General features: G+C 36.8%; 2 protein-coding genes across 9 annotated transcripts; one reads left to right on the forward strand and one right to left on the reverse strand.

The window, feature by feature from the left end:
- Positions 1–2,491: 2,491 nt before the first annotated feature.
- MYOCD (myocardin) lies at positions 2,492–38,757 on the forward strand. 2 transcript variants are annotated; one of them, XM_087953946.1, is made up of 13 exons: positions 2,492–2,678; positions 12,355–12,420; positions 17,599–17,654; positions 19,940–20,015; positions 22,077–22,238; positions 25,870–26,045; positions 29,444–29,569; positions 30,042–30,298; positions 30,796–30,943; positions 32,468–33,418; positions 34,082–34,195; positions 35,724–35,781; positions 37,064–38,757. In XM_087953946.1, the coding sequence occupies exons 1-13, from the start codon at positions 2,624–2,626 to the stop codon at positions 37,114–37,116; spliced, it is 2,298 nt and encodes a 765-aa protein (XP_087810072.1). In that variant the 5' UTR covers positions 2,492–2,623; the 3' UTR covers positions 37,117–38,757. The 2 variants fall into 2 exon arrangements, with proteins under 2 accessions (XP_087810072.1, XP_026523385.2); XM_026667600.2 differs by having other exon boundaries at positions 37,294–38,004.
- An 11,594-nt stretch (positions 38,758–50,351) lies between these two features.
- Positions 50,352–117,635, reverse strand: MAP2K4 (mitogen-activated protein kinase kinase 4). Of its 7 annotated transcripts, XM_026667595.2 has the most exons (13): positions 117,260–117,617; positions 107,695–107,727; positions 97,065–97,164; positions 92,607–92,702; positions 74,921–75,095; positions 67,775–67,894; positions 66,474–66,593; positions 65,438–65,489; positions 63,333–63,460; positions 60,499–60,576; positions 59,076–59,224; positions 51,972–52,017; positions 50,352–51,334 (listed from the first exon to the last, which is right to left on the reverse strand). In XM_026667595.2, exons 1-13 carry the CDS (start codon positions 117,339–117,341, stop codon positions 51,221–51,223), a joined length of 1,293 nt encoding a protein of 430 aa, XP_026523380.1. In that variant the 5' UTR covers positions 117,342–117,617; the 3' UTR covers positions 50,352–51,220. The 7 variants fall into 7 exon arrangements, with proteins under 7 accessions (XP_026523380.1, XP_026523381.1, XP_026523382.1 ...); XM_026667596.2 differs by lacking the exon at positions 107,695–107,727 and having other exon boundaries at positions 117,260–117,619; XM_026667597.2 differs by lacking the exon at positions 92,607–92,702 and having other exon boundaries at positions 117,260–117,590.
- Between the last annotated feature and the right edge of the window lie 5,647 nt (positions 117,636–123,282).

Genomic DNA, 123,282 nt, shown 5'->3' on the forward strand with positions numbered 1-123,282 from the left:
GTCAACAGAATGTCTATCTCTTTACAAGACCTGTTAGGGCAGGGGTCCCCAACCGCCGGTCCGCGGACCGGTACCGGGCCGCGGAACAAGCCTTACCGGGCCGCTGGTTGCTGGGCGCCGCCATCTTTTTTTGGTAAAAAAAGCAATTTTTCGTCAAAAAAGATGGCGGCGCCAGCGCTTCCGGTGAGCTTTTCCGGGTAGAAAGCCATTTCTACCCGAAAAAGCTCACCAGAAGCGCTAGCGCCGCCATTGACGAAAAATCACTTCGGTGACATCACCGGAAGTGATTTTCGTCAAAAAAGATGGCGGCGCCCAGCTGACGCTGGAACCGGGCCGCGGCGCCCAGCTGACGCCGGAACCGGGCCGCGGCGTCGAAAAGGTTGGGGATCCCTGTGTTAGGGGACCTGAAGCATAGGAGATGAGCAACTGGGGAAACAGTGTTGCCTATAGATCAGATAAAGTCTCTGCTTTTCAAAGAAAAGGGTAACTTCAGCAGTTTTATATCTAATCAAGTGAACCAGAATTCAGTCAGTTTAGCTTTGTCATTACAATTGTTATAGGGTTGTAGAATTTCAGAGCAGGCTGTGTCCTATCTTAGAAAGCTTGTGTAGAACTTCATCTCAGTCTGCTTGCCCATAATCCAAATCTTATAGTAACTGAGCAGCGGGAGAGCTACTACAGTATTGATCCTTTATCTGCAACTCCAGAAGCTTCGGACTTGCAGAGATCAACATACAAATGAGAGTTTGCACATTAATTACCAAAATGAAGGTAATTATTTATAATGATAATACCTCTAGATAAGCTATGTTTCAGATCTGATGCTGCAAAGGTTCTTTGCAGTGGATATAGGTGTACACATTCTATCTGTCAGCACTTCTTTAAAGAAGTGGTATCTTTTCTTTTGCTTGCCCAGCATCCATACAATTCCAGGAAAATATGACTTTGACTTTTTTAAAAAAGTGCCAATAGGTGCAACAAGATGCTGCCATGTCCACTTCAAAGCATGTTCTCAGCTTCAGGGCATGTCCATAAGAATACTATGAAAATGGTATGAAATACAGGGCCATTTTCTTTTTGCATCTCCACGCAGCACAAAGGTCTATATTTGAAGGGTACCTTTAAAAGCCCATTTGCAGGGGCTGAGAATAACCACTGGGAAACTATCAGAAGAGAACTGAGAAAGATTTTGGCAGAGGAGTCAGATCAAAATTACTGTTTAATTGTAAATTCCCCATTCATAAACATCAACATTGGGTGGGTACATAATGAACTACCCTTGGTGTTGGCTCTCATTTTTTCTGCATCTATTGCTATAAAGAGACATTGGTCAGGTGGGTAGGACAATTAATGTGGTATTCTCCAACCATTCTTCTGAGATGTCATTGCCATAAGGGTTGAAGAAGATTATGGTAGAGTTCTTTGCGCCCCGACCCCTTGCAGTACATATTCCTAGTACATGAAGTATCTGTGATTGAATCATTATACAGGTAAAAGTATGTAAATTGTATCGCAGGAATTCAGCTGAAAGACTGTGTACATGGAAATACCAAGCAAACTTGAAAAAAAAAATACTGCAGACATTTAAAAATAGACATGGGTTAAAAACAAACAAGGAGTAAAACTGCATGAAAATCCTAATAAAAAGACTAATTGAACTTCAGGATATGGATACATTGGATGGATGAAGAGAGAAAGAGAGAGAGAGGGAGGGAGGGAGGGAGGGAGGGAGAGAGAGAGAGAGAGAGAGAGAGAGAGAGAGAGGATAAATAGATATAGACCTTTACATTTAAGTCTTTTTCAGCTGGCTAGACAATTTAAACATATTTTTGAACTGGGTAGACTGGTGAGTACTTTGCAACTACTGGACTCACCCAGAACCTGTGTTTTCAATATTGATGGTATAAAGCCATATCTGCACATAAAATCTGGCTTTGGTGAGTTTTGACCATTATTTCTGTGATATCAGTTAATTTATTGATACCATTATTGTGTAGTACTAGAATAACAGAGCCTCACTGCCAGTTACAAATCTCTATATCTATCTCTAGCTATTAAACTCCCTGGTAAAAGCCTTGTCCCTATGCCGGTCTTCTTTTTTGAATTCTTGGTTGCAACAGCTCAGCAAGAGTTAAGCAGGAGTCTTGTTGATATTTCAGAGTTGCTTTGAACCCCTGCAGTCAGAGGGAGGGAGCGCCTTGATTGGCCAAGTTCCTGTTGGTAGTAATAGCGGATCAGATATCAAACTTCTGTCTTTCCTAAGGACCCTTTAGGGATAGTCTGCTCCCTGCTAGACTATGACATCAGTCAGGACACCCGGTGATGTTGCTGATAGTAAACTTTGAGAAAGGAGGGGAGGGGGTGGATAGAAAGGAGGGGTCTGCTTGCTGAAGTTAACTAGCCCAACACAGTGCAAAGGCATGCAGTAGGTTTCCGTGGCGGGTTAGTGCTGGATGAGACCAAACTTCCCAAACTCTTCTGCTGCTTTCTGCAGTCACCTATACTCCAAGGAGGTCTAGATGAATTGTGATCCTTTGGTTGTGGTCAGCTTCTCTTCTTGGTGCCAGTTTATGATTTGAACCGAGGGGCTTTCTGACCCTGGGAATTTTCACAAGGCTTCACCATGACACTTCTGGGGTCTGAGCATTCTATGCTGATTCGGAGCAAATTCAGATCAGGTAGGGCTAACCCAGCAAGAATTTTTCTCCTAAAACTTTCCTTTTCAGTGAACCTCAGCTAGAGGCTGTTTCTCATTAAGCAGCATGCAAATAAAATAACCAAGGAGTTGTAAATCTGTCATGGGCTCGCTATCACAGAGGCTGTTCAGTAGATGAAGAATGCATTTCTGTCTGTCCTTTTTATCTGATCCCTTTCTTTCTGTTCTCTCACTGCTTACAATTTGTGCCGATAATGTAGCTTCCTAAAAAAAGAAATCAGCTATCATTCTGAACTCTCCTAATCTAGGAGAAATTGTGTGTGTGTGTGTGTGTGTGTGTGTGTGTGTGTGTGTGTGAGAGAGAGAGAGAGAGAGAGAGAGAGAGAGAGAGAGAGAGAGAGAGAGAGAGAAAACTGGATCAGAAATCTATAAGGCTGGTTGCTACAATAAGAGTATCTCCTCCCATCTGTTCAAGTCAGGTGCTGTCCTGTGTATGCCGGCCTTAATGCTTTATTCCAACATCTAGGCAGCCAGCTTTCTTCCTTTAGAGTTGTGACTAATTGGACAAACATGAATTGCAGAAAGGCATTATTTTTTTAGAAGTACAAATAACAAATGGAACATGCAAAATATTTAAAATGACATCACCAGAGAAATAAAGCTAGAGCCAAGCGACTGATTGCCATTTTCTGAAGCTTTGCTCCAAAAAACATGTACCAGATCTCCACAGAGGGTTGAATTCAGGGCTTCCCATTCAGGGCTTCTTCTTTGTGGACCTGCAACAGGAACAAAGGTGAGTGATGCTGAACAAGGACCAGAGACCGTCCTTTGATTGAGTAGTAGCATCTGTAAATAGCACCATGGTAATTTGGAGTGGGTGATGTACCATAGCGTACAGGAGAAAGGAAGATTCTTCTGCAGACACTTGTCTTGATATTTTGTTTTTATTGGCTGTGATGAAAACTATTACCACTTTTGAAAGCATTCTGCTCTTGCCACCCAAGGTTGTCTCTTCTGTGTGACCAGTGAATGCACAGAACACTCACATTCTGCATTTGTATGGTGCAGCTCATTCCAGAATGTCACCCACTCGATTTGGGAAAGGGAGATGGTGGCAGATGAGTTTGATCTCTTCTACATCAGAGATAACAAGGAGATCAGAAGATTCCTGATGCTAATGCACTCATGTACTATCAGGACGTGTGAGACAGCTGGGTGGTCAGTTGCAATGTTTGCTTAGAAAATAGAAAATTGGCAGCTGCTTAAAAACTCCAGAGAACTGTGTACAAATATAAGAGGCTTTGCCTGGCTCGGTTCTCCATGATTTGGGATCAGTGCTTTGCTGTGGTTTCTCTATCAATGTGATCTTACATTTCATGAGAATAACTCATTCCTCACAATCCATTAGTAGACTGTCTTATGCTAATGGTACAGAGCCATTCACTGAAAAGGAGAAGGCTTGATCTGTAACCCAGGAATCCCAGAGCAACACTGCCATCTTCCTGAAGCAGGCAGGAGAGATGGGGATAATTCTCTGAGCCACCGCATTCCTCTAGAATGAGCCACTATTGTTTTTAAGAGTCATTTATGTGTTATTTTTAAAGGCGGGGGTGTTGGGGGTATAGAGATTACAGAGCTGATGGTAGGATCACAGGACATAGTTTTCAAATGATTCCAAGCTAAAAGTAAACTTTATGACTCTTTGAGACCCATACATTTTGTTCCTTTTAGCTTTTCTAATGGAGTCAGTTTATGGGACATGGTTCCAATCCAGATTCTCTTTCCAAAAATGTAATTACCCTGTACTTGTTTTAGGATAATGGCATATGCAATGCTGGGGTGACTGTGCCCATCTTATTTCCTGGAGAACTCTTTCTATGAACTGTAGACAAGACCTACGAGTGTTTCTCCCTAAAGCTAATATTTTAGAAAACTAATATCGCTTAAACATGATGTTTCTGGGTCAGAAATACTGTAAATGCATTTAGTGTTTTGTCATTTAGTACATTGAGGGGAACAAAACGAGTCTCTGACATATCTTTTCTTTTGTATAAAGCTGAGATTCAACTGTTAGTTGAATCACAGTTCTTAAGATCTTAGCTATAGTATGAACAGTCCTTCTGGTTAATTTGGTGCTTGGAGTCAATCTCCCCAGAGTGAAGGAAAAGTGCTACCTACAGATTGTGACTTGTGACATCCAGTTCTTGCCACAGGAAATGTAGTGAAGACACAAAGTTGAATGATGGGTTATTTTACTTTTTTTCCCCTTCAGTATGTGACCTATAGAACTAGACAATCAGAGAAATTGGTTTCCCTCATCTCGGCTTTTAAAATTTAGCAATGATTTGCATTCTTTGTGCCTGGTACTGTTTTATAGAATGATTGCATATCAGCATAAACAAAAGAAGTGACCAATAAGGCAGTTACTTGCTAAGAAAATGTTTCATTTTTTGAAACCCCAAGTTGCTTACAATCACAAACAGCTTTGTCATTACAACAGTGTAAAGCAGATCAACAAGATGGCGTCTGTTTGAATGGCCCAGTTCTAAGGTAGAAGAGGTGTGTCAAGGCTACTCTTTTTTCCCTGATATCTAATTTCTAGGCAGAGAATATATTACTCTAGGAGAATGCAGACCAAACATTGTGCTATCATCTCACTGGTACTAGACTAATGTGAAGCACATAAGGTGCACAAAATTAATTCAGAGTTCAGTGCTTCTTGGCAATCCTGTGATCTTCAGTGAAACTTACAAATCCTTAACTTATTGTAGTAGACATGTAGATGTCTACTATTATTATTATTTGGGGGGGGGGAACCACCCTAACCTATATCTGATTGATTCCAATGAACATTAAATAGTTTTCCATCTGGATAGAAGAATTGTTGAAACATACGTTCCAACTTTACAATTTATATTTGTAATTTGTATATCTCCCTTGAAAACTTAGTCTATTGGCTAGATTTAAAATGGTGATAATAAAAACACTCATAACTTATATTCATTACTTACCACATTGTGCTTATAACTAAGCATTTACAAATTCCTGTTTTCTTACCATTGTCACTTCTCTATTACAGCTAATTAAGACTCCTGAGTTTCATTCATAGTGCCAACAGCTTGCTGGACTGTGCAGCGTTTTCTTAGGAGGGAAAAGTAGCAAAAAAATATTGTAACAGTACATTTTACAAAACACACATGATGACTAATTGAAATAATTGCAGAATACAGACTTAAGTGTCTCCTTTCAATTCAGGTGGCAACCTCTGATTTTTATAATTCCCTGTGAATCTATTAAATTATTTATGCATTCCTTATTTATTTAATAAATAATGGCCAATAATTGCATTCTCCTTGTATATGTGTGGATAAGTCAGAAGAAGGGATAAATGATTATTATTTGATATGTGAAAAGGTTATGTTGCCTGTGTTTGACTAATTGCACACTTGGTTTTTAGAAAAGCATTCATACAGCAAAAGAAAAAAAAAAAAAGGCCTCTAGTTGTTTTAAAAGTAGTTATATCAAAATAAAAGTCTTGGACTTTTTCTGTCAATAATGTTTTGGCGATTGTCATTTCATCTACTTATGCGACCCCCATCTAGTGCCCTATTTGTTCATGCACTGAAGAATGCTTTGGGATAATTCTTTATGGGATAGTCTAAAGATCAGGTTCCTTGCCACTGTCTTGTATGTTTTGGTAATCTTTCAGGTGAATCTCTGTAATTATATATGTTATATGCCGGATACCTCTAGCAGAAACTTCCCCAGGACAGAATGCAGCAGTTTGAATTTGGTTGTCCATTCTAAGTGACCTTCCCTGGTTACCAGGCTGTTTCCAGACCAAATACAAGGGGCTGCTCTTTCTTTTTAAAATCCTAAATAATAGGCGGGCATGACTAAATAATAATTTTGTTCATTGATTTCAGGGGGGGCCCTCCCTGGTTTTAGAGTCAAATGCTGATTGAAATGCCATCCCATTCTCAGCTGAAATAGTTTACTCCTAACTGTAGGACTTCCTCTGGGGTAGCTCTGGGGTCTCCCGTGACAAGTTCACCTGTCTTGAAAATTGACAGGAATAAATCATATTTTGACAGTCCTGTTGAGCTTACCTTTGTTTAGCTCTTTGGTTTTTCTAGGAATGCATTCATAATAAATTTAATTTTAATTGCATTCCTACTTTGATAATATTAACATGAACATTATAAAGCCAAAAATCTCATTACAAATACATAAAGAAAGTGATAATGGTAGGTGGAGTTCTGCCAAGCTCATGCCAAGGAAAAAGCAAGCAAATTTCACTTACAGTGAGAACTGTTTCAAATGCTATTGGGACAGACTATCCATTGCTCTGAGTGGGATATCAATCTGAAATGGACTCAGCATTTTTGCAGGCATGAAGATTTTTCTCTCTCCTTCCATTTCCATAAAGTGGAGAAACAACGGTGTATGCTATTTTGTCTATTTTGCCAAAGATAAATAATAATAATAATAAAAACCCTGAGGTCATCCTGACAAATTTCACAGAAATTTCTTTTGGCCTGGCTGCCAGGTTTCAAGTATCAATGGAATTGTATTAAATCAAATGGGACAAACATTAAGTGGTTGGCCCAAGAACCCTCCCCCTAACTGTTTAACTTTTCCTGGAGGTGGAGGGAATCATTCCAGAGAATTGTTGCTCCCAAAAATACATGTTCAAATAGTATCGGACTGCTGCAACTGGGCAATGCAACTTGGGAGACTACTTAAGAGTTCATCTCTGATCTGCTAGCTGTCACTGAGGTTCAGGTTGGTGACTGGTGTTTGACTACATGGGAAGTTATGGTATTTAGGTTTGCTGGCTAAAGAATCTTAAGCACTTGTACTGAAAATGGATTGATTTGTCAATGTAGGAAAGGAATATATGTGTTCCTTTGAATATTGTATTGAATATTATGCTGTATTGAATTGAGCGTGTTTTGAGTACAGAGATAACTTAGTGTGGTACACAATGCAACACTGAAACCTAGATTCATTCAGACTATTTATCCTGTCTCTGCTTTATTTGGATTAGATGCTCTCTGAATATATTTTATGCTCTCCTGTAAATGGAGAACAAACTTCTAGCTATTTTCCTGTCAATAGGTATGAAGCTGGAATCTGCTTTGTATGGAAGTTCAGGTGCTACTCAGAATGAGAGACAAATGAAACAACTGTACATACTGGATTTATATTTTAACAATGAAGATTTTGGCAACATGTTAGAAAAAAGATCTTTTTTTTTTAAAAAAATCCACCTAATGTAGTAATAAAAAATTGATAAGCTCCTGATGGGAAAAATGTTCAAATTCCAAAGCAAATGTTCTTTTGATTATCCCTCAAAAGTTCCCAGAATTATGATTGTTGATTGAAATCAACCTTTTCTGCTTTATTTACACATTTAATTTCATTAATTATATTTTTCACTGGGACTATTATCGTGCCTTCATCAGAAAACTGAGGTTTCTCCTGATTTAAACCTCAGATTTATCTTGCCTGAATTTTGTTATAGTCTGTGGTGTGATCATAATTGATCTAAAGAAAAAGGCAAACTTACAAATATCTGAAACTGCTTATTAATGCAGAAAATGAGCAGGTCTCATTGCTTGAATAGTGGTGAGAAAGATGCTTCTGCATTATGGGGAAACATTTAAACAGACATAATGGAAATATTCATAAGCCGCCCAGAGTTACCCTGGGTGGCCAATAAATTGGATAAAGATATATTGAGTTTTGTCATTATTTTTAATAAATTTGAGATATTACATATTTTATCCAACTTTACCACCAAGTCTACATATGAATGACCACTTGATCAGTTTAGAAAACACCTGAAGAATTATAATAACTTGACATTTTAATGATATAGTCATTCAGTAAATCTCTAATCTGGTAAAAGGTTCATTAGTTTTTTCACTAATGAATATATATTGGGACAAGTGGGGTATAATAATACCATATCAAAATTGGAGTTCTTGACAGGCAGTTTTTTTTTTCTCTGCAAAGGTAGTTTCAGTTTTTCTATCACTAGTGTAACCCTAGCCCTCTTACCTCACAAAGAAGGGAAATTCAAGAATTCTGGAACTCTCTCAACAAACAGAATGGGGGGAAGAGGAATATGCAGAATAAACTTGCAGCATTGAATTAGTTCATAATATAGAAAAAGTACCTTGGAAGGCACCAGAAAGTTCTTCAGCTTGGTACAATTTCAGGTATCACCCTCAGAATATCACACTCTGAAAATGCACAAAGGAGCGTTGCTTTCTAATTTTAGGTCTTATTGCTAATTTCTGAAACTGAGTTCTATTTCCTTGACATACAGTACTGGAAGATCTCAGATGGGTGAAATTCATCGAGTAAACAAGATTAATCTGTGCCTTTTTAGTGAACTGTGAATAATTAAATACCTGTTCTGCAGTTTTGTTTGCACTGGAATAAATGTCACCTGTGAATGAATTTCCAAACAGTGCTACTGTTAGTCATAATGGGACTCCTATGTTAATTAATACGCTGTTGGAATATGGAATAATTTTCTGAGACTGGGAATTGAAAATGTGTGTGTATGTATGTGTGTTGTATGAGTTAGACTATGCCTTCCTGGCTGCTCTGCTGCCCTTAAAGGCAGGGAGGAGACTCCAAGGTACAACTGCCAGTCTAGCCAATTTTTGAATGCGCTCAAAAGAGGGAGTGCCATCTTCTATCTTACTGGGACAGAAGGATGTCTTAGGCTATTTAGGCTTTTTGGCAAATTGCCTGTATCTGTGTATTTGTAGAGTTATGTTAACTTCCATGGAGAGCTTATGTGTTATAAATATAGGATAGATTGATGGCATATCTTTTTCATTGTTCTAGCTAAATAGTTTTTCATATTTCATGTTTCATCTACTGGTTCTGTAACTAACCAATGATGATGGCAAATTAGCTCAGTCTTTGTTCAAACCATCATTATAGAGATAAAGTATCTCTAAAATTAAATGAAATGATCGTACAGTTTCTCAGCAAATTCATTCATTAGTGGAATCATAAAGAATAGAAATAAGTCATTTTTTTTTTGCAGTTGAGTGATTCACCGTGAATTCTATCTCACAGTCACAGATATTTTTTTAAAAAAAAAATATATTCATAATACCAGCTGTATTATTCTGATATACACAAGACAAAAGTGGCTTCAATTTGGACTTGTGTATGAACATTTTGGTGTTGATTTTCATAACCTATGAGTATTTAAACATTCTATTAGCTCATAATTAGTTGAAACGTCATTGTCCTTGTTTATGCTGTAATAATTGAAAGGTAAAGAATAAATAAATCTTTCAAACAAAATCCAGTTTTTATCACAAGGACATCATGATGAATAAACAAATAAATACTAGCATATTAATTAGGAAATAATTAATATTCTGCCTTGAAAATTAGTAATTGTATATGGCTATATAGCAACTCTTTTTATGAAAAAAGAGAACAAAATGTTTGAGACATTCTAAATTTCTGTGGTTGTAATTTTCTGGACTCCTATGGGGAAGAAAATTCCTCTGAAACTTCTTGGAATGACTCCCTTTCTCTCCCATACATATGTGCTGAAGATGCAGATCAAGCATTCACACCATTTAAATTAAAGAATGCAGATGAATTATAGGGCTGCAGAAACTCGTCTAATTTTTTTTCCCAGGATTGGAGCTTTTGAGCTTTGCTGTAAATGGGAAGTATTTTTGGCGTATGTGCGGTTAAGTTTTCGTGATGTCAAAGCTTTGCATCTGATTTCTAAGACCATATGAAACAGGCCACGCTTTCTGAATGCCCAGGTCTTTGGCGGCTGCCTCCCCCAACTCTCTATCTCTTTCCTCCCATGTTCTTCTGCTGAAATGACATCTCTGAAGTGGGCAAGTTCCTTGTCTAGTCCTGATTAAAGCAGCATGCAAACAGATGTTTTAATCCCTCTGCGGTGGTAAGCCTGAGCAGGCATAAACAAATCATGAGAGCTTTTCAAGAGGGTGCTGGTGCCCCAAGGAAGCTATTTGTCTCCAGGATTCATTTCTTGGAGATTATTTGTGGAAATGGCAAGATATTTTTCCCCTCAGTTCCATCCAAATAAGAACTAGTCCCTGTCAAGGAGACAAATCTCCATTCCCTTAACAGTTCTGCCATGATTTGGAAAACTTATATCCTCCGATGCTACCTGAACAGTTCCTAGGTCCTTGGTTAGGACTCGAGCTGTTGAGCTACCAACCAGCCCTAAAGGCTGTGAATCTCACTAAAGATATAATAATAATAATAATAATAATAATAATAATAATAATAATAATAATAATAATCATAATAATAATAATCACAATAATAATAATAATCATAATCTTCCTGTAGCAGACATAATATGAATTTTTCATTTAACATTCTCTTTGGTCTGCAGCTTTCATTTCCCCTAATTTTTAAAATATCAGATGTCCAAAATGCCATTGAACTTGATTTTCAATTTGGAAACAAATCTAGTGATTTGGAATTTGAACCTTGATAATTATTAAAGACCCAAATGGATTTTAGAAAGACAACGTAAGCTAAGGTGACAGTGTTCACCTTTTGTCCTTCAAGCTAAGGTTATTTTATATTAGATAAGGTTATGTTAGGTGTATCTGGTTATGTTAAGTGAGTGGAAATGAAAGAAAGAATGGTGTTTGCAGGCCCTATAAGTATACTTTACTCACAAATGAAAGGAAGAACAAATTGGATTTAATAAGATTATTCAATTATTTATAGTCACAGGCAGGCCTTCTCTGTAAGATTGCCCATACCTTTCTAGATTGCCTCTCAGTTTTAGCTACAACCATTATTTCTTTTCTAAAGCCTAAAAACAAAAAATGCAAAGAAGATTACTCCTTTTCATAGCATCCTTCAGTAGTAGCTTAAGGCTGCAATCTCACTCACACAGGAATAAAACTTACTGATTTCTAAATAAGATACATGTGCAACACCTTATGTTATCTCTCAATTTAATTTGATCTACCGTAGTTAGAATTTCAGTCTAGTAAGTCCCATTCACGCTTTGTCAGAGAAAGAATAGTTATTGCTTGCATTCTCTTGTCATTCTTCATTCTTCATTCTTCCAGATCAAAGTTATCCCATTCCTTTTCGGTATTTTCTGCTGCTTCTTGTAGGTCAACAGAACATCAAGAATCTGTTTGGCCACATATTCCATATGGGAAGAAATTTAATTTTGCAGCTGTCATACTTTTCTCTTGTAAATTTGTGAAAATATTTTGTTTTTTCATCCCTAACTAACATGAAAGGGAGCTCTACGAATCAAAATGGAAACATTATAAATTTATTAAAATGGTGTAATAACGAAAGCTTAAAATTTTCATCAGCCTAGCCACATTTGTTATAGCTGCAGTCTTGCTGCTGTGTTATAAAATTGCCAACCTTTGCATATGGGAGTGAAAGGGGAAGAAGGTGGAGAAAGGATCCTTTGACCAAACCTCAGGTTAATTGGCTTAGTTTCAGAGAATTAAAAAAAAAGCATTTCAATAATAGGACAAAGCTGTTGGAATGAGGGCAATTCTTTCTTGCGTGTGATCAAGCCCAGAACCCTTACTTTGTAGTTATAGAATGGAAACCCCAAACAAATGAAAGGTTTGCAGTTATTTGGGCAGAACTTAGAGTTCACTTCTGAAAGGTGCGCTCTCTCCTAGTTTTACAGTTGCGGTTACAGCAGCGAAGAAGCCGAGAGCAGCTTGCCAGCCAAGGCATCATGCCACGTAAGTACTTTGTTTTGTTTTCCCTACCTATACTGTATCCAGGCAGACTTGGTTGATGTCTGCCCTGTCCCTTCCACCATTCCCCTGCCCTCCCAGCCCAATCCCTGGACCATTTCATTAAGATAATTGCTGATTCAGAGCAGCCTCTACAGGTGCACTGTTTTAGCATCTCCAGCCTTAAGTACTATGCAGTCCCTTTGCAGGAATGAATTTTTTTTCACAGGGGAGGGTTAAAAAAAGAGCACTATATAGAAAGATCTTTCATAAACAAAGGCACGTGCCAGAATAATGTTGCAGAATCCAGTCTGGGGTGGTCACTGGGACCAGAGGTTTTGCCTACCAAATGCTGGAGACCATCTTCAGGGAACTTCTCTGTTTTGCTTTGGGCTATTCTCTGTGTGGTATTTGTATGGTGGCTGTTGTGTAACTTCTTAGGTATAGATTGGGGTGTTGGTGGCTGTCTATCAACAACCCAATAGCCAGCCATCAATGCACAGAACAACCCAGAACACAGAAACTCTCTGAGGATGGGCTCCTGCATGAATCCAAAAGCTCAGAAGATAAAACTTCTGGTCCCAGTGATCAATCTAGATTGGATCCTGCAGAAAGATCTTTTTTCTCAACTCCTCGTACTTCTATTTTCTGCTGAGATGATAAGCAAGTAGAAAGCATTTCCCTGTAAATAGTGCTTGGGATTTTTTTTTAATTGCCAAGAGCTATTGCTGCCCTGATAATTAAAATAAGGTATAAAACTTTAACTTGTAGTTTTCTAAGAATTCTAAAGAGTCCTGGGATCAGTGGGGGGGTTATATTTGTGGTAGACTAGATTGTATTAATTTGTTGCCAGGTTTGGGATGCCTTGCAAAACAACCCCTCTAAGGTAGGTCATTAGGTCATGATTATTCCAATTTTTTGCAGATGGGGAAACTGAGACTGAGAGAGATAACACCTTGCCCAAGGCCACCCAGTGAGTCCATGGTCAAATTAGGATCTGAATCCAGGTCTCCCAGCCCAAACACTCTATCTGCTGGATCACCCTAACTCTTAGCTACACACACCATTTCTGCAAAATCCTTTGGGTTTAGCATGTGGTTGTTAGCTCTGCTATTGCTTTCCTCTTGAGTCACAACTTGCCAACGGTTCTATGTATTTGGCATGGATCATCTGTCACTTCCCTGCAAACGGCGCATGCAGCAGCTTTGCAGTTTCATAGGGCATTTCAGCATCTGTAGGACAGGTACAGCATGTAATCACTTCTGAGTGGATCCTCACAAACTGTTTATGTAACGCGTGGCCCAAAGTTCCTGACAGTTTTATTCCTATCCTGCTATCAGGGCAAGCTGGCGTGTTCTACAAAAATGAGGTGTCATTAGTGTTTGCCAACTGTCAAAGGATGCTCTGACACACCATAAAAGTTCTAGTTTACCTCCTGAAAGGCATTTTTGGTCACAAAGAGAAGAAGGAAGAAAGTGATGGGGAACTAGAAGCAAGAATAATAGTTGTAGTTTATGCTCTCAGGCAAACAGATCTGTACCACCTCCCAGATGTTCACTATACTGAGGGATCAACCTTGATCTCCCTGTCTTTCATAATCCAAAATGTATCTTCTTCTAGAAGACAGAGCTTGACAGTATTCTTCACATCCACTGAAGAGCAATATATTTATTCACCTAGGTTTTATAAAAGCAGATAGGCGCGCAGCCATGAAAAAAGGCATGGGTTTTGTTAGATTCAGCTAGCCATATATGAGATAAATGGATTTATGCCACATGTGTTTGGCCAGTTTGTTTGTTTTTTCTGCAAAAAAAAAGGCAGATAAGGAAAAATCTCAAACAGCCTTTACAGTACTCCATTTTAAATAGTAATCATATATTATGGCAAGTGATGTCAATTGCCTTTTAATCTGATTATCTACTTCTTCATTCAGTGATGATTTCTATAGAATAGGCAGGGAAATGGTGACCAAAAATGGTTGGAAATAGCTGCTGAGGCAATAAGATGGGTGCTAAGTAGTATGAATTTGGACAGGAGATTCCTGGAAAATCTACATAGAGGAAAAGCAAAAGAATCAGCCATAATATTCAGCCTTCTTCCTCGTTTTCTGTCAGTATTTACTTTATATAAAGGCTCTGTTTTCTCTATATTCCTTGCAACATGTTACACAGGCAAAACTCATAACTGTAGACAATTTAATTAGTGTTGTTATTTGATTCATTGGTTGAGTATATTTTTAAAAATATATTTTCCTAAATTCTATTCTTCAAATCATTTCCATCACCTCCTTAATTCACATCATACTTCTAGACAGGCATATTCCTTCTAAAGCATTTCAACAGAGGAAGGAGTTTTTAGATCAGTGAAGTTGGCACTGATCAATTTTACAACTGGTTCTGCCTTTTCTCACAAATCTTTTTTCAACTGCTAATTATGGTATTAGAAGATGTTCTATGCTATTTTTTATTTCACTCTTTTTCTTATTTGTTTAGTTTTTGTTGGAGTTGCTGTTTATGTTTTGAGTGTATATTGGATGCATATATCCTGGGCCCTCTTAAATCTAGGGGATAAATAATAAATCAGCTTGTCCAATACATCAGTGCAAAATGACTCACTTCTTTGACAACAAATTTCATTTGAAGCAGAGAAGCCATAACTGGCACGTGAAGGTTGGATAAATAATTAGTTAAAGGCAGTTTTTACTCTCTTTTTTATATTGAATGAAAGTTAAAAAAAAAAAAAAACATGCTTGTGAAATTAAAAAAGTATCATCTTTGATTTTTCTCATTGCACAGCTTGACTGAACTTATCAAATTGTACAAAGAAAGCAAACAATAATTTGACACTTACTAAAACAGGGACCTGAATTTTGTCTGCAAACTTTCTTTTTGGATCCTGGGCCCCACTTCAATTACTGAAATAAACCTCTAGGAACTTTTGTATAGCTTTGGACAGTAGGAAGCTTTACTCTTTAACCCTTGTCTTTAACCTATAATAAACAGAAATGAATGGCAAGGCTTAGAAATGGCCCCAAGAATGAGATTGAAGTCAGTCAAGACGTATGTGCCAACGGATCTGCACTAAGCCTCTTAAAATACAGGGCAGCCTCCCACTTGATGAAAAACAGTTCCAAAAAACAAGTTTATGGGGTAGAAAGATTTCCTTATGAAAAATTAACTGATGCTTCAAAGAGCCAGATTGGACCACTTGATCAGCATTTATTTAACTTCTACTAAATAAATTACAGTTTGTCAAGTTTAAGATTCTGCAAAAGAAGATCCCTGTCTTCTATTTTCTCATTTTGAAATGATTTTTTTTTAAAAAAAAATGAAAATGGGGAAATATTTCTGTCTCAATCTCTCTCTCTCTCTCTTTTTCCTCATTTTCTCTGTCTCCAGTGAGATGACTAGATTAAGGATAAGTGTCATATCTGACATAAAATGAGCTCCCTGCTGATTAAACCTTATATTCAGGCACTTGCAATTGCACAAGGCCTCTCTCCGTCTCACTGTTTGTGTAAACGTCCATTTTGGTGTTGTTCCTTTCCCAGCACAAATGAGGATCCGGGATGGGGGGGGGAATACAAGGAGTGAAACTCTGCATGCTGGCTTGTCTGCCTGGTTAAGTGAAATGGGATCTTAATCATCCCAGAGTTCTTTGCAAATTAAAAAAAACTATGAAGAAAACACACACAAACCCCAAAATATACTGGCTGGTTCCATGCAAAACAGAAGGGAACTTTTTGTTTTTACTGTAGTCTGTTTGGAAGCAAACAGACAATTAGAGTTGGCCTGTTGCCTGTTAACAATGGTCAATTTCACCCCTGCTCATTTTTCCTAAACTACAGGACATGCAAGAAGAATTACAAGGAAGAGTAGGGACGATGGGGGAATCAAGAAGCAAGCAAAACATTTTATGTTATGAAAAATCAAAAAAGATGGGAGATAGAAAAACAGATAATTTTGAAGTGCCCTTGCCAGCAATTAATTTATTTTCAAAATATATTGTTGAATTTATACTCCACTTTTCTGTTTATTCCAACATTCCAAGTGACTTACAGTAGCTTTAGGGTTATTTCATACTATAGCATACTATAGTTTTTCAACCTTGGCAACTTCAAGATGTATGGACTTTAACACCTAGAATTCCCCAGCCAGCAGGGGGGAATTTTACATTTTAAAGTTGCCAAAGTTGAAAAAAAAACTGCATTATAGCATAATTGGCATTGGATTCCATGTGAAGGACCTGCAGAGAAGAGAAAATGATTGGACACTCAATACTGGGAAAATTGAGGAAGCAGTTTTTGCCTCACGCACTACAATTTCCCTGTCTCTTCTCCTGAATAAATATGTAGTTGCTGTTCACTGCTGGCACACAAAATGTTTTCAAAAGAACATTGCACAAATCTGTCTTTTTCCATTGACTCTGGGCAACTTGATGGTCCCAAGAGGCCATGCAAGATAAAAACCCAGCATAATAATTTGGCATTTTTTCCTATATATTTTGTTGTTGGCTTTTTAAAATGGTTTTTAAGCTGCCTGCTGTAATACATAATCTAAAATGGTTCATAAAAGAAACACGACTGGGAAAATTAGAATTTAATGGATAACTGTAGTAACCTTCTAAAACTGAAAAAAAGATGAAATAAAATGGGGAGGGGGAGAACATAGTTTCCTTTTATTGATTCTTTAAGTGCTGATACCAGGTGATGAAATATAGCTCAAATGTTGCTAAAGAGAGACATTCATTGGAAGTCCAGTTTACAGCTAGATCTTCTTTGACTGATCATGCTGAATTCTCCACCACAATCTGAGAAGCATGACCTCGCATAACGGTATTTAGAATTAATGTGCAAGATTATGAATGCATCTCTTAGACTTTTTCAGATAAAATGCCCAGATCCTGGATAAGCTGTGCTTTTGTGTTAGCCTGCCTCACACCAAGATACAGTAACCACCACGAAAGGGTCTCCTGTTTAGATGACATCTGTCTCTTTGCTCAGCTCCACCCTCCACCATTTTTCATGCCACCACACAATCTATGATAAAGACGAGTGATTTCTATAAGATTGCAGATGTTAGTGTTACTTTTGTGACTATTATTGTTATTTATGAAGAATGTGAAGCTGAATGTATGCCCTATACATGTTGGATTCACTGGGCTTCTGTTTGTTTCTGTTGGCAGCACTGAAAAGCCCTTCTCCCTTCCATGAGCAAAAGAAGAGCTTGGAGAGAACCAAGGTAACACTGGGTAGGCATTTGAGTGGGTAGATAGAGATGGCATCACTCTGGATAACGATCTTTTTACGACTCAGAAAATCCCTCTGCGAAGCTGTGGCTGAAAAAAAATAAATGCTTAATGACATGTCTCAATGAAGGCAATTATGCTGAACGCATTGATGAGATGTTCAGCTTAGGATTGGTACATAGACATAGGAAAATAAATATTTGTAAGCTGGAAAGTGTATTCAAGTTAGCTGCACTTGATCATGCAAGCCACGGGGGTGGTGGGGAAATCCCAGAAGGAAATCGTGATCCCTGTGTATCACATTGCTCTTCAGTTCTTATGAAAGTGTAAAGTTCCTTTGAGCTGGTGATCACTGATGCTCTCTGTGTCTTGTTGTCAATGGTCCTTGCAGTGAGATTAGGCATTTAAATCAAAGCTAGTGGAAAAGCCAAAATGGAAGAGCCAATGTCAAAAAATTGCAATATATTCTCACATTTATCTTACTACACAGATGCTCATTGGTTAAACCAGATTCTTATTATGAAAAGAGATTGATTTGTTCAGTAACTGATCATAGAAACATCAGTACTGCAGCAGGGTTGGGATTCTAATAATTTTGCTCACTGCCCACTTGCAAATAAATTATTTGGAAAAAAACTTTCTCTCATGTACATTGGGTTAAGGATTTCCTATGTTTACTGATGATTCAACTTGCCCTCTCATTCCCAACTGGTATAGGTTCTCCTATTTTCAAAGACCAAAGAATCACCTGTCGTCCAACAATAACAACAGGATGATATTCCCTCCATACTATTTGTGATATACCTGATAGAAACAATTCTTTTGTTCAAACAAGATTCCATTTCTCTTTGCAGATACAATACAATAACATGGAGGTTTTTGTCAGCATGGAACAGATTCTTTTTAAGAGATCTAGACCAACTAGGCCTTTTTTTTAAAAAAAAAATTGCATAAGAAGAATTATGATCCCACTGGAAAAAGTTTTGTTTGTTTGTGACTGTAGGTTTAATATGCTGTCATTGTAAACCATCTAGAGAGTGCTGAAAACCCTATGGGGAGACAATCATTTGGGTCCCCTGTCGCATGAGACCCAGTCATCCATTAACCAGATCCTATTGTCCCATGAACAGAGAAATAACACATATGATGTGTTATGGTGGCTATAAGTACAAAGAGCTCTGGTGATTAGAATGTAGTATGGTAGGCATACTATTGAGTTTGATCTGGCTGACTCAACAATCTGGGTCTTCATTTTACTGACCTCAGAAGATTGGAAGTTTAAGTTAACCTTGAGCCAGTCAGATCAAACTCCAGAGTCAGCCAAAGGATTGGCTCCATTTTACCAGTTCTGGAGAAATATATCCACTACTTTCAAAATGATGCCAAGAGGATGATGGGGGATATTACATTATTTTAAATGAGTGTCTTGCAAAAATCCATGGCTAATGTAAAGAAGGATCTGTAGCCCATTGTGAAAAAATAATGTGCTTGGGATACTTCAAGCAGTTTGAAGTATCTTTGAAGTGTTGTGTATGTTCAGACATAAGTTAATATCTCACTGTCTCTTCAAAAGCTTCAACTGGCTGGTTGCCTAGAAGAAGAAGAAAAGGATTACATGAGTCAAAAGACCCAAACTGGATCCTTTCAGAAAGCCAAAATAGACTTACAGATGCATTCTTAACCTTTATTGAAAGTACTGAATGAGAAATTTACACTAGTATGTTTCTTAGGTAGCTAGAGAATGGTTGTTTGAAGGGAGGTCTGTATGAACCTTTTTTCACACATGACCTGAAACAACATTAGTTTCGATGACTGAGAATCTCCAGAGCCAACATTATATTAATTACATAAATTTAAACAAATGCAACAGCGGTTGCATGGACAAAAAAAAGCACCTGAAATTTATTTAAATGAAGTCAGGGAATTTGCTTTAGTCCAAGTATATGCTGTAGGCAGTTGCAATCTATGTTACAAGAACAACTGAACTGTTTTGAATTTAATACATGTTCTAAATTGCTGTTTCATGTCATCAGTCCATTGTGTCAGCTATCAGTAATTTGTGTTCTAAGAGATATTAATGGAGATTTTTAACAGATCCAAATCTAACTAATCAAAGTTTGGTATCCAGATTAGAAATTGTTGTAAGCAGATCATGTTTTAAGTGTAGAGCAAAATAGAGAGTGTCTGCTAAAATAGTATAGTTTCCTCATTATAGAAAAATACCTAATACCTTAAGTTAAGTTAGTGAGGTAACAATCTCTGCTCTTATGTTCTACAGACTGAAGATTATTTTAAGCACAAGATCCGAAACAGACCTCAGCATTCTGAACTGCTTGATATGCACATTGTTCAAGGTAAGACTGCCTGAGTTGCTCTCTATTGTAAAAAAAACAAAACCCATCCATTTAATAAGTAAATTAAGTCTTAATACTTCTACAACTATGTGCCATATACCTATAGATGGTACCTTTTATTCACTAGGCCAAAAGATTTGCATTTCTCTTTTAGCTTAAGAGATATGGTTTTTTTTAAAAAATTGGAACATATAGACGATTTTATCCATATATGATATACATAATGGCCATTAACTCGTCTATTTACACTCAGAACTCACCCATAATGATTCCTAGTCTATTGAGATAGGGGCAGTATTGTGGGAAATGCTCACATGAATGGAGAAGAATATTAGGTGGAAACCATACAGGTAATATTTTTTGTACAATAAACCAACCTGAAAGAAAGTCCTTTCCAATTGCTACATTCTGTGATTCTGTGACATTAGATACCTATTATCTAATGTAGACAATCTAATTATTTTTGCTTCATATGGCTAGCTGGCTATGCTTTTTTGTCATGCTTGCTAGAGTTTATTTTAGTCATGCTTTGTTGAACAAGCCAAGAATAAAGCAAATAAACCATGCGGTTGAATAAATCTTTATGATAGTGTGAATATTTCTAATAGGTAGTAACAATCAATGAGCCAATCAGTAGCCATAGTTTGAAATCATGATTTCCTTTCCAAAAGTAAGTTATGATTTATTGACTGGTCTTGTTGACATATCACAATAAGCTACAAACACACCACCTTATTATAATATAATGTAATGGAATATAATGTAGCATAGCATAGCATTGCATTATATATAATATGTATTCTACAAAGTTATAGTCATGAGGAGTTAAGGAGATAGGTAATAGGAAAGATGAGAAGAATAATAGAATGCATTATAGAAGAAGAAGAATCTAGAAGAATAGAATGCATATTATATATAATATATAATATGCACTCTATAATTCTCAATCTTCTGATTACCCATCTCCTTATCTTCTTATGATTATAACTTTGTTGCTTGCATCTTTACAATTTACAATTCTATCACATGTGGTGGTCCTGCCCAGAGGCTCAAAAGATATTGGGTTAAAATAAAACAATGGTTACAACAAATTGTTAAAGAACAAATAGAGATGGATCTGGAGTTATTTATGTTAGGAATATTCAAAAAGAAACATGTATGTATGTATGCATGTATGTATATATGTATGTATATTGTATTACATATATTAACGGTAGCTAGAATATCGTATGCACAATGTTGGAAGCACAATATTCCCCCCGATGAATTGGTCATTCAAAAAATCGTGGATTGTGCTGAAATAGACAAATTGACCCTAATGTTAAAAGATAAAGAAGAGTCTGATTACTATAAAATTTGGGATATGTGGTACAATTGGCTGGAATCTAGACAGATAGAAAATAAGGGAACTTAAGACAAGCAATCTATAGATAAATGTATATAGTCGTATAACAATGTATATAAATGTAAATATGCACAAGAGATAAATATGTACAAGATAGATGCTACAGTATGGTTAATGTTATGATTTTTTTTAAAAAGAAGTAAAAGAATAATAAAGTTTATTTTAAAAAAACAATTTATATTGTTTACTTACTGTCCTAGTATGATTTAGGTTAATTGCTTATTTAGTATCCTATGACTATCACTAAGTATTGTATCTTATGATTTATGATGAATGTATTTTTACGATAATTATTTATCACTTATTGCTTGTATAATCACTGAGAGCATATGCACCAAGATAAATTTCTTGTGTGTCCAATCACACTTGGCCAATAAAGAATTCTATTCTATTCTGTTCTGTTCTGTTCTGCTCTGTTCTGTTCTGCTCCGCTTCATTCCATTCCATTCCATTCTATTACGATGTGAAACCAAGGGGGTTCTGGTTAAATGGTTTTTGTTACAATTGCACCCATGTTAAGGGACCAACATTTTTTTCTTTAAAGAAACTGTTCTGACATGACGTATATTATGCTGTGCTTGTTGAGTTTTTTCTAAGCAGGAAAAGAAAAAGCCATTTAGTACAAGACTTGATAATTTTCACCACTTACTTGACAGATTCAACTGCAGAAGAATCCATTCAAGCTAGTCAGATGAAACTAAAACGAGCCCGTCTTGCGGACAATCTGAATGAAAAAATTGCTCTTAGACCAGGACCTCTGGAGCTGGTGGAGAAGAATATCATTCCTGTTGATTCAGCTGTGAAAGAGGCCATCAAAGGTAATTTTAATAGGTACCTGTTCAGGTTTAAATAGGTACATTTTTCAGGTACATTTTTGTACCCAGCACACCAGAGGAGGAAAGCACTTTCCACTATAATGATGATACTCCTATGGGGTTACCTTTTGAGTGATTCCTCTGAGGGAGCATGGATGCATGTTGATGAGCAACCAGAATTTAAGTATTTATAAGATTTATTCCTTATTGGCATGTCCCCTCCACATCCAACATATCTCTTTGCTAGCTAAGCAGGAAGACACTTGATCAAAGCCAGACTCGGCCCTGCAAAGATTACAGGGCATAGAAGGAATCTTCTTTTCTTCCACTGTCTTCCAGCCTTTCGGGGGCTTTGTGATAGAGCCTGTCTTTCCCAGCACTTTACTTATCAGTAGAAGCCAAGGGTCAAGCGCTTTTGCCTGCTAGATGACGGGATATTGCACGGGATATTGCACGGGAACACTTTCCAGAACTCCTCCAGTCTGCTGAATGGCAGAGAAGCAGCATCTGGCAGGAGTCATACTGAATCTTGAGGAAGCAAAATGCACAATGCAAAAAAGTCTCCTTATTGTGTTCCACTAAGGAAACTGCGACATTTAAACAAAAGGGGGGCATTTTAGAATTTTGATGTTTGTCAAGCAGAGATTGGGCAACACAGTCTTGGGGACTTCCTTTGAATATATTTTCTCTCCCAGAATCGAACTATGTTTTGCCAGCACTTCTATCCATTTTTAAGAAACAAACTGACAGGAGAGGAATAATTTGAAAGAATAGATAGCAGTTGCATTCTTCAGAACTGTGAAATATTGGAATAAAAATAAGGATCTGAATCTAATGAGTATGGTTGGCAGAAACTTCCAAACGTTCATTATGTTGAACCCAATTTGTGTTGAACTCGTGGTGAAATCCTGTCTTGACTCACCTTCAGTGACTATCCACAGCTATTCCAGAGGTAGATGATATTGCAGATCCTGTCTGTACACTTTATCTGTTATCTTTCCTTTCCATATTGTAATTTTCAATACAGAATAACAGAGTTGGAAGAATTCTTGGAAATCTTCCAGTCCAACCCCCTGTTCATGCAAGGGACCTTATACCATTCAAGATAAATGTTGGTCCAATCTCTTCTTCTACAAAAGAAGAAATTAATGACATGATCACAGAATAATTGTATTTTATTTCCGTTAAGTTGAAATATAAATTAAATGATATCAGATTTAGCTTTTGTCCTTGGTACACCGTTTTTGCAGTGCTGATCCAGTATCAGATTTCAAGGTTCAGTGTAGCTTTTGGCCCAGAAAAATTGTACAGGAACTGTTACTGATGAGAGTGGTTTAGCAACTTACATTGAAACAAATTGTATACAAATTGTACATTATAATATCTCTATTACAATCAAAAATATATTTTAAAAACCCAGAATAGAAAATAATGGCCCTTATTACTTTAAGAAATATCTTGAACATATACATACAAGGTCTGCTAAAAAAATATCACTTGATATAAATTCCAGCAATCTTTTATAACGTGTGTATTCAGCACAATTTAATCTGTATATATGTGATGATGAAATATACACTGAGTTTTACAGCCAGATCAGAGCATTTTTCTGAAATAAATATTCTCTTGCAATTATGAAGCTCAATCTCTATTTTATCAACTTATAGTGATAGTTTTCATCAACTGAATACCATCATGGATTGACCATTGCTTTATTTTGAGGTTCTTGGAATTTTCTTGGGAGGGGGGGAATTGCTTATTTATATTTTGATTTGTTTTATTACTGGTCTATAGTTAGATAAGCCTTTGCTATTACAGCTTTGCTTATCGATGATTGCTAAATAGAGATCAGGATATGGGCATGCATCATCATCCTATATGTAGTTTTGATCTTGGTTTTTGTTATGGTCGATCATTTTGCACACATTCTTGTAATACATGCTGTTTTTAAAATTTATATAGCAATAGCACTTAGATTTATGTATCACTTCACAGTGCTTCACAGCCCTCTCTAAGCAATTTACAGCATATTGCCCCTAACAATTTGGGTCCTTATTTTACCAACCTCGGAAGGATGGAAGGCTGAATCAACCTTGAGCTAGTGCGAATCAAAGTGCCAAACTGCTGGCAGCTGGCAGTCAACAGAAATAGCCTGCAGTACTGCATTCTAACCACTGTGCCACCATGGCCCTCTTTGATACATCAAATTTACATGTATGATAATTTTTTTATAGATTCAAGTAGATCATCTGGGCAGTGTACTTCCTAGTTACTGTAGTTTTTGGTGGATCAGCCTGGTTGTGAGCAGTGGTGGGATTCAATTTGTTTTACTACCGGTTCTGTGGGCGTGGCTTGGTGGGCATGGTAGGGGAAGGATATTGCAAAATCTCCAGTCAGATATGGCATTTGCTGGTTCTCCGAACTACTCAAAATTTCCACTACAGGTTCTCCAGAATTGGTCAGAACCTGCTGAGTACTACCTCTGGTTGTGAGGCCTCATATGGATTTCCTGTGGCAACAGACCTCTTCTTCTTTGCAGTGATATACTCAGCTGATGGTGGCAATGCCTCAGTTGCATCATATGATTCACACTGGTTTCTCTGCATTCTCTTTCATTGAGTTGGTGCAAATGATCATAGTTTTGTACCACATGACCACTAGAGTTTGCTGTGAGCTGTGCAATGCTGTGCAATCTTGCTGGATGGGCTTTTCATCAGTGAAGTATTCAGTGAGTACTCATGTCTAGCAGTGTCATCAAGAAGCCCCTTCACTGAGATCACAAGGATTGCGCATAGCAGAAAAGCCTGTGCAAGTCACAGGAGACAACTGTAGCTACTTCTTCCATTATCAGTCAAGTAAGTTATCTAAAGAAGAAGGCCAACTTACTTGAGAAGTCATGTGGAGCAGAGGTGGTATTCAGTAGGTTCTGACCAGTTCTGGAGAACCGGTAGTGGAAATTTTGAGTAGTTTGGAGAACCAGGAAATACCACCTCTGACTGGAGATTTTACAGTATTCTTCCCCTGCCAAGCCCACAGAACTGGTAGTAAAAAAAAAAAAAAATGAATCCCACCACTGATGTGGAGCCTTGCAAAAAAAAATTGACTCAGTCTGTTAGATATTAACATACTCACCTGATTGGTTGGTGAGCGGTAGCGGGAATTTAAACAACCATCACTGGTTGAGGCTGCAGACAGCTCTGCTGTAAAAGGAGCTGCCACAGCTGCAGTTCTCAGTTCTGTAAGAACAAATAAAGAGAAGTTGAAGAGCTGAGCTTCCCGCGTCTTTCTTACCCACAATCTAACACAGTCAGATCTGCCAAGAGGTACATCATTGGAAAGACACGACAAGAAATGTTGTATGGCAGGAAAATGGCAATTAAAGGCTGTGGAACCTAGTTCCTCAGTTCCTGTAGACTCAAGTTCTTGTTATTCACAGTTTTGTGGTCCTCATTTTAATGTTAAAATGAAACATCCCTCCCCCCAAATAATGAGGGGCCTCTGATGATGCTATATATACTTAATGCCAAGTATGAACATTTCCCAGTTGCACTTTTTCTTGCAAATTCATTGGATAACTATTACCCTTCACAACAAAGTCATTATAACCTATTACTGAGCTCATCTATCTGCTTAGGTACCCAAGGAAACTTCCCTAAATCTTCAGATGCCTTTGCTTTTGAAGAAGATAGCAGCAATGATGGGATGTCCCCAGAGCAAGTTAAAAGTGAGGACTCTCAAGGGTCTACAGAATTGGCAGCAAGAATCAAAATACCTGAAGCAGCATTTCCTTCAGTGTCTGAGACAACTCAGGTAAAATACTATTTGGTGCAGCTGTTTCAAGTCTCATCTCCTATTAAATAACAACAGGTTATTATTTTTTTAAAAAATCAGGAATGTTGCTCTTAGATTGTGTGAAAGCAAAAAAAAAAGGGGGGGGGGTGTCTGTTTGAGAAAATGAGGCTTGAAGATTCAGTAATAGTTAACCTTTGACTTAGAGAGACTTCATAGCTTAGAATTTGTTTTGAAGTGTACCTCAAGAATATATCAGATCTCTTTAAATAAAGTCATTGCTTGCGAGAATCTTTGGCCCCAGCGGTTTTAGGATTGAACTCAAAGCCTCCTGATGAGGCAAGAGCTCCACCTCTAGGCCTTCACACTGGACTCTAGAATGGGGAGTCCAACCCAAAGTCCAACCAACAAAGGACTTTTGCTGTTGTCTAGGAGATGGGCAGATACATTTTAACAAATATTCTAGGGCCCAAAAATAGCTTGGAAAATGATTGGCAATCTTTCCAAATTTGAGAAAAATAACTGGATCATATCTAGCTTAATAAAAAAATGAGCCTGGAATTGTTTGACCCAATCTATGGACAGCTTTGTACACTACAGTAGTGCTGTTGACATGGAATGTTCTAAGATTTGACAGCATAATGAGTCTAGATTGATCTCATTTCCCCTTTCTCTGTGATGACAGAGCCTTAGCATGACTGGTTTGCCATATGGTAAGAACCACAGCGTAGAAGAGGCATGGTTATTAGCTTGCCATTACACTTCCCTCGGTTTCCTGTCTCTCATCTCTTTGAAATCCTGGTCATAATGGTTTATCTCCATATCACCATGGTCATCATGCTAATTTCACTGTTTGGTTATTTATTATATGTTTTAATATGCAAGGTGTGCAAGCAGAAGGCAATATTTCCCCCTCTCCAATTTAGCATGAGGAAAAACTGTACTTGTAACTCCAGCTTTCTATTTTCTCTGGGTTAGAGAAAGCCTAAAAGCCTCATATTAAATAAAAACAATTTTGCTCAGAAAAAAAATTCAGTGAAGTGACTATAACGTATATAACAGTTGCAAGGTAGACTGTTAGGTTGATATATGACTTCTACAAATTTGCTTTGCTCTGATTTTGGTAGAATATACAGGTTCTAGTATACACTCGGTCAAATAATCATTTTTAATATTTGAATTTCAGCTGTTGTGCCTGAGTTTGTGTTTAGCTAAGAAGAAGGGGTTCGTAGACTGTCATTTTATGCAACATGAGTTATGATGGATTATTTGTCAGATTGACAGTTACATGTACTTGCTAGATTACAATTGATCTGATGTGAGAAAGCTATTCTTAGATACATTATTATATATCTTTATTACCTACTGCAGGTTAGATTGCAGAGAATATTATGTTCAATCACATCACAGTTTGGAATTTGTCTTGCTCAGTAGTAGGAGAACCAAAATCCCATTCAATTTATCATCTCATTGAAAGTATTAATAAGATTGTATAATGTATTACTTCTTACATGAGAAGTTGTTTTGCCCATTTTGCTGAATTACTGGCCCATCATCTCAAATTATTCTATAGCTGATGGCCTTTGTTGGTAGTCTTGGATGATCTCAAAAAGCTAAGGAAAGATCTGGTTAATATTCAGATGAGATTCTATCTGGGGATGTCAGGGAATTTGATGACTAGGAAATAGAAAAGGGCAATGGCAAGGTACTTCCATATTGCTACTAGGAAAACCACACAGAAATGTCTGTGAAGTCACCAAGATCTTATCTTCATTTGGGACAGTGCATAGCTAATAACTGTATAAAAATGATAGCCATTCTTCCCATCAGTACTCTTAGGTCTGGTTTGGGAAGAAAAGATACCTTACAACCAATGTAGTAAGGATATTTCTTATAAGCTCCTTTGCTATATATTTTTGTAATTTTCCTTCATTCTAAAATATCATTTAGAATTAGCTAATTGAGTCTAACTCTCAAAAGAGGAATAATTTGTTCTTTCTTGAGCAAATACAATCAATGTATGGGTTTAAAGGTGCAGTACATGTCAAAATTCTCTAAGGGCACTGTAGCCTGTGCAGGAAGTCATCCATAAGGTCAGCCTTTGGTGGTTACATAAAACATGGAGGTGTCCTGCAAAGGATCCCAAGCCACTGTTAACCTGAACACGACATATTCTTGGCTAGTGCTGCTCTTCTTCATTCCAACAGCTTTGTTACACAGTGTACTTGGCATGGGGCATCTCCATTTTCCAAGCACTTATGGCAGGGAGCCCAATGCTCATCCATTTGGTTTCCTAATAACACCAGCCTGATAAATGTGATTGGTCTTAGTATACATATTACTTATAGGAATAGTTTAACAGGCCATCCAAAGTCATCTGCAACAGGTATTGATTATGATGAAAATCCCAAAAATGTTGTTTGTACATACACTTGTATATGTGAATCATTTGGCAGCATGGATTTATTTAACCATATGCAAGCTAAAAGATGATCAGACTTCCACAGTATACCTCATCACTCTCACAGGTTGTCATTCATATCTGCCTGAGCTTCAGACAACTCTACTTATTGCTTAATTTTGATGCAAGACTGCTTTTGCTATGACTCACCATAAGGATTTTCCTAACTGTACAGAGTGTTTCTAAACTGATACATAATCCATGTGATATGCTGCATGGAGAATTACCAAATAAAAGTATCCCTCAAGGAGGTAAGATAATGTATAGATTCAGCCTACACATATCAGATTTGAGGTACAATGGTTAAACATGGACTGTTTAATCAAGTCCCTTATAGCGAACATATTAGTATTTGCAGAACTCCATCTATAGAAGATATAGCACATATATTATTTGAGTGTCAACCATATAAGAAAGAAAGAGACTGGCATCTTGGACTGAACATCAGATAAATGAACCATTAGAACCCTCATATTAAAACTATACATATTTCATGTATGGTCAGAAGTGAAAAATCACATACAACACAGCCCTTGGTCTGAATAAAACAGTTTAGTTGGGATCTACATAGATGGGTCTGATTGGGGTAAATTGTAGAGATGACTCAATAACCTAATATTTTATTCCTTAGTTTATCCTTTTTATTTAATCTGTTTCTCATATTCCACTTTTATATATGGTTCTATTGTATCATGTGTTATGTTTCATTCTGTATTTTGATATGTCCCATGAGCTAATAAGCAACAACAAGAAATATATATATAGATTAAGCCCTTACTACAATTTTTGAAAAATGGAATGAAGACCAGGTAACCAGCTGTCAATCCAACTAGAGTAATTCACTTATATATGCCTTCATAAATTGCCTGTCTGCACCAATCTTCATGAAACTATTTACATTGATGGCATAATTGTCATGTGTATTTTCAATGGTCTTTTTTTTTTTTTTAAATTTCAGGGTCATTCTCATAATTCTGAAAATGATATGGCTGATTCATCATCTCTACAAAATAACCAGCCAGAAAGTCCAAAACAGCTCAATGGGCAGCAGACACCTCCTATTCCTATCACTACATCTGTAAAGGTATGTTAGTATCTTTCATAATTTAGAGAAAAGGAGAGGGGTTAACAATAGTTGACCAACTAAACCATAATCATGGTTGCTCTGAAAGACAAATGCTGGTTTTTAAAAGTAACTGAAATATTTCTGAAATTACAGCACACAAATATGAATAATAAGGCAATTTTGAATAATTTATTAAGTGAAGTAATTAATCAGAAAGGCAGGGATGGCAGTTAGTATTATATAGATATATGTGAACATAATGCCAATTGTTTTATGCTCTGAATTGCATATAAAAAGAGGAAGAGTGAATAAAGTTTATCTTATATTTCTCACCCATCATTTTGAAGCTCAAAGGCTTTTAAGGGTACCAAATATGAGTGGTAGTCCTGAGAATTCAGACTTAGCAAGAAACGGGTTAATTAGACAGGCCATTTCAAAAGTTCTGGGTTCCAGCTGACCTTCCTGATATTTTTTTGTGTGGAACACACAGTCAAAATCTTCAAGTGATGGCAAGAATCGCCACAAAAAACCCAAGGAGATGAAGCCCAAAGTGAAGAAGCTAAAGTATCACCAATACATTCCACCAGACCAGAAGGCAGAGAAGGCCCCTCCTCCCATGGACTCTGCCTATGCCAGGCTACTGCAACAACAACAGCTCTTCCTGCAGCTCCAGATCCTTAGCCAGCAACAGCAGCATCGACACCACCAGCAGTTCAATTACCCTGGATCACATTCCTCTCAGCTAAAGTGAGTTGCTGGTAGAAGTGTTTTTCTGTTTTCCTAGGTGACCATTTGTAACAGAACTATGCCACCATTTGATGGTGGGACTGATTAGCATCCTTTAAATATTAGACTTGCATGTTTCAAATATTTCTACTACTTCCACTGGGTGTGCAGTTTGCTCACTGGGAATGAAGGATCAATTCAGTAGGTTTCGGTGCCCTTGCTACAAGAAATTAGAAGAGTTTGGGGCTTAGGACTTGAACTGCTAAACTAAGAATTCTTCTCTAACTTGAAGACCTTGTAATAAGCCTTTAAAGAGAGCACTACAAGCCTGTATTGGGCCAAAGCATCTCTCAGTTTGAAATTCTGCTAAAGTACTACTATTTTGTACTGAAATCTCAGGAAAAAATGAGAGTGAATGCATAATAAAACTAGGATCAAAACTGATGCACTGACAGTTGACATTGATTTAGAAACAAAAGAAGAAATCACAGTAACAAATGTTGCTCCTGTTTTTTTAGACAACCAAATGAGCCTAAAATCTCAGGCTCTTCTCCTACGACAATCACCAATAATACTCTTTCTCCAGTGAAGGGAACCTTTTCTGGACCATCTTGCATTTCATCCCTCAAACCAGGTCCTCTTCCATCCAATCTGGATGACCTTAAAGTGAGTATTATGCGCAGAGTAAAGTGTAACACTGTTAGAAGACATGGCAAGTTATAGAAGGTTTAATTATGGTTTGTTGAATCAATTGCAATAGCCTGCATTTGCCAAAAGCTAAACCAGAAACTGCAACTTACTGTATATACCAGAGTGCTAAACCACAGCCAATAAATATCATCTGCACCAAACCCCCACCCCAATACATTCCCAAGTATATGTTGCTGATAGGGCAGTGAGTCTCTTTAAAAAAAGGGTGGGGGGTATTAGAAAAGTTAAAAGACCATTGGTCCTGGTGACCGACCCAGATTGGATCCTGCAACATATTCTGGGACAGGTATATTTGCCTTCATTTGTATTAGAAAGGCTCTTCCCACTCCAAACGCAACCTCCAATTATCATATTGGGATTCCCCCCACCCCAGTTTTTAATGTGTAGAAGTGGAGATAGGAAGCTTCTGAAAACCAGCCCATTTCCTTCTTACTCTTCAAACCTTCTGGTGCAGGTTTTGAATTATTGTGGTGTGCATTATATGTTTACAGTGGAATTGGGATTGTTTTGATTGTTCTCAGTGGCTTTTTCCTATCCTAAACATCCCCAAAAGAGGCACAAATATATTTATCATCACTCATTGAAATTACCTTCTGAGGTTCTTGGAAAAGGGACAAAGCTGAATTGAGGCTCCTTAACTGTCACACACTGCACATTACTTTACATTGAAGATCACATTAGAACTCGATGTAAGCTCAGTCTTGCAAATATGTTGTTTGCTAACTCAAGCAATTTAACCAGTGTGAAAAAGTCTTCCTAAGTAGTGCAATTCTTAATTAAAACTTCTGTTGTATTCAAAATTAAAATTTGCAGCACTTTAACATGCAGTATATGGCAAATTGTGATTTTGTATGTAATCTAAGATGGGTGACAAATCCAATGATATGGATTTGAAGGTGGTCTGGCATACATATGCCAAATCACCTTTTGGTCACATGTAAGTAACTACTTAAAAGTACCATATCTTTTCCTGGGCTTTTATGTGACTCCTGGAAAAGGTGCACCTGATTTTGATTTTGGATCTCTGCACAGTGTTAGAGTCAATTTACTTGTCTGAATTCTGGTTACCTCATCTAAACCACCTTAACATGACTTCTTTGATTCTGTTTTTCTTTTACATAAATTGGTTGATCTATATCTAGAAATTCTGCATTAGAATCATCCTGACATATGAATTTAGACAAATATCTGTAAGACAAAGGCTCATTACTGCAAACTATGATTTGATTATTCCAAATAATCCTAGGGTTATAGAAATCCATTAGAAATGACAATGTTGTACAAGGTACCCCAATTTAGAGTTTACAGTTAATAGCAGTTTCTCTGAAGGCTAGGTAATAATAAGATCTCTCTGTCGGAACAAACGATTCTAGATTTGTTTGGCTAAATCAATCTGATTAAAAGAAGTTTCTTTTTCAACAATAAACATGCAATAAATTAAAAAATGAGGTTGGCACTAATGAAGCCATTTTATTACAGGTGTCAGAATTAAGACAGCAACTCCGAATAAGGGGACTGCCTGTGTCAGGTACAAAAACAGCCTTGATGGAACGTCTTAGACCCTTTCAAGAGTGCAGTGGGAATTCAGTGGCTTCTTTCAATGAAATAACCACTGTCACTTTCCCAGTAACCCCAACAAGCTCTCTCTCCAGTTATCCGTCGCAGTCTTCTACCAGTCTGTTATCCAATGGCTTTTACCATTTTGGCAGCACTAGTTCCACTCCACCCATCTCTCCAGCTTCCTCTGACCTTTCAGTGAGTGGCTCCTTGCCAGACAGTTTCAATGAAGGACCACTGTCTTCCCCACAGTTTGTCTTGCACCCTTCACCTGTGCAAGGTAGTTGTGAGGAGAACCTGGTGGGAAGCATCAATGGAGCTGGCATCCAGCATGATGTTGAAAGGGTTGACACAGAGAAAGACAAAATGCTGGTGGAAAAGCAAAAAGTAATCAATGAGCTGACTTGGAAATTGCAGCAGGAGCAGAGGCAAGTGGAAGAGTTGAGAATGCAACTCCAGAAGCGCAAAAGAAGCCATGGACTGGAAGATAAGCAGCCCCCAGCACCTGTGTTTGGTTTTCCGGTCAAGCAGGAGAATGCAGTGTCCAGCTGCCCATTTGCCTCTAAGCAAGCTGCCTTGAAAGCTAAGGCTAGCAATTCTGAGGCATTAAGTAACTGTGGAACACCTCAGATGCCTCTTCTTGTAAATAGCCATTGCATGGAACCTTCTGGACAAAATGGCATACTGTCCTCCACATTCCTAAGCCCACAGTGCTCTCCTCAGCATTCTCCACTAGAGGCAGCGAAGAGTCCTCAACATATCAGCCTTCCACCCTCACCAAACAGCCATTACCTTCTCTCCATGTCTCCTAGCCATCAGGGAGAAGGACGTAGCAATTCTCCACAACCCAGCCGCCATTTGTGCACAACTCTGGTAAGAAAATACACATCTTTTGCTTTTGTAATGTACTCATTGGCCTTTAAATAGTCAGTACAAGCAATCTAGTAATAAGAGTCATATCTTAAAAGGACTGAGCAGGAAGTATTTCTGGGGGAAGAGTCAGGGAACCATAACCACCATCACTATTTCCAGTGACGTTAGATGTAAAGAAACAGCTGCTTGGATATACTTATAATACTTGGACAACTGTATACAAAACCTCTCAAAATAGGCAGATCCCAGGTTGTTTGGGGTTTTAAAATATAAACATGACACTTTGAGTTCAGTCTGAAAATAAATTGGGAGTTAGTGCAGATATTTTTAAACTGGTGAGATGGGTTCCAGACATTGTTTCAGCACTGAATAGAACCTCCATTATTGAATGTCTTCCTTGGATCATTTGGAAATAAAGTTGGTTTTATGGGTTACACGAGGGTGAAAACTAAGCAAAGTTTTCTTTGCATCACTTCAGTAAGATTGTATCAGCTTGGAAAAAGTATTTTTGGCAAGATCTGGGTTTATTTTTTCCCCTTTGCTTGGGGTTGCATTAAGCTATGATTGAAACCAATATGAAGGAAGTTTTAGGGGACTTCAGATGCAGCTGCCAAGGAACTGAGATTCGATTGGATTCCTACAGTTGATTTTGCTTCCATATAGGTGCCGACACAAGGGGGCCCAAAGTATTCCATTCTGCCTGCCAGCTTTTGTAAATCCAGTGCTGCTCTCCCAGAGGGAAAACAGCCTCCACCTTATGCTGATGCTGTAAAACAGGTAATGGCCCAGGATGGTATTTTAGAGTTGTGCTTGGCTACAGGTTGTTTTTACTATCGTACCATTTCATCACAAAACACAATCTGTTGCAAGGATTCATAACCTTTTAAAGAGTCTGGTCCTTAAATAAAGGAATTCTTTTATTTTGAATGCATAAAATAAAAAAACTTGGATTTACTGTGTAATATAAAGGAAACCAATTATGCTCAAATACAGATATCAAATTATTAAATATATAATACAGGAATATATGTTTTATTAATCCATCAAATTAATAACAAAATACACTTTTTTAGTTTTAATACTTTCAGTTAGTGAGATTTTTTGAAGAATAAATTTAATTGGAGTCTAGAGTCATAGATTACTTTGTTGTTAACACAGAAGCTAGTAAAAATAGAATTGTAATATTTTCCAATTCAGAGTAATAGACTCCCTGAAATCTAACCATGGATTGAGCAGGAAGGAATCCACAAAATCCAGGTTAAAAACACCTGATCTGTGTGGTCCAGGCAGGTGAGGTGGGGGATCAAATAATGACAAATCTGAAAATCTGAGACACATGCTCAAGTTGTGCATTGAGTCTGGGATAGCAGCAAATTTACTAAAGGAAAAATGATTCTTCCTCTGAAGTTACAGGATTATTAACTTTATTTGGTCAATGAAGTACAGACAATTGGAGCGATTCCTTTGCAGTCCTTCAAGACTTCTTATTTCATCTAGCTTCCAACCCCCTAGCTCTATGGTATCTAGTTATCTAGCTGATCTGGATCCAGCTTGTCATAGTGTGACATTGCAATTTACAGAATTAATAAAAAATACAAACAAAGGAATTAAGCCAACTTTTTTTATTAGAGGTGAAATAGCCCTGGATTGCATTCACTTGAGTCATGTAGACACCTCCCTCCCTCCCTCCCTCCCTTGCAGAGAGGTTACAACCCAAACAAGTAAGAACTGTAAATCTGATGGAATTATTTCTTAGTAAATATGAAAAAGATGAGGTTGAATATCTCAGTGAATCCAGGAAAGGGTTTTCATTCTTGTTTTAATATTTGAAAAATGGGATGTTAAATAATGCACCTTAGGGCATAACCCCCTGGGTTACATGGACAATACTATTGTTAGAGGGCTATAGAAAAAGTGAGGCCAAGTTATACAAAAATGGTTCCCCTGGTATTTCTTATTTTTTAACCCTTTCAGTGTTGACACTACATTGTTCATGTGGTCCCCAAGTCAAAATGATACTGCTAGTTTTTAGCAGTTATGGTCGGTTCTGGCTCCAAGACCAGCAAAAGGGGACACAGGGAACCACCTGCAACCTTGGGAGTCACAGATTGCTCATCTGCGTTCTGTGCACTAAAAACTGTTGATATCTGTGGGGAATTAGCTTTTACATCAGATTTTTAATGCCAGTGAAAACACTACAGAACTATGATATCTCAATCCTTTAAGAGTGATTTCTCTTACAATAAAAATATGTAATCCATTTCCTCACTTACAAATTTCTTCTGCTTTTTTTTTCTTGCTGCAGCAAATGACTCAAAGTCAGCAGATGGATGAATTATTAGATGTGCTTATTGAAACTGGAGGTAGGTGATGCCAGTAGAATGAGGCTCTTGGTTCTAACCTAGCAAAACAGGATATAAACCTCAGGCAACCCATAGCAGATATTCTGTGCTTGTCAGGTGAGTGGGGGATGAAATCCATCATGGATTCCATCCACCTCCCGAAGAAATATGTAAATAGCTGTTGCCTAGTTAATTATCATAAGCAGCATTCAATCTAACCACTCCCAGGATCTGCTTACTAGAACAGCCATTGACCATTATAGAAACTGTTAGGTTTTGCCACATTTATATGAAGTGATTAAGAAGAAAGAAGCCATTCTGGAAGCTTAGCTGTTTTTAGCAACTCCTAGGAATTGGTCATAGAAACTGTTGTGGTTTATCTTGTCAATTTGTACCTCAACTTTGCAAGATTGAATAAAGATTTGAAATCAGTGACAACCAAAACATTATTAAAAATACAAACACATTCAACAACAATACAAATATTAAGAACTTGTTTGCAAGAAGAAAAATAATGCTGAATAAAATCAGGGAAAAATCAGACTGTAGGTAAGAGCTGGCACTTTGTAGACCAAGAGAGAAGATGCAATAAGGGGCAAAGCGACCAAGCTCTCTGAAAATGACACTGGCATGGTCATACGCATGGGCACCCATGTGTCTTCTGGTTCTTCCTTTGGTGCGCAAAGGCTCCCTATTATAGAATACAAAAGAATTGTTTAGAAAACCCAAAAGAAGTTGGCATACTATGCGGAATTTTTTTAATATATATATATATATATTTATATAGACCTATATAATTAAAAAAAAAAGGTGGGTAACTGCTGCTCACTGCTTTGCTTGAAAGTATGCCCCCAAAGGAAAACACAGCACCAAAAGAGGCAAGGCAATGTGGATGGGGACATTCTGTGAGGAACACTGGAAGCATTTCTTTCTGTTTGCCTTCTGTTGTGAGCACTTTGTGTTGTGAATATGTAAGCCTCTCTATCAGCCTCAGGCATTTGGGGAGAGAAACACAAAATACTAGACTCCACAATCAAACCTTTGTAAATGTTTTTCCTCACTAGCTTCTGTCTGCTCCAGTGAATCACGCACACGACTTTAATGCCTTCATACCTAATTTAAATGTTTTAACAATTTCTTACCCTTTGCATGCTCAAGCATGTGTCCACATATCTGTATGATCAGTTCTTATTCTAATAATTCTTTACATCAGCTTTTTTGTTGATTCTAGGCAGGCATTACAAACCACTTATAACAACTTTGTCTTATATTAACACAGCTTCATCACTACTTTCAATTGCAGGCATTTTATATGATCTCCGTGTTCCTCTCACCATCCCTTCTGTACCTCTTTGAGCTAGTATAGCATCAAGTAAGGTTTTATTCAGCCAGAACAAAAGGTTGGAATGTGTCATTGCAATGGCAGATGCTGTTGGGAAGTCCTGTTGCACAAGCAGAAGTGTATTCACTTAACATTGGAAGTAGACCCAAAGAAGTTTTGCTCTTGACTTATCATATTTGGTTTGCAAACAGAAATGCCTGCAAATGCTAAAGAGGACCGCCCTTGTCTTCAGAAGGTACCTCAGATAACAGTGTCTTCAGGAACTTCTGGAACACCCTTGCTACTAAAGGCATCCACTGCATTTGAGCAAAACACCTCAAATCAACTCTCCTTTGAACGCTGCTCTAGCAATGACAGTCATTTGGAAATCTTGTTAAATTCCCACAGTCCTCTTGGGCGGTCAAGTGAAGTAACCCTTCTAAAATTGGGTACTGAGGAACCTCACTTTGATGGAGCAATGGAAGGATTTTCTAGCAAGGCTGCCGATGAATTAGTCTCACCCCATGAGATCCTGCCAACTCCCCTCTCGCCCATGGAGACTCAGTTGTCTCCCTCATCTGGTGAAGGAACTGGTTTGCACATGAGCTTCACAGAGTCTCCCTGGGAAACAATGGAATGGCTGGACCTCACACCACCAAGCTCAGCCAATGGTTTTGGTTCCCTGACCACTACAGGGCCCAGCATCTTCAACATCGATTTCTTAGATGTTACTGATCTCAACTTGAACGGCACTATGGATCTGCACTTACAACAGTGGTGATCAAAGCAAATGTTAAGGATAGGGAGGAAACCTACCACAAGTAATTTCCATGGAAAGAATTAAAAGACTATTTTAGAATGTTCTGGAATAATGCAGAGAGCAAAAAGAACTGGAGACATTTTCCCCAGGACATAATTTATCTTTTGACCATCAATGGATTTGCCAAATGATTATTTCCTTTCTCTGCTGTGCTCAAAATAAGCAATCCTTAATTTCTAAAACAAATTCCTCCCTACCCTTTGTAAGCAAATCCAGTTGCTCATCATCAGTTCCAACCTCTTTCAGAAGGAGATTCTCTATGCAAGACAACTGTACATTGCCCAAACTTGTCAGTATTAATCCTAACAGGCTTATCAAACTATATGACTCTGATATGGGCATATTTGTAGATCCCATACACTGCTCCTTGAGAACCTTTGCCCTTCATGCTTATCATATATATGAACAGTTTTATTGGGAATCCCCCCCGCCTTTTCAAGTCATCTTGCTCTGATGCATCAAAGAGATCATCGACATTTTACTATCTATTTTCAAAACTGAAATAATCGTCCAGTGTTTCCCTGAATATTTTTCTCTTTTTAAGTTTATTTATTCCTCTTGTTTTCTGTTTTAAAGATACATGCAGCAGACCTGAAATAATATGATTTATTTTGTAGTGGGCACTCTGCTTGGAAAAGATTTCAAGATGGAACAACAAGAAAATATAGAAATAAGAGGTCTTTAATTGAGTGTAATTGGAGGAGAGCCTCTATGGCCTCACCATTGTTCTGCTTTAAAGGTACATTCCTCCTTTAATAAGTACTTATCTCATTTTTTATTTTTTTATTAAATTAAAATGTTAACATATATATGTATGTATATAATTTGAGATACATAAAAGTTATAACAGATCAGCACATAACCAGTATTAATCCACCATTCAAAATCTTTTAAACATTTGACATTCTGAACATAAATTTTGTTTGTGATCATTAGTTAGAAATTCCCAATATCCATATCAAGAATAAATTCACCATAAGCAATAGAGTCTTTACCCCTTATAAGAAGTAGAAGATAGGGAAGATAAAATATTTGAATTCAGAAATCTCTGTTCTTCTTCAGCTCTACTCTTATTGGGTTGCCATAACTTTATGAATGTATCAAATAGTTTTATTCAGTAAGTCCCAATGTTTGTTGAATTGCCCTCTTGCTTCAGTCTCTTTTCTTTTAAATTATTTGCATACATTATTTTTTGCTGCCACTATGGGGCAAAATGGCAACGATATCCTAACCTTTTGGTACCACAGCTCCTTGAAACAATACTAAAAGCACAGGAATAAAAAGTAAAATAAAATAAAAAAGCTATCCTAATTTAAGATCAAAAATTGCTTGGTGTGGAACAGTATAATTTCTGTCTCAGCTATTACATTTTGTTGTTGCTCTTGTTTTCTCCTTTTAATTCATGTTTCCCTGAGAGGTGCTTAAGCTGAGATGAGTTCTGTGTAAGTGGAGAAGCAGCCTTGCTGAATTTCTTTGATTTCCTCAATCTACTGTAATTTCCCATGTTTCATATCTGTTGTCATTCTAGAGGATCCATCAACCCTCAAAAATGCAGGTTTATGTCAAGTAAGGGAATAAAATCAGGAAAGCAGCAGTCTGCAAATAAAGTTCCTTATGGTTTTATCTGGATCCAAAGCTGTTATATTAATATTACAATTAATTTCTAAGTTTTGTGTTGCTATCAGGATTATAAAAGAGTGGATGTCCACATCTTCATAAATCTTGATAGTTAGGTTTGGAAAGAGATGACTGAAGCTGGTTTTTTTTTTTTTTTGCTTTTTACTAAGTAATAAAAACGATAAACAAATTGTTCTCCCATGATTAGTGAGAGGCATCATTTCTAAGTTCTTCTTCAAACCAACCTTAATATGAATTTTAAATCTTATCATACCTAGCCATGACAGGCAAAAGTTATTCATATTTAGTAAATTCTGAATGAAGGGTAATGTCCAAATCTTTAGATAACATAGCCTCACTTTGTCTATATGTGTAGATTCTGATGCTTTGAGTCCAGGAAATTCCAACCATTCCTGTTTCCCATCCCATTTTCCTGTCCTAGCTGACAACTTCAAAGTAGCCATTCTTCCAGTACATGCCTTATTCCATGGTATTTCTCTACCCTGAATTGCCAGAAATCAATCAAACCATTCCTTGCTGTCTTCTTATGGTTCAGAAATCTTACATTTGTCACTTTCACATAAAAGACAGTAATAAGTAAAATCTCTCATTACTGCTATTTTTCAATATGGCTATGCTATAAAAGTGTAACTGATTTGAACAACGGCAAACCCTGATAAGCTATAACTTTAGTTTTGACATGTACTCATTTCTTTTTAATCCCCGTTTTGTTTGAATTAACTTTTATATAGTACGAAAGTGGGAGGAGGGGAACCGACTGGAAAAAAAACTGTTTTAATTATTGTTGCTTCTGTCTTGCTTAGACTTCAGTGAAAATGATTTAGTTTAGGCAATGTTCCATTAATATCTATGATATGACAACCTCATGCCTGCATTTTAGTATTTTTTCCAAAGAAAGACCAGTGTATGTGATATAATTTGTGAAACCACAATAACAAAAAATGTTATTAATCTAATCTCTATCTCTAGATTACATTTAATAATTTTCAGTAATAGCTCAAAATATAAATTTAGTTTGAAGGATAGAGATAGCTTTCTGTTATATGCCAATCCAAATTGGACAGTTTCTCATGAATGAAAAGTTTATCTTCCATTATTTCCTTAAATTCTTATTTTTGTGAATGCAAAAATATTGAATGCAAATTTCCTTGCATTCAATATTTTGTAGGTTTGTTTTCAGAACTTTTTCATAATTGTCCATGTAAGTTGAGAACTGGAAAAAAATGTTAAAACATCTCTAGGTTTGAATAATTGGGCACATGGGTGTCCTGCATTTTCGTAAACAAATCATCCAGAACATACTTGTGCTATACCTCCCTTTCAGAATTAACCTTAAAATAAGTTGCAATTTGTCTGATCATTTCTCCCTATAAATGTCATCTATCACTATCTATTTCAGTTGTTTTTTCTCTTGTAAATGGATATTAGCCATTAAGCTATTATGTCATTTGAAAATCTACACTTGCTTTTTCAAACCAATTACATTACAAGACTACAGATCAGCTGTGGAAATTCATTCTTGAAAGTAATCAGGTTACTTTGGTTTTTTTTTATTCCAAAAAGAGAAGTCTTGTTAATTCACCCTGATTCATCCTACATCCCTTGAAATTTAAAGCATGCATCATAGAATATGTTGTACAGTCTTAATAGTTTATATTCATTATTTAAAGATTTTTTACTCACCATCTTAGCTGTCTGCCAAACATACCTTTTCTCCCCCCCCCCCTTTTCTATTTAATTAAAAAAGTGGCCAAACTATTACTGTTTTCCTGCAAAAGACTCAAATGTCTTTGGTAATGGCATTTCCTTTAACAATTTGGTACTAAATATATCTTGTTAACTGTTTTAATTTAAATATTAATTCATAAATAAAAAAAGAAATGTATACATAGGTGATGATGGATAATATATGGAATAAATATTTAAGGAATTGTCAATTGAAGAAATTCCTATGAATTATGGATGACCAATTATTATAATGTAATTGTAATAGCTACATTATTATGTTGTGTTTGTAATAATGTAACAGAACACAATTAGTTCAATAAGGTAATTTATTATCAATACAAATAAGACAGCCAGTGTGGCCCAGGGGCTTAAGATATTGGGTTAGCTAGGAGCAAAGAGACTGAGGTTCTAGTCCACCTTCAGTTACTGATGCTTCCTGGGTGACTTTGGACCATCACTGGCCCTTAGCCCAGTTGGCTTCATGGGGTTGTTGCTGTAATGGGGGGGGGGGGAAATGAATGCTAGTCCTATACCTCCCTCAAAATGTATTCATCTTGAACTGCACTCTACACATCTAATAAATAACAAGAATAAACGACAACAAAAAAGCTATAAAACCAATTCAACTAAATAAGCAAGTAAAAAGAACTTTTTTTAAAAAAAGAGCAACAACCTTCTGGGATACACTTTATTTAGATCATTTCCTTAGCAACTCTTTTTGGGTTTCTGCTAATAGTTTCCCTATCTACATAATTAAGGTAACTTCTTATCTTAGACAGGAAGGAAAAATGGATTGTAGAGACTTCCCATGATAGAGCTTATCCTATCTGGTCTGCAACCAGTGTGACCACCACTATTTAGCTCGTGGGCACAGGGAAAAATATGCTTCAGTCCTTGGAATTGTGCAGCCTTGCTCCTCACTGATTGTTTGAGTGAGCAAACTTAGTTCACTAGAAAGAATTCTAACATCAGCACCAAACAGTCATGAAAGAAGCAATCCCACTTTTTCTATTATTTAAAGTGTAACATTCAGCTCAAGTCCTTCCAAGTACCTACCAAGTGTCACCCCAATGCTTGAGACATACCCAAAGTAGCTGCTCTGTCAATCCAATAGGCTTTGAATGATGGCCCTAAGCGTATCTACTGGGTGTGGTAAAAAAAAAAAGATAAAATAGAAGGAAGCCATGTTAACGTTTTTGACCACATCCTGTAGACACCTCTGGATGAATCCATCTTTGTTTTGCCTCTTCCCCATCTAGAATACAAGTGGAGCAAGTGTGCTGATATCCACCTTCTATTTTGAGATAGTGGTGCAAAAATCAGTGTAAGTTCCAATACCAATTCCTTCTTTTCCCTATGACAAAGCAACATTTTTAATTCCTAGAGTTACAAACGATAGGAGTATATGTAGAGAGTGAAAGAGAAAGATAAGTATCTTTCAGTAAAATTGTGGTGAAGATTTCTGATATTTAGTAAGAATATCCAAGACATTTGGGAAGTATTCTAGCAGCAGAAACAATTGTCAGTAAACCAAGTGAACTTTCCTAACTACCAAGATATAGGTTTGTATATCTCATACATTCTTTCTTTAGCAGAGGTAGCAAAATAGGCAAATACCATGTGAAATGACTGCAGAGTTTAAACCAGTATTAAATAAGGTAATGCACGGAAAGCTATCAATTTGTATTAGCATGTAGACATTATGAGATGAACCAGGACGTTTCCCATACAAACTCAATTATAAGCACCATGGCTTATGAGCAATGCTATTTAAACCCAGAAAATAAAATGTGCATGTTGGATAATGACACATTAATTTGTGAATGCAACTTGATACAATAAATCTGTATGCAGCATCATTGAGCTATCCCTAGAATGTGGCATGTATCAGTAGGGCAAAACCTAGAAAGTAGGACAGATTTTTAAAAAAGCTAGGACAAGCCTCAGGAGGCCTAGGCTAGAAGTTTCCAGGACCAAAATTTAACAAAACTACCAGCAAATATAAACAATGTTCTTTGCACTGATGCAAAATTTCAAGAAATTTCAAGGAATAATAAAGTGGATGAATCTTAAGCACTAGCATAAGCAACATTTTAAAATTAATCAATACGTGGTATTGATAGAAAAGCAAAATCCAAAACAAAACTTTCCACACTTACTTTAATAAAAACAAACTTTTTCCTACTTCCAAGGAAAATAACTCTTTTCATCCATCACTCTGAGTATATTCAGAGCTACATGAAAACAAGAATTTTGCAGAGTAAAACCACTTTAGCATCAACACTTGGCTGTCTTCTATCCCAATCTACTTTGAACTATTTAATTCGGTTTTCTTTCAAGTTGTCACATGCTTTATACACTGTAAAAATACACCTTCTGACTAATATCTTTCTTCTGTTTTCTTACATGCATCATTCATTTTAGCAAGTTGAAGGTATCCTTTTCCTATTTAGTTTTTGCTAATATTAGACCATGTGCAGAATGATTATGCATAAGAAACAAAACATAAGACAAAGATAAGGACATTCAATCTTGTCCCTCCTTCATGATTTCATCCACTGCGAAAGTAAATTTTATTTTTTGTCAGTCACTAACTGTCTTGATGTAAAATTCATAGCTTTTCTTAAAAATCATTTTGTTTCAAATAATCAGTTGATCAGTAATGCCATGAGACAGGCTTAAAAGTCTTAAGAATACCTCACAAATCTTGATTGTCTTAAACCCAGGCAAAAGCTAGATAAGTTCCCACTTAAGCAGCACAGTCCTAAGCATTTCTCTTTAGATGTACAAAATTGTAGGATATTTCTATCATCCTTTATTTGGTCACAGAGCAGAAGGAGTTTTATCCTGCTTTTTCAAAAGCAGTTAGATATCAATCAAGTGAACCAATGATCACTGCTGGAGCCTTTGAAAAAATAGGTGCAATAGGCAGCTATATGTGCTTCAACAATTCAAAAGACTTGCTCATTTCTTTTTCTTGAGTGAACATGTTTGTCACAGCACTCTTCTTGTTATGTGGATTCTCTGGTGGGAAAAACTTCACAGAATGAGGTACTGTACATACCCTGCATATAATTAATTATTAATACTGACTGAATAGCATAGATGATTTCCAAATGCAGTCAGAGCTGGCCATCTCTTCTTCCTGGCTCATTTGTTTAAAGTCTTCAAATAGTGAACAGGGACTTCTGTTTAAGTCACAAGACACTGGCCACTGGTGTAGTGCTTCATACCTCAAAGAACAAACTTTGAAAATAAGGTAGATAAACCCTAACCTGTAAACCTTCTGAAGTGTTCCTGAACTATAGGTTTACTACATTTAAAGCAATATGTGATATTTGTAGAGAAATACATTTATCAAGAAACCCAGTTCAATCCTTACTAGGTCTTTAATTGACCCTTCTGACTAGAATCCAGTAAGTGCTCTTTTGCTGTAATATCTGTGCAGATTTTTTTTTTACTGATTTTCTATAATTGAGCAGAATTAGATAGGATATAGCATTTGTTTCAGATGGAGTGGTGGTGTCCTCTTGAGTGTGCTTCCACTACTCATAGTTATGTAGACAGAGATGGGATATGGTACATATGTGTAAAATGCATACTTAAAACAGTGTTTTAATCTTGGTGCTATAAGGTATGTGATAGCTTTCTTTAAAAATATATATAAGCCTCTTAAAGAATCAGTAGCACTAATTGATAGTACAAAATTGTATAGTGATAGATTTGTCAAGGGAAATGGAAAGCATATTTAAAGATATTTAAAATAAATACATCTGTCTATTTATTAAATAATTGTAAAACAATTTAATCAAACAAAGCCATTCCATGCCTAAAATCTAATGGATTGCTAAAACTATGTTACAAATTCATTCAAGACGTCCATGAAAAATGCTGTGCTCACAAACTGTGCATGTCTATGACAGTAATAAAGCTTTAATTTTTATGGGTTCACAAAGGCTTCCTCCAATGTGATCATTAAATAAAATGAAGAATTTATTTCCACTTCATGTAAGTATCATTACATTTAACCTTAAAAGAGGAGCTCAGAATGAAGACTGGATAACTGCTAAAGAAAAGGGATATCCGAGATCTAGATTCCTATTTAGCTTTGTTTTGACAAATTACTTAAGCCACCATTCCTGATATGCAAATTATAAGAAGCCAGAATTGACACCACAATTTCTGGTTTCTATTTCTTAGATTATTTTTAGATTTATTCTATTTTTAGATTTATTTCTATTAGATTTACAAGAGGAAGAGGAGCAAATATTTTCTATATTTTATTGTGATAAGGCAGAAAATCCCGTTTAGGATATTCTAGAGGAAATGTGTGTGAATCCAAACATGAAAAGGAACAGTTCACTAGATATCTTGCAATACTAGTCATCAATTACTACTTTTGTTTTTCTCATAAATCTAGACACAGAATTCAGACAGTTCTGTGGAGGGGAGGTGATAAACAAAAAAAATCAATTTATATTTGTCATTACTACTTCCTGAAGCTTTGTAAAAATTAGGTTTGAAACCTAAAATTCATTATGTTTACCAAATGAGTGTACCTACTATTGGATTTGTTTGGAAATCACACACACACACGTGTGTGTGTGTGTGTGTGTGTATCATCAACAGATAAAGGACAGAGTGCCATCAATATCTTCATGAGGAAGATTAGCAGAAGAATTCTGTTTGCAGACCTCAGTATCCATAAAACTATGGCCCTGTTAAGATGACCAACTTCAGTGGCTGAAATAGGAAAAAAATTAACAGTTGCTGCATGTTAAAAATGTTAACTGTCTGTAAAAATCACTATTTAACGCATGGGTTTTCGATTGTACAAATGTTCACAATGCACTAGTAGTCAGAATATTCTTTCACATGCTTATTTTTCTTTAGTTTTTAATGTTAATATGCAAAGAAGTTTGAAGCCATTCCAATGAGACTTTTTAAATAGCACTTGAATCCAGAAGTTTTAGGTGCTACACTGTTGTGCGGTACAGAACTTTAATGCCAGCTTTATCCTTATTTAAAAGGATGCTGTTAAACTACAGAAAAAAAATCACACTGTAAATAAATACACTGCTTACCTCTGTGACCAGCACTGCTGTACTTATTAAAAGAATCCTGTGATGTCACACTGAGCTTGTGTTTTAGTATTATTTTGTCATGTCAAGTCTTATAGTACATGCTGTTCCTTTTCCATACAATATTACTTTAATTTCTTCTGTATCCTATCCAAATGACTCAGAATGGATTTTTATATTCACCTTGAAGGAAGACAGCCATGTTTACTGCTGTTAAAAAGATTGGACTGGAAAAACCAACATCTGACTCCACTTCTATTTTGTTAGTGAATCTTAAGAAAAACTACACAGTTAAAGAGAAGTCGTTCAGGAAAAAACAACACTTCTGCGATCTTAGTATAGTCCTAACTGGCAGGCCAGTCACATCAGTTTTTACTCTCTGAATGCTAAAGGAAAACTAGAAATGTAGTTAACAATTTTGTTTAATTTTTCCTTCTTTCCCTGCCCTCCTCCCCATCCCTCATATAATAAACCCTGGCTTGGATAAGTAAATTAAAATTATTTCAGTGCCTTTTGTTGAAACCAATTAACAAAAAGAAAGTCCCACCAGATATTGACAGATGGAATAGTGATAAATGGGCTATATAGCACTACTAGACAAATAGGATTTTGATATTAAAGGGTAAACCACACAAATAATAAAACAAGTAAATGGACTTTTCTCAGAATGGTGAGATGTACATCGTGCTGAGTTAGGACCAGTAATTGTTTTAATATGTTTATAAATTATATGGATTTGGGTATGACTAGTAAAATAGCCAGATTTGCTGATAACATTAGTCAAAATGGTAAAAACTTCGGATGGCAAACAAAAAATAAGCAACTGCAAAGTATTCCATATTAGTGAATGGGCATCTAAACAGCAGATGTCATTCAGTGTGGGCAAATTATGTATGCTGATGCTAAAAGCCCCAGCTATGCATACAAATAGGACCAGAGCACGCAGTGACAATGAATATGTCGACATAGTTAATGCTCTACTTCATCCAGTTGCCCTGACTCTCCCCTGAATTAGCAATAGCGTTTAAATTTATATACTGCTTCAAAGTGCTTTACAGCCCTCTCTAAGCAGTTTACAGAGTCAGCATACTGCCCCTAACAATCTGGATCCTCATTTTACTGACCTCAGAAGGATGGAAGGCTGAGTCAACCTTGAGCCAGTAAGAATCGAATTGCTGGCAGTTGAAAGAATTAGCCTGCAATATTAACATTCTAACCACTGCGCCACCAGGACTCTGAGAATCGAGAGATTAAAAGGTCATAAAAAGGGAATTTTAGTCTGCATCTGCTGTTAAAAAAAAAGAACCTAACATGTTAGGGATAATAAAAACTGGTATTAAAAATGGAGATGCCAGTATTATAATGCCCTTATGAAGATCAATGGTGTGACCACATCTGATGTGTGCAGCTCTACAAGTAGTCTTTGCTTAGCCACTGGTTGTTCAACAACTATTTGAAGATACAATGAACAACAAAATACATACTTACACATCACCCTCAAAATTACAACTTCTGCGTACATCTCTGATCACAAAATCACATTTTCGGTGCTTGGCAACCAGCTCACATTTACAACTGGTTGCAGTTTCCGGGGGTCACACACTGTAACTTGTGACCTTTTTTGTTAGTTTCTGGCAAAAAACCCCATGTATTTGAGAGAATGGATGCACTTAACAACTACATGGTTCACTTAATTACCATGGTGACTTGCTTTATGGCCATTGTAAAAATGGCTGTAAAATTGAGCCAGGTCACAACCCCAAACACAGAATGACAGAAATTCCAGGTTTCAACAATGATCATTCTGTGAGGACTACCTATAGTTGCCATTACTCAGAGACATTATGGAATTAAAGAAGTTTCAGGGATGGGCAACTCAAGGGAGTGGAGCAACTTTGCTATGAAGAACGATGGTGATATGAGGCTTTTTAGATTAGAAAGGAGGGAAATGAGACCTGACTGAGGTATACTAAAATGTATGCATGGTGTGACAAGATGCAAGAGGACTAGAAGCTATTTCCTCTTCTCAAAAGTATTAGAACCAGAAATTGAATCCTGGAAGAGTCAGGAAATACAGGGAAAGGAAATATTTGTTTTTACACAATGCATGATTCAACCTTGGAATTCACTCCAAAAAAATCATGGGGGTCAATGGTGATTAGCCTCGGTTGCCTCTGAAGATCACCAACTGGAAGACCAGTGAGCTTTCTTAGGCAGTTGTTGACTACCAGGAGAACAGATCGCTGATGGGCCAGGACTCCAAACCAGGACTACACAGCTCATGCTCTTATGATGCCACTGCCAAAACAGTGAAGTTTTGAGATACATTAAAATATGTTTAAGAAATGAATAGACCATTCAAGCAATACTCCAGGTCTCAAGTTGCAATAGTAACTAAGTAATCATGATTATTTAGGTGATGCATCAGCAGAAGTGGTTCATAAGGCAGGACAAATACCTGTTTAAATCATATCAATGATCAAATAGAGCTTATGGTTTTTGTTTAAGATGGGAAAAGAATCACCTTAGTTCCACCATCTTTAATTCTTTTTTTTTTTCAATAAATAGGGGAAACTGGCCAGAGAAAGGTGGCATTTATTGATTTCCCCATTGCATACCTGACCTTATAACAAAAATTAACAAGGTCTACGTTGCATCCTTGATTTATTACAACTGACCTGCAGGCGAAAAAAATAGAACTATTACATTAAACACTTTGATTCCATGTAGAATATCTTAAATAGAACAGGAAGTAAATTCAGGAAAAGATAAAATAGTTGGAAGCTCTTAAAAGCCATCATGTTGTGAAACTCCATTTTACTTACAGACGATTAGGCAATATCCCTGCACATCAGCTTATCAATAAACTTTTATACATTTTTTGCTATAGTACAAGAAGAAGAAAAATTAACCAGAGCTCACAATGTACAGTTCTTACACTATTTTCACAGCTTCTGAACACTATACATCTTTATAAACATACACTGTAATATAAATGCTGCACCCTTGATAGTATATTATAACAATCTATGAGTAATATGCTAGAACTTCCATCGCACTGAGACTGCGTTGGAAGCTACCTCCATTTTCGGATCAACTGCATGGAAATATTCTGCTTATATAAACAAATTATAGAATTGGGAAATGGGGTCTATAACAATTATTCATTTTTTTGGCAAAGACAAGGAAGAGCCAACAGGAAACTGATATGTAAGGCTGGGAGGCTCTGAACTTTTGTCTGATAGGACTAAAAAGAAGAATTATTGCATTATTAAAGGCCAAATTCCATTCAAACAATATCTCATTTGTTATTCCTTATGTTCTTTCAGGGGCAAAGGTTCTTGTTTAGACTGATATTTTCTTGAAAGTTTATTAATCAGTTGGTCAACTAGAAATATAAGAGTTAACTGGCTACAGCAACAAGATCTTGTTTCCACTGTGTCTTACAAGGGTCACTTCTTTTCCGCTGTCAGTTAGAAATGAGTATTTCGTCAAATATACCTGAAAAAATTAATACTAGTTTAATTTTATATGGCTTTTTTTCTTGGCTTGACAGTATTAAAAATTCCTTGTTCTGTTCTCTGTCCTTTGAAAAATTTAACACATTAATTCCCTTATATTATCAATATTATGTGCCATCAGCTAAGTGTTGGCTCAGCAATTTTATCCATAATATATATCAATAAGCCATCATAAAAACTGAATTCCATTTTCAGAATAGTTCAGCAGAAATTGAATTCATCATCCAAAATATATCAAATTAATTAGCACCATTTTGCTGTGATTTTGGAAGTACAAATATCTAACTGAAAGGGAAGAAGGAAGCTTATCTGCTTTGATACTGGATATCAGACAGGAAGTAGAGATCCAAGTCACACCTGGAGTTCTTTAATAAGGTAAATACAGCTATTCACAACTGCAGGCCATCCAGCGTCCTTTCCAAATGTGAGAGTTAGCCAGCTAATCACCAGGTCACAGTTAGAAATCAGGGATCACAAGCCAGTTAAATTCCACTGAATAGTTTAATAATTCCTCAGTTCAAAATTTTATGTCATTGGTTAACAGTTTGTAGGATACCTAGTTCTGTTGAAGACTGGTTTCTGTGGAAAGTGAAAGAATACATTATTCTTCCTCTCTTAGTAAGTTGAATTGTTAGCTCTTTCAAAGCTTTGAATGTTTTTGGTAAAGAAATAATCCATTTTACATGATCACTCTTTCCTCCCCCAAACATTATGAAGTTCTGCTGAGCCACACTGTTTTAAAAATATACACTGTGGCTGAAAAGCAACAGAACTTCAACTCAATCTATTGCACTTTGTGAAGAAAAATATATTTATATATATATATTTATATATTATCCCCCATTTGCCTTTGCTAGCTCCAGAAGGTAAAAGTAGCTCCATTTGGCTGCACAAGTTAGTGTCTATCAGGCAGTATTTTTTTTAATGTTTCAAATCAGACAGACCAACAACTAACTTTCTTTCATTTAAATTATTTATAGCAGTTGGAAGAGCTTGAGAATAAAGTCCCTCCAGTAGGTGCTGAGAAATTTCTGAGTTTAGAACTTAACTTTTAGGTGCTATCCAATCATGGCCAACAAATAAAATGTTACTTATTTCCACATTTTATGTATATGTCCACAAAAAGAGCAAAACAAAGTCTCTCTTTGACTTGACACTAACACTGTGAGTTTGGGTATTACATGGATGCACTTGGTAAGTGACAATGATATACAGACAGAATGGAGGAGAAACACCAACATTATTGCACATGGTGTCTGGGCGAGCATTAAAACACTGCAATATGGGGTGAAGATTCTGTACATCTTGCTTTCTCTCAGCACTTGCACTAGAGTTTGATATAGCAGCAGTATCAATCAACATACATTGGAGAGCTGGGAGTTGTTGGCATTTGATCCAGGATTTTACAAACATAGCATGCAACATCCACTGTTCGTTCCTCATACATTAGAATGAAAGGATGTTTCTGGAGAGAAAAAAAGGAACAAAACTGTCTCACTGTCAGTGTGATCACAAAACGTATCTATAGGACATAAAAGTATTCAATGTTTCTATGTACCTTAAATTCTATGAGCTATTGCCATGATTGCTACAATTTCTTATTAGGAAAAACAATCCTCACATGGTTTAAAATAGCCATAAAACATGCAGAATAAGAATCTGTAAATCAGACATGATTTGATTGAAGCCCTTCAAATTGAAGTCTTCAAGTTATCTACAATAATGGTCATGCAAGTCTATCATCCAGGCACAGAATTTCAATTTTATAATCCAAACCTGGAAAAATTAAAAAAAAAAAGTGGTTTGCACTCAGTATACCATAGAAAGAAGCAACCATCACTTAATTCTATATAAGTGCAATATAGGAAATATTCTACAGCAGAAGTCTCCAAACTTAGCAACTTTAAGACTTGTGGACTTCAACTCCCAGAATTCTCCAGCTGGGAGTTGAAGTCCACAAGTCTTAAAGTTGCCAAGTTTGGGGACCCCTGTTCTACAGCATGAAAGTACCAATGTTTCTCTTAAAGAGAAATCATTCTTCATGACAGGAATCACCTAAATCTTCAGTTAAATCTTCGGGTAGTTTCATATTCCATACTCACCAGAAGCTCCTTATACTTTGGCCTTTTGGATTCATCCTTTGTAAGGCTAAATAATTAATAAAAAGATTACAGATCAAAATGATTGCAGAAAGCCATTTGATTTAATTCTTGGACAGCACAAGTTAAAGGAATTATCAGAAACAAGTAATTCTAATGTATTTGGGCACATATTCATTTTCCTGTGAAGTTGCTATAACCTACAATTACTTGTTTTCAAATTTTGTACCCACACTGTACAAGCATTAAATCTGTAGCACTCATTTATCTATGCTTCCTTTTTCCTGCCTTCCAAGCCTATTCTAACCCCTTAGAAACAGTTTCTAAAAAGACATCTAATATATTAGCTTATCCTGTCAAAATAGCAATAATCAATAATTAACAGTGGATCAATAACAAGACAGAAGATAGCTGGAAGAGAGGGGAAAACCACAGCAGCTTTTTAAGAGAAAACCTTAGGCTTTCCCAATGCTACAGAACAAGTAATATCACTTTGTTAAAGCTTCCTATGCATCAACACCTGCTGTCCATTAAGAGTAGATTTATTCTGAAAACAAAATTTACATGAAAACAGGCAGGGAGAGTCATTCTATCCAGATTGAAACATCTAAGTTTAATAAACTAAGCTACTGAAAAACTGTCTTTCTGTGAGCTACTCCTTCATGACAGCAAAGAAACTAGGGAATTATAACTAACTTTACCTTTCTGTAACACCCAAAGAAATAAAGGATTGCCAATGGATTTCAACCAGTATGAACTTGTGATTGACAAGTGATTGTGATTAACTTATTCATTCAAATTACAAGATTTATAGGCCACTCCAATCCACCAACTGTGAGCAGTGCATAGGCCCTCAATATTGGATATTAAAATCATACAACTATATGCTACATTCCTATGGAACTGCAAATCCTGAATAAGTAACAGCTTGGTAGAACAACCAGATTTTCATCAATTTTCTAAAAGCCAGGAGGGTCAATTGTATATTTGGGGAGTTACAGTTCCAAGGGAGGGTTTGCAATGCAAAAAACATGTTATGTGGCCCCTGATAGTGACAATCTCCTATCATAGTGAATCTACCCTACTGAATCCTATCAGTTGGACAAGTATTACTGATTTCTGGGAAATGATGGTCCTACAAACCATTAAGGGTTTGATAACAATAAGCATCTTGAATTGCACCTGGAAGCAAAGTAAGCAATCCAGTACAGTTTTTGGAGTAGAGGTGAGAATGGTAACAGAATGAGAAAATATTAAGGGAATAATTTTAGAAAATAATATTTAATTCTAAGAAAAAGCATAAGAAATTCAAAACAGCCCTGCCTTGATTTTGTTTAGTGTAAAGGCAGAGCATAGAGAAACTGCTACAAAAGCAAAAAATAGCATCCATATTCTGGTTTATTTGAAAGCCACTAAACAAAGCTCCAGTTTGAACATAAGGGGAACCTATAATTTAACTGCAGGTTCTTAGTTTTGGCCTTGTGTGTGCAAAGGGATAGTGAAATAGTGTTTAAAAACCAGTTTAAATATTGCTTATTAAGCCATAAACTGATGGTCAAAATGTGTTCTATAGAGTGTTTGAAACATTAACAAGAAAACAGACTGACTAAATTTCCAAACAAACCATAAAACCTATTTCTGTACTGTTGTCAAGAGACTGACATGGATATTTCCATGAAATCATCAAGAGTTGAGCATGTCTCAAAGGAAATTTACTACTAAAGTTACACTACCCAGAAAGTTCATTAAGCTTAAAAATATCTTTATTCTGTTTTTCTTTTTACGTACCGTATTTTTCGGAGTACAACACACACTTTTTCTACTCCCAAAAGTGGGGAGAAATGTTTGTGCTTCTTAGACGATGAATGTTGCCAAAGCCACACCTACCTGCCTTTGGCCTTTGCCTCCCAGCAATTTGCCTCCTTGCATCAAACAGCTCCTTTCAGCTTCAGCCTGATTAGTACAAGTAGCTGATTGTAGCTGATCAGTCTCCCAACGATCAGCTGTTTCAGGCTGCAGGGATTGCCATTTCCCATTGCCGCCTCCGTGCGCCCCATTTTCAACCTCTGCATCCCAATTTTCAGCCCGTTCTGATCCCTGCCACCCGGAACAGGCTGAAAATGGGACACACGGAGCCTGAAAATGGGGTGTGCCAAGGCTGAAAACAGGATGCAGAGGCTGAAAATGAGGCGTACGGAGGCGGCAATAGGCTATGGCAATCCTTGCAGCCTGAAACAGCTGATCATCGATCCAACCGACAATCAACTGCTTGTGCTAATCAGGCTGTACTGAAGCTGACCAGGCTGTTTGCTATTTGCTGTAAGGAGACAAACTACTGGGAGGCAAAGGCAGCTTTTTTTTTCTTGTTTTCCTCCCCAAAAGCTAGCTGCGTCTTATACTTCGGAGCATCTTATACTCCAAAAAATATGGTAATCGAAAGTTCAAAAGCAATTTTTTTTATCCTTGTTACTTTTTACGTGTCTGAATTCCTGTTTGGTTTGTAATTATTTTATTGGTAAATTGGATAATGTTTCCCATCTGTCATACTAATTGCAATGAGACTCAGAAACAATTCATTTTCTCCAATATTCTCCAACAATTCATTTTCATTTTCTCCAATATAATGTAACAAATGCATTGCAAAGCTGCAAATACAACCAGTAGAAGAAGTCTATCAATTCTTGTCACTAAACATTATAGCTAGGGTAAGCAGTCCAATGTCATCCAAATATTTTGATTAACCTCTATTTCAGTGATCGGAGTTACCGACTTGGGACTATGAAAAAAAATCTGGAAGGTACCTACTCCCATCAGAATGATGATGTGAACCCAGCTGAATGCAATCAGCAGTATACTACACCAAGGGCTAGATACTTGTACGTCCATGCATACAAATCTTTCTTTTTAGAAAATTTTAGGGCCAGATGTAGGATCATACCATAATATGGGTAGAAAACAACTATCTCCACTCACTTCTATTTAGTATATTGTCTCAATCATAACCTTGGGTATGACACACCAATTCATACTTAAACCAAAAAAAGTACCAGGATCCTCTATGATAAGAGAAGGAAACATCTACTCAGTCATAGCATCTCAGATACAGAATTCAATTCTGTAGTTCAATTAGCCTAGATCGGGGTTCCCAAACTTTTTCAGTCCACCACCCCCTTTGTGCTATAAACTCATCCTTGTTGCCCTCCACCCAGGGGTGGGATTCAAATTTATGTGGGTGTGGCCTAATTTGAGGGCGCGGCTTGCTGGTCATGTGACTGGCTGGTGTGGCTTGCTAGCTGGGCGTGGCTTGCTGGTCACATGACCGGATAGGTGTGGTTTGGTCATGTGACTGGGTGGGCGTGGCCAGGTGACTGGCAAACCAAATACAAGTGGTCCTCACTTAATGGCCGGTTGTTTAGCAAGTGTTCTAATTTATGACTGGCCTCCCCAGAGATACTTGACCTGTTTTTGGAGTTTTGACAGCCATGCACACACATACACACACACACTCCCTTCTAACCCTGCTGGAGCAGGTCATTGGACTAGAATCGGCAAAGTATCTCTGATTAGATTCTAGTAGTGAATAAAATCTAATCAGAGATGCTTTGCTGATTCTTGTTGATTTGTTTTATTTTTACTTCTTTATTTTATGTTGCTGAATTGCATTGACATGTGTGTCCTTCTTATGCACAACCCAGAAGCTTTTGTGATTCTTTGCAGCAAAAATTACTGACCTCTGGCTTTGCTCGACTTTTCAAACGTGCCACCACTGCCGCGTTTTAGGTGCCAGCCCTGCAGGTCCACCCCATTGAGCCCACTGCACTGGAGGGACCTGCCCAAGCAAGTCCGAGCAGAGCAGTGCACCAAGTCAATGGGGTGAGCCTGGGAGAGGGAAAGAGAGAGAGAGAAAAGAAAGAGAGAGAGAAAGAGAGAGAGAAGGAAGAAAAGAAAGAGAAAAGGGAAAGAAAGAAAAAGGGACAGATGAAGAAAGAGGGGGGATGGAAGGGAGCGAAAGAAAAAGAAATAAAGAAGGAGGGAGGGAGGGAGAAAGATAATGAGATGTCTATTCTAGTCCAAACACCTGCTCCAGCAGGGTTAAAAGGGAGTGTGTGTGTGTGTGTGTGTGTGTGTGTGTGTGTGTGTGTGTGTGTGTGTTCTCCTTGTAATTTACCAGTACATTTTGGTTTTGCCTTCTTCAGAATTGGCACTGTAATATATTGGGGAAAAGTAATTTTTTGGGGTGGAGATCTGGTCCAATGGATCCTATTTAAAGCCTCAACAAAATGTGAGAGCTTCCTGATAGTCTTGATCATGTTTCGTCCACAAAATCTTTAATGTGGAAAAGGGCCTCAGTCTAAACTAGACCGCAGGTCTCTCTCTCTCTCTCTCCTTCTCTCTCTCTCCTTCTCTCTCTCTCTCTCTCTCCCCCTTCCCTCTCTCTCCCTCCCCCTCTCCCTCTCTCCCTCCCAGACTGGTTTTGCTCTACTTTCCTAATGTGCCTGCAGGGCCAGCGCTTTGAACATGGATGGATGGATGGATAGAGAGAGAGAGACAGGTAGGTAGGTAGGTAGATAGCTAGCTAGGTAGATAGATATATTGGTAGATAGGTAGGTAGGCAGGCAGGCAGGCAAGCAGACAGACCTTTTGGTTGGATGTATGGATAGGTAGGTAGGTAGATTAGTAGGTAGGTAGGTAGATATTGGTAGATAGGTATATGGATAGGTAGGTAGGTAGACAGAAAGACAGGCAGGCAAGTATGTAGGTAGGCAGGCAAACACACAGACAGACAGAACGCGACAGCGGCGGCACTTTGGGAAAGTAAAGCAAAGCCATCATCATCGCATTCGAGGCACTGGCTCCGGAGCAGTGCAACAGTCAGTGGGTTGAGCCTACAGTGTCGGTGCCTCGAACGGCCCCCTGCCACCTTTTAGCACCCCTCTGCCAGCCCCCTTGGGGGTGCTAAGAGGTGGCAGGGGGCGTTCGAGGTGCTGGCACCGCAGGCTCACCCCATTGACTGTTGCACCAGAGAGGTGCAAGGGACTCAATGGGGTGAGCCTGTGCAGCTGGTGCATCGAACGCAGTGGCGGCACATTGCAAAAGTAGATCAAAGCTGCCGGCCCTGGGCTTCCTCAACTCTGCCCTGCTCCAGGAAGGAGGGAACAGCACTGCCCTCTACGAAGTGAGTGCCCCAAGAGGGGGGGCAGCTTGGGAGGCTGATCCCTGGCAGGAGGGGCATCCTGTGAACTTGCTGTCAGGCACAGCAACTACAAAGAGGGGTGGGCTTGGCTGAGCAGGATCCTGGATATTGGGCATGTGGTCAAAGCCCGCCTTCCTCTGCCTCCCCCAGGTCAGGGGTCTGCAACCTTAAACACTCAAAGAGCCATTTGGACCTGTTTCCCACAGAAAACAAAACACCGGGAGCCCCAAGACATGGGTGGGTGTGGCAACTCAATGTCAGTTGAGTCACAGGACCCCCCAGGTTTTGTGTTTTTGTGTGTTTTCTATGGGGAACAGGTTGCTCTCTCTCTCCTCCCTCCTTCTCCCATCTCTATCTTTCTCCCTCTTTCTCCTTCTCCCCCACTCCCCACCCCCCTTCCAAACTCCCACACCCAGGGAATAACTGTAAGGAAATTTGGCCACGTTCTTTCTGTCTCTGGAAAGATACAAAAATAAACCTTGCATTCCAAAAGGAGTGACAGTCAGGCTGTTCCCTCACAGTGCTACAAGGTTGCTGCCTTAGATCGCTGCTTAATCCTTGCAAAACTGGCCAGAGAGAGGGGAGCAGACAGAGCTGAATTGAGCCGAATCTCTCTCCCTCCCTTTGTATCTCTCCCTCTCTCTCTGTGTGTGTATCTCGCTCTCTCTCGCTCCCTGTGTCTCTTCTCACTCTCTCGGAAAGCCCTGCATGCTCTCCTTGGGGCTCTTCGCTGTCCCCTTTTCTTTCTTCCTTTTGGAAATCTGGGCTGGCTGAAGAATGAGAGGAGGAGGAGGGGGAGGAGGGAAGCCTCCACCGTGGCTTCTGCTCGTTCCTCAGCTAGCCCGGACTTCCAAAAGGAAGGAAGAAAAAAGGATAGCGAAGAGCCCCAAGTAGAGCACACAGGACTTTCCGAGAGAGTGAGAAGCTTCTTTTCTTTCTTCTTGGCGAGTTTTTGGAAATCCAGGTTGGCTGAGGAATGAGCGCAAGCCGTGGCGGAGGCTTCCTTCCTCCTTCTCCCCTCCTTCCCCTCTCGTGCGCACCCTCCAGGCCCCACCACAGCTGGCTCCATGGCTGTTCGCTGCTCTTGCAGCACCTGTGCAGCACACTCAAATTTAGTGCACTTTACTCCATCCCCTCCTCCTCCTCCTCCTGGAGCCCATTACAATGCGGTGCATCGGAGCTGCCGCATTTGAGGCGCCCGCTCCAGAGCGGTGCAATAGTCAGGGCCTCGAACGCCCCCCTGCCGCCTCTTAGAGCCCCAGTGCCGGCCCCCTTGCCTCTTAGTGCCCCCACAAGGCATCCCCCCCAAGGGGCGGTACTGCCCACTTTGGGAACCACTGTTTATTGAGGACTTATGAATAAGTTATAATTATTTGAGTCTTTTAATCTTAAAACTATATTTTTGATCATACTGTGAATTTCCTTCTTGTATTTTGATTTTTTTAAAAACGTTATTTCGAGATCATCTCCTGTTGCATTTTAAAAATTCCATGTTTTTTTTAAATCTGCAAATTTTAACATTTGCAGAAAAAATATTTTACAAAGTTACATAGAAATGTCACAATAAATAAAGATTAGTATTAATTTAAAATCTGGAACTTAACAGTCTGAAGCGATTGATACACGTTCCTAAGAAAGGCTTATTAAATAAGCTATAGTTGACTAGTTCTCATTATCATGCTTTAAGTGTAAGGCATAAACCATGTTATGCAAAAAACAGAACCCTAAACTGGTGGTTCTCAATGTTTTCTTCACCACAGACCTCCTTTAAATAACTTTGTAGCCATGGACCTTGGCCACAGATCTCCAAGACTTAACTCAAAATTTATATTTCTTCAAACCTACATGGACCCTGTGAGAACCACTGCCCTAAACCATTCATCCAGAATAAGGTCAAAATGAAACATACTCACCACAAGTTGACAAAGTTGATAAAACTTTGGGAGAATTCCCGTTCCTCTGAGTTGCTCAGTTGTGGTGGGTCTCCTTTGACCACTTGTGTCAGCTGATCAAATACACTATTCCATTTAGGATAGGGAAACCGTCCTGTGGCTAACTCATACTGCAGCAAAGATATCATCACAAAACACACAGGCTTATTCAACAAGAAGTTCACAAAAGTAGAAACAGTTGCTGCTGCTAATAATAATAATAATAATAATAATAATAATAATAATAATAATAATTATTATTATTATTATTATTATTATTATTATTATTATTATTATTATTATTATTCCTTTTGAAGGAGCCGGGTGCAGGTTATAGTGTAATACAATAATTCTATAGCAATGATAAAACATAAATCAGTGCAGATGTAACTCTCCTAAATAGTTAAGAGGAATGATCCAGGCAATTATATCTACTAGGCGTAGGGAAACAACTATTTTCAGCATTGTATTAGACTAAGCCATTTGAGAGCTATCTTCCTGGGAAAGAAATTCAATAATTCAATATAAATAAGGCTCTACCTTACCTCAGCTGAAAGCCACAGTGGTTGCATTATTGGTGTAACTGCAGATTATCACAAAATATGTATATGGAGATTCTCAGTCATCCAGGTCATGGTTGTCCCAAAGGTGCTTTTTCAAGAGGAAAGTCCAGAAAGTCCAGTTGCCTCTTGAAAAAGCATCTTTGGGATCACAAAATATGTAAGTCACTACAAGAGAGATGAACTTTTAATAGTTTACATCCTAAGTTATTGAGGACATGATATACAAGTAGTAATCCCTTAATTTGTGCCTGGGAGATTATACTCGGCCATTCCCATTAAAATGTGTGCATTCTGTATAAACTGTAGCTTTGCAACAATATTCTAGTGCAGCTTCACACAAAGCACATAGCCTAGATCCAAGAAAAGCCAGGGTTTATCACTTGAAACTAAATAGAAGCATACATTTATTTCTCATGGTCAAGAATACATATAGAAAAATTAATACTAGCATTGAAAAGGTTAGTGCTGCATGCTCCTTCAAATCTGCAACAAGTAACAGTATTTCACTTCACTGGTGCTGACCAATGATTTAAAACTTTCTCATTAGACAGGCACTCTCACTCCATTTATGCTAAAAAAAAAATCCATGACTTTCTACTTGAAGCAAAGTATTCTTTACACAAGCAATGGTTTTATACGTCCACTAGGGGGAAGCACCACATGGTACACTAAAACTGAAAGAAGTGGACAAAGAAGTGTAAACTATGTACTTCTAAAAAATTCAGATAGGCATATATTTTATGTTTATAAAAGCAACACTAACTTTTACATTTCCCAAATTCTTCTATCACTTCATAAGCAGATTTAAGAATTTCTCTTCAGCAACATTCACTATTTCTTACCAATGTAATCCCTAAGCTCCAGACATCAGAACGGACATCATATCCTTGCCTGGATGCACTAGGGTCTATCCTCTCTGGCTGAAATAAGATAGAAAAAAAAATAGGTATAAAAGAGGAAGATCAAATATATAAAAAAAAATGATACAAAGATTACACAGTGAGATGGAGGTAAGACTTAATGTAACACCAACATTTCCCTCATCAAGTATCACTTTAATGAAGAGCAAAAACCAAACAGAATCCTACAATCTGGTTAGCAATTTCTGGACTCTGTATGAATTGTGCCAGTTAAGCATAATTCGATCAATTGTTTGTACATCAAAAATCTAATGCATCTAAGCATACTTCAGGCCTCAGTACATGTCAAGCATTTCTTAAAACTGGTGCTTAAATTGAGTCTCTAGTTGCTTGTATAAAGGGGAGATCATGAAAAGGAACCAATGTGCTTTTAATTCAGATCAGGAGCATGCTCTCAAAACAGGGTGTGAAGCTGCTTTTTGTTCAAAGCAAATTTAGGCACATTTTAAAGAGAGCTTACTATCATACTACAGTTTAGCATTCAAGGCTTCCACTCTCTTTCCACAGTAAACCTGAATCCTAATTTTCAAACCTATTTCAATTACTCTTTTTCTCTTAAGGAAAAGCAAAGATTCCAATGATGATGAAATATGTCTCCAGCACTGCACTTCATGGAAATTAACATTTCCTGCCTTCTGCTTTGTACTGTAGAAAGCTTTTTCTAGGAACCCTCCAACTCTAAGTTGAGGCATTTATTCCTCCTGCAAATGTTCCTTGATCCTTCTATTATTAGAGAATCCAGATTATTAAAGATTGTTAAAATATGTGCATGATTTGCTGTGCATCTGAATGAGCATCCAGGAATGTAATGTTCTACAATACTGAAAAAGCCTCTGGACTGCACAAGCAGTAGTATGCTTTCAGCCCCAGCCACTCACATTTGTAAGACATTAATGATGTGCTCTGGCCAGATACAGCATAATTAGAAACTTAGAAATAAATATAGAATTCTTTTTGCTGCCTAGATCAAACCTCTAGAATCTTAATTCACTCAGGGGGTCTTTTCAAAATCAAACAGTGCTTCTCCCCTAGCAAACAAATTGCTACCCAATTTACAATTCATATGTGTGTTAATATTCCCACTGCCTCTGCAAAAATACTGACAACTGAAAGAAACTTCCTGTAATGATTCCTATTCTTCCTTATTCCCTCCAAAGGAATCGGTTTCAAACCTTTCTCTAGGATCACTACGATCTCATATAAAGAAAGCTATGAATAACAAATATTCTTGTGTGTATTAAAGTGCCAGAATTAAAATTTCTATAATCATTTGGAGATATTGCTATTAAAATAGATTGTTCTTCTTTTCCCTTAATGATATTCTGACTGTGGGCTCCAAGGTAAAGCAAAGGTGAAATAAAATGTGCTGGACTGCCATTCAAGCTACCAACTCTTTAGTTTACTTTCTTTTTCTCTCTCTCTGGCAACAATAGAACTGGAATATTGGCAAGATCTATAGGCCACTACATTAATTTGACATACAGCAACCTTTGACTGGAGATTATCTATAAACTGCAATATCACCTTTTCAACACCTAATTTGGCAATCCCTGCCATGTATAGTTTAATACTTAATATTATCAAACAATTTAAATTTATTAATCTATCAACATTTTGGGTGTTTCATATTACTTTCCCCTCCCCAGACCTAGGACCATTTCCACCTTACTATAAACTACAGGGCAGAAATAGCTTGTTGCGGACAAGTGTTGCATTTTATTATTGTTATAATTTTAAGAATTTTTCTACTGGCTCTGTTCTGGTTCTCCTTCTGTTTTTATGATAATAATTCTAGGTCTAGGTTCTGTTTTTAAAGTTGCTGATTTTAGAACTAAAGAACATTTTGAAAATCCTCAAAAAAAAAAAAAAAACAGGGAAAAATAAATTAAATAGTCACATATGTACACAGTTATCCACTAGATAGTTTATCCACTAGATCCCCTTTGAATACATTTAGAAAGAGGTCTCAATACTTCTGAGTCTCTTAGTCCATTAGGTATGCAGACCATGTCTAGGTAGCAGGTCATACAAGAATGTGGCAAACAATGGACTTAACAACAACAAAACTAGGTAATAGTTTTGCCTACTGGCAAGAATAAGATAACCAAACTTGAAGATAAGGGGTTGAATAAGGCTTCAAGAATCCAGAAATTGAGGACACAATGAAATGAATGTCTTCAGTCAGCCGTTCTCAGCTGGTAGTCCATATAACCCAGCTATATTAGAAATGGTGTGAATGAGATTCAAGAGGAGTATCAAAAAACTTTAATTTAGTTTTTAAATGTATAATACCTATAATAATATCTTCTTAGAAATACTGAGCCTTTTTTATTATCAGTTCAAAAACCAGGTTCTTTGCTATAACAAGTAATGGAACTGAAAATATGAGACAGTACTTCAAACAAAGCTAAGGACACCTATTTTGCTCCTTATCTCCCCAAAATGTACCAAAAAACCCCCTAATATTTGATTTCCTCTACTTTCATGGTTAAAAAATAGAAGATGCTGGGCTACATGTGGTGTCTAGGCTGTATTTCTTACATTTCTAGCTCCGTAACTTGCCTTGCCTATTCCTTTGCCTGTCAAATGTACTAACAGTTCCAAGTTAACTATCCAGCAATTTAGGCAATAAAAACTGGCCAAGGGGATAGATCCTGGATATTTAGTATTACTACATATCAGAGTTGTGAAAAAAACAAAAAAAAATATTCATTTTAATTCCCATTTCAGCAATTAATTTTTCCAATCCCACTTACTGCCATATATGGCCGGCATCCAGCATCTCTGGTTTTGGCAATGGAGTCTACAAGTTGTCCACTAATGCCAAAATCACAGAGTTTAATATTTCCATTTCTATCCAGAAGAATATTGGAAGGTTTTATATCTGAAAGAAAAAAAGAGTAAAGACATTACTTATGAGGGCAAATCCCAGTTAAGTTACTTTTATTTCAATCTATTGAAAGCTCCTAAACAATAAGAAACAAGATCAAGATTTTGTTTGCATCTTTACTGGAGAAACCTGATGTTCTCTATCCTCTCCCCCACCGTTCTTAATCAATAGTGATGTGCCAAACATTTGGAATTTGCAACAGGTATTTCAAAGTTGATATAGGTTCTTCTAATCTCAACGTAAGTTTTTCAACTCTGTTTTGACCTCACCAAAAGTGTTCTGAGCTCCAAATGTGGAATGTTTACAATCAAACTATTCATCAAATCAGATAAAACATGGACAAAAGCACATTATTCATTGTTCATGGCTAGTGACAATCTGAAAAAACTAAAAGCGATAAGGATAATTTACTAATATTTAATTTCTTAAATCCTTTTTATATTTAACAAATACGATATAAGGAATGTAACTAGGAGGAAGATTAGTAAGAAAATGTTCATCCAAGCATCCATATTTCTTTGGACTATACATAGAGATCTCACTGGGTCATTCCATAAGTAACTGATCAGCTATGGGCATAATGTGATAGTTTCTTCTCATTTGGGCTTTTACAACATATACACACAAACTGAGATTATCACTTTTAATTAAAATTATGCAGCACAAAAGCAAAATATAACCTAATGTACTGTACGTCAGGAATTACTACGCATTATTTTTAACCCATGTATGAAGGCCCATTGTGAATCTGAAAGTCAACATTGATTCCACTAAGTGATGGGTAAAGTATTTGCATTTTTTTCATCAACTAAAACTTGTTCTGAACACATGGGTCAGATGATAAAGTGTAAAAGCAAAAAAAAAAAAAAGGAGATTAAATTAAGTTAAATTCACAATGCCTGCCATAGTGTGCAGTGGTTAGAAGGCAATACTGCAGGCTAACTCACTGCTCACTCCAAGAGTTTGATTTTGAGCGGCTCAAGGTTGACTCAAACTTCCATCCTTCCAAGGTCGGTAAAAGAGGACCCAGATTGTTGGGGGCATTATGCTGACTATGTAAACAGCTTAGAGAGACCTGTAAAGCACTATGAAGCAGTATATAAGTCTAAGTGCTATTGCTATTATTTCTTTAACCACAGGAGTTGGATTGGAACTTTTTGCAAATCAAGCTAGCACAGTAAGCAATAGAGAATGCTGGGAGTTTTAATCTGGACTGGAAAGTTGAAAGGTCCATGTCTTTACATTAAGCAGTATTTTAACCTGTTTGGGGGCAGTGAGTCATCCAGATTTCCCAAGGGTGAAAGAAGGAACTTTTATTATTTTAGTTGGTCATTTTGGGCTTTCAATATAAATACTTTCAATTATATTGTACATGGATTTTAATTACTGATAATTATTAGTGTAACCTGACAGTTGATGTGGAAAATTACAATGTTAGAAATTCAAATAAGCCAGTGTTTGGGACCTGGAATTTCCTTCCCTGCATGTGTGGAAAAGAAAACAGTGGGCAGTTTTCCCCATTTCCTGAACGTTCCCTCCAAAAGTGAGTCCTCACTGTTCCAAATGCCTTACTCTTTAGTTCTTCTGAAAAAAAAATTTAAATTGCTAATCATGGAGGCAGGAATGAGCAAATACGCCCATTTTTACTAGTGGAAGCACCATTTGGAGGATATAAAACTGAAGGTATATTCCTGCAAATGATGTGTTAAGTAATGATCCACACCAATGCAATAGAGAGAGTAGCAAATTAAAGAGTAAAACAAATTAGAAATGATAGTAGGTTAAAAAATCAAAATCAAAGGGTTTTTAAAATGATAAAGATAAATTGTGACATCATTAAATGTCTTAAATTACATATAGACAGATGCAAAGTCTCTGAATGGTTCCATGTTTTAGATATGTTTCCAAAGATCCAGTTTGAAAAGTTAGATAATTTATTTGTATAATAAAGACATACCCAGGTAGCCCTACCTCTGTGAATGATTTTCAAGTTTTCTTTTAAGTGGTTTAATGCTTTCACAGTCTAGGAGAGAAGAAGAAAGTTTTATGGAGTTCTACTGAAGTCCTATTAATATCGCAATTCAAAATCAACAAATGCTTTCTAGAATGTATTTCAGGAAAATTATAAAGCAGAAATCCAAAAGTATCCTTTCAAAGTCTTAACAATACATTTTTACAACATATTTAATTTAAAAAAAAAAAAAGATAATTGGAAAGTGTTCAATAGTACCAGGAAGGAAGAAGAAAGATGAGCACAGGTAGTCCTTGGGTTACAATCCTGATTAGGATTGGAATATCCATTGTTAAGCAAAACCCTATATATATTCGCTTTTCCAGGTAGACACAGTTAAAATCTCAATATAATGTAGCTACCAACTCTCTGATGCTTTTCTCAAGTTCATTTAGCCGGACAAGGGAGATTTAAAAAGTTGTGATGGGAAAGTATAATGCATGTGACTCCCCTTCCCACTTAAATAACATGGTTTAAGAAGCAGTAGCAGCATGGTTGTGATGGTTTGTAGAATTTCATTCTATGCCTCTTTTTCACCAACCCAATGAACATCATTCAACCTTTCTGTGTCAATCAAGAGAATGTTAAGTAGTGGGCTAAGAATTGCTATGGTTGAAACTGGGTTTTATCCTTTCTATAAGATTCTCTGTATTACAATTCTGTCCTCTGCAATCAACCAAACAGCTGACTGGGTTGAAGCAGGATAGAAAGTACACACACACACACACACATACCATACCCTAAACACATACATACCATACTCACTTTTGGTAGTACACACACATACCATATTCACACTTCATCCAGTGAATTGCCAACATTTTTTTTCTTAGCAAACAAAATAAGCCATTTTAAAAGAAGTCAGCAAAATATCAGAGTTTCTTCAGTAATAAGTCTTCAATCAATCAATCTCATTGCTGTCTAGAAGCTGGTATGGGAAAGCAAAGCAAAGCTGAAGCACATAAACAAAAAGAGGAGCTTTCAAAGAAAACTTACAGCTAAAGTGATTTTGCCTAGAATTTCTTCCGGAATAACGTCATCTAATACACTATATACATATTTGTAAAATTTATCAAACGAGGTAGACATGAGCTCCATACAGATCCAACAGTCACCCTAAACAAAGAAAGAAAAATGGTTATGATTTTTATTGTTAAAGTAAAACAAATGTTATGGATGTTCTGTGTTAACTAAAATAAGCAATGAAAATCTTCTCACATACATTAATGCATGTTCTATTATCCTTAATGTTAAGCAAGCAAAAATAACATTCTTCAAATGTACTTCTTGAACAAATTCAAAATTAATCTATTTCTTATATTAAAGGAAAAACTACTATTTTTTAAAAAAAATTATATATTGACTACCTGATGGGGTGCACTGTATAATTAAGTGACACTGTCCTTTTGTTAGAAAAAAACCAATCAATTTCATTATATGAAGACAATTATATTTGATTCACGAGTGGGTTAAATTTTAATTTATTTCATGAAAAAGAGATGTTTTCTACTTAATGTAGCCTGTTGACTGAATGAAAAGAAAATTATATTGTATGACTTTGTGTCCTAAAATTATATATGATATAATACCAGCAATAACATTATGTTCCTTGGGCTTTGGATCTGCTCTATAGAAAGTCATTACAAATAAGCAAGTAAAAAGATGAGGTCGCACAGCTTATCAAACTACTTCTCGAAGTAAGGTGCTATAAGAAGGTGAACATTGGACATATATCCTTTTAGGTACATGGAGTGATCAACAAGGTTCAATAAATATGAATTTAATGCCTTGCCCAAAACATGTCCTTCACAAAATGAAGAGGAAGAACTCAAGCATTCTTTGGTGGACTAGCTAGAATAATGTAGCAAATCAGGAGCAGGATGGTTGGATTTCAAGTCACCACTGATCCAGAAACCTTATAAATAACCCTGAACCAGTTAAAATCTCTTGAGTCTAACATATCCTGTAGGATGATTATGAGTGTGAAAGTATGTCACATTTGGAAGGATGATTTGATTAAAATGTAATTAAGAAAATAAAAGTTTGAAAATATAGAGCATAAACTCATAATGACCTTTTTTCTCAAATATCAAAACAAAACCATATTCTGAAGCTTTCTTACGTTCAACTGTTAGAACTAGTCCTGATAATATTTCTATTGCAGGTACCCTACTTCATGCAATGTTATCCAGAAAACTTTCTATCTTGCCCTTCAATTAAGGCATGCCATTACCCATTAAACCTTCTAAACATATCTAAACATTTGGGTGCAAATTTAGCAAATTCTAAGTGCCAACCTCTCTGAAGAGTGCTCCATAAAACTGAACAATATACGGGCAGTCACTACTTCGCATTACTACATCCAGATCCATTAAAAGCTGTTTCTGTTCCTTTTCATCCACTGTTGACCGAATTCTCTGAAAGAGTAATAAGAACAAATCATTAAACTCAAGTCATAGTTGATAGATTTTTAAAATTTAAATGGATGTTATCAATCTGAACTTTTTTAGAATGGGAGAAAGTCCTAGTTTGGCGAAGACTTAAATTGAACACACAAAAAATTAAACCAGTTCTTTAATTTAATCATACAGAATGCAAGAGAGAGAGGGGAAAAACCCACCAGAGATAAAAGCTAACACCAGTCAGAACTTATGTTGATGCTAATATGGCTTGTTATCTGCAGCAGTGTTTCCCTGCAACACACACAATTCTATGTCCAGTGCCCATCTTCTGGTAGGCTCCTCCAATATATCCTTCCCAATAAACTTTTAGTCATTTTGTATTTCTTTATTTACAGACCCCTCACATCCCAGACATAAACTGTTTCAACTCCTTCCCTCAAAATGACGCTATAGAGCACTGCACACCACAACTAGACACAAGGACAGTTTTTTCAGAATGCCATCACTCTGCTAAACAAATAATTCCCTCAACACTGCCCAACTATTTACAAAGTCTGCACTACTATTACTATTAATCTTCTCATCACTCCTTATCACCCATCCCTTCCCACTTGTGATTGTATGACTGTAACTTTGTCGCTTGTATTCTTACGATCTATTTTGACTGTTTCCTAGTATGATTTGATCGCTTATTGTACCCTATGACTATCATTAAGTGTTGTACCTGATGATTCTTGACTCTTGACAAATGTAACTTTTCTTTTATGTACACTGAGAGCATTTGCACCAAGACAAATTCCTTGTGTGTCCAATCACACTTGGCATATAAAGAATTCTAATTCTAATTGAAACAAGGAAAATGGAAGCTAGGAGGTGCTATTTCTCAGCAGCAGCCTTGGGAAAATTCTTCCCTTACAATTAAAGCAGGCACTATTCTTCTCAAACTGCAAAAACTATTGAAGTTGGAACTTTTTAGAACAGCATTCAATTTACTTTGAATTACTTACAAAGATTTAACTGATATATTACTTACAAAGATTTAACTGATATATTAAATATATATTTGATTCTGTTATCATCTGTTTCATTATCACTCTTATTAAAATATATTTTGACTAATTGCAGTTCTGAGTAGTTATTCTTGATTTTAATTTAATATTGATCCTTGATGTTTTAATGTATGTTTTTGGTGATTTTTTCCCCCCCAAGATGAGGAAAGTCAATAAAGATTCACTAGTGTATAAATAGAACACATAAATGAAGTTTAAGCTCAAAGTTTTGAATTTGAAACAATTTGACTACTATTTACTGCAATCTATGCATTTATTCTGAATGTTGTTCCCTGTTCATAATAGCTGTGCAGACAATTGTTAATTCCATTCAGGCAAAGATAAAATTCCTAGGACCAATAAGTGAAAGAGAAATCATACAATAAATGTTGCAAATTTTTGAACGTAAGAGAAAATACTTTCATAGATACGTTGGATAAATTTTGCCTATTAAACATCTCCTGATTACTCTATAGCGTAAAAGAACATTTAAAAGTATTGTGTGTAAATATATTAAACATTTGGTATTTTATATGCAATTTAAAAGACATGCCGCATTTCTACATTTCCTTTTTAAGGAAAATGTTTGTAAATAAATACATTTAAATTTAAATTCACCACCAACAACAACAACAAAAAAAACTGATGCAAATAATTCAGAAATGCATTTTTTTCATTAGCTGTATCTTGGAAACTGCTGGACAAACTGTAAGATATGATAACAGCAAAGGCACCATTAGCATTCTCAAGGGATAGAATTCTTGACTTGTAATTCCATACTACTAAAAGTCCTTAGATTATATTTGACCAAAAAGAAAAAGAGAAAGCAGACTATCAACTGTGGGTTAGAAAGGTTTCTGCATATTTAAAAGCTAAGTGTGATATTCTTGTTCTAATAGATGCCAATGTTTTTTTTTAAATTTTTTATTATGCTTTGAAAATCATTATTTACAATATTTCCAAGAATGAAGGCACTGACAGTTTTCATCTGGTGAACAGCAGTTCTTGTAAGAAATTGTGGAAGACAAATATTTTAATCATGCAGGGTTGTCTGATCCTATGCAGACAAAAGGACTAATTATCCTTTGAGGCAACAAACCGATCTTGACAAGCTAAGAAAGGTTTCCAATTACGTATCACATAGATTTTCTATTATGACAGGAAGAATTTCTAAAACAACATTACATCTCAGCATATTTTTTGTAATAGCTAGAATAATTGGAAAAATTATATCATTACCTGAACAATGAATGTAAGAGTACACACAAAAGTATTATTGTATTAAAGTAATATTGCATTAACCTATATTAAAAGTAAAAGCACCAAGTCCAAAATAGTTCTTCACAATTTCTTTCTATTAATGAAAGCTTTGTAAAGCTAAATATAATTGAATTGCAAGGTATCTGACAATTGATATTACAAAAACAAAGCAATCAATTTCAGTGTTTTTCTGAGGTACACGGAGTACAGTAGTCCAAAAATGAACTTTCATAGTAAGACATGGGATTAATAAGGTGAATGAGGACTGTTCAAGCATTAATGATGGCATTATTACACTATTAATCTCATCTAAATCATGATTTTTAAAAAATATTTAAAAGCAATAACTTTATCCTAAATTGGTAGCAAGAATACCAAACTACACTGGAATCTTCTTACATTGATACTGAGATCTGCAATAAACAAAACAGCACCACAACTTTGATGAAATGAGTACATGCCTTATTTTGTTTGTTTTGTTTTCCTTGGCTAAAGAATTATCCACCTTCAGGTTGGTGGTCGGAAGCCATCTGACAACCAAATACTAAAATATATCCAATAAAAAAAATGCCAAACTGCTTCCTGGATTAACATTAGCTAATATGCTTAGAACTCTCACTAGACTACAAAAGGCAGATACAGCAGCCTCAAATCACCTCAGATCTGCATAGCTGTCTTTCTTGTCTTTTTATCCTTGAACCTCCTCAACCTTGTTTATTTCAATTGCTATTTGCAGCAAATGATGCAAAATAGTTTTTCAGAAGGGGGATTTAATCCCTCTTTCACAAAGGTGTTCCACAGACATCCCACAATTCTAATGCAAACTTTAGCATTTGTAAACAAATTTAAAACTACGCATGTCATTGAGTTATAGCCTAAAGCAATCACATCTCACACTAAAAATCCTTATAGCAACAATAGTCTATTCATACTATAGATCTCTAGATTTGACCTCACTGAAATATACAGTATCCTATTCCTATCTTTCCTCCAAGGAACAGTTTCCCAATCTACAGAAGCCACAAAATAGCAGACACAGAAAAATTATGTTTTATTCCAGAGGTATGCCACATGTTTTCTGGGTAATTCTTCCAGAGATATCTATCTATCGTTCTGCATCCAAGAAAACAATAAGCAAGAACCCATCTCTTTATTCAGAATTATGGATATTGAAGATATTGTCTATTATCAAAAACAAACAAAGGAATAATAAATAATATGGATAAAAGTGCCAAATCCAGTCTAAACATCTGGCTGATTATGGGATCAGATTTTTTTAATCCTAGCTTTTTTTTTTTTCCAGTTCAGGGTCTGCATTTTTAGATCAACCAAATGTTGATCTATTCATTGTGTCTTGAATTGACTGATTGGCTTGTTGCCCTGGTAAGATTTCATGCGATAAGAGTGGCTGACCATCCTGAAGTCATCCGAAAGGCTTTCATGCCTAAGGCAGGACTAGAACTCACAATCACCTGGTTTTAGTCTGTTGTCTTAAACTACTAGACAAAACTGGCTCTTTCTTCTAAAGTTGATTTAACATTTATTTTCTTCTAGTAGTCTCTTTAACACAAGCAATATCTCAGTTATTTATGGCACTAAATAAGCCATCAGTTACACTAATCTTTATTGTTTTCCTTTAGATCTAATCATTCCTAGAATGTTAAGATCTCCTAAGTACAGACCTGAGACCATACGTAAAGTAGTTCTTTTGTGTTTTTCTTGAATCATTAACAAACTAAGTGGCAATCTACTCATCCCAACTCTTCAGTTTGTTCCTGCTTATAAGTTTCTCTCATTTTCTGAACAATCTTTTCCTTGAATAGCTGAATTATTTTTGGCATTTTATTGCCATTTCCCACAGAAATTCAGAATCTCCTCCCCCCTTTTCACTTTTAGCTGCCATTGAACAGATGTGACAGAAAGAGCTGACATAAATATTTCAAGCAGGCAAACCAATATTTAAAAGCATAAAGCATATAGGTATTCTAGATAAGATTAAAATTATGCAGTATGTAATGCTAAGCCTAGGTATGATATAAATAATGTAGAATGCATAGCTTAAGCTGACAAGTTAAAACCTAAAATGTTATATAAGTTCTGCTAATATTCGAAATCCGCACAGGAAGTCGTTTTTGAATGGCTGCCCTTTCATCTCAGAATTAGTTTATGCTTAACCTCTCTGGCAGAGCTCTAAGAACTCCATAAGCTTTTTCCAGAAAATATACCAGATGGTTGTTATAAGAACTCATATACTATTCACTTTTATAATGTCTCCAAAAAGCATAATGGAAGGGAAAAAATATAATTATAGCATACCAAAGATGGACACTTTTAAACCACAAACTTTATTTTTTATATATTTATTTATTACATTTATATGCCATCTATCTTCACTGTTGAAATGACTCTGCACAACTTACAAAATGATAAAAGATAATTATAAAAAGTTAAAATTGGTAGGAATTAAATAGAGACTAAAAATTAAGGGAATGAACAGAACAGGGTGATGTCTTCTCCCCCCCCCCCCCAAAAAAAAACCCCTATCTCCAACATAGAGCATCTCCACTTGGGCCCCAGGTCAGCTAACAGAACCAGGTTTTAAGGTTCTTCTGAAAAACTAACAGGGTGGGGGCGAATCTCATCTGGAGTGTAGAATGTTCCAAAGGGTGGGGGCCATTTCCTTTTCTGCTGGAACAAGTGAGGTGGGTCAATCCCACTGGGATGAGACAGAGCTTCAAATACCCTTCATACAGGTAGTCCTTGACCTGGGGCTGCAATTGAGTCCAATATTTCTGTTGTTAAATGAGACATTTGTCAAGTGAGTTTTTCCCCATTTTTACAACCTTTCTTGCCATAGCTGTTAAGTGAATCACTGCAGTTGATAAGTTAACAACAGGTTGTTAAGTGAACCTGGCTTTCCCATTAACTTTGCTTCTCAGAAGGTTGTAAAAGGTGATCACATGACCTTGGGACAGAGCAATGGTCATAAGTATGAACCAGTTGCCAAGCATCTGATTTTTGATCACAAGACTATAGGAATGCTGCAATGGTCGTAAGTGTGATAAACTTTCATAAATCACTTTTTTCCGTTCCGTTGTAACTTTGAACAGTCGCTAAATGAATTGTTGTAAGTCGAAAGACTACCTGTATTATGTGAATGGTGAACTATCAAAGTCTTTACACTGAACCAAAGAGTGAGAGTAAAAACGGCTTAATGCTTTCAGACAAATTTATACTCTTTAGCAATTCAGCTTTTATTTGCAAAAGTGAATAAGCCACAGCCTCAGCTAAGATTCTTCTAATTATTTTTCTAGCATAAAACATGATTTAATAAAACTGCATCTCCCTATTAAGAATAAATTACACAAATTTAGGGCAAAAGAGGATAATGTCATTTCATGCTCTTTCAATCTCTTGAAGTCTGATCAGTGGGACATAACAAAATGACTGCCTATTGATAAGTGTATAGCTGTTTTTAAATTCTCTGCTATAAAAAAAATATCTAAGGGTTTATGACTAATAGTCTCTGCATTTATAGTGTACTTTTTCAATGCAAAAGTATAGTTTGCACTATGAAAATGTATAATAAACAGATATAGATGATGTATCTATATAATTACACTTTCAAATGATCAAATGTAAAACATGACTAACTTGTTTAGCTTTTCATCACTTGAAATGTAAAACATGCATTGTGCATGCATTAGGAAGAAGTCTCAAACTAATAACCAAACTGTATTTTTGCTGCTATTATACAATTAATATACTTCTACTGCTTGTTGCAGATCTCAGTGCTGTAGCTATGCAAACCAGATGCAAAATGCATGTTTAACTGTTGCTTCTACAGTTAGCTGTTAGAATTTTAAAACATTTTTAAAGTTTCCAGTACATTTTCCAGTCACAACCAGTCCTTTATTGCTACAGAATGAAAAATTAGGCAACCGGGGAGAAAACAATTCTCAACATTCCCTCAAACCATATCAAGTTCTTCTGGATATGTATACTTAAAATGTAGTGATTATACTGTGTTCAGAGTTCAGATCAAAGTATTTTGATTTCATTGATATTCCTAAGAAAGTGGAATAAGAATGAGGAGAGCAGATTCCTTCATTATATTTATCATTACATTTATTTATGTATCTTAAAAGACATCTACAGTGCTCCTGGAGGAAAGCTGTGGAGAATATGTAAAATTTCATAAGCACGTTGGTTTAAATCAGTGGTTCTCAACCTGTGGTTCATGGGCGGGGGACGGAACACAACACTGACGCAATGTCTTCATAAGGAAGTCTGAAGATTTGAAGAAATGTCATGATTTAAATCTTGAGTTAAGTCTTGGTGGTCCATGGCCATGGTTTGTGGCCACAAAAGATATTTAAAGGGGGGTCCATGGTGAATTAAAGGCTGAGAACCACTAGTTTAAACTAAAGATCTGTCATGAAAAAATATTGTACCTGTATCACTACAACTTTTCAACATTTTTTTAATTGCATGTTATGCATATGCAGATGTATTTTTAAAGAAAGAATGGACTTATTTTCTTCAAACTTTACATATCACATCAGATAAACCATTAATAGCATTAATAGTACATTTCTCTCTGCTAATACAGCACTTATAAAGTGCTATATAAATAACAGACACTTGTTGAGTGCTAGAGGGATGAACGTTGAATTCTCCATCATGTTTGGCCCTACTGTTGGAAGTACAAATAATTATGGGCATCACCTACTTTAACAGCCATAATTTGCCCACTTGGTTTGTGGACCATTTTGTTGACAGAACCATAAGCGCCTCGTCCAATTTCTCCAAGGTCTTTCAAGTCCTCTGCAGTAAAATCCCAATGCTGTTCAGGGGAAATCTTCAATTTTCCTGATGATTCAATGCTGTGTGTTCTCAGTCTCTCTCTGTTAAAAAATTTGGGAAGGAATTTTTCCACATTTTAAATAGTTTAAAACTTTTTTCAGCAGCACCAATCAAAAGCATTTATATAGAGGAATGTACACATCGCTAATGCAAGAAGATAAACTCCAAGAAGGAGTTGGATGGGGCAAAGTGCAAGATACTAACTTAATTGTAACTACTGCAAAGCAAACAAAAATATGTCAATTTTCTTTGAGGATATTTATAAATTCCTGGCTAAAACATGTTATTAGCTATGCCAGGAAATGTTTTATAATTTGTCCCTTTAGAATAATTATATGGCAATAACTATCTTTTTATTATATCTACTAACAGTATCATTAAAAATTTACATCTGTAGTCATTGCATTTTTATAAGAATTGATTGATCTTAACATAAAGCTCCAAATTAGAAGGGCTTTATCTGTTCATTTAACTTACATAATTCATTATAAAGGAACTATTTTAGTTATATTTGTGAAATAAATTAAAAGCCACAAAATGATTGCTACTCATTTTTATCCCTAAAGGAAGGAAGTGTATAAAAATATTTTTGAGGCAAGAATGCCAAATAAAAATATTTAAAAAAAATATCTGATAGATATAAAAGAGATATGAACTTCTAACACTAACTTCTTTAACTCCCACTGAGGAAATATTTCAGAGTTACATTTCAAAGCTCTCCCAACACTGTTAAATCTGATTGTCTTGGCAAAGAAACCTTACTTTTTAGTTCTTAGACATGGCTCTTTTCAGGAATGATGCTAAGCTAAGATTTGGAATTGTATGAATAAGTCTAACATACTGTTGCATATCGTCTTTTATGGTAAACTAGTATGTGATTGTATATGAACAGCACAAATCATAGTATGACTGCAAATCAAATAGAAATTATAGTTTTATTGATATTTCCAATTATAAATTGACTGAAAGATGTGCAGACAGACAGAAGGGAAAAACAAACACGTAATAACATCACTACATATGAATGCCAATCTCCTGAGGTTTCTGATTCTCCACCCCCCACTATTTCGATATTTTCGGGGATATTAACTAACAGAATGTAGCACTAATGGAGGACTGAGAGGCACAGAATGAAGAAGGCCATATGCGGTTGGATTTTTTTTGAAAGGTTTTTTTTTTTGTTTTGCTGTAATTGTGACACAACATTTTAGGATTAATTATATTTTCCAGGTTTCCACCGCAAAATGACAGGAAACTGTATGGCTCGCCTTCAAAAATCATCCAGTTTCAAATGGTACAGAAAAGAATCCAGGAATAGAGGAGTTTACTAACCTTTGGGACACAAAAAACATTCAGTTCTCTATAATTAATATGTACCTAGATGTTCAATGCAGTTAGGCTTTCTAACATAATTAAGTGAATAAATAATTTAAGAAGTGAAATAAAAAGTTTAGTGGAATTGAAGTTTAAGGAGCACAGATCTCAAGCTTTGCCATGACACTCCTAAAAATATCAGCCCAATTAAAAGACCATCATACTGATGCTATGAATTAAGCATTCCCATGCTTCTGCTGGCGTACTGCAAATTATCAGTAAAATGAAAGTGCTTGCATTTCAGGATGAACTTGAGGTAGGGAAAGTGGCAAGACACTACTGAGAAAAATAGAACTAGACATCTCAATTCCTAGAGGAAAACACTTGGATTACATAGTAATTGTCTTCTGCAGCCCACATTGCTGAACTTATAGTACAGGGGTGGGGAACTATAGCCCTTTTACGATCTGTGAACTGGTTGGCTCAGGAATTCTGGAAGTTGACGTTCACAAATCGTAAAAGGGTCATAGTTCCCCATCCCTGGTGTAGAACATACAGCCATCAGATGAAGAATGTAACTAACAATAAAAATATATATAACATCACACCCATACTTCCTTCCCCCACCATCGGCCCTTTATATAATGTCTTGTACATCATAAGAATATAGCTCATGATCACCTGAGGTATCACAATTTTTCTAGGATTCAGAATTATCGTTTTCCCTCCTTCACCTTGCAAATACTCACTGCCCTCGCTACTTAACTAGTTCCTTCTTAGTTTAATACAGACTTTAAATGAATAAACATGATTTAAAAATGTTAGTGGAAATTAAGTTTTTAACTTAAAATCAAATATCTTTGTTGTTCAAAAAATTTTTTTGGCTCTGCTCAAAATAAGCAAAGTTATTTCTTTTTTATCCAACTTAACATTAACACCATCATAATCTAATTTATTCAGACTATAGTTCATAACAATTTCTAATTAAAAATAAAAAAAATCTATATTGAACTCAAAGGCATGACCATTAAGAAGAAACAAAAGATATAGGTTAAAGCAGGATTCAAGGTATATAACCCAATACATTTTTAAATGTCAATATAGATTTTTGAAACTATATTAAAAAGTGTTAATACCAATACATTTTTATTTTTGATAAGCACTTAGAAAAAAACATTTATTATTTAGATAAATTATTTACAAAACTACATTTTATCAGCCCAAGAGACCAAATGACAAACACAAGGGGCAATTCCAATCTGCATCATCCTGAAGTATCCAAAACTAAGGACACAATCTCAGGAAACAAGAGGCTCTTGTGTGCTCGGAGTTCGACCATTTGAAATTAAACACATTTTGTCTTTATCAAATACCTACTTATGATTGAGGATAAACTAACACCCTCGTAAAAAACTATTTTGCAGCAATAATGGAAACAAATGTTCTTCCTGTATAACTCATATATTTTCAGTTATTTCATAAATGACTCTGTTACAGTTATTGTTCCAGTCTTTTTTCCATTGGATGGAAAAAATGTGTATCTAAGTAGAAATGCTAAACTATGGAAAATGTTTGTGTTTTCACCAAGAACTATTTTTTATCCATAGTAACTGTTAGTATTTGCCTGCAACTTCACTGTCTACAAGAGAATATAAACAAATGGGGGCGGAGCTGGAGTCGCAACAATACGGTATGCAATCTTGAAGATCCGAGGTCGCCACCGATATCTTTGCTCCTGGACGGTCGAAACGGATCTAAACTGTCCCAAAGAGATGATGAATGTAAAGAGCGCATCCTGTCAATCCCAGGGATACCGCAAAGTCCCTGGTAGATCCAGGAGAAGCTCTTTTTGCCAACGGCAAAGAGGTAGCCATTAAAGCTGCTGAAGCTGGGACAGCTCCGAAACAGAAGAGAATGGAAAGAGAAAGTGTGCCGCTTTGGTGAGAGTTTTCCTTTATTTTAAGACTAGAAAATACACCCTAAAGAAAAGAATTTGTAAAATCTAAGACAGAAGTGATTAAGCAGCGATTTTAAACAGGAAGTCAAAATTAATATTTCTTTTTTTTTATTGCTGGACTTTTAACATATTTTTTACTTTGAAACTGGACTGGTTTTCTTTTTTACCTTACTTTTTTTTTCTTTTTTCCTTTTTTGTTTTTACAATATTCTAGGTCAGAGATTCCCTTCCAGCTTTTTTTTTTCTCTAGTCTTTTTTTTATTTTTAATTAATTTTTTTATTACATTTTGCTTGGAAAAGGAGGGGGAAAGTGAAAGTAGATGAAAGTTTGTAACACTGCCAACTAGAGGCTTAGAAATATTGTTTCCTTTTTCCTCCTTTTCAACCAGACAAAACTGAGAAAGAACTGAGGCTTCTTTTCAAGGACTTTGAGCCTGTTTGATAAGATAGAGGGGAAGAGCATGGGAGAGTGCTATTGCAGGTGCTCCTCTGGATTTCTATCAGTGGCTGGAGTCTGGTGTTGAAACTGATAGAAAGAAGACGATAAAATTCTAGAGAAGAGAGTTATAAAATTGTTTGGAACTTAACAAAAAGCCTTGGATAATTAAATAGGTGCAGTGTGTTACTTCTTTTTTTTTTACGTTGGGCTATTCTCTACAAACCCCCTCCTCATTAGTCTATTATTTCTGATCGTTATTTGGACTTTTGGCTTTTGGGAATTTGTTTTTGTTTTTCTTTGTGGCTCCTTTTTTTTTCTCCTTTTTATACTCGAGACTTTTTAATTGGATTAAGGTGTTGAAGAACCTGAAGAACTTTACTTTTTTTTTTTTTTTTTGCCACCCACAATACTTAACAATTTCTCCTTTTTCTGTTTATACTTTCTTCTTTTGGGGGGTTTTCCCCGCTATTTAACCAATTGATTGGATTACGGTGTACAAGAATCTGAAGAAACTTTTCTTTTATTCTGCTTCCTTTTTACTTCACTATTTTTACTTGGAATTATAACTGATCATTACACGAGCGGATTAAGGTCTAGAAGAACCTGAAAATTTTGAATTCTTTGAAATGACAGGAAACTAACAGCAGCTGGTTCTTCAATTCCTGCTTCTTCCTCTTCACCATCTGGAGGACAACGCTCAATACAGATGATGTTACAACAAGAAAAAGAACAGGAAAAGGTGATGCTGCAGATGATAATTCAAGGAATTCAAAACATACAATCAAGAACACAGAATAATGAAAAGAGAACAGAGAAAACTGATGAAAAGGTGGAGAATATTCAACAAATGATGATGAAGTATGATGAGAGATTCCAAAAAAATTGAAGAAAATAAACAAAGAGATAAGAAGACTGGAGATATTGATGGCAGATTAACCGTGGTTGAACAAGATAAAAGTGGGATGCTGGGAGGGGAGATGGACAGATCAGAATTTTATCTTAGATTCCAAAACATAGAGGAAGAAAAGGGATAACACTTGGCAGAGATAATGATAGAAATCTTGGCTGAAGCTCTGGAAATAACTAAAGAGATGATGATGGATGGAATAGATGAGGTCTTTCGAGTTTTTACAAGGTACGCAATGAGAAATTGTTTACCAAGAGAAGTTCACATTAGATTTACAAAGAAAGCTATTAAAACGCAAATATTGCAGGTGGCAAGAGAGAAAACATTGAAATATAAAGATAAGGAGATTGTGGTTCTGAAACAAGTACCCAGAAGAGTCAGAGAGATGAGAAGAGAGTATCAATTCTTGACTAAAATACTACTCAAAAAAGAGGTGAACTATAGATGGTTGATACCAGAAAGTTTAATGTTTACATGGCAGGAACAGAGACACAGAACTGACTCAATTGAGAAAGCAGAATTATTTTATACAGAATACTTCAGAGGGAAAGAGGAGGAGACAGAAAAAGAAATGTCATTAATTGAATTCCAAGAGGACTGTCAAGCAGCAATTGAAAAAGAAGAAGGTGCAGTAGGCGGAAAAGGGGAAGCTAGAGAACAACGAGAACCAGGATCAACTAGAGCTGCAAAACCTACTTATAAAGTATAATCATGGAAGAGAAAAAATTGATTACAATTAATACAAAAGGACTTAATTCAGCTGTTAAACCAAGGAAAACTTTCATAAATTAGAGAAATTAAAATTTGATATAATCTGCCTACAAGAAGTTCATATTAAAAAGCAATATGAACAACTGTTGATACAGCCAAAGCTAGGGAAAATATTTACTTCTTTGACACAATGCAAGAAAACAGGAGTGGTCTTATATATCAAAGATACTATTCCAGCGAAATTGATCCATACGGATGATGATGGAAGACTCTTAATGGTGGAAATAATGGACAACAATATGAAAACACTCCTGATAGCAATCTATGCCCCGAATGAAAATCGAGAAGAATTTTATAGAAAATTACACATGAAAATAATTGAACTGGACTATGTTAATATTTGTATGATGGGAGACTTCAATGGAATAGTAGACAATAAATTGGACTATACAACACAGAAACAACAAAGCAAAGCAGAAAGACTCTCCCTAGATCCTTTTTTAAAATGATAGATGAAATAAATTTAAAAGATGCATGGAGAGAAAGAAGCGCTAAGACCAAACAATATACCTTCTATTCAAACAGACATTTATCATGGTCCAGAATAGATATGATATGGATGTCAACAGAATTGATCGCTAATCTCCAAAAAATAGATATTGAAACTAGTACTTGGGCAGATCATAACCCAATGACAATTAAATGGAAAGGACAAAGAAGAAGATCTAGATGGACGTTAAATAACACTATACTAAAAGAAAAAGACTGCACAGAGAATGGAGAAAGAACTGGCTTTTTTCTTTGAAGAAAATAAAGAAGACACATCAATGCAGAATGTATGGGATACAATGAAGGCATATGCCAGAGGCCTGATAATAGACTACACAAGGAAAAGAAATTTTACAAAAAGACTAGCCTCTAAGACATTAGAGGATGAGTATAAAGGACTTGAAAAAGAGTTACCAAAAATGCCACAGAAAAAGGACATTAAGTTAAAAATGGATACAATTAAATATAAAATGGGATTAATGGAAAAAGAAGAACTAGCACAGAAAATCAGAGGTGCAAAGCAGAACTATTTTGAAGATGCAAATAAACCAGGTACCGTGTTTCTCCAACAATATGGCCTCTCCTAATAGGAAGTCCCAGCATGTTTATAGGCATAAAATCAAATTAAGCCCTTCCCCCCAAATTAAGGGCCTATATTAAACATGCGAAATGGGGGGAATGGTGGGGGGCTTGCCATTAGGAAGTACTTTTGTTGCATTCCCTGATATGGTGCTGCTTGAGTTGACTTCGGTGTTGGTAGGGCACTTCGTATTGGGAGACCTTCCGCCACCGTTGCTTTCCCTTCTTCCCGTGCTGCCGCGGCGTTTAGAGCAATGCCATGGCATTTGGCACAGCCACATGCGGCCAGCCAGGATCAGTACGAAGAAATGTAACCCGGGATTATGCTACTTTCAAAAAAGATGTTTTACTTATATATATATTTTTTGTGAAAACTCAAATAAAATTTACAAAAAAAAAAAAATAGCAAGAATGTTCAAGAACAAATCTGAAAAATGTTGGAAATGTCATCAGATACCTGGCTCATATTACCATATGTGGTGGACGTGCGCGGATGCTAAAAGATATTGGACTAAAATCCACACATGGTTGGAAAAAATGACAAAAAAAAACATATAGACTTGAAACCAGAGATATTTTTATTGGGAATTTTACCCGAAATATACAGTAAGGAATTGAAATATTTGATTGTAAATGTATTAACAGCGGCTAGGATTGTATTTGCTAAAAACTGGAAAAATGAGAAAATACCAACGCAGGAGGAAGTTTCAAGAAAATAATGGAATGTGCTGAAATGAGTAGATTGACATTTGAAATTAGAGAACAAGAAGATAAACAATTTTATAAGATTTGGGATTTATTTTATCAATGGTTAGACAATAAAACATGGTAATGAAATATGTAGATTTTTAGAATATATAAAGATGTACTATTTTTATTATAATCATAATATAATTATAGGATAGATTTGGGGTGATAATATGAATTGTCATAAAATAAATCAATTAAAATATGGATTATTTTGCAAAACATGAATGAATATAGTCAAATGAATGATTAATAATGATATCAATGTATTTAGGAATATTTGACAGATAATATGAGAACATATACAAGTAATTGTAAGTGATGACTATGAAGTGGATGCACAAATCAATTTGTAAACCAACCGACACGCTGTATGTACATATGTGGAAGATGGCTTGATGTTTTTATGTTGTGTTTGTCTATGTTTGTTAAAAAAGCTAAAACTTTTTCAAAAAAAAAAAAAAAAGAGAGAGAGAGAGAACATCCACAAATGGATGAGGAACTGGAATGTGGCATTAGTATTTCATGTATCACATCACTTCGCATATATGAGGGGTCTTTGGTACTCTCTGAGCTTGTTTGTTTTTTGTTTTGTTTTGCAGACTTTTCATTACCCAAACTAAGTAACCTCATCAGTGCTAGTAAGGAAAAGGGTTTGCTCTCAATTTATATTCTAGTGCTGATGGGGTTGATCTTAGAGGTTTTTTGGCTGGGCTTGTTTGGCAGTTTCTTGATTGGATATTGCTTACTTCTTGATTGTTGATCTGATGTTAATCTTGGAGTAAATCTATGCTCATCTGGCTGATGATTATTGATGGAGAGGTACTGAGGTAAAAAAAAGACCTAACCACCTCTCATCAGCAATGAGAACCCAGATGAGCATAGATTAAAAATTTATGATCTTGTGGGGCCACATTGATAGCTGTCCAGAGCTGCATGCAGCCTGTACATCAGACACGCCTGATTTAGAACAATAGTTTGTTTTAATCAGAATTGGTGAACAAGCTAGGGATAGAGATAATATTCATTCCTGCTACAAAATAGAAGTTTTACTAATTAATAGGGATTCAGTTTACCTTGCAGTTGCTGCATGTGAGAATTAAGGGACTTGGCAAGCAGCCTTGAGTACCCAAAGAAAGTTTGTACTTTCAGACTGGCAAGATTGATTTTGGCCCTCCTGGGTAACCAGACAGGAAACACTACTAGATAAGCTAAATCTAATTTACTGTATGGCTACATTAACAGAATGTTACAAATCTGAAAGTGCACAATTCCTGCTCACTTTTAACTTCTAGACCTTTAGGGTGGGTCCTTCCTAAGTTTCTTTGACTGCAGGTTTGAATTGTACAGGTGAAACTCGAAAAATTAGAATATCGTGCAAAAGTTCATTTATTTCAGTAATGCAACTTAAAAAGTGAAGCTAATATATGAGATAGACTCATTACATGCAAAGCAAGATAGTTCAAGCTGTGATTTGTCATAATTGAGATGATTATGGCTTACAGCTCATGAAAACACCAAATCCACAATCTCAGAAAATTAGATTACATGCAATCAGTAAAACAAGGATTGTACATAGAACAATATCAGACCTCTGAAAAGTATAAGCATGCATATGTACTCAGGACTTGGTTTGGGCCCCTTTTGCAGCAATTACAATTACAATTACTTCCATGCGGCATGGCATGGAAGCTATCAGCCTGTGGCACCGCTGAGGAGTTATGGAAGACCAGGATGCTTCAATAGCGGCCTTCAGCTCTTTTGCATTGTTCGGTCTCATGTCTCTCATCTTTCTCTTGGCAATACCCCATAGATTCTCTATGGGGTTCAGGTCAGGCGAGTTTGCTGGCCAATCAAGCACAGTAATCCCATGGTCACTGAACCAGGTTTTGGTGCTTTTGGCAGTGTGGACAGGTGCCAAGTCCTGCTGGAAAATGAAGTCAGCATCCCCATAAAGCTCATCTGCGGAAGGAAGCATGAAGTGCTCCAAAATCTCCTGGTAGACGGCTGCGTTGACCCTGGACTTAATGAAGCACAGTGGACCAACACCAGCAGATGACATGGCTCCCCAAATCAACACAGACTGTGGAAACTTCACACTGGACTTCAAGGATCTTGCAGTGTGTGCCTCTCCATTCTTCCTCTAGACTCTGGGTCCTTGGTTTCCAAATGAGATGCAAAAGTTGCTCTCATCAGAAAAAAGGACTTTGGACCACTGAGCAACAGACCAGTTCTGTTTTTCTTTAGCTCAGGTAAGAGGCTTCTGACGTTGTTTGTTGTTCAGGAGCAGCTTGACAAGAGGAATACGACATTTGAAGCCCTTGTCCAGGATCTGTCTGTGTGTGGTGGCTCTTGATGCACTGACTCTAGCCTCAGTCCACTCCTTGTGAAAGTCCCCAACACTTTTGAATGGCCTTTTCCTGACAATCCTCTCCAGGCTGCGGTCATCCCTGCTGCTTGTACACCTTTTTCTTCCACACTTTTCCCTTCCACATAACTTTCTATTAATGTGCTTTGATACAACACTTTGGGAACATCCAACTTCATTTGCAATTACCTTTTGAGGCTTTCCCTCCTTATGGAGGGTGTCAATAATGGTTTTCTGCACAACTGTCAGGTCAGCAGTCTTTCCCATGATTGTGATTCCTATTGAACCAGACTGAGAGACCATTTAAAGGCTCAGGAACCCTTTGCAGGTGTTATGGCTTCAGTAGCTGGTTAGAATGGGACCCTTTGAGCCTAGAAGATTGAACCTTTTCACAATATTCTAATTTTCTGAGATTGTGGATTTGGGGTTTTCATGAGCTGTAAGCCATAATCATCTCATTTATGACAAATCATGGCTTGAACTATCTTGCTTTGCATGTAATGAGTCTATCTCATATATTAGGTTCACCTTTTAAGTTGCATTACTGAAATAAATGAACTTTTGCACGATATTCTAATTTTTTGAGTTTCACCTGTAGGTTCTTGCTTCTCTTGTCTAATGGTTTTCTAGGCAGGGTCTGCTCTTCCCTTTCTTCAGTTATCTATAAATTTTATTATACAAAGAAATAGCTTGTTCAGACAATCTTTCCAAGATGGGAGAAAATGGGGGTGATGGGGGGGGGAGTGGGAGAGCTTAGCGACAGTACAACATATAACTGATTGTAATGGCAAAAATAGAAGAGAGAAGTGCTGCAAAGGTCATAAATGTAGGCATTGGTCACAAAATTCCTTTTTCATCACTACTGTAACTGGAAATGATAACTTTCCAGGCCAGTCACTAATCAAGGTCTACCCTTATATTTCTTGGCTGGTTTTAAGGGCAAAACATCACCCAAAGCAACTTATAAACAGGAAATCATACTGTTATTATTGCCACTATTACTATCAGTTTGTAAAATACTACAAAATGCTCTAGTCTGAAATAAGGTCCTCCCACCCCTGTGAGATCCAGGTATTCCCTGGTGTTTCCAAGTGTCCTGAAGATCTGGCAAGGGTAGTAGGTCTGCTTTTGGTGCAGCCTTGTTTTTGTCATCTTTTGTTCCTTGTTTTTTACTTATGTTGTTTTATTGTAGGTTTTTGTTTTAACCTGTAAATCTTCTAGAGTTATAGGGAATCAGGCAGTGTATAAGCTTAATTAATAAATAAATACTGCAGCAGCAGCTAGTTACTTATATCTGCTAATGCAAGCTCTGGCACTAGAATAGAAGGAAAACCCTATTCAGGAAAAGTAAAGAAATGAATCTTTTGGGCTTTCTTTAAAAATGGCAGTGATGAGACTTTAATGGGTAGATGATAATTGACCAAAATAATCACTTTCAAAGATTTTAATTTGTTTAAATACAGTCAGAAAGTTCCATATCTGATCTTAAATCACAAACAGGTTGACATGGGTAAAGGAAATCCCAAAATGCTTCTGTGCTTTAAATATTGGAACCAATATTTTGAAACAGTCTGGAAATACACACCAATAATAATGATGAACTTGATGCCATATAATTATCACATGTTTTCTCTTTCTCATTCCTACCAACTTATATATACAGACAATTTCCAAAGGCTACTCCATCACATAGAATTCTTGCCTGCAGGTGTTATTACTTTAAATTATTAGTTTTCAAGAAATAAGCTTTTGGAATTGAAATCTTTAATCATACCATATGCTAGAGCAAACACTACGCCAAATTAAGCTTTGCCTCTTCAACTGAATCATTATTGGGTCTGAAGATTTTTCATTTCACCTCTTTCTCACTAATTTATAAACAGGATCAATCTTACTACTTTCACAACTTCTCTTCCTGCAGTATTTCTACTTTAATTAATCAAATCAATCAAGCTTATAGGTTCATAATGATTCCTTTCCCAAAAGTATGCTCAAATAGACTAATGCTTCAACTATGCATCTGAAGCAAAACTTTTTAAAAAGCAGATATTTATTCATTTATTTTTGGATAAATGCAGATATTTTTGCAGATATTTATTTTTGGATAACCAAGTAGCTCAATCATTTTTCTGTACTCTCTCATTTCATCTATCTACTCATGTTACTTAATAGAATAGTCTTTTTCCATATGACATTCATTTGAGTCACTGTGATCAAGTAAGTGCATATACACATTTTCTAAATAAGCAAATATGGCTTCTAGTGCAATTTCCTAGCACTCATCCTTAATCCTTACATTACTGATGTATAACATGGGACATCTCCAACCTATGTAGTCTTACTTTCATTTGAAAATACAATGAATATGATTCTAACCCATATTTTCCAACATACTTAATGTACTCTTCATTCTCTTCGAGATCAAATTACCTTTATTTAAGTCTATTACATATTTTCCTTTCTTTCTCTTAATTTCACAAGCAAACTACCGTGTTTCTCCAACAATACGGCCTCCACCAATAGGAAGCCCCACCATGTTTTATTGGCATAAAATCAAATTAAGCCCCTCCCCCCAAATTAAGGCCCATATTAAACATGCCAAATGGGGGGGAATGGCAGGGGGGGCTTGCCATTAGGAAGTACTTTTGTTGCATGCCCGGATATGGTGCTGCCTGCGTTGGTGGGGCACTTCATATCGGGAGACCTTCCACCATTGCTTTCCCTTCTCCCTTGCTGCCGTGGCGTTAGAGCAATGCCGCGGCGTTTGGCGCAGCCACGTGCAGCCAGTCAGGGCTCCTCCCTGAAACCGGAGTCCTGAGGAGACACTTGCCTTCAGGCGCTCCCATCTTCCCTTTGCTTTCGAAGGTAAAGCGAATTATTTTAAAAACGACACCCTACTACAACAAAGCCTCCCCTGCCCGAGAGGGCAGCCCAAAACCACGTGGGGAGGCTAATCTCCCAGGGCCTCTTCGGTTCCTCCCTGACCTCCCTACACTGCGCGCCTCTGATGCGCTGGTCCCTTCAGCCCAGTGAGCTCTTCCACCTCAAGAAAGGCCAGGCGGGCGGCTGCGAAGCAGCAGCAGCGGGTCCGAGCCGCTCGCAGCGGAAACAGCCACCACCCTTAGCCCGACGTGGGGAGAACGACCGAGGTTAGCGCCCGCCAGCCCGTCCTTCCCGCCTTTGGAGGCACCTGCACCGAGCGCCTCCGCGGCCAGCCTAGCCACGCCACTTCTGACTGACTCCTTCGGGAGCGTCCACCGAGGGAGTCTTCGCGGCTCGCTTTCCCCTACCGGCGGATCCTCCTTTTGTGTGGAGGGCTGCGGGGGAAGGCGCTGGCCCGAGAGGATCTCTCCCTCTCTCTCCCCGCAAGGTTAATGTCTGCTCTGCGGAGGTGGCGGCTGCAGCCGGTTCCTCCTGCTTGCTGAGAGGTGAGGAAGCCGCGGCTTTGCAGAGCAAGCGAAGCGCTGCTCGCTTGGGTGAGATTTGGGAACGAGGGGCAGGAGGAGGCACGGAGGCTCTGGTGCGGCCCTGGCGGGATGAGTGGAGGGTCTGGCGGGGAGGCGCTCGCTGCCCGCCAGGGCCGTGCGGGCTGGGCAGAGCCGGGAAAGCGAGCCAGCGGGTGCGTGCATGCCTCCTCACATCGTTCTCCCCGCGTCGTTCACCCCACGTCGGGCTAAGGGTGGTGGCTGTTTCCGCTGCGAGCGGCTCGGACCCGCTGCTGCTGCTCTGCAGCCGCCCGCCTGGCCTTTCTTTGAGGTAGAAGAGCTCGCTGGCCTGAAGGGACCGGCGCATCAGAGGTGCGCAGTGTAGGGAGGTCGGGGAGGAACCGAAGAGGCCCTGGGAGATTAGCCTCCCCACGTCGGGTTGGGTTGCCCTCTTGGGCAGGGGAGGCTTTGTTGTAGTAGGGTGTTGTTTTTAAAATAATTCGCTTTACCTTCGAAGGCAAAGGGAAGACAGGAGCGCCTGAAGCCAAGTGTCTCCTCAGGGTTCCGGTTGCAGGGAGGAGCCCTGACTGGCCGCACGTGGCTGCGTCAAATGCCGCGGCGCTGCTCTAACGCCGCGGCAGCAAGGGAAAAGGGAAAGCAACGGTGGCCCAAACCCGAAGGTCTCCCGAACATCCAAGCTGTCGCCGCCTGCCCACCCACCTGAGGATGCAAGGGGGGGAATTAAGTCACCCCCAAAAAGACAGCCTAGCCATTTTTTCGGGGGTCAAAAAAAAATAAGGCCCAACCTTATTATGTGAGAAACACAGTACATATCTATTTTTCTCATTAATTCATTTCCTTAACATTAACTCTTCTTCCATTATATGTATTGGAGTGGTCACCAGTTGAGCCCAGAGGTCTTTATCTCTGACCAATCAAAGACTTCATACAAAGTTTTTTTAATAAACGAACACTAGGTAATCAGCCTTAGTCGTATCTGTACTACAAGTAGCATTCTCTCCTAAAAATAATGATTCTGGCCAGTTTTGTCCCAACTGAATGCCAGAAATGCAACTGAAGTTTAGTTTTATCTCAGGTATGCTAGTGCTATTTTAGTCAAGTCAAGGTTCTGCTGCCTGAGCATAGAGATACAGATTATGTAATGACACATTCAGCAAATAGAGTACTACTTAATTATATACCCTAACCTATTATATGGAAAAGTGAACATATTCAAATATTTCCCCAATTGCTAGAAAAGCTACATACACACACACACACAATTTAGAATAAACAATACAGGTAGTCTCTAGGTTACAACAGCAGTTGGAACCACATTTTCTACCCCTAAACACCACACTCATAAAACAAATGATATCACTTACTAACAGCAATTCTGGAAGTCCTGCTTCTGTTGTTAAATAAGGATAACAGGGATCATTAAGCAAGGATCTCATGTGACCACACTTCGACTTTGTTTTGGGGAAACCAACAGGAAACATTGAAAATTGTGATCACACAAATGTGGGGAACACAACAGCTAGAACTCTAATCCTTCATAAGTCTCCCTTGTTCAGCACCATCACAAGTTTGAATGGCTGAATAACTGATTATAACCTGACCATATGCATAATTAAATCCATAAGAATAACAGCAACAACTCATTAATGATCTTCATATTAAGGAATCCAATTTCTATCAAAAGAAAGACTGGTGTAGACTTTAAAACTTATTCTTAAAATGTGTGTAATGTTTAGGAATGAACTTACTAGAATATTAGTCATAATTTAGAGTTTTCAGAAAATGTCAGAGTAAAGGTAACAGAAATCACATCATAGTTATGAGACCCTCAACGTTTAACAGTGAAAGACAATCTTCCTCAGAGACAAAATAAGAAGTAAAAAAAAACTTGCTTAAACATGAAGAGAAAGCTCCTGCAATCTTGAATTTTGCTTCTTTTTTCTAGGCCTACTTTAATTTCCTCCTTTCAATAATGTCAAAAAAGATATATGAGACTGGTAAAAGACAGCTTCAGCCTTGTAGAAATTTAGGAAAGAGAAAACATAGAGAATTGCCTACCATTCCTTCTCATTCTAATATAACAATATATCATATAATATATTGAATATATGAATACATATAGCATATTAATATTTGAAAATAATCCCCCCTCCAAAAAAATCCCTAAGCAATAACTAAGGCCATTTCACTGTCTTGGCATATGCTTTAAACACCACTAGTTCTCGGTAACTGGGCATGAACATCTGCAAAAGTTTACAAATGAGTAGTTTCTTTTCTGCAGAATCTACCAAAGCATGGTAGCCAGTTGTGATTATGGATTCATATCTATGAAACTGCTCCCTGTTTATTGTATAGAGCTTCATAACATCTGATTAATGCATAAAGTAAATGTATACCAGAACTATAACACAACATCAGAATAATATATCTAGGCACAATATCATGATATATAATCTAGGCATAAAAAGAGAGGTTCATCTATCTTCTGGATTTTGGGAAACAATTCATAAAATGAAATAAATGTTATCAGGCTTATTTATGTACTAAGATTTATTATCCTTTGACAAGTATTATAAGAGAAGAGAGTTTATAATTGGAATATTTTATGGAACCAAGGCACCTATAAAATAGGAAATGATTTTTATTTATCTAATAATGTATAAAATCAACTGCTTTCTTAGTAGAATGAGGCATTAGAAATTTTTATTTTTCTGACTGTATAAAGAAGAACTAGCACAATTATATCCATTCTTTAGTTCCACATTATCTAAGATATGTAGAATTAGGAAATTGTAGTTTTTCCTGGCAATGCTCAAATCTCAGCAGCCTCAATGAGTATTGTAACTGTGAAGTACATTGGGAGTTAGTTTAACAGTATCTCTGGGGCCACAGGTACTTCATCTTTGTAATATAATATAACTAACTCAGAAACATGGTTTCCTAAGGACACTTCTGAATATGTCTGAAAAACTTCTCAAAATGTTATTACTGCTGGTCTTAGGAGATACATTTTGAGGTTTTTCAGGCATATTCGTGTGGGCGTGTGTGTGCACACGTGCACATGCGTTAGAAGGCTCACATACTTACTGGATTGCTTACGAATAATATATATTATTGGAAAACAGATTCAGGAAAAAATTCACACAATGCAGTCCTTTCTTTGCATAATTTATAAATGTGTTTAGCAGATACAACTTTCACTTTCACTCATCATTTTCTAAACTTGATAATTTTACAAAATTGTGAATAATCTATCTGTAACTCCTATTGAAAGATAGATATTTATTTGTAAGTTTTAGAGGAATCTTTTTGAATAAATAAATATAATTTTTAGATTTAATTTGGTATTATGCTTAACATTAGTGTTATTATCTAAACACTTTATTATGGTTCCCTCTGATAATCTGAATCTTAGAAAGTGACATATCATTTAAATAAAATTAAAATATCTATTTGAAAAATATTTTTTAATACTTAAAGTATATTCCAGGAGAATAAAATCTGTTCATTTGAAGTACACTGAACTCACTCATTAACATTTATAGAGTGCAAAATTTTTATCAAATAAATACAAAGTGTATTCAATATTTCTGTATATTTATTTATCAAATTACATGCATATCCAGACCTCTGTATGTGAATGAACTAAGCATGAATTGAAAACTGCAAAACTCCTTTTATTCTCGTCATATTTGGTTATTTTAAAACAATCACATCTTTTTCTCAGCTATGTCCTTTGCAACTATCCACTTTTAATAATGAACATGATATCTTAAGGATGTATTATGAAATATACAATGATTTTGAAAAGGACAGACAAGATCTGCAAGTGAAGGTCTGCAATCTGCAAGATCTTTACATTGATGTTAGGCTCAGCTGTCAAAGAAAACTATTTTTTGAGAACCACCTGTTGGCATTAAAGAAGAAATGAACTGAATTCCATCGAAATTTAATCTTATAAATAAAACAAATTACTGAGTTACATATATAACCCTCATACAACCGTTTTAAAGTAACCAATATTATGCAGAGTTCAGAAATGGAATAATATGGCAAATAAATTAAAGGAATGTGATGAAAAGAAAATGTAAGTAAATCTAGTTTACCAACATCATTCACTGTACCTCTCAATCTTTTCATTTTTGCAAATCATCCTTGCTTTTATCACATCTATGCACTGCATCATATATTGTTTTCTGTTCTTTAATTGTTTTGCCTTTAATTGTGTTTAATTTTAAAAGAAGGCTGTTGTAACTCAATACAAAGTAATTTTGAAAAATACTATTATTTTCACAATAATAATCATTTTAATGCCAGTGAGAGTTAAAAGGAACAGACAGTACTGTAGATATGAACACAACAATAAGTTCATTCATATACAGGTAAAAATAAGTATATAAATTGAGTCATTTGCATAATTTTACAGCTGTACTAATTCATGATATGAAAAATTCCTGCAAGGTACTATAATTGTGCTGATGATCTCTTTTTGGCTATTATTAACATATTATGGGCTAACACACAGTTATGCTTACTGTAGCCTGCTGGAAAGTTTCACGATCATCTCCGCCTCTCTCCTTTTGAAGGTGAAGGGGGCAATGTGATTACTACCCATTGTTGCTTGAGTATCACTTCAGCCAGGAAAAGGATTATAAAAATGACAGGAAAACACAGTGCTGTTACCATATAATGCAAGAACATGCGTAGAAAGTCACTGAGAAGAAAGCCTGCTTCAGACAAAATATACACATTATTTATCTTCTTTATGCTTCTACTTGAAAAATAAAAAGACACTATAGTATGTAAGTTAATTTGAAAGCCTTGTTAAAATCAATGTACATTAAACTGCACTGTGTTAAATAAAAGCAGAATGTTACAATCTGAAGCTTACTTGAAAGTAAATCATATGGAAATCTATTTGAACTTCTAAGCAAATTCATTACATTTTAATTTGCAGTGAAGTACCTTTGGTTAACATATGAATAAACTACAGTTGAATTGTTTGTGAACTGATAAACTATCTTAATGACATATTGTATTTTTTTCACACTGTTTCACCATACTTTTGAAGGGGGGGGGGGGTATTAAGAATCTTTCCATAGAAATAGACACGAAGTAATGCACATATAAATGACTATATCAAAATCTCCTGAGCGTTCTGCTTAGCAAGTATAAAAAGACAGCTAATGCTTTTTATATTTTTTGAGAATTTTTTAAAAATAAAATCCAACTAGAGACTTAAAAAGAGAGAGAATAAGCACTTAATCATATGTGGAATTTTAACAGAAGGGAAGTATGTGGGAGAATCCAACTATCCTTTTTGGATTTTTTTTTTACAATATATATGGAAAACTCAATTTTGAGGCAACTTGTCCAAAGATAAGCTAAAGATTACTACAGCAAGATTGATACATCATATAGAGTCATCACAATTCCTAAAATGACACATTTGAATATGTCCTTTCAAATACTGAAATACAGTTACTTATATGTGGCACTAGACATGAATTAAAGAAATATAGTAATTAATCTGTCTAATCCTGCATTCTAACTGTTTAAGACAAAGTAATATACTTTAATTGTTTCAGCAGTAATTATTATTTTAATATGATAATTTCATATAATTCTTAAAAGGAATTTACTGCAAATATATTTTTCAGACACGATAGAAGATTTCACTTTATTCCTTACTTATTATGATCAGTTTTAAAAAGTGGGAATATAGTTGCTTGAATCCTTGAAATATGCATGTTATTAATTTTTCTCCTTTCATTGGGAAATTGCCAGTTCTCTACAGTTCCAGAATATTTTGGCATATTTCTACAGCACATCTCAACTCAGATACTGAGCCAACAACAAAGGAACGCTGAAAAATTACAAGGTTAAAATATCAATAACCTATTTTTATTTTAGATACAAAAATATTTATGGCCCAGATTAATGCCACATCTCACCTGATATTGCTTAATGAAAGCAGAGTCACTTTTAACTTGAACTGCCACAAGATGATTTAAAGGGATTGTTAACACCTGAGAATTCCTACAGCATCTTGCAGCCAATAATCAAGAACCTTCGTACGTTTTCATTAGTTATTTATTGTTTTAATATATTAGCCTGACCAAATTAATTTTATTTTAGCAAGCCAACACCTAATTAGGGGTAACATTTCTTTCTAAAAAGCTATTGCCCTTGGATAATCTGACCAACTCTGTATCTGAAGAGAAACTAATAGCTTTTAGAAAAAAGCTCATAAATTGGCACTTACAAACCAAAGATTAAATTACTACATCATCTCTTGCCCTCTCTTACTGTAACTAGTTCAATAGTGTTAAGCAAAAATAGAAAACATAAATGACTTAATAGCAATTATGAAATGATAATCGAAAATAAATTTTGAAGGAATGCAGCCAAGCCAAAATCTAATGAATTCTAAAGATCAGAGATTCAATTTATATCCTGCAGCTAGACTACAATGAAGCCCCCTTGGAAGAAAGATGCATAAATATTTCCCTGGATTTCCGACACAGTTCTGCAAATAGCTGCATAGTATTGTTTCTAGATCTCACCTCTGAATGTATGCTGAAATTAAAGGCTTTAAAATTTGATAGCAATGCAATAGAAAGCAAGAAGCATAATCAGTATTTCCATATTCTGTTTTCTATCTAATTCATCATAGCTTCTTAAATTATCAATAGTAAATATATAAATTCTGCCCCAAGCTCATATCACTATTACAGCAGTATATGTTAGTGTCGTTTCCTTTTTTCTGTATATGTATATATTCTATACATTGTTTTCTGTATATAATATTCTATATTGATCTGTCCAGCCTTCAAAATAATTTTAGTATATTTTATTAAAAATTGATTATAAATATATCTGTATTTAAAGTACTGCAGCCAAGCAACAGATGCAAAATATATGTAAATATGAGAAATGATACTAATGAGATACAGACCTTATATGAATCCTCACATAGTGGAGGATTGCCCATATTAAGAGTACATGGTGAAACAAGCAATGGAAAAGTAAATTATGTTTAAAAACCATGAACTATCAAAGCACACCGCGGGGGGGGGGGGGGATCTACTCTAGATACTATATAAACTAATTCAGAAAAACTAACTCAGAATGATTCTGAGCAAATGCTAATAACCACAACTGAAAAATATTCAAATGCAATAAATGATAATAAAACAGTTTTCTGTCAAACTCATATTCTAGACTCAATTCAGATATATTGTATATATGTTATACAGCATTATAATCACAAAGACAACAAATGAAGTAACATTTGCAATACAAAACAAAATATAACTTCTCAAGATGGAACAAAAAATAACATACTTTGGCTGTGTTATATTTACTGACACAGCCAAATTTAATAGATTTTTAAATAACGACCTTTAAAGAAGATATATTTCTATATATATATAAAGAAATGAATTTTAAATTTATCCGTGCCTCCTAAGTAAATCCAGATTTTGCAACTAAGAAAATATATCTACAGATAATTTTTTGAAGAATATACACATCATTAAATATTTCCTTCTCCATTATCCTGAAAGAAACAAAGATTAACAATTTAAACTTCCAAAATGGTGCAGCTAGACACAAAACCCCTGCTTCATAAAAGGAACCATTCTATCTTAGCTTTCTTATAAATGGAATGACACATTATTTCACAAGACTTATCAACACAGTTGTTTGGAACTGAAGTTCAATTTAGAATCAATAGGAGCAATTAACTTTTCAAGAAAATCTAGAAGACTGGGAAGTAAATTTCAACTAATTAAAGTCTTGGTGTCTCTGTCCATAGTCTTTTAATACTATATACTAATCCGATTCTGAATAATCAACTTAAAACAGTTCAAGAATACTAACCATAAAGGTTTTCAAAAGATAAGTGAAAAATTTCTAGATGAAAAGGTCTTATTTGTTAACTTACGGTATCCTAAAAATAAAGGTAAATGATGAACATATGACAAAAGTATTTAACCTTGAAAACTTCAGTGCAATGACACAAATATATACACAGAAGCAGGTGCACTGAATTCAATGGAACTTGTTATCAGACAATTGTAATTTGTAACCTAAATTTCTCAAAGAAGGGGAATCTATCTGTAAGGCAAGAAAAATGATACAATGGATCTGATTATTAATTACCCAATGCAATTTATATCATACAAACTGTCATAGATGATGGAATAGATTTATTCACTGAAAAGGAATAAAAATGATGTATTTATGTCAAGCACCAGTTATACAGGAATTGGATTGGAACAATCTGAAATTCACTATAGTCTTTGAAAATTAATTACTACAGAAAAAGCTTTTTTCCATTTTCTATTTTGATAATGCCATTTAGCTTTAAAGAACATAGCAATATTTCCAGAAGCATAAGGGAAATTAAGGAGGCCAGGATTTGAACCTAGAAGCTGTTATGACAAAAGCCACTATCACAAAGAGAAATTCTAATTTGGAAGTCACTGGATAAAAACATAATTGGTAAAGAAAATCTTTTGAACTGATGGATGCCCACTATAAATAATTTCTTGTGAAGAAAAAAATTATCAAAAAGAGAAGAAAGAAGGCACAGAAAATATGAGGCCAGTGTGAAAAGACTGAAGTCTGGAGATTTCACATATTTTATTGCAGGAAGTAAATCCTACAATAAAAAAAAAAAACCCTGACAGACAAATCTAAAAGACAAATTTGAAATTCTTTAAGAATTTTTTTTAGTATCATGTTTTCTAACTTTTCGATCTCCTCATTTAAATATATCCTTATGCTGACTTCCTTATGAGAAATACCTTCTTTCCACATCTGTTATCATTTTAGCAATAATACTAAGCATATTCTTAATTTCTCAAAATACATGGTAGGTAGACAGAAGAAATAAAATCTCAGTCCAAATAAATGTTTTTGTGATTTGAATTAAATATATGTGAGACAATAGTTCTAGCTTGTGGAACTTCTGACTTTATACTCACATGTGTGGATTCTGAAAAGGAACTCCAGGATTCAAAGTAAATCGTGCTGTGGATTTGAAAGGTGGATTTGCAAAGTTCAGCTTCAGTGCTCTGCGCTTACCTGAGGAATAAACACAAACTCTTGTCGGGAAGAGAACATAGATTACTATATTAAAAACATTAGAATAAAACAGGAAGCACAATAACCTCTTCCTTGCAACAGTTCGGATTACCACTGAACAATTTTTACGACATCACTCACAAAAACAGTAGGGTTTTCATATTTAGCACCAGGTTATGTTGCTCAAAATAAATCTGCATCTGATAAATAACTTGATTGCTCTAGATTTATCTTTCGTTGGGCTATTAAACAAATTTCATTATTTTCAGAAGTGAATAGTAAAGATATTCAATTTGGATTTTCAATAAGATTATTATAATGTAACAACTATATATAAAAACCAAACACCAATTGGTTGAAATTATGAGATGTAGGATGTAGAACATGAGAGCAAATTAAAAGAAAAAGGTCACAAATGAATTGCAAATATTTTGAGCAATCAATCACAAAACCTGACTGAGATTTCTGGCAAATGAGAAGAACATTCTGTTGCCATTTCCTGATGGGTAGCATGGGATTCAAGGAACAAGTGCATATGTCACTATAGTTATAAAGAGTGTGTTATTGGTGATTATATACAATAAACCATAATTTAATCACAGTTTATTGAATAAAGCACAATTTGTTTCTTTTACCTAAAATGCCTAGGCCATAAATTATGGTTTATAAACCACAAAATTCCAAACCCAAACCAAATAAATTTAGTATTTGTGGGAATTATTAATACCTATAATTACTGAGAAAACAAATGTGAATGTGCCAGGTTGTTGTTCTCATGGCCAATTAATACAGGAAATGTAAAATTCCAGAGTAAAAAATACTGTACTTCTGAGTTAAAAGCTAGGTACTAATCTTGTGTGAAGAACTTCCCAAATTTGGCTGTGCATGCACGTGGATATGCAAAAGACCTCCCACTGGGATTGCTGCAAAGATGGATTTTTTACCATGGCTGCGAAGAATTTGTGCTGTAACATTTTAATCAGTGGCCTTGAGCATGAACAAAACGTTTGTACGAAACATGGCATAGTATAATATATGGCATGTAATACCTGGCATAATAATATCTATTATGAGCAGTCAAGTGCCTGGTGCATTTTCTAAAATTTAATGTACATGTTCCTCGAGAGATATTTAAATCCACAATAACATTAAACATGCTTATAAAACACTTTACTGCATATACTTTTTAATGAAATATACTAGGTAATTCTTGACTTATGACCACAATTGAGTCCCAAATTTCCATTGCTAAGCAAGACAAGCAAGTTGTGAATTTTGCCCCATTTTGTCATAGTAGTTAAGTGAATCACTGCAATTGTTAAGTTACTAATATGGTTGTTAAGTGAATCTGGCTTCCCCATTGACTTTTCAGAATTGATGAATCTCTATCAATAAAGCATAAAAGTGGACAAAAGTTGATTTAAAGTAAAGTAAAGTAGAGAAAGAATTTCATGACAGTAAGAGCTGTGGACTGCTTTGTGAAGACATACATTCTTCTTCACTGGAGATCATTAGATTGAGAAGCTAAATGGGCAAAATGCTTTAGTAGATCCCTCACTGTAGAGCACAGATGTCAAACTTGATCGCGTCACGTGACATCACGGGACGTATCATGAAATTTTTTGCCTTTGCAGAGCTGAGCTGGCCATGGCGTGTGTGTGATGCACCTGGCCTGCGGGCCGCCAGTTTGACATCCCTGCTATAGAGGATCAGAAATATTAAAATATGAGGAATATATAAAAAAACAAAAGGATTCACAAACTTTTAAGTACTACTGTACATTTTATTGCATCGGTCCTTAGAAAATTCTCTGAAGAACAACTGGGAACACTTAGCAGATGCAAATAATACTATCTTTTCTTTACAGAATCAATAAATAACACATGAAACAGTAGGAAGCATAGTGACAAATGAAGCCATGAGGCAGAATAAAAGGAAGATAACATGAATCTTGCAGAACTATCTTATATTGAATTACTGAGAAAGCCAGGTATATTACATTTCCGAAGAAATCTCTACCAAGGTTTTTTCACAGTGACTGATTAAACGAAGGAAGAAGTGAGCAAACTAGGATTCATTAATATGGTTAAATGTTTGATTTACTGTTCTTCATTTATGTCTCTCTCTTGCCTTATGTTCATATGATGTAACAGAACTATGGAACATTATTATGTAAATATAACATTATTTGTTATATATCTCTAAATAAAACTTTTCCCTGCAATCCTCCACTTTTTGTAATAAGGGCAAAATTGGGCCTGCTAGCATACAGAAATTATAGCAAAATATAAAACGATTGGGTTTTATAATATGCATATGTGTGTGGGTTAAGTGTGTGTGTGTGTATATATACCAAAACAATCTCCATCAAAAATAATCTGGAAAAAGAAGATACATAGTTTCTATGCTTAAACTGATTTTTACAAAACTTTTACAGAAGATGAAAAATTGTGTTTTAATAAGTAGGCTGATCAGAATTAGGATGTTACTTCTAAGTTTTTTTCTAATGTACCACGCAATGTCCTCCAACTATATACATGTTTTAAATAAATATATATACCTTTATCTTTTATCTTTTTCTGTTTTTACTTAGTATTTTATGATGTACTATATATTGTTTTTATATATTGTATGCCACCCAGAGTCATGTTTCGTGACACAGCTATATAAATTTGTTAAATAAATAAATAGAGGACATTGTTGTACAGTATATGCTGTCCCCTTCTCAAATGAAATATTGATAAATTTTCATAGGCTTTTTATCTTTTCGTTTTTTGTGCTTAACCTTGAATGTCAAAGGATTACACAATTTTGATCTCTTTTCAGCTTCCAGAAAAAATGGAAAATACTGTATTTAAATGGAATGATGTTCTATTTAATTGGTTTAACCAAATTTCTAAAGCTGTTTGGAAATGGTACATTTATTTCATACACTATAGAATATATTATTGTATAAACAGAATACATTCTACAAAAAAAACTGCAAAAAGCTGCAAAATGCCCGCAAAACTAATTCATGGCCAGACACATCATACAAAATTGATGAGCTTTCTTAACTATGCAAGCTCTTGCTATGAAAATTATATTCCAAAATATAATTTAATACTTTAAATTATTTAGTCTTCCTTCCTTCCTTCCAGTGAACAATAAAGCCTATACTAATGTCATTTTCAATGTCTTATTCCTAAGAACAGGACACCCATATGACTCAGTCTGACAACTGTGGAAAAAAAAGCCTATCTATGGTGGTATATAATTAAACATTATGTCAATATAGAACATAATAACCAGAAAATAAAGAGAGAGATTGCAACTGAAAGTCTTATTTTATACTAACATCTTATTATTGGAAGAAGCCACACTTAATGCTAAAATTCAATGTTTCTAGCATAGATAATAATCTGAATAGGGTAGGGCAGGGGAACTCACATCAGGTGCAGCAGAGGAAATGTGTCTTTAAGCTTTTGTTTCTGTTTTTAACTCAACCAGGAGCCTACAGCTGCTACTTGTACCAAGGGGAAAGCCCTCACAAAACAAATTGAAGCCAAGTCCTTTGGTTAGTTTCTCTTGCTCTAAACAAAAATAGGTCAAATAGGCAAGCAATAGGTCAAAAATTGTCCATACCATGGGACCAAATCTTGATCTTGGACCATGTGATTCCCATTTACTTTAAAGAACTATTCAGACAATTACCAGCTACATCAATTATATTTTCCATATAACTTGTCTAAGAACTCAAGTTTGTTATCCATGTAGACATCACAGTCTGCAAGAACAAGAGGAAAACAGCATTCCATAGAACAATGGTTGTCTTGTTGGAACAGAAATTCAGCTGTATAGGGAGGAGGAGGATCCCCTCAGAGGAGGGGGTCTTGGTCAGCGCTGAGCCATGGATTGTTAAGCATTCCAGGACTGTCCTCCACGTGGTCAGAATTTTTGGTGGAGCCCTGGGATTGCTATGAAGATAGTCACCCAAACGCTGCCATGTGGAAACTTTCAAGGACCCTTTATCCGGATAAGCCGGGCATTGCGTGTGAATGTAAGTCAAAAGGGTAATAAGGTCCTTCTTAGTTGGAATCAGGAGCGTTTTGCCCTGACTTCCAAGAATAAATTGAACTCCCGTTAATTCCCTAATTCCTGCAAATGTGCCATCTGCTCTTTGGAGAATTTTCCGCCCATACTCACCTGAAAGGAGGATGTCTTCTTTGATGAAGATTCCTGGGGAGGGATCCGTGACACGAGACGGCTTCCCTGAGTTGCAACTGGCTCGCCCGGCCGGGTGAGATAGGCAGTCGAAGAGAGACGCACCCGTTCCTTTTAGTGGATCACGTCGGGGTTCACCAAATGCGGTTTTGCTCCGCATATGGAAGGCTTCTCACTGGGTGGTCGAATGCATCAAGAAAGACACTAACGCAAGTTCTATCTTGGGTGAGCTGCCCCGATCAGGGTTTGGGGAACTCCTTTTATTGGGAACACACAAAGGGGGTGAGTTTATCCAATCATTATGTTACATGCGTAGGAATGTTAGTGGATGCATCGCATCTTCCAATAACCATGCCATGGTAAATTTAAACTAGCAAACCAAACTGCATTCCAGTTAACTGCCCTTGTGACGTGTTTTATGGTCTTGTTCCTGGTGTCTGTTTTCAGTCTACGTGAGACCTAGCATGCACCGGAACCATTGAAGTTGCTCACGTGAGGCTTGGCACACAGTGGATTTGGCCCATTACAGCAGTATAATATATGGCATGTAATACCTGGCATAATAATATCTATTATGAGCAGTCAAGTGCCTGGTGCATTTTATAAAATTTAATGTACATGTTCCTCGAGAGATATTTAAATCCACAATAACATTAAACATGCTTATAAAACACTTTACTGCATATACTTTTTAATGAAATATACTAGGTAATTCTTGACTTATGACCACAATTGAGTCCCAAATTTCCATTGCTAAGCAAGACAAGCAAGTTGTGAATTTTGCCCCATTTTGTCATAGTAGTTAAGTGAATCACTGCAATTGTTAAGTTACTAATATGGTTGTTAAGTGAATCTGGCTTCCCCATTGACTTTTCAGAATTGATGAATCTCTATCAATAAAGCATAAAAGTGGACAAAAGTTGATTTATAGTAAAGTAAAGTAGAGAAAGAATTTCATGACAGTAAGAGCTGTGGACTGCTTTGTGAAGACATACATTCTTCTTCACTGGAGATCATTAGATTGAGAAGCTAAATGGGCAAAATGCTTTAGTAGATCCCTCACTGTAGAGCACAGATGTCAAACTCGATCACGTCACGTGACATCACGGGACGTATCATGAAATTTTTTGCCTTTGCAGAGCTGAGCTGGCCATGGCGTGTGTGTGTGATGCACCTGGCCTGCGGGCCGCCAGTTTGACATCCCTGCTATAGAGGATCAGAAATATTAAAATATGAGGAATATATAAAAATACAAAAGGATTCACAAACTTTTAAGTACTACTGTACATTTTATTGCATCGGTCCTTAGAAAATTCTCTGAAGAACAACTGGGAACACTTAGCAGATGCAAATAATACTATCTTTTCTTTACAGAATCAATAAATAACACATGAAACAGTAGGAAGCATAGTGACAAATGAAGCCATGAGGCAGAATAAAAGGAAGATAACATGAATCTTGCAGAACTATCTTATATTGAATTACTGGAGAAAGCCAGGTATATTACATTTCCGAAGAAATCTCTACCAAGGTTTTTTCACAGTGACTGATTAAACGAAGGAAGAAGTGAGCAAACTAGGATTCATTAATATGGTTAAATGTTTGATTTACTGTTCTTCATTTATGTCTCTCTCTTGCCTTATGTTCATATGATGTAACAGAACTATGGAACATTATTATGTAAATATAACATTATTTGTTATATATCTCTAAATAAAACTTTTCCCTGCAATCCTCCACTTTTTGTAATAAGGGCAAAATTGGGCCTGCTAGCATACAGAAATTATAGCAAAATATAAAACGATTGGATTTTATAATATGCATATGTGTGTGGGTTAAGTGTGTGTGTGTGTATATATACCAAAACAATCTCCATCAAAAATAATCTGGAAAAAGAAGATACATAGTTTCTATGCTTAAACTGATTTTTTACAAAACTTTTACAGAAGATGAAAAATTGTGTTTTAATAAGTAGGCTGATCAGAATTAGGATGTTACTTCTAAGTTTTTTTCTAATGTACCACGCAATGTCCTCCAACTATATACATGTTTTAAATAAATATACCTTTATCTTTTATCTTTTTCTGTTTTTACTTAGTATTTTATGATGTACTATATATTGTTTTTATATATTGTATGCCACCCAGAGTCATGTTTCGTGACACAGCTATATAAATTTGTTAAATAAATAAATAGAGGACATTGTTGTACAGTATATGCTGTCCCCTTCTCAAATGAAATATTGATAAATTTTCATAGGCTTTTTATCTTTTCGTTTTTTGTGCTTAACCTTGAATGTGAAAGGATTACACAATTTTGATCTCTTTTCAGCTTCCAGAAAAAATGGAAAATACTGTATTTAAATGGAATGATGTTCTATTTAATTGGTTTAACCAAATTTCTAAAGCTGTTTGGAAATGGTACATTTATTTCATACACTATAGAATATATTATTGTATAAACAGAATACATTCTACAAAAAAACTGCAAAAAGCTGTAAAATGCCCGCAAAACTATTTCATGGCCAGACACATCATACAAAATTGATGAGCTTTCTTAACTATGCAAGCTCTTGCTATGAAAATTATATTCCAAAATATAATTTAATACTTTAAATTATTTAGTCTTCCTTCCTTCCTTCCAGTGAACAATAAAGCCTATACTAATGTCATTTTCAATGTCTTATTCCTAAGAACAGGACACCCATATGACTCAGTCTGACAACTGTGGAAAAAAAGCCTATCTATGGTGGTATATAATTAAACATTATGTCAATATAGAACATAATAACCAGAAAATAAAGAGAGAGATTGCAACTGAAAGTCTTATTTTATACTAACATCTTATTATTGGAAGAAGCCACACTTAATGCTAAAATTCAATGTTTCTAGCATAGATAATAATCTGAATAGGGTAGGGCAGGGGAACTCACATCAGGTGCAGCAGAGGAAATGTGTCTTTAAGCTTTTGTTTCTGTTTTTAACTCAACCAGGAGCCTACAGCTGCTACTTGTACCAAGGGGGAAAGCCCTCACAAAACAAATTGAAGCCAAGTCCTTTGGTTAGTTTCTCTTGCTCTAAACAAAAATAGGTCAAATAGGCAAGCAATAGGTCAAAAATTGTCCATACCATGGGACCAAATCTTGATCTTGGACCATGTGATTCCCATTTACTTTAAAGAACTATTCAGACAATTACCAGCTACATCAATTATATTTTCCATATAACTTGTCTAAGAACTCAAGTTTGTTATCCATGTAGACATCACAGTCTGCAAGAACAAGAGGAAAACAGCATTCCATAGAACAATGGTTGTCTTGTTGGAACAGAAAACATAAGGACCCCCCCCCTCCCAAACACTATGCAAATTCTCGTAACACTTTACTTCAGTGTTTCTATTTTCTTCTGCAACAGCATCTTTTTCATATCCTGCATCTCAAACTAATTAACCAAAGGAAACCCAATATGACCATAATCTAACTTATTTGTTTAAAGATGCTTTATTAGTCTTTGTATTTCTTGCCTATAATGAAATATTCTCTTCAGAAATCTCAGATAAAATTTTGTCACAAATTACTGAACATCCACAATTATTGCAGAAATATTTATCACTTCTAATTTAAATAGGCATATTTATTAACTTTGAAAAAACATATAAATTATATGCAGGGTGAATATGTTTAAGTAAGTTTATCCAACAGAGAAAAAAAATGTGTTCTTCAACAGAACTCCCACTACATCATGGCAGGCAATTATAAAAATATAATGTACATAGCAATTAAAAATGAAAGCCATAAGAGGATGAAAAAATGAAAAAAAAAATGGTGCAGAGCTTCCATTAATCATCCAAATACAATCTGACAAGGATTGATTAAAATGTTTAAGCTTTGTAGACATTTCAGATTCATGGCATACACTAAGTCATGTTTCCACATCATTCTGAGGTAGATAAAAAGTGATATAAATGATAATTTTTTTCTCATCTTCACACATTTTTTGAATATTGGGAGATTATATTCATATTGAAGGATAGGGTTAGGATGAGCATGATAGTTCCTTTTATTGTTGTCTTATACACATACATAGCAAATGTTCACACTGGAAATCCTATTCTCTAAATCTTGCTCTCTCAAATATGGGCTCTTGGAATGCAACAATATCTATCAAATGGAAAGCTGTTATAAACAAAGGACAAATGATGGGAGATACGAAAAGGAAAGCTTGAATGTGCTTAAGAGGTTTCAAGTAAAACCTACGAAAAGAGAGTTTTGACTAAAAAGGATAGCACATATTCTTTAGATGCTTAATATCCAAGGTCCATGTCCAGCATTTCCAATAAAAGAACCTCGTGATAATCTAACCAAATACACTGCTCAAAAAAATAAAGGGAACACAAAAATAAGAAATCCTAGATCTGAATGAATGAATTATTAAATACTTTGTTCATTACATAGTTGAATGTGCTGACAACAAAATCACACAAAAATTATCAATGGAAATCAAATTTAGCAACCCATGGAGGTCTGGATTTGGAGTTACACTCAAAATTAAAGTGGAAAAAAACACTACAGGCTGATCCAACTTTGATGTAATGTCCTTAAAACAAGTCAAAATGAGGCTCAGTAGTGTGTGTGGCCTCCACGTGCCTGTATGACCTCCCTACAATGCCTGGGCATGCTCCTGATGAGGTGGCAGATGATCTCCTGAGGAATCTCCTCCCACACCTGGACTAAAGCATCCCCCAACTCCTGGACAATCTGTGGTGCAACGTGGCATTGGTGGATGGAGGGAGACATGATGTCCCAGATGTGCTCAATTGGATTCAGGTCTGGGGAATGGGCGGGCCAGTCCATAGCATCAATGCCTTCATCTTGCAGGAACTGTTGACACACTCCAGCCACATGAGGTCTAGCATTGTCATGCATTAGGAGGAACCCAAGGCCAACTGCTCCAGCATATGGTCTCACAAGGGGTCTGAGGATCTCATCTCAGTACCTAATGGCAGTCAGGCTACCTCTGGCGAGCACATGGAGGGCTGTGCGGCCCCCTAAAGAAATGCCACCCCACACCATTACTGACCCACTGCCAAACCAGTCATGCTGGAGGATGTTGCAGACAGCAGAACGTTCTCCACGGCGTCTCCAGACCCTGTCACATCTGTCACATGTGCTCAGTGTGAACCTGCTTTCATCTGTGAAGAGCACAGGGCGCCAGTGGCGAATTTGCCAATCATGGTGTTCTCTGGCAAATGCCAAACGTCCTGCACGGTGTTGGGCTGTAAGCACAACCCCCACCTGTGGACGTTGGGCCCTCATACCACCCTCATGGGGTCTCTTTCTGACCATTTGAGCAGCCACATGCACATTTGTGGCCCGTTGGAGGTCATTTTGCAGGGCTCTGGCAGTGCTCTTCCTGTCCCTCATTGCACAAAGGCGGAGGTAGAGGTCCTGATGCTGGGTTGTTGCCCTCCTATGGCCTCCTTCACATCTCCTGATGTACTGGCCTGTCTCCTGGTAGTGCCTCCATGTTCTGGACACTACGCTGACAGACACAGCAAAACTTCTTGCCACAGCTCACACTGATGTGCCATCCTGGATGAGCTGCACTACCTGAGCCACTTGCATCTCATGCTACCATTAGAGTGAAAGCACCGCCAGCATTCAAAAGTGACCAAACCATCAGCCAGAAAGCATAGGAACTGAGAAGTGGTTTGTGGTCACCACCTGCAGAACCACTCCTTTATTGGGGATGTCTTGCTACCTGCCTATGCTTTCCACCTGTTGTCTATTCCATTTGCACAATAGCATGTGAAATTGATTGTCAATCAGTGTTGCTACCTAAGTGGACAGTTTGATTTCAAAGAAGTGTGATTGACTTGGAGTTACATTGTGTTGTTTAAGTGTTCCCTTGATTTTTTTGAGCAGTGTATATTAGTCCATGGGTAGCTTGATATCTGAAGGGGGAGCCCTGAAATAATCATTTTAGTGTTTAAGTAGTTTCCTTGAATACTTATATCTACCAATCACATGAAAATAAGCATTTTTATATTACATAGAATTCAAATACATTTTTAGTTTCCAAAAGACAAAAATATTACATATATTTTAAGCTAATTACTGTGGGAACAATTATCATTATTATTCAAGATAAATAACATAAATTAAAGATTTACAAAATAGAATCTCATTTTGGAAAATGAAAAATGGAAGCACTGCCATTGTATTAATGCATGGCCTGTTAGTTAGATCAACAGTGGACACATTCCCAATACCAAGAATGATTTAAAAATAAATTAAAATAGCAGAATACTATAAAACATGTATCTTACTTTGTGCTTTTTCACAGAAGTTTATCTGAAAGCCTAAAGCAAAAAAGATAAGTTCTAGTTCATTTACTGGAAATTACAGATGTTCATAACCTTTAAAATCACATTTAATGTTCATTTAAAAAAAACTTAAGATACCAAATAAAAGGTTTAACATAGGTAAAATAATCTGAATTGCAAAGAACAAATTCTAATAATTGATTTTCTTGTTGGTATCAATTGCAATCTCCTTAGGATACTCCTGCAACCTATACTGAGAATATAATTTTCAGAATGGCAATGGAATTTGAAGTTCTAGAGAATCTGGAGTGCCTTAGCTTAGGAAAAGTTTATCTATAAAAAAACTGTTCAACTATTTTGTCCAAAATATTTGTAAAGGATTACATGAACATCCAGATCAGATCAACTGATAGAAGTTGCATATTAACTGTTAATTTAAAAGCAGAAAATTAAAAATAGCTAGTGAGTTTTCCATATGAAGACTTCTGTGGCAACATTCTGAAATTTACAAATACAATTTTGAACATAGTTTTTTTCCAGGTTAGGTTAGGTTTCATTGTAATGCGTGGATGAGAAACTTTTTTTAAATTAATGACTGCACTCAGACTGAAAGGCACAATAATCACAGAGTGGTCCGAGTGTGGAAGCCAGATTATGTGCTGGTAGATGCGAAGGTTTCCAATTTAAAAGGCAAGAAAACAAAATAACCTGCATATTAGCAGATGCCACGTCTTCCTATATACAAAGGAAGTGGCAAATAAATGCAGCAGCTCATTGCCAGACAGCACAGAAAGCAAAATGTGGGTGACAATAGAAGTCACCAAGGACAGCAGCAAGAAACAAGGTATGGATATGAGCAGCAAAAAGTCGTGACCGGGGACTTTCTGGCCTGACAGGAAGAGGCGTGGCAAATATTGATGACTCAGCTCTGGGTAGAAAGGCAGATTCAACACATATGTGCGGATTCTCCCATAGGCATACTGGAGAAAGACTTCTCAAATTTGTGGACAGAAACAGACGTGAAGTTAGAAGATAGATTGAATAGAGAACACGTATCAATAAATGTTAGTAGCAACTGAAAACTGCTACCAATAAGCAACTTTTAAAAACGGGTGGGAATGATGACTCTTTTATGACTTCAACTACCAGAATTGGCTGGCATGATTGGCTCAAGAATTCAGGGAACTGATGTCCACACATCATAAAAGGGCCATCGTTCTCCAGCCCTGCTTTAAAGGATATACAGTTCCCTAGTTGTGTAATTCATATAACCAGAATTATATTTGGCATAAATTCCAATTTTGTTTCTTCAACCTTTATGAAATTAGGCATATACTGATTTTTGCCTTGTTTGGTTAATTTACCAAATTGCTTTATGTTATTTTTGCTGGTTTGAAGAATGATTACCTTTCCTTCGGCTACAGAAATTGATCTTAAGCATCCTCTGCATGTTTTTAAGGCTACCTTCTGAGGTATTTTATGTCTCAGGTTTATGAATGTTCTATCCAGTACAAATCCCTTGCTTGTAAATTAACTGAGACTAGTGCATTCAGAAAACATATCATTACCTCTTTAGGCAATGTCTCTTAAAATAATACTTTATTTCTTAGATTTCTATCTCATCTTTTCTTTGGTACTTGAAAGCATAAAACATGGCACAAGGTAATAGCCACTATTTTTCCATTTTAGGATTGAGAATTAAAATTGTAATAACTTGGCAACCTATAGAATTCCAAGACATTTTAATGACAACTTCAACTCTAATTTTTAGTGTACTACAATATCCAGAGGCAAGCACTAAAGGGCATTTTTACAGTACTGCAGATACAAATACGAGAATTTATAGTACCCTTCTTTGATGACTCTTGTGACCTCAGCTACCATCATTTAATAAAATGTTTGAAAATGTGTTAGCTTTGAAACAGCACCAAATGACCCTACAAAATTCAAAAGCAAAAAATATAACAATCAAAAGTACTGTAAAAAGCCTTTAGTCATGACATGAACCTCTATTTAGCTATGCACTATTCTATCTTTATTATTAAATATAATTTCAGGTCACACTTAATGAACTACTGGTATAAGGAATAAATATAATCAAACATTATAGAGAGCTTCTGATTCAGTAACAACTCAAGACTTGTAGCATCACAAATGGACTTGGTTGCTCCAAATTGTATCAGGTTATTTTATTTACTGTTACTACCACAGCATCTGAAAAATTGAAGATTTGAACTAGTCTTTCTATAGTATAATCACAGTGAAGGTTTCAATCTAAAGGGAAATTTGTAAATTCTTTACAAATAAAATGAATACACACATATATTTTAATTCATCTTAGCCAATAGCAAGACAGTACATCATTTGATATTTGACAATGTGCACTCCTGTGTGTGCACAAGCTGAAAATTCTATATAAACTCAAGGTGCAGTTAAGTGTTCTATTCATGTTATTACATGAATTATAATTAATAGTAACAGAAAACCTTTGCAAAAGACCTTTGCTTTATTGTGAATTAGAAACTGAAACTGGTTCACAATAAATCTCCATAATTAGTCTTCTAAAATCCTGTATGCAAATACCTGATTGCAAATAGAAAACAAGGGATCTAGGAACATGAGCAAAGCAAAAGGAAATAATCATTTCTCAGCTATGACCACCAGTTAGAAACATATCAAGCCACTCATAGCTTATATATATATAATTTGAAACATGAAAATTTATACTCCCTGAAGTTCAACCAAGCTAAAGGAGACATAAAGACTACCAACGATGAAACTCAAATAATATGATAAGAGAAGAGAGCACCAGGGCTGAGACGCAGGGAGAGGGAGAAGCAGAAATATAGCTGTAAGTAAAGAACACAAAGACAATTACAATAGTGTCATGATATAGTACTTTAAACTCTATAATTACTATCAGCTTACTAGATCCAGGGGCATGCCATGAACATCTTTGATCTTAGCAAAGCATTTGATAAAGTCTCTCATGATAACTTTATTCATAAAATGGTAAAAACATGAACCAGATGATACAACTGTTAAATGGATGCATAATTGGCTGAATATCCATAGCTAGAAAAGACCAACAAATGGTTCCCTAGATTATGGCATCAAATGGAAAGGCAAAGCTCTATCCTGAACCCAATATTGTTCACCATGTTTATTAATTACCTAGATTAATGGCTGCGGGAATTATAATAAAATACAGGCTTAGACAGTAAGTTAAAACAAGAACTTTAACAGGGAGAAATATAAAGTATTGGCTCTAGGGAGAAAATATTGGATGGGGGAGAACTGGCTTTCCAGTAGTTCACATAAAAAGAATTTCTGTTTTAGTAGGTCACAAGCTGAGTAAGAGCAAACAATGTGCTACAGTTACTGTCCCACTCTACTTACGTAATACCAAAGGTGCTTTCAGGATTGATCCAGCCATCCCATTCAGGCACTTGGGTTCTGAGAGGCCAACAGCTGCTAAAAAATTAGGTCCCTTTACTGCTGCCAACATACCCCTTTATTATATCCAGTGTTGCCCTTCGCACCAAGGAAGGACTATAAGGGAAATTCTTACCCCATCCTGAGCCTGGCTGAACTATGGTATCAGGAAACCAAACAAAATTTTGGGAGTCTGTAGCTTAGCCAAGCTCAGCCAGGTGCTAGAAGGCCACCACCAGTCAACTCCAGGACTGAAAACAAAAATCAACTTTATTAGGGGTGCTGAAAGATAAGCTTCCACACAAAGTTAAAATAGATGAAAATGTTTAAAACTATTCCCAGAAACATAAATCTGGTTTGTTATTTAAAAGGACAGTAGCTAACCACCACAGATAAAATGGATGCAGGCTACAAACAAGGTGAGAGGACTGAAAACGGAGTTCAATGAGAAATTGTTAAAGGAAGTCAGTATGGTTAGCCTGGAAAAGAAAAGAGAGATAATTTTGTAGTAGTCTTTAGATATCTAAAAAGGACCATTATGCAGATAATGGAGTGCACTTGTTCAGTTGCCCCAGAGGACAAGACCAGAACCAATACATTGAAAATACAAAGAAGTAGATGCAGGTTAGATATATATTTAAAAAATCTCCACTTCTTGCATATGAAGCTTCCCAGGTCTACAAGGAGGTATGTTGAATACTGCTGACTAGGGCAGAATATTTAACTATGTTCAAATTTTACAACAGATTATAATAAAGTACATTTTGCATTACTGTAACTTATATTTTAACGATATTAAGGGATCAATCCTAGAAGAAATTAATTTGCTCTTTTTTATATTAAATTACTTCTATTCTAGCCCTGTGCAAAGATCCAGAGACAAAGGACAAAATGTGATAGAGAACATAATAGGAATAACAGGGATGAACAAACGTAACCTAACCAGACATTGTACATCAAATGGGTATGTCCTGACCTATCCCAGGACTTGCAGCAGGGGGTTGAGGGGTAGAACCATGTTTTTCAAAGACTTTGTAATGGCCTGCAAGATCAGGTTAGCCCAAACCTTAGGTAGAGGGAGATGTTACTCCAAGGAGCAAATGCTATGACAAAGAAGGTCTACCTCATAAATCCTATACAAAGATATTGCTTAATGGAAGAATATGAAGCATGCCAACTCTGTTAGATCTAGTGATAAGAGAGAGGTGGCCCCACAAATAGCCAGGCCCTATGCCTGGGTTGTCAAACTTGCGGTGTCACATGGTGTATCATGACTTTTCCCCCATCCACTAAACTGGGCATGGACGTGGCCAGCATGTGACTGCGGCCTGCAAGTTTGACACCCCTGCCCTATGCCATCAAGCACCAATAGGTGATAACCAGGATCTGGAATTACACTTAAAGCTTAATGGAAACAATGCAACTCATATAGTAGGGGTAAAACTGCTTGCACTGCTACATTCTGGAACAGGTGTAGCTTCTGAATGGCTTTCAAGAGGAGCTACAGTAATAATGTACAGCATGTTGCAGTACTCCACACATAAGGTGACCAAGGCATGCATACTGTAACTATGAGAAAGTGGAAATCACACGGTTGGTACACTAGCTAAACCTATAAGAAGCCTGTCCTGGCCACAGCTGCCACCTGATCTTTGAGTAGGATCTATGAATTCAGAAAGATTCTCAAATTGTGCATTAGTTCTGCATGGGAAAATAACATTTATCCACAGCCAAAGACAGAGAATCACTATCCTCAGAAGATCCATGCACCCATGGCACTCATTTTTGTCAATGCTAAGCATATTCTTCCTCAGCCAGATCCAAACAGCTTCCAGGAAATGGAACAAGATTCAACAGAATAACTTGGACAACTAAGTACAGGCTGATACATGAACTCAGTAAGCTGAACAAACGTAGAAGTTAAAACAAGGAAACTAGAAAAGCAAAACCTGAGGCAGTCTGGTTTGTTTTGGGCTGAATTTCTCCCTACTTCCCTCCCATATCTACTGGAACCAGTCACAGAAAACAAGTCACACTACAGTACTAACATGGCCCTAAAAATCTTCTTTTACCTCCAACTACCAAACTCCATAGCCAATCTAGAGCGATTCCATGATCAGTGGTATCAACAGTCATTAAGAACCAGGATGCTTGTATCACCCCAACTAGTTATGTCAAAATTCATTGGCAAGCATAATCAATTTTGTCCCTGTATCATTCAATACAAATAAGCCCAAATAATCAACTTCTTCCAGAGCCCTCAGCAATCTTATCCAATAGAGACTGGACAAAAATCAATAATAAATGTAGGATCCAGTAATGGTTTCTTGAGGAGGGAGAACATTACCACCTTTTGTATGGGATGCATTCATTACACATCTCTATACTTTTCCTTTGTGAATAATTAATCATTCTTGGTTCATTTTGAAAACTATCTAAACTTATCTAGGGTGTGCGTGTGTTGTTCACCACTTGAATACAGGAGGGAAAAGAAACATAATATTAAATCCTCTCCAAAAGAGGCAGCAACCAAAGCAAGTTTATACTTGTTACAGTAGAATCATACATTTAGCAAGTGGGAGATCAGCAGAATGGCTTTTGACCTTGAATCACAATTTATGACTTGCATCCAAGGATCTGTAAGAGCTATCAAGCATTCAAGCTTCCTTACTCATTTGAGTTATTAATATACACCTTGTATTCAACTGTATATCACCTACCATTGAAATAAGTGGGAGAAGCATATTTGTACATTTGTGAGCCGGTACAGTTATTGAAGCACCAAAAGTCTCACAAACATTCGGAGACTAAAAAGATAACTTAATATATGATCAAATCTAGAATGATAGTATGAAACTTACATAGACAATGAAACTATTTGATTCTTATATTAAGAACTATATAAATTTGCCTTTTCTACTCACGCTTACCACCTATTATAATGCATATAAATTATGTATATTTAACATAATTTTAAAAATGGGGAATCACTATCAATAAATTTTAGAAGGTATATAATTTTCAGTGAGAATATAGCAGATTTCTGGAAGAAGACATGGGAAGTCTTGTTGCATAAAGTTGGATTTTTCCCAATTATTTTTAAATAGAGATTTAATTCAGTTTAATTTTCATTAATCACAGTTGGCTATACTGTACTGTGTGATGAGCACCATCTGCCTTGGGAGATTCAGTTATAGTCCCACCTTAGGCCCAAAGCCATCTGGGTGACCTTGTGCTACGTAGTAGTCTCTCTTATTCCTAGGAAGGAAACAATTGCAAACCATTCTTGAAAAATCTTGCCAAGAAAACTGCAGGGACCTGTCCAGGCAGTCTCCAGGAAACAAACATGACTGAATAGAAGAAGAAAAAAGGACAGCAATCCACAAGTATTTAGAACTTAGTTCCCCCATCCCTCAACCTCAGGAGCAGCCACTAGGACAATCTGTCTTTGGATAATTTATTTGAAGTAATACACTAAGAGCTTCCAATTTGATTACAATGTCTTTCAGACAAATATAAAAATTGCTAAAGTACAGAATGCCTCACAATAAACTATTAGTTACAATAAGCAGATTTTGAAAACAACGTTAAACAAGATGTTTTCTCAGCTTAATATATTATAAATCAAAAAGTCCTATCAATTCAACACATTGTTTCTAATATCCAGGGAAAGTAATATTCTTTACTATGAGACAAAACATGGAAGTAACTAAAACATAAACGCTACAAAGTAATGGTTTTCTGAAACATCCAAATGCTGAGAAATTGCTTCAAATCAAATACTGGATTCTCAAAGTTCTTTTTTGCTATAAAAGAAACAGAATATTCCTACAGTTTCTCTTCATGTCACAGTGTATGAGACTACTGGAAATAATAACATTTTATAAGCAAGTGAATATTATTATGCTGTTTAAACTTATACTAAGATTCTAAATAAAAAATACTGGACATGTAATAAAAAGCTATTGTATGGCAAGAGACTCCCTCAATTTGCTTGTTGATATAACTATTTCAAGAAATTAGAACTAGGTCTAAATTTAAGTCAAAATTTGGCTACACATGGTAATCAGATACTATACTATACTATACTTAATAGTTAATCAAAGGTGGCAACCTGTGGCACTCCAGATGTTACTAGATTACCACTCAGCATTTCTAGGAAGCACAGTCAACGTACTTATACTATGTGTTTGTGAGACAAAACTGTCATATAATTTAATCCCGAGTAAGACAAACCAGAACAAAATTTAATTAATGTACTGTATTAGTGACTTACTCTATCTAGTTGCTGAAATACTGTATTACATATTTCTCCTTCAAATAGGTTTTGAATACCATCTTGACCCTAAATATATTACTTTGATTATTCTTATATTTCAGCATACAGTAGTACACTGCTTCAAACACAAAATTTATAAATTAAGCAGAATATACTATATTATCTGAGAGTTGCAAAAACAAGTGCACTTTTAATGCAACCGTCAGTCAAGAGTTTTCTAGCATCTGATGAGTACTTTATGTAATTAATTTAGTCAACCACTGGCTTGAGCAATTTAGCATGATCAATATTCCAATAGTAGCTACTCTTCTAGGCTCATAGCCCTGACATTAGATATCCCTTGAAATAGAAATACCGGGTATTAAATTCAAAATCTTTAATATGCTTTACAGAACATAGCACTCTTTCCATAGAAGTGATTCCAAAGCAGCAGTTGCATGATTAAAAACTTCCTGCCCAAAATCTATTAGTGGTCAATTGACTTGGAGGAAAATGCGTATTTTGCAATCTAAGTACAGTAGTACTAAACAACTCATATTTATTATCATATTAATTGTATTGCCATGCTAACATATTTCCAAATACCGAATTGGTAAGAAATAGAGCATTAAGGAAGTCAAGATAGAATTTTAAGTTGTGCCATAGTGAAAATATGCTATATTTCAGAATGGTTTTCCTAACACAGATGTCATGGTGAATCTAAAATCTTAGTGTCAATGGAAGGATTATGTTTCTGGATTTAACCACAAATACACCATGGCAACCTCATGCCCCATATACACAGATCCTGAAAGAGATCTCTCACTGTTTTGCACTGCGTTTTACACATTATTACCATCTGCTTTCTTTTCCTATGAAGAGGAATGCTCAGAATCGACTTCTTTTGCCTTTTACATTCCACTTACCATTCTATCTTCGAATTTCTTAAGGGAACGCCTCACGCTTTTATTCATTTCACCCTCTTAAAGCTACATCACCGCTTCCTCCATGACTCCACACAAACACGCCTTACTACCTAGTGAGCTTTACACGGCACACCTCACCGAAGACCTGCTGTAACCCTTTCCTTCATACACTTCACACATACATACTGTAACAAGCCCCCACCACGGCCGCTCGGTTTGTTCAACGCCGCTACATTCACACAGCCCTGTTTTCTGCACCAGATTCCAATTCTCTCCGGGGATTTAAGCTCCCTGAACTTACCTCGCGCGGTGCATTAAAAAAAAAAAAAAAAAAAAGCTCCACTTCCCGAAAATTTACACATCAATTTCTTTCGGAGCTCCGATTTTCTGGAGATCGTCTATTTTCGACTCTGAGTGTTTTCGGGTTTTTCTGCACGCATATTTTTTATATATATATAAAATATATTATTTATATATACGCTCCCCCTCCCCTCCTCCAATAATGTACATACTACTATATAGTTCGTTCATCCCTTCGTTCTCGTGGCCCGTAAACTCCTCTTGCCTTGCATCTCTTTTAGCACTCTCCTCACCACCACCACCGTTTCGCCTTCCTGCATGCACACCACACCTCCTCCTCCCCCCCCGAAATTCACATTTCGTAAAGCTTGGGGGGGTCTTCCCGGATTCGCCAGAGAAGAACTCAAGCCTCCACCTCCTCCTGCCCGGGACGCGCTTCTAGGCCTATCATCCTCCAGAGAGGCCTGGTCCTCCTTTACCCAGCTCTGGCGCTCCCTCCTGTCCCTACAAGCAGGCAGGCAGGCAGGCAAGCAAGCGAGGAAGCGAGTCCAAGGCGAGGGCCGGTGAGGGGTGGTTAAAGCGCGGCCTATAGAGCCTCTGGTTTGTCGCTCGGGGGCTCCCAGGCCGCTCCCGAGGCGCGCTCCCTTACCCTGCATGCTGCTGACTGTCGTCTGCGCCGCCTGCGACCCGGGGCCGGAACCAGAGCCGGGACCAGGGCTGGGAGCCGCCATTGTACAGTGCGCCAGACGCGGAGGGAGGGAGAGATGGACGGACGGCGGGGAGGGAAGGAGGCTGCAATGCAGCAGAAGCAGCGCAGCGGACCGACCCCCTCCCCGTCCCGCGCGCCCGCCCGCCCCCGGCTCCTCGCGCGTGCCCGCCTCGGCCCCAGGCAGCTGGCGGGACACCCAGAGTCCCCGACTCGGGACGACAGGCGCCAGCCTCCCGGGCCCCGACCGACCCAAACCGTCGCTGCTCCTCTCCTCTCCGCGCTGCTGGGGCTCCCGTGTTTTTTTCCTTTTTTTCCTTCTGTCGCTCCCTCCCACCTCCGCGGCACAAGTATAACCCCTCCCAGGCAGCGGGCGGAACGGATGATGCCTCTGAGTCCTTCGCCCAAACAGAGGAGCCGGAGGAAGGACTGAGGAAAGGGAAGGAGCGCGCAACTTCTCAGCCTTAGCCGGGCATGTCGCGCTCCCCTTCAAATGGGAGCGCCTTAGAGATTATCTTGCTGGGAGAGGTGGGGCAAAGCGAAAGGGCTTCTTACAGAAGGAGGCTTTGCCGACCTCAAAACGTGAAGTCCTCTGCTTCAAACCTGCCTCTTAAACCAGGAGCGGGTTGCCTCTCCGCCTCGCCTCGCCTCGCCTCGCCTTTAGATTGCAACGCTTGGGTGTACAAAACAGTTTAAACCTGGTGGCATGAGGAGGAAGGGAAGGTCATTCCTCGATCAGAATCGGTAACTAGACCTCTTAAGAGATCCAGAGAACACAATCAGTTCCGGTTCTGCAGGAATCGACCCTGTGGATTAAACTGCTCTGCCTTGCTTTTAATTAAAGGTGCTTCCAATAGGTTATTACACTGGGAAATGTATATTGGTGAGCAAAGTGTTTTAAGGAACCTTATTCTGTATTTTGTTATCAGCTTCTTCAGTGCTGATATTTACAGCATTTTAAATTAATTAACAGGGCGCTCTTTAAAAAAAAAAAGATATACTGTACATTACTCGTCCACCTAGGGGTTCAAGATTACAAATATTAGTTACAGTACAAGCATTCTTGTAACTTAAAATGGAACTTAAAACATTAGAACACAAAACAATTGTAATAAATATCTTAAAATATTCATAAAAATATGTATTTATTTAAAACTATTATTCAAACCCCATCAAAAGACAGATTAAAATGGGATTAAAAGGCAAGGTTTAAAAACTTCCTGAAAGAAAGGCTAATGAGAAAGTGAAAAGGGCTACTTTGAAGGAGGTTTTTCTAGCCTTTGCCTTGTATTAAACAGTACTTATTGCTCATTGTATTCCTAACATATGCAATCTTTCAAGTAGGCCTTTTTATTATTTACCAGTGATTAGATACATGCTTTTACCCTACTCAAATATTTGGATTTATTTACAGGTAGTCCTCAACATACAACCACAATTGAGTCCAAAATATATATTGTTAAGTGAAACATTTGTTAAGTGAATTTTGCCCCATTTTATGACCCTTCTTGCCACAGTTGTTAAGTGAATCACTGCAGTTGTTAAGATTGTAACACAGTTGTTAAGTAAATCTTAACAAGCTTCCCCCTTGACTTTGCTTGTCAGGTCACTAAAGAGGATCATCATCACCAAGGACATGGTAACTGTCATAAATAGGCCAAGCATTGAGTTTTGATCACATGATCATAGGGTGTGTGGCAACGGTCATAAGTGGGAAAAATGGTCATAAGTTGCTTTTTTAAGTGCCAATGTAACTTTGAACAGTCACTAAACGAACTGTTGTAAGTCGACTATATATAAAAATATTGAATGTCACTTCTTTATATATTTTTTCTTGTCTATTTTTCTTTCCTTTCAAAGTGTGAATTTCCATTTCCATTTACCTTTTATCTTCCTTTTTCAACATTTTAAACAAATATTTAACCCCCAGATTGCACATAACTCCTGAATGGAGAAGTGGAACCTTACCCAAAATAAAAGATAGAAGGGTCCCCACCACAGCCACTCAATGTTGGACTGACTTGGAGTGGGTTTCTCTCTGTTTAGGCCTCCACAGCCGTCACTGGGATAAGATTTTAACAGCCTCACTTAGCCAGCCTAAGGGATTGCTTAGAGGTTGTGAGATATAACAATTATAAGATTTTAACAGCCTCACTTAGCCAGCCTAAGGGATTGCTTAGGGGTTGTGAAATATAATAACTTCACCCAGTGGTTTCATGTAAAGGTTGATTAGAAGGAGGAGTGTTAACCACCTTGAAAAGAATGGACTTAGGCAGCAACCCATTCAGAGCCAACTGGAATCAATCCTGAAGAAGGAAGAGAACCTGGAAAAAGTGATGCCTGTTATCAACCCCTGGAGCCAATTCAGAAAGACATGATCAGTGAATTGAAAGTCACTGAGAAATCATGGGGAGATAAGGATGAGTGCACAATGGAATGGGTGAAAAGTCTTGGAATACGTTGCACCTAAATGTATCAACAATACAGCCAAGGTTGTCTCCATCCTGAAACTTGATTGAAATTCTCTAGATAATCACTTAATCCAGGGATCTCAGCAGCTACAGTCTCAACAACCTTCCATAAAAAAGGAGGATTGGAGATGGGCCAGTACTTACCTAAAACCCATTGGGTGCAACTGCAGCCTCTTGAGAAAGGGATATACCAGTGAGAGCTAACCTTTTCGGCACCAAGTGCACAAAGCATGCACATGCACATCCCCAAAATGCACGTACATCCCCGAGACCCGAACACCAGCTGGCTGGCAGGAGGCACATGCACATGTGTGGCGGAGCTGAGCTGGGGTGACGGCTCGCATGCCCACAGAGGGCTGTATGTACCACTTTTGTCACACATGCCATAGGTTTGCCATCATGGGGATATACCATCTCTTTAAAGGGCAGAGATACTATCCTCTTCCTCAAAGAGGCCAAAACCATGGCATCGACCAGGGTTCAGCAGACAGGTGGTTGAACTAACAGCACTGAGAACCCTAGTCATTTCCTCAGGAATTACCAAGTCCAATTCATCCTAAATTAGATCACAAGCCCAAACCCTAAGCATCTTGGTCTGACCTGCCCTATCAATGTCCAACTTATGGTAGATCTAATCAATTTTATCTGTCAAACAACAATTCCTCATGTCAGTCTTGCAGGTGGCCATGCCTATTCAGTGGGGACTCGCTAACCCTAAATATCAGGCTGGGCTCTTTTTCATGTTTGATTAAACACAGTGATTATTCCAAGGGCACACCAAGGATTTCTTGTAATGCTTCATCTCCCAGAGGTCCTCAGTAAACCAATGTGTGCCTGGGATTGGTACACAGGGAGAGGCCATCTGCCCATTCCAGTAGTGATTATGGCCTCATCCAAATTGCACAACAGATTTTCAAGGGAAGTCAGAAGGAGGAACCACATAAGATCCATCAGTCACGTGGGATGGAGGTGGCCCAATTAAACAGGCCCTATCTCCCTGTGGGGGAACTGACATCAGTAAGCTAGAATACAATAAGAGAGGGACCAATCTATGACAATAGACTGCTGTAAATGATCTGCACTATCAGAGCATGTTGCAATTGCTATGAGACAAAATGTATGACATCTACATCTATATATCTGTCAATTTTGTTATGCTACAGCCTGATTTTACAGTCATTGAAAATCATTTTTCCTCATTAATATACACTCAGTGCCCCATAATGACAAAGTGAAAACAGAATTTTAGAAATGTCTGTAAATTTATTAAAAAGGGGGGAAAAAGAACATTGGCATAGGTATTCAGACCCTTTGCAGAAACACTTGAAATTTAGCTCTAGTGTCCCCCATTTCTCTTGATTGTGGCTGACATGTTTCTACATTTTGAATGGAGTTGACCTGTGGTAAATTAAATGGATTGGACCTGATTTGTAAAGGCACACACCTCTCTATAGAACAGGGGTTGCCAACCTTTTGGACCTCAGGGACCACCAAACTCATAATTTTAAATCCCAGGGACCACTAACTGGTTCTGTGGACATGACCTAATTTGTGGGTGTAGCTTGGTGGTCATGTGACTGGCTGGGCATGGCTTGTATGTAAATATTATAAATATATAAATATTGATTTTTTTTAATTAAATTAAATTTAAAAAATTAAGATTTTTACCCAAAATCAGGCAAAGAAGGCAGATTGAGTTGCTCACACAATCACAGATTCATTCAGAGATCTATCTATCTGCCATCGGCTACCTGAGTCAAATAAAATTTGCTTGCCGTGAGTCTGCACTGAATAATAGAACCTTCAGTCCTAAGGGAGGTTCGGCTGTGCTTAAAAGCAGAGCCGAAGATCTAAAGACTAGCTAGAAAGCAAGAAATCCAACAATTTCCTGCTTCCTAGCTAATCTAAATCTCCTGGCACAGCAGAACAGTCTTGTGTTTCTGCGCAGCTTGGATTAATTGCTTTGGGGGATGCTCTGGGAGTGACATTTCTCTGCAGCCCATCACAATTTTCTCATGGCCCATTGGTATCCGCTGCTATAGAAGGCCTCACAGTTGACAATTCATACTGTAGCAGTGCAAAAGCCATAAGGTCAAAGGAACTGCCTGCAGAGTTCAGAGACAGAATTATTGTAAGGCACAGATCTGGGGAAGTCTACAAAAAATTTCTGCTGCACTGAAGGTTTCTAAGATGACAGTGGCCTCCATAATTCTCAACTGGAAAAAGTTTTGCACAACCAGGATTCTTCCAAGAGCTGGTCACCTGGTCAAACTGAGCAATCAGGGGAGAAGGGCTTTAGTAAGAGAGGTGACCAAAAATCCGATGATCTTTCCAACTGGTGTCCAGAGATCCTGTGGAAATGGGACAGAGTTCCAGAAGGACAACCATTACTGCAGCCCTCCACGGATCTGGACTTTATGGTGGAATGACCAGACAGAAGCCACTCCTCAGTGCAAAATACATGAAAGCCCACTTGGAGTTCACAAAAAAGCACCTGAAGGACAAGGAGGAACAAGATTCTCTGATGTGATGAAACCAAGATTGAATTGTTTGGCCTCCTTCTTAAATGTTATGTCTAGAGCAAACCAAGCACAGCTCATCACCTGCCCAATATCATCCCAACAGTGAAGCATGGTGTTTTTCAGCAGCAGGAACTAGGAGACTGGTCAGGGTTGAGGGAAAGCTGAACAGAGCAAAATACAGGTATATCCTCAATGAAACCTGTTCCAAAGCACTCAGGACCTCAGACTGGGCCAAAGTCTGATATGACAGCAAACCTAAGCACACAGTCTATCCAATATGACAGCAAACCTAAGCATATAGCCTAGACAACATATGAGTGGCTTAAGGACAACTCTGAATGTCCTAGAGTAGTCCCGCCAGAGCCCTGACTTGAACCCAATCGAATATCTCTGGAGGGACCTTAAAATGGCTGTCCACCGATGGTCACAATCCAACCTGACTGAGCTTGCAAGGGATTTGCAAGGAAGAATTGGAGAAAATCCCCCAATCCAGGTGTCCAAAACGTGTCATACCCAAAAAGTCTCAAGGCTGTAATTGCTACCAAAGGTGCTTTAACACAGTACTAAGTGAGAGGTCTGAATACTTATACCAATGTGATATTTCAGTTTGGTTTTCTTTTTAATAAATGTATACACATTTCAAAATTTCTGTTTTCACTTTGTAATTATGGCATACTGAGTATAGATTAATGAAAAAAACAAAGAATTTCAACAACTGTAGAATCAGGCTGCGGCATAATTGACAAAAGTGAAGGGGGTCTGAATACTTTCTGAATGCACTATATATGTTTGTGCCAAAACTCACATTACCTACATTAATCATTTACTTCCAACAACCAATTGGAGCCAGAACTGCAGAAATCTTAATGACAATAAATAATTCATTGCAATATAAATAAATAACACTTCTGCAATAAATCAAAGAGATGTTTCAGTCATCTAATGTTCAATGTTTCTACTTATTCCTTCCTTA

The sequence above is a fragment of the Notechis scutatus genome, chromosome 2 (assembly GCF_049901735.1).
Source record: "Notechis scutatus isolate UNSWTSFEM ecotype Mainland chromosome 2, rNotScu1.2, whole genome shotgun sequence".
Classification (NCBI taxonomy): domain Eukaryota; kingdom Metazoa; phylum Chordata; class Lepidosauria; order Squamata; family Elapidae; genus Notechis; species Notechis scutatus.

Excerpts from the sequence above, each read along its gene's own strand:
- MYOCD (XM_026667600.2), top strand. The coding sequence starts at position 2,624 with ATGACACTTCTGGGGTCTGAGCATTCTATGCTGATTCGGAGCAAATTC. Across the intron at positions 33,419-34,081 it reads GCCATTTGTGCACAACTCTG|GTGCCGACACAAGGGGGCCC; the intron begins GTAAGAAAATAC and ends GCTTCCATATAG. Across the intron at positions 35,782-37,293 it reads TGTGCTTATTGAAACTGGAG|AAATGCCTGCAAATGCTAAA; the intron begins GTAGGTGATGCC and ends GTTTGCAAACAG.
- MAP2K4 (XM_026667595.2), bottom strand. The coding sequence starts at position 117,341 with ATGGCGGCTCCCAGCCCTGGTCCCGGCTCTGGTTCCGGCCCCGGGTCG. Across the intron at positions 59,225-60,498 it reads GGAGCTTAGGGATTACATTG|TATGAGTTAGCCACAGGACG; the intron begins GTAAGAAATAGT and ends TCTTTGCTGCAG. Across the intron at positions 52,018-59,075 it reads ATCAACTTTGTCAACTTGTG|CCTTACAAAGGATGAATCCA; the intron begins GTGAGTATGTTT and ends TTAATTATTTAG.